This window comes from Zonotrichia leucophrys, chromosome 1A, assembly GCF_028769735.1.
Source record: "Zonotrichia leucophrys gambelii isolate GWCS_2022_RI chromosome 1A, RI_Zleu_2.0, whole genome shotgun sequence".
NCBI classification, from domain to species: domain Eukaryota; kingdom Metazoa; phylum Chordata; class Aves; order Passeriformes; family Passerellidae; genus Zonotrichia; species Zonotrichia leucophrys.
In genome coordinates this window covers 64,668,560-64,812,500 of record NC_088170.1, presented here as the reverse complement: position 1 = coordinate 64,812,500, position 143,941 = coordinate 64,668,560, and the positions used below count along the sequence as shown (strand labels likewise).

The following is a 143,941-nucleotide window of genomic DNA, read 5'->3' as shown; positions in this document are numbered from 1 at the left end:
ATGGGCAGATTTCTTTTGCTCAGCCTCAAGGAATTACCTTTAGGAGTATCCTCAGTGAGGAATCTCCACACATACACCCCAAGAAGGGGTATGTTATGTTAAAATTTGGAACTGGCTTTTATAGTGTAAAATGATGCACTCTCCGTCATATATCTCCAGGCCAGCTGTGTCAGCTCAGCACCTCTAGGTAAGTGATCAGCAGCAGCATTTGTTTGTTCTTTTTTCCAGGTATTTTACCAGGTCTACCACATCTTTGTCTCACTATCAGGATGTTTAACTTCGAGATTGATGTGTCACACTGATTTCAGCACTAATCAGCACCTAAAGCAGCATGAACTTCCCTTTTTCATTTACTGCTGATAGCTTTGGAAATAGAGCATTGTTCAAGTTGTTTTTCCAGGCAAAGCCTCCTGCTTCACGGGAGGGGAGGCATGAGGAGAGGGTGGCAAATGTTGTTTATTCCGTAGGAGGCACAGGTAAAAGTGGGCAGGTGCTTTCATTGTGCCCAGGCTGTGTGCAGGGGCCATGGGTGGGCAGGGGGGCTGCAGCTGTGAAGGGGAAGGAGGCACAACCAGAGGGCCAAGAGCTGCTTCCTTGGCCTGTGTCACCCATAAAAGCCCAGTAATGAATGGTCATTATCTTGAACTCTGATTAATTCAAGCTGTGGGAGGAGAGTGATGTATTCCACAGTGGAAATACTTGTCCTGTTTTGGAGCTGCATGTTTATTTAGTTTTTATGTAGGTTCAGCTTTTTTGACAGCTTTTGCTAAATGCTGTGTTATCATGAAAGTAATGGCAAACCTCCTATGCATTAGAAGGGGACAAAGTGTTTTTTAGGGAAAATGTGCCATTTATGATGTAATTCTACTCTCTGCTGGCAGATGGTGCTGTGTTTATCCAGGAGCTGGGAACCAGCTTTTTCGACTTTGGGGGGATGAGAGCAGGCAGTTTGTCTTTTATATTTTCATTCGAGTTTGTCCCTAAATTTATTTTACTATGAAATTAAATTCTCTCCTCTCTATTGTTCTGCTCCCAACTTCAACTCTCTAAGCAGATCAGCCAGTTTTGGTTTTGCCTCTTTGGATTATCACAGGGCTGGCAGGAAGAATACAACTCCAACCCCAGATCTTTCCACTGGAAGAAAATCTATTTGTGGCAGTACTGTCCACAATTTAAGGTTCTCTTATGTTTACAAATCCAGCTTTCAGACTCATGCTGATCTTGCAGTCTCCCTTTAAGAGCACTCTGAAGTTTCTGTCAATAGATACACCTGAGATACAACCTAAACAACCTCAGAGAGTCATTCTGCCCTAGTTTTTAATGTTTCTTTTTATATCACATGCTTGATACTGTGATCTATTGCTGATTGTTTTCCTTGCAATGTACAGTGTGATTAAAGGTTTCTCTCAGTGGTTTCTTTCTGGCAAACAAAAAACTCCAGAACCAAGCCAAATGCTTTTATATTGAAAAAAATAAACCAAACAAGAAAGAATGTTTGAAGGCATTAGTGAAGGATGGGATCAGCCTATTTAATATCTAAATTTAATTGTCTAAAAGCTGCTGAAAAATGATGTAATTTCTTTTCTGGAACTGCTGTCTAGGAGGTGCACAAACTCTTCTTGTTTTGCTCAAGAGGTCCATGGAGCACCCATGTTCTCAGAGGGTGGCTGAAAGTGCTGGAGCTAAAGGCCAGAAGCACCAAGAAAAAGAAAGACCTCATTCCTGCAGCCAGCACACTTGGAGCCAGACAAAGATTTCTGTCACTTGCCTCAGGTTTTTCCTGTGAGAATGAATTCTGAAAGTCCAGGAGACCCCTGTTTTATCCTTCCCATCTGAGCATCAGGCTTCCTACTCTGGGTTCATGTCAGAAGAGAGGGAGCAGATCCCCCCCACCATCCCTGGCAGAATGCTACATGACTGAAATGATCTAGGTTAAGAAAAATGTCCAATTACCAAAATAGGTAATTTTTTGCTGTTTTTCTGCTTTGCCCTGGATCTTTCCAGTGACCCAGTTTCCAGCACAAACCCATAAAGTTGTTAAAAAGTCAGAGACTTTAAGAGCTGCTGGATGTGAGCAGAAGGGGTTGCAGGCAGACATCTCTCTGGGTGCTGAGGAGAACATGCCCATGGACCACATTTCACAATGAGAGGAGTCTGGACAGAAGCCTGCCAGCTCCTGGGGAGGGAATTGTGCCAGAGGTTCTCATGCAAAAAGAAGTGAGCACCTTTTTCCCCTTTTAATGAGAAAAAAGTCAATCAGGGATCACTTGTGAGGTGATGCCCAGGTGGATGTGTCCTCTTGGAATGCATGTGCCTAAAATTTTCTGTGGATGCTTTACATTCAAGAAAAGACAGAGGCAAACTTAGGGAGACAAGGTTATGCTCCTGAAATCTCCAGAGCACTTTTCTGTCTCCTCCAGGACCTTGAGAAATGTTTGCACTTGCATCAGAAGGACCAAGGGGAGGTCCCTGATGCTTAAGCACATCTGGACCTCAGGCAGTGTTTTCCAAACTCAGCGCTTCATAAATAACATCAATAACATCAGTCCACTCCTGCATGGCCAAGTTCTTCAGATACATTTATCTTGCTGCTGGCAATTCCACCTGAGCTCACGAAAAATCAATGGGTCTCAGTGCAAAATGATACCCAGTGCCAGGGCTCAGTTCCAGAGGTGATTTAAAGTGCCCATGTGCCTTTTCCTGGGCTCTCTCATGCTCACAGCAAGGCTCAAACATTCCAGGTGCTCTGTAGAGTGGATTTCTGTGCCCTTGTGCCCCTGCACTCATGTGGGGAAGGATGAGTGTGAAGAGTGTGAGAAGTTTGCCTCTTTGAAAATCCATGGGAGGGTAGAACTTGAAATCTGAGCCACAACAGGTTTGTTTTTTCCAATTACAGACGTAATGTTTTACTGCATTAATTGCTTCTGAAGATTATTCTCACCAGAATAATCTGGTGAGAATAATCTTCAGAAGCAATTAATGCAGCAAAACAAATTTGAGAGTTTAAAGGGCAGTTGTCAGGATAACATTATCCATTTCCAAAAGTGACAGTGATATGTTTCTGGACCTCAAACAGGGCTGTATTTCTCTGAGATTTAGCAGAAATGTGTTTTGCATTCTAATCTGATTTCCTAGGCTAGAGAAGAAGTGACAAAATGAGCTGATAATACCTGGCAGCTATCAAAGGACTTTTTGCCATCTAGAGAGAAACAGAAGAGCATATGTTCTGGTGTCCTGCTACTTAAGTTAGAGGAGGAAAGAAATAGAAGGGGTTTAAGTTGGAAATGAGATCATGCATTATGCCCTTTGGACAGTGTGTAATCTGGCTAATGGCATCACAGAGTTATATAAATAACTTCATTAAAATGAACTTGTTTCAAATGAGCTAAATAAATCAGACTCATTTGTCAAAGAGCTGGGATGAAATAATCAGGTTAATTTAAAGCTGCTCACTAGGGGGATGATTCCTGAATTTGTTCCACCAGTGAAGCTGCCATCAGTAGCTTCAGTCACCAGTGGGAGCCCTGAGCCCAGAGTGAAAATGCAGACTGGGCTTCCACATTTGCCTTTCCAGGAGCCCTCTCTTGTGTCTGTAGCACAGTTTGCAGGGTCTCACAGGTGGAGGTGTGTGTTCAGGGCATTTAAAGCATTGACCAAGACCCAAAGGATTGAAATCCGTCTCTGGTGGCTGGAAGCTGTTCAACCCTGTAGTCTGTGCTCTGCTGTCTGCTCTCGGCCTCAGAATGAATGGTAAAATGAATTTTAACCAATTGCTTTCAGCATCTGTCCCTACCATGATGGGAGGACTATGTGATGCCTCAGGTCTTTTCCTCACAATTAATTCAATGCTTTGTGTCTATATTTTCCCTTTCCTTATTATCTCATTCATATCCTATTTCCTTTGCCGAGGTCAGAAGGATAAATCCAGTTCTTCAGGCTGTAGATGGATTTGCTCCTCTGTGGTCTGAACAGCCCTTACCTTTGTAGAGATGAATATTTACCTGCTGCAACTCTGCAAACTCATTCCACTGCAGGAATCAGTCAGACTGTGCAGAATTAGAGCAGCTAAGAATGTGAATATGTAGGGAGTGAATGAGTGGGAACATTGTCCCAGATACAGGCTGTCTGTCTGTCCTGTATTTTACTGAAAGTCTCAGGTTTTAGCTTGCACCCCAATGTAAGAAGGATTTCTTATATGCCATCATCATGCAGGGTACACCCCACCTTTACCAGATTACCAGTTTTCTCTTTGTTGCATTTTGGATACTTTTCTTTTACATAGTAGAGAGAGAGGATGAGAACATAGATCTCATGGAAAATGAGTTTATAATCAGCATTTACAGACAGGCACATTTTGAACAAAGGAGTGAGAAATTAATCCTTTGTGTTTATGTCTTCCAGAATCACAGTTTTGCGTACAGCACATTGTGCTCCTACACAGCACATCTGCCCTGAAGTGCCTGTAGCTGACAGCTATGAATTCATCACATGAGAAACTGGACTGTGAATTCAACTTCCAGGAATAAAAAGCCTTTCAGCTCTTTAATACCTCTCAGTCCTGCCCTTTGCTTGTGCTCCAGCACAGGTGAAGGGTTGTGTGAACATCAGGCTGCAAGACAAATTCTTTGTGCCCGGAGCACTGATTTATCCAGCTTGGTTGCTGGTAGCAACACCTGGGCTATTCTATTCCCTGTGAGATGGAAATTACTTTGGGGATCTGTTCACAGGTGGATACTCCAGCCTCACCCCCTCCTCCTGTTCCCCTCAGGTGTGTGACATCCTCCCCAGGGACTGTCCGAATCACAGCTCATCCTCCATCCACTGGTCAGTACCTGTAGAGCAGTGCGAGGCTGTGCTTCCCTTGGAGCACCCTGGCCCTTCAGGGTTTGTGTTGTTGTTTTAAACAATTTGGGAGCTTGGGAAAGTTCCCAAAGCCTTGCAGTCACCTTCCACCTCTGAGTGGGGTCAGATCAGGAGCAAGCGCTGGGCAGAAGCTAAAATGCCTTCCCTGGGTGTGGGATACAGGGGAGCATGACAAACTGATCCCCAGCTAGGAGCTGCAGGATTCAACCCATAACCAGCTCAAAAAGGGATTGAGCTAAGAAATTCTACACTTGTTATCAGGATTGGCTGAGATTCCCTCTTCCCCCAGGTCTGAGTTACTGGGCAGCTTTCTCATCTGACACAAATTACACAAATGTCAGCTCACCTGGGGCCAGCACAGCTGCAGCGTTTGTGCAAATCTCATTGATGTCAAACAGCAGCCCTATGTGTGGGGCCAGGAGTTGCAGGGCTGTGGTGTTTGGGATGTGATGCTGGAGGATGTGCTGATCCCTGAGTAAATGTCAGAGTGCTGCTGCACTGGGGATTCAATCGTGTCCAAGCAGAAAACTTTGCTTCGAGCTTGCAAATGATTTGTGAGTTTTTCATGATGGTAATTTTGAGAGTGCAGGTTTCTCTGTACAGGACTCTTATGAGAGAAAAGGAGTGATCCTCCTAGGGATTTGAAAGTGTCTGGAAGATCTTGTGGTTATGTGTTTTTTTATACATGCCAGATGGGTCATATTCTTCTCATTTATATGGCTGTAAATCTGGATTTATCCCACCTGGATGACTCTTGTCAGAATCTGTCCTCTGTACTCTAATAGATTTTCAGTCTAAATGGATGGAGTTAACCAGTAAAATCACTCTTACTAGGGAAGTGATCAGCATGCTTCAACTGTCAGACTCATTCCCTCCACTCATTTGTAAAAGCTTCCTAACCATCTTGAACCAACCAGAATTAAAATAAAGTACAAAATGTTACACTCCCAAACATATGGCCACATTCCTGCATTGTAGCAGTTCAGTGCTATACTACAAACTGCGCCCTGGTTTCTGTTGTAATTTGTGTTTTCATCTGTTCAATCTTTTTAAAATGAATTTGTTCTCAAATTAAATCAGTACAAATCTTTAGCTTTTGGCATGTAGTTGTTGGCAGGGCACCTTTCACTGCAGCTCAGTATCTAGAAGGAGCAGGAGGCAGGATAAATGCTGATGACGATGAAGGTCACTGGGTGGCAAAAAAATTCGGGAGGGATATTTCAGCTGGATGGAGAACCTGTATTTCCATCTCCCTCTCTCACTTAATCTGAAATGTTTCCGCAACTCAGAAACACAACTTTTTCAAATGTTGATACAAGGCAAAGCTGCAGCCAGCAAACAAGGCATTATAAAATAAACCAACCAGCTTCACCCATCAGTGTAAGGAACAGTCAAAGCACACCTGGACTGTCTCCAACAGTGATTCTGAGTTAATTGTCTGGGAAATCATTTTCATCTCTGCAGCTGATATATCACTGATGATCAGAAAACTCTGTGTTCAAGGGAAAAAAAGGCATCTCTGCTTTTGGGACTGACAAAAAGAACAAGAAGAAATTACAAAATCCCTTTTTTTCCCCACCTCAAATGAACAGTATTACAATTAAAATACTTTGTCATCAATCAGTTATTTTGGAAAGAAAATCTAAAGATATCAATGTTGAGATGATATTCTTGAGATCTGCTTTTTACATTTTCTTCCATTTAAGACAATGTCAACAGCCATACAAGCAGGAGAAATTTAAGAAGTCAGTCTTCAGCATTCTCACTGTGTAAATACCTCAGTATATCCCTAATTTCAATCATGACTAGTTCTATGCATTTAGATCAGGAATATATATGATGGGATTGCAAGGGATAAAAATTCTTAAATTTCTATTTGGGTATTTGGGGCCAAATCAGGATGGCTGAAATGCAGGGAGTGATACAAATTAAAGAGTCTGAAGGGAAAGGAAGAACTTCCTGAAAGGAAAAAAAAAATTCTGGATTTTTCAATTTCATTTTTGATTGACCGTAACTCCTTTTGGGAGGGTTTGTTCACCTCTGTCCTCCGATTTCAAGATTCAATCTTGCAATTTCAACGAGGATCAATTGGGCAAGCTTTGGTCCATATTTCTATATTTCTGCACTTCATGTCATCCCACTGGCTTTTCTTGTTTTCATGTCCTACCTGTTTTGGTTATTTTTTTTTTTTAATGAATTTTCTATTTCTCTGTTTCTCATCTCTCTTTGTTTATCTTTCTTCCCTGGTTTTAGGGATTTCCAAGGGAATAATTTTTGACAAGTTTTGGTCTATTTCCCTACACCCAATTTCATCTCAGTACAATTGGTTGTAGTCACTCCATTTCAAATTTCAAAACAGTCCTGTGATTAGAAATCCTAACAATTCAAAATTCTTTTGGGAGGAAAATAGTTTTGGTTACATATATGAAAAAGTGCGTATAAACACCTCATCCCTCTTGAAAAGACAACCTTTAATAATTGATGTCTCACTGTAGTGTGTATGAAACACGACAGTTGTGAGGAGTAAATGGGAAAGTATCAAAAAATGGAAACAAAACCAAGTACACTGCAATTTTAGTGAATATTGAAGTTATCAATTTGGTGAGAGAACAAATAAAAGCTGTTGAGATATATGTATGTATATGTACAGTGATGTGGCTGAAATCCTTGACTGAATTTGTTGTTTTGGCTTTGGTTTTTTGTCTTTATTTTCTTTTTTGCTTATCAGTACTATGCTTTTAATCTCAGAGCTGAGAGTCAAGTGTCTGAATCTGCCTGCAGCAGCAGCTGAGAATCAGGCCAGTCCATCTATTAGGTCTGGTGCAGGATGTTGCACAGATTCCTGTTTTTTCCCGTGTCTTTCCCCTTTTAATGATGTTTTGACCATAGAAGCTCTTCTAATTTGCAGTAGAGATGCTGTAACCTTTTACACCCTGCTCTTTCAGGCTGGTGCAGTTGCCTTCACTCTGATCATTGGTGGCAGCAAGTCAGGCTCCAGCATTACAGAGCAGGTTTCGGGTGCAGATTTCCAATGTGAATTCATCTCTGAATATTTTCCAAATGTGGAGCTGCTTATGTCTGCAGCCAAGGCAGAGAGGCAGCAAAGGTCACTTGTAGAGATGATGTCTGCAGCCAGTTTTCACAGCATTCAGATGAAGAGATTTGGGTATGGTCCCTGTCAGAATTCAGTAGAATAAGATATTTTCTGAGTGCAATGTGAATTTGTGTGAAGGCCCTCTTGCTCTGTGACCTTCACAGAGTCTGCCAGTCAAGTTCATTTTGTCTGTGCAGCTATTTTTTAACCTTGCTGTGTGTGATAGCTCCATTATGTGCATGAAGAGCCCAGAGAGAGGTGAATATCTCAAATGAAGTGACAAAAATGTGATGTATTTTCCCAGATGTTATTTCTGTGCAAGTTCATTGCATTCTTTAGTCACAAAAAAATTGCAGAGAACTATCTTCCCAGTAAATTAACAATAATATCTATTATGTGCTTTGCCAATAAGAGGCAGGGGAGTCAAATATATCAGAAAGAAAAAGCTCTGGAAAAAAAACAATCCACCAACAGTTCAGCAGCATATATGAGAGTCAGACAGCTTTCTATAAAAATGACTCTGTTTTCTATTTGCTCATTGCAGGTAATCATTGCTTTTTGATTTGGACAGCTCTGTGCAAATTTGTTTTGCTCTGCTTCTGCAAATAGGAAATGGAAAGAAATGTGATATAGTGAGGAAGCTGCACACAGAGCAGGCAAACCTGAGTTATCTACTCACTTTGTGTTGCTGCTTAACCTTGCATGAAGTATTGCCCTGTCCTGGTTGAAAATAAGAACTACTCAATTTTTAATTCACCCTTTTTCCAAAACTAGGGCCTTTCAGTAAAAAAAAGGTTTTGATTAAACCCTTATTGTTAATAATATTTGGATTTGATTTAAAAAAAAAAAAAGAAGTTTTAAGATCTCTTTTCATCTAGACAACCCTAACCCAAAGTATTAAATTTTTTTTTTCTTTCTCTAAGAAGGAGATGTCTGAGCTGTTCTTTTAAAATTCATTAACTTCTGGAGCATCATCTGTCTATTTCTGTTTCTATGGCTGACATATTTGGGCTCCCATACAGGTTTTCATGGTTTCATAACATGGTTATAACACAGTTTGGTTCCACTCAAATGGACAAGATTGGTTTTAAGTGAGAGTCCAAGCACTGTGCATTTTAAAACTGCGTGTTTCAGCACCTGTTTCCCTTTATCTCATCATTGTCAACCTGAAAGGTTTTTTGTTTTTGAGAAAAGGAAAACATTCTTTAATGACTTAAAATGCCATGAAGCTTGATTAATATTGATATAATATCCTGGAACTACATAACTAGCAAACAGTTATATTTATTTATTCTTTGAATTTGAAATCCTCTCTCTAATTTTTTCTTCTAGCTTGGCCACTCAGCCAATTCCAGTGTGAGATAATTTTCAGTGCTGAATGGTTACTGTGCAGAGGTTGTAGGACTCTTCCATCATCTCCCCATCACAATTTATGAACCACAATCCCCATTAGAGAATGGGGAGCTAAAGAAGAGCTTTTTTCACCTCCATCTGTCTTTGAGTTTCAAAAGTAAAATGTCCCTGTAGCAGAGGCAGGACAAACATGGTAAATGGAGGATTCAGGATTGAATCCTGGCCCAGGGCAGTGACCCAGACCCAAGTATATCTCCAGAAAACCCCCTTGCCTCCATGGCATGACTCTTAGTTTCTCCTGTGAGGTCTTTTACACTTTCTTTAATAATTTAAATAAATTTTGGGTCAGCCAGAGATTTCTCTGCCTTGGAAATATCTGGTTTCAAGATAGTTTGGACTCAGAGGCACATCCCCTATCCCCAAGTAAATACATTTAATACAAAGGTTTTGGCTATTCTATTTTTTTTCCTCTACCTTTTCACAAATGAGCTTGCTCCATGGTGCAGAAAGCAAGCTGACAATAGATCCCAAAGGTCACATGATGGAAAAAGTATTTCCTGCCCATCTGTGTTCAGGTTACTGCACTGGCAAACAAAAGAAATAAATAATGGGACAGATTTTTCATAGAGTTATTAGGACAATTATAGGATTTTTCTTGTGATAAGCATAAAATCTGATTATTACTTACAGCTATCTGAGGGCTAATGCTTCTCACAGGAACTGAGAGTCTGGATCAGTCTCCACATCCCTGTGGCTCAGCATCCTGCCCCTGTTGTGTCTGCACAGCTGCATCCAAAATCTCACCCAAGCAGATGGGGAAGAAACCAGCTCCAGCAATGACCTCATCGAGACCAAACTTCTCTGGGTTTTGACCTGCTATGAATTAATATCCTCAGAGTCCCTGTAAATGCTGAATCTCTTCCCTAAACAGCAGTACTTGAATACCAGTGTGAGTTCTGTTTATTTCCAGGGGCTCTGCAGGCAGCAGTGATTAAAGGATGAAATATTATCTGTTACTGTTCCAACTGTTTCCATAGACCCAAAGTGTCAAAGCCAAGACCTGAAGCCCCCTGTGGGACCCACTGCATGAAAAGAAACAATAGAAAAGTGGTTTTGCCCCCAAGCACTTTACAATGTGTTTCTCAGAGAAGATATGGCAGAGGGGGGCAAATCAACACTTGATGAATGCCATGAAATAGGGAGTTTGGTCAGCAGGATCAGCAGCAGTTTCAGTCTCCCAGGTGCTTTTTCAGTGGTTTGGAGGCACCACTTCTGTGCCTGCTGTAGGGACTGAGGCACTGGTGCGGTGGGGACAAATTTGTTATTTGCACTGCTCAAACAAATGGGCTTTTTTGTGAATGACACTTCCATTTTATTTGTTATTTTGAACCAACCATTATTAAAGAGCAAAATTTGACCTTTGCTCTCACTTTATTGGCATCCACAGTTCCAGCCTGTTGTTTATGACCATTACCTGAAATTTATATTTGTTGAGCCAGCTGCTGTTTGCTTTGGCTCTCTTTGCATCTTTTTCTGTTGTGGCTACAAAGGTGTTTTTTATCTTCCTATCTCTCTGAGCTCTGTGGAAAGGGGAAAGTTTTAACTTCTCCTTTCCACAGAGCTCAGAGAGATGATCAGAGAGAAAGAATTTCTTGATTTTTCAAGTGGATGTTGGTAATCACCTTTAACTAACTCACCTCTTGTATAGCACAGACCTCCAAATCCCACATGGTAATTTCTTCATGGAGTAGAAAATTCTGTTTCAGCTCTAGTGGTCCTTTCAGAATAATATCTGACCATGATTTAAAGATTTCTGGTAATATATAATCCACACAACCCTATACATGGCTTGCCTTTCCTGTTACCATTCTATGCCTTATCTTTTGTTATTTTTTAATATTAAATTATTTAGCATCAGTTTCCAGCTGGATATAATTCTCGTTATATCTTTTTGGGGAGGGGGAAGGAACCACCTAGAATATGATTCTTATACAAGCTGTGTACAAAGCACCTGTGAACAAAGCACCTTTTAACATTCTTCAATAAATGGAGGAAAAGGGCTATCTTTTCCCTCTTGCTGCAAGCTGAGCTTCCCAGACTTAGATTAATTATGTGTCTAATTTTATTCAATTGCAGATTGGATTAGGGGGGCTTAGGTGCCTGCATTTTGGTTCTACTATTTCATAACCTCAGAAAATACCTGCCAATGGCTGAGCTTACAGTCTCACCCTATAAATAGTTTGTGAAAAGGCACAAACCATTCACATACATATTTTATAGCCATTAGGAATTGGGAACACTCAGCACTGCAGCTCCATGCACTGAATGAAGTGGTGATCATCTTGATCAAGGAAAGGCTCTCCCTGCTGAGTCAGAATTAAATTGAGCTGCAGTTTCTGGAGAAAGCCACTCCTTTATTATTAGAATTCTGTTAATTGTACAAAGGGAAATGAACCTCATCAGGAATATCCTTGATGAAATATAGTTGGACATTTCCATTTTCTTCAACAGATCTGAGGAGATCTGCAGGATCTTTTATTTCCTCCAAACAACCTATTGTTTGACTTAGGACATATTAAGTCAACACATGTGCCCAGTGAATGGGGTATTTTTGGGGTCTCCAGGATGAAGGAGAAATTGAGAATCTGACTCCATGTTCTTAGAAGGCTAATATATTATATTATATTATATTATATTATATTATATTATATTATATTATATTACTCTGCTAAAGAATAGAGAAAGGATAGAGACAGAAGGTTACAAAGAATGATAATGAAAACTTGTGACTGCTTCCAGTGGACACAGCTAGATAGTGATTGGTCATTAATTAAAAACAATTCACATTAAACCAATCAAACAATGGCCAGTTGGTAAACAATCTCCATCCACATTTGAAAGCAGCAAACACATGGGAAGCAATGAGATAATTACTGTTTTCATTTTTCTCTGAGGCTTCTCAGCTTCCCAGGAGAAGAAATCCTGGTGAAGGGATTTTTCAGAAAATATGACAGTGACAAGTGAACAAAAAGTTAACAGCTAAATAGTTTAATGTGCGGTCAGTGCAGGATTTCAGAAAAGTATGAAATAGTCAAGAAAAAAAGAACAGGGATATAAGGAGTCACCAAGTCTCTAAAGCACTTTGCACCCTGCAAATTTCTGCCCTGGCGTCTTTCACTCAAGTTACCCCTCCTAACCAGTCACAGCAATCCTGACCCAGCCAGTCCTACCTGCTGGCTAAAGGACAGCAATTTTGTTTCCTTTTCCAGGGCCCATCCAGCAAGGAATTTCTCTTGAAAATACTGAATCTTTCCACACGAATCTAGAACAAAGACAGTGATGAGCCCTGAAAGCTGCTTTTGCGATAGTGTGTCATCTTCCTTCAACTTTCAAAGTTTCAGGCATTAAAAAACGCTTTCCAGGCCAACTGGATGCTGCTGAGTGTTAATTGCAAAATGCCCCCTTGCCCTGCCTTGCCTTTTCTTCCCTTCCTGGTTTATCTGAGCTGAGCTGTGGGTGCTGCTGGGTTGGGCAGGGCTGTGAGAGCAGCAGAAATGGTTCAAAGGGAAGGAGATGGGGTCAGTACAGAGCAGTGGTACAGATATTTGTAAAAAAATAGCTGAATTGTCACTCTATTACTAGTAGACAACATAGTTTAATTCTCTGTCAAAACGTGAAGTGAACCCACACAGTCCAGGTGTTTATATCCTGTAAAGATATTTAAATATTTGAGATTTGGAAGGAAGGAGAAGGAGAAGGGAGGAGGAGGGAAAAAAGGGGAAATGAAAGGGCAGGTTTATGTTTGAACCTGATCTCTGAGTACAAGCCATCTGGACCCTGCAACAGCCCTGACACACCTGAAAGTACAATACTGGATAAATGGAGGAAAACTCCCTTGCTACTTGTGTTTAAATTTCATGGGTGTTTTAATACTATTGGGATGTTTTACAGAGTCAAAATATTAATAAAATCCAGTACCTAGCCTTCAGAAAATTGCTGATGTGACAATCCCTGTGTTACTTGAGCTCTGAAAGGAGTTCTGATGCTTGGAAAGCAGCCTGGAATAAAAGCACACGTGCTTTTTTTTTGCCACAACATTGTTTAAATTTTTAATGAGAAAGTTTCCAATATAAAAAATGTAACTGCACTTAAATAAGACTGCACAGGAACAATATGGGCACAGGTGTGTTCCTCAGGATGGCTGTGTCAGAGGGTCAGTGTTGAGCATCTGCACTAATTTCGGCAGGGCTGAAGCAGAGCTGGCCTTGAGGAAGCTTTGGGTCACCTGCAGAGCCACTGGAGATCTGCTCTGCACAGGACTGGGTCACCCAGCCCCCATCATCAGTACCTGAATGAGCCAAGATGGGCAGAACTGCCCTTTGAACAGATACTCCCTCCACACAGATTAGCTGTGATACCAAAGAGAAAATTCCTGCCTGCTCTGAAGATCTTTCAATCCTGGCGTTCAGCTTTGTGCTTTATTCCTAGAGGAGAAACCAGCTCAGGCTTTATTTTGCCAAATGGGTGAGAGCTTCCACAGCCAGGAGTGCCAGTGTGACACAGGGAAAATCCAGAGGTGACAATTCATCTCCTCCTCTTTCCAAACTTCACTTGCATCACTTTTTGTGGACATCCAAAGGGAAGGATAAAAATAAGTGAGGAACTCAAGACAGGCTTCTTCCATCGACGCTTTCACTGTGGCGGTGTTCACAGAGGTCTTGGGATGAGGGAAGGGATGAGGATCTGACTCCATGTTTCAGAAGGCTTGATTTATTATTTTATGATATATATTACATTAAAACTGTACTAAAAGCATGGAAGAAAGGATTTTATCAGAAGGCCAGCTAAGAATAGAAAAAGAAAGAATGATAACAAAAGCTTCTGTCTCAGACAGACAGTCCGAGCCAGCTCACTGTGATTGGCCATTAATTAGAGACAACCACATGAGACCAATCACAGACCCACTTGTTGCATTCCACAGCAGGAGATAATCAATATTTACATTTTTTTCCGGAGGCTTCTCAGGAGAAAAAATCCTAAGGAAAGGATTTTTCGTGAAAGATGTCTGACATTTCACCTGTTTCTTTATTAGCAATATACTCTGCATCCTTTAAGTTTCACTGATTGGCAGTACTCATCTGAATTCCTACAGGCAGCTTCAGCAAGTGCCTTAAAGATGTGTGATTATTAAAATTAAAAAAGGAACTGGTTATTTCTGTGCAAATTTTGCCAGAAATTTAGCATCCTACAAATGATAATTGCAAACCTGCACTATGAATATTCATCCATTACAAGAAAAGGTGATGTGAATGGTTTATTAGATTCTGGGCAGATCTGGAAGCAATTCTGCAGTTGGTGCAAAGGAAAAGAATGAATTTGTCTTTATGAGGCTGAAGTCATTTACAGACTGAAATAACCTCAGCATTTTCTGTTTGCTCCTTGAGGCTTTTACATGAAGGCATTCAGTGTTTTGGGGAACCCAAAAGTATATTTCACAGGAAATATGACATTCTTAAAAATCTCCTAATGATTACATCTGCTCAGCTTTACTTGTTATGGCAGAGGTTCAGGTGTCTCCCATCCAGGCACCTCTGTTTACAGGTATGCACACCTTGGGTAATTTTTCCTGTACAAACAAGTGGCAAAGGGGGCAATACCGAGTCCCAAATATGCAAATTAAACAAGAAAGTCAGAAATAATTGGAATAAACCGCGACTGCTCTGATCTTTTATATTCTGACATCTGTGTATTAAATGCTATAGCAGCTGGAGAGGAATTTTTGGCTTTTGGCTGAGCATCACATTAGGAGCTCAGGATCACAGAATATCCTGAGTTGGAAGGGGACACAAGGATCATGGAGTCTGGATCCTGGCCCTGCGCAGGACACTCTGAGTCACACCCTGTGCCTAAGAGCATTGTCCAAATGCTCCTTGAGCTCTGTCAAGCTCAATGCTGTGACCACTGCCCTGAGGAGCCTGTCCCAGTCCCCAATCACCCTCTGGGTGAATAAACTTTTCCCAATATACAGCTTAAACCACCCCTGACACAACTTCAGGCCATTCTCTTGGGTCCTGTCACTGATCACCAGAGAAGAGATCGGTGCCTGTCCCTGCACTGCCCCTCATGAGGATGTTGAAGACCATCATAAGGTCTCCCCCTGTCGGGACACTAGCTGGTCAGAATGACCCCAAGATACATTAGAAAGTCTCTTTTCCCAGCCTGGCACTCAAAGAAGGAGTCAGAGCTCTTCATTTCTCGGTCTCAAGGTTGTTTATTGTATCTTATCTATAAAATTTTTTGTCCTGTCCTGCCAAGGTCCGCCCAGCAGGACAGTTCCAGGCACTCTGCCTGCCCCCAGGGTGGTGTTATCTTTTTATACTAAAAACTATGTATACACTATTTACAATTACTTCCCAATACCTATCACCTATGTTAGACAGTGAGCTTCTACTCTAAACCAATCTGTAAGTGCCAACATCACAGCAGAAGATGAAGGCCAAGAAGAAGAAGGAGAAAGGCTGAACATGCCGAGATTCCTCCATCTTGCCCCCCTGAATCCCCATTCTAAAAACCCCAAAATCTACTTTTCACCCCATAATAAATTCACTATCATTCTACTTAATTTGTCATGGCTTGCAGATCTTCATCTAAGGTTGGTAATTTGCTCCATGGGTCATAATCAAAACCACAGGGGCATTTTGGGCTCTGTGCCAGGGGTTTTGGCTGCTCAGGACAACCAGAGGGATGTGCTGGGTCCTGACATCCCCCCACCTCTTGTTCCATTGCCCTGGCCATGTCCTACCATGATTAAAGAGATCCTTGCAATGTGGTGTCTCTGCAGACAGGCATAGACATCTATTTTGACATGCATGAAATTGTTTTTGAGGTTCTTAATCTTTGGGGGTAGAAGAGGCATCTTTCTGCCATTTTACTTTTCTACTCAATCTTCATTTTGTAGGGTATTCACTCTGCAATCTTAGCACGTTAGAATATTCAAGTCCCATTTACATATATAGAAAAAGGCTCCTAAATGCTCTGTAATTAGATGATTCAGAGTAAGAGCCATTTCATTTGGTCTGACCCAAATCTGCTGTTTATCACTGCATACAGTCTGAGTACACGCCAGGGTTTTCTTCTGTGCTGTAACAAACTCATCAAATTGGTGGGGAAGTCTATTTTATTGTTCTCAGAGAATGAAATATTGTTTTTGCTTTCTTGGTCGTCATGGAAAGGAGTAGAGAAGCAATTTTAGAGCTGCCAACTTTTTATGAGGCTGATCTGGAATACTAATTCAAAACTCACATTAAACATCTGATCAAAGTGTTTTGGGTTCCATTATCGTGGATTTCTTAAATAGAAGCAGATGGTATTTTACTGTGTGACAGCATTGAGATTTCCTTTCTCTCAGTTTTATCCAGGGGGAGTACTATTCATGTGAATTCTTATGTAATTCTTAAAACTAAAAAGCCCAAATATATGAAAAGCTAGCATCATACACGCAACTTTTCCTAATGAGGTAAATTCTCCATCTCTATATCAGTCTTTATTGCACTTCCCAAAACAGAATTTGGAAGCCACAGATCCTCCATGATTAAAACTTAAGGATGCAAATAGGTTTTGTGTGATTTATATTTTTTTGTGCAGTAATGTTCCTCTGGCAATAAAATTTGAACAAGAAATGGTGAAGGTCCTTAAGCATCACTATTAACAGGGATTAGCTAAGAAGAAAATCCCAGGTGTCAGGGTCACACTGTAGTGCTTTCTGTCATAGTTGTAATAATAACCTGAAATAGCATGTGAAATCTCCCATGGAAACATTGGTGGGGCTCCACCCAAATTTAAAGCTCTGCCCATGTAATCAGCTGGCTGTGAAAGGGTCTCAGAACAATTTCCTGTATTTTCTTCCAAAAAACCAGTCATTTATCAAACAAAGTGGGGCATTGCTCCCTCTCCATCAGCTTTGCTTCTGCTTTATCTATTTATTCCTTGCCCCAGAATTACAACTCATTTACTCTGTAAATCTGCAGGTTTGACTCTGCTGTATTTGATGAAGAAATGTTGTTATTAGACTCCAAGTTTACATTGAAGACTAAGAGAGCAGCTTATGCTATTTTCTGTCCCAAGCTACTCCCTGAGGCAATCCAGGACAGTTCTGCATTACAGCAGATCTGAGAGGTGATTCTCCTAATGATGTGATTAAAAGCAGATCTTCTTTGGGTGGCAAAAGTGGATTTTCAGGGGATGATTTTATGAATTAAGCAGGCAGAACTGGTTCTATAAGCCAGAGTTTGTCCTGTCTGGTCTAAATCAAAAAGAAAACTGAATATATATATATATTGCTTTGCTCTATGGGATAATAAAGTCTTCAGGAGTGTCAGACTATTACCATGACTGATGGAAAGTGAATCCTGGCTCCCAGCACTATGAATTTTGCATAGAGGTTAAGAAAGATAATGACCTTTATAAAAGCAGCTCCCAGAATTGCTGCATGAGGCCACGAGCTTCAGTGCCTGGAATGTGGATGAGGTATCCTCTGCCCTGGAGATTGCTTCCAGACCTGTGGTTCTGAGATTAGGAAGGGCTCTGCTTTCAGTTATCCTGCACAGTGGTATCATGCCAATGAGGGCATGCTACTTTAATATAATTTGCACATCATAACTTAGCATTTCTGCACAAAACAAAAAAAAACCCCAAAACCAAAACCAAAACAAAACAGACCCTTCTCCCTGTCCAAAAATCAAAGCACTGCGAAACTTGTAAAGCACTTAAAATTCAGTTTCCTTGTGGAGACAACTGTGGGGTTTTACAGTTTTTGAGAATAAGGAATTCCAGACAGGGCAGTTCAGCTTTACCAACTGTGAATAATCAATCCCTGCTGTTACTGTGGACCCTAGTGTGGAGAAATATCCTCATGTTTGGGTACAGTCTTGGTGAAAACAATAGACTTGATACGGGGTTGAGTAATTTAAATGCCTTGAAGGAGCTTTGTAGGGTCACTTTGTAGGGTCACTTTTAATCCTCATTGGAACAAGTGGAAATATTCTTAGCAATGTCAGTGATTCTTAACTATTCTCTGAAGGCAGGTAGTTTGGGATGGCCCTGAGCAAAGGTGTGTCTGCAGCACAGATACCTGCATTTTAAAAAGTTCCTAGGACTATCCTAGCCAGAAAGAAATAGGTGTCTGCTGGATGTCATTCATCCCATTTTAGTGCAGATGTCTGAAATAAGCCATGTGAATCCAAATGCACAGCAGATGGCTCTGAAATGTTTGATACTCCAACAGCTCCACCTTAAAAATCAGAGAGAGCTTTAGGCTATTTTTAGCAGATCAGTGTAACAGGACAAAATCCTTCAATTATTCAATAGATAACAATCATCCCACAATCTTTTTCAATCAAAAATGCAGTTGGTACAAAACACACTTATTGTTAGCTCACTTACTAAATGTATGTCATAGACTCAGTGTTAGAATTGTGTGGAAACCCCACAACCTCTCTCCACACGGTCTTGTTGGATATCACAGCAGCTTTGGTTGATGTTTGCAAGTCCTTTCTCCATAAACTCAGTTGTCAGCTCTGGGAATTCCTGACACCACTTTAGGATGTTTGGCACAGCAGGCTGACTGTTTTAATGTTGCTCTTCCTTGGCTGTCACTCTGCCAAGGACTTTTTAAATCTCTGAAATGACTAAGAAAGCTTTAAGGTAAAATGAGCATCACTTAATAAAAAGCAAACTATTAAATCAGTTATTAATTTCAAAGTGACATATCAAAAGATAAGTGATTATATACCTTAGAGTTTCCTCTGTGCTGGCAATGGGATGTCTGAAAACTATGAGGTGAATGTATTACAGATGGAGAAGGTCCTGGCCAGGCTTGCAGTCCATCAGCAAGCAAAACTCAGAACGTGTTGGGTGATAAAAAGTGGAATCAGACAATCAGACTTTACAATGGCTGTCACCATCATATTTTCTGAAAAATTCCCTTGCCCAGGATTCTTCTCCTGGAAAGCTGAGAAGCCTCAGAGAAAAAGGAAAACAATAATTATCTGTTTTGCTTCTCCTGTGTTTTGCTGCTTTGGAATGTGTTTGGAGATTGTTTACCAACAGGTGGTTGTTTCATTGGTTTAATGTGAATTGTTTTGACTCAATGGCCAATCAGGGCCAAGTTGTGTTGAGACTCTGGAAAGAGTCATGAGTTTCATTTTTTATCTTTCTAGCCTTCTGTAAGTACCCTTTCTGTATTCTTTAGTATAGTTTAGTATAGCATTCTTTAATATAATATAGTATCATAAAATAAAATCATAATAAATGAGCCTTCTGAGAACATGGAGTCAGATTCATCATTCCTTCGTTCGTCTGGGCACCCATCAAATTCAATATATGCCTACATTTAATTAACTCTGAAGTTTGGCAGAAAAATGCCTGGAAATAAGAATGTTCAGCCTGCAGGATTTGTCTCTGCATGTGGGAAAGTGATAGAGAACCAAGTTGTTCAGCTGCAGCAAAACCAGCCAGTTGTTATGATGGGTGGGCTGAGCACAACCTCTCATCATCCTTTTGAAAAGGCTGTAATTTCATTACTCTGATAAATATCAAGGGTCACTTTAAGTCTTAAAGCAGAGATTGCTTTCACAAAGCTTTTAACCTCAGGCTGACATTCTACCTTACCTCCATGGCAAAGCCCATTTTTTAGAGATTAATGCAAACACACTGTTCACTTTGCAAAGTTATTTTCAAATTCACTCCCTCTGATCTCTTGCAGGTCTGTGGGTTTCTAATGACGCCAGTGTTTGTATTTTTTACAGCCAGAGGTACTAAAGATTCACCTTGCCCTCACCTTCACTGCATCTCAGTAATATCTAGGGATGAGTTAATGCATAGTTTCATGAGGTGTTTAAACAAATCTTTCCATCCCTCAGCAGGGGAAGAGTTCTGCCATCTTTTTGGTCTGGAATGGGCTGTTTTGGTTCCATCCTGAGATGTTTGATCCTCCTCACGGCCCTGGAGGCCTGGCTAAAACCCACCTCTAATTAATTGTGCAGCATCAGGCTCCTCATGGATCATCCTCTGCCTCACCTTGGGCAGGTCTAGGCTGCAATGAGCATTCGTGTGCCAAGGACAAACAGACAAATGCTCCAGCATGAGCATCCATGGCTCCATGGAAGCACGGATCAAGGAGATTTGCATTCTACTTGCCAGATACTGAACTTTTTTGGATATAATCAGCTGGTAGACAAACTCCTCCTGTCCTGCTGTAAGTCCTTTTCATCCAAACATCTCAAAGGCTGATTAAATACTAATTTACAGAGAAAGACATTGAATAAAGAAATAAAAAGTGGCTTTCCTGAGACAACAGAAGCCACAGTAAGCCTTTAACTAAGGTGTAAGTTTTGAGGTGATGTTCTGAAAAAGAATAAATTTTATCTGGGATGAGTCAGTGGCAGTGATGTGAGTGGAAAGACATCCCTGGAGCTCTTGTTTTACCACCACACTGAGCTCTCTCAGGGACTCACCCCTGCTGTGCTGCTCTGCGTCTTCATAAGCAGTGGGCTGGCACAGGAATGGAATCTCTGTTCAGAAAGCTGGGTTTGAGATGAACCAGCGTGACTCACAGACTTTTAATTCAAAGCATTTTCTTTCAGCTGAATTTGTAGGGAAAGGGGGCATTGGGAAAGATGATGGGGAAAATGGAATTACTACCTTTGGGTAAGGTAGTAAGGTAAGCAGTGGTTTTAAAGAGCGGGGGGAAATTCAGGCACCAGCATAATCACAGCAATGAAAGCAAACTCATTCGGCAAAAATTAATAAAGCATAAAAACTACATTTACAAGAATTCTACTTAGCTTAGTGCCACTTGAACACCAGCATGTTAATGCAGTGAGCTATTTTTAGTGCAACAAATCACCTCATCCCTTAAATTGCAAATTCACCTTTGTGGATTTTGAAGGCTGAGGGGTGTTGCCAAATTTAAAAGTGCTGACAGAGCAATCAGTATTTTTGTGGAGCAAATCAAACTGAGACTTTGTGTCAAAACAACGTCATCCTGAGGGAGCTGGAGAAGCAAATGTGCAGAGAAAGGTATATTCCTTGTTTAAATCCTGCATTATTCCTTGTAAGGGAAATAGGTTATACTCCGATATAGCATCCTAAAGATGATATATAATACTCTTTATAGGGCTCAGAGCACCTGCTTTAAGAGACAATTCTCCCTGAAACCACAGAGGGAGCAACCAAGGCTGACTCTGAGGCATCGCCTGGAGGTGCGGACAGGACTGATGTGAAATGTACAGGTCTGCTCCCTCCTCCTGCAGAAAACCATGCAAAGCCCAGCTGTCCCCCAGATCTGTGCATCCTTTTCCCCAGACAAGTGGTGTTCCCTCTGGGCAAGGGGTAAAAGCCCCCAAGAGAGGGGTGCTGCTCTGTGGCATTCACATTCCCTGAACATGATTCCTTCACCCAGGGTTTTCTCCTGGGAAGCTGAAAGGCAGTGAGAGAAGCCTCAGAGAAAAGGAAAACAATTCTTATCTCATTTGCTTCTCCTGTGTTGTGCTCATGTGGAATGTGTTTGGAGATTGTTTACCCAAGGTGATTGTTTCATTGGGTTCTGCTGTGAGTTGTTTTCGCTCTTTGGCCAATCAGGGCCAAGCTGTGTCAGGACTCTGGAAAGAGTCAGAAGTTTTCATTATTATCCTTATAGCATTCAGTAAGTGTCCTTTCTGTATTCTTTAGTATAATATAGTATTATTTAATATAATGTAGGATAATAAAGTAATAAATTAGCCTTCTGAGAACATGGAGTCAGATTCATTATTCCTCCCTTCCACGGGGCTCACTGTGCATTTACAATACTGCTCCTCTGATGGGTTTGGCCCCAAACCTTGCTCTTTTTCCATGAAGATCCATAGAGTGAGCAGGGTCTAATAGATGCAAACATGTGGGAGTTTTAGGAGAGGGAGTCAGCAAGGCAGGCAAAGAGTTTACACAATGTTTATTTTTGAGCATGCCAGCATCTGCCTGCGGCACCTGAATGGCTGCAGAAATTGTTTTCAGAAATTAATCATAATTGAGGCTGATGCTCTCGGTAAATGCACCATGACTCATTCAGAGCTGAACCACAGAGAGCCTGCACGGTGACTGTCGCTGTGCTGGGATAAAATAACTCCTCAAACAGATGATGCATGTGACACTTGGATGTGCTCATCTAATTGCAGTAACTGGCACAGAGAAGAGGAGCTGTTATGAAGGTTTTTGCATTAGCACACACGTTTGAGGGTATTTATTGCTTCCAGGACTGCTGAGGATGGACAAAATTCTCCCAGGTGCCAAGAAAGCTGCTAAGAGCACTCAGCATTTTAAGCTTTCCCTGTCATAGCTGCAAAATCATCTAACAGCACGTGCCCTGCTTTGCCTTACATCCTTACCCACAGGAGCAGCTTGATCTAGTGTGTGACATCCCTGCCCATGGCAGGGGGCTGGAACTGGGTGATCTTTCCAACCCAAACCATTCTATGATTAGGAGTCAAGTGAATGTTGTGTGTTGCTCCTTCAGCCTCCTCACAGCTGAAGCCCCAGAAATGGAGCTGGGACTCTGCACTGACATGTAGATCAGCCTTTTGGGGTAGATCAGGCTGCTTGGTCACAGCATCACCTTGAAATCACCTTCAAAAGTTGTATTTCTGTCACATGCTTGTGTAGGGCCAGCACAATTTCACACCCAGATATGTGAGATCAGAGTCAGTCTTCTCACATGATGAATTACACCTCTGGCTTCTACTAAAATGACTTTATTACAAGCTCTGACATTTAGTTGTGTGCTTTTTATTTGGAAAAACTGGGTTTTGAAAGTTTACAAAGACTTTCTTGGGAGCAGAAAATCAATACTGTTGTTAATACTGAGTTGCAGTCATTTGCTGCCATTGCATGTGTCAGTGCTATCAGCAGTGTCAGCTCAATTCATTTTTGCTACCAACCACAGCAATAATAAGTTGATAAAATATGTCCTATCTACAAAAATTCCTGTTTATCAAACAGGTGGGACTTTCAGAGCATTTTAATGTTGGCTCAGGATGGCTCCCATCAGTGTCCCTGGGAGTGCCTGGTATTGTTTAGCTTGAAGCTTGTCACAGACATCTTTTATGAAAAAATTCTTTCCTTAGGATTTTTCCCCCTGAGAAGCTGAGAGGCCTTAGGAACAAACTGTAAACATTTATTATCTGCTGCTGTGGAATGCAACAGGTGCATCTGTGATTGGTCTCGTGGTTGTTTCTAATTAATGGCCAATCACAGCTGGGTTGGACTCTCTGTCTGAGCAAGAAGCCTTTGTTATAATTCTTTCTTCTTCTATTTTTAGCTAGCCTTCTGATGAAATTCTTTCTTCTATTCTTTTAGTATAATTTTAATGTAATATATATCATAAAATAATGAATCAAGCTTTCTGAAACATGGAGTCAGATCCTCCTCTCTTCCCTCATCCTAAGACTCCTATGAACACAGTCACAGAAGCTTTTGAAGAGTGAGGAGATATTGTCATTGATTTAGGGGATGATGAAAGACCTTTGAGAGGCCATTGGAAATGCAGTGTTTGAATCACTAAACTTCCATCAAGATCAGGCAGGTCAATAGAAAATATGAGCCCTGTTTCCTTCCAGAGAACAGTATCATAAAATAATAAAATGTTTTGGGTTGGAAGGGACCTTTAAAGGTCATCTGGTCAAACTGTCTGAAAGCCCTGTGATGTTTTGATTTTTCTTTTCCTTGAAAAGCAAGATGTTTCTGATAGGGTGGGTGGGAGAGGGAGTTCTCCTCACTACACTGTGGGATAGTGGCCTCTGACACTTTGGTGGTGTAACAAGGGACAAATGGTGACCGGAGAAGCTGGGCAACATGGGGACCCCTTGGTCAGAAATACAGCTCTGCATGGAGCTGCTCTGCTCTCTGCTCCTTCCTAGAGCCAAGAGTGCATCTGCAGAGCCCTTGCCAGCCTAGAGTGGATGTGATCAGCCTCAACACCCCTGCCATCACTGTTGAGATGAGTACAAAGTTACACCAAAAAACTGTTCTCCTCTGCAGAAAGCAATTTAGTCCATGCCACTTCTCCTAACTTAGTTCACACACCAAACCAACACAGGCAGAACATGCAGATTTTACCTTTCTAATAGTTTACACTGCATTACTTTGCAGATTGCTAACCCTACCCCCCATCTCTTTGGACACAACCATGTCACCATGGATCCCTGAGTCCTCTAACAAGGCAGGATTTTGCACACAAAGTCAAGAGGATAATCATTACTCAAAACCCTCTTTCTACCCAATAGCACACAAATAGGAAAAAGATGCCTGTGGATGAATAGCTGAGAAACCCTAATAACAGCAGTAAAAGGCTTTGGATGCTGATCCTGCTGTCTGTCCCCACTTATTTTGGAAATATTTACCCTTGCTATTCCTTCTTACTCAAAACAAACATGCTAACTTGATTTTAATACAGTGATCATCTCTTTTTATCCTATATATGATAGGGAGGAGAATGAGATGGTATATGCACTATAAACGTGAGAATCAGTATTTTTCCCTTAGTTTAGAAAGCAAAGAGATGTCAAATCATGTGGCTATCTCAAAAGCAGAGAACCCTTACAGCTGAATTTCTTGTGATTCAGATTCAAGCAAGGCAGATTATGTCTCTTAACCTCTCTTCTCCAGGCCTGTGGATAGAAATGGTACAGAAGTGCTTTGGGTCTTTTATGTCTAACCTTTGCACAGCTCATATTAAATTGTATGTATTCAAGGAGCTGTTCTAGTGCCAAGCCAAGAGCAAGATTTACAGGGAAGTACACCTAAAGTCACAATAAGAGAAAGGATGAACAGAGAAATCACAAATGGAAGGCTTTGAGAGGTTTAAAGTGGATCCAAAGGATGAAGTTTGCTAGAAAAGCAAAATACAGGCACTCTAAATATCTCTAGGGAGAAAAGGCAAAAATACAGCATTGAGGAGCACAGGAGGGAAAGGAATAAATCCTGAATGTTCCACCTAGGAGTGGGTATTATGAAAAGGCTGTACAAGCTGATCCTGGCCTTCCTCTACCCAGCAAGCCTTGTTTCCTTGTTTTTCAGGTGTGGGTTTAAATCAGGAGGCTACAGCTATGTGATGAAGCCTCTCAATTGCATCACTTGTAACCCCTGTACCACATCACTTCCCCTGTGCTGGGCTCTGGTTGGGAAGCAGGTGGGGCTGAGGGTAGGGTATAAACCAGTCAGACATGCACCAGTTAATACACCCCAAAGCTGGAAGATGTGAACCTTGTTTAAAGAGGACTCTCTCTAGATAGCAGAAAATTATTTAGGGTGGCTTCATTGCACCATGTATGGGTGTCTATATCAGAACAGTAAATGGAGAGAAAAGACATTCAACTCCTCCTCAAATGGATGATTAAAACAATGTCTGATGAAGGCTACCTTCACTTTCAGCTCTGGATTCTGTAAGGTACCCTTTAGAAAAAGGTTTCTGATGTGTTTATAACTTATATTTTAGAGGAGGGTGAATAGTGCTCCCAGAGCCCCACAAGCTGTGGGTGACAAAGTTAAATGAGGTGAATCCCAGCATTGGGTTCTTCCATGGGCTACAGGAGAACCTGAGAGAGATCTCAGTGCAATGCCACCCAGTTTTTACAGTGACTGCTTGGCCATCACATCAGCTTTCTCAGCTGAGCTCTCCAGATTATTCCAGCATGGAGTCACGATGGTCCTTGAATGATTTGACAGTATAAGTGATGTCTAATTAGGTCAGAGGCCTGGGTATAAACATTCTTTTAGTATTGGTTTGTATCTTGAATTTCTAAAGAGCTTGAAAAGCCTGCATGTCCAAAAGTAAAAACATTTGTAGGAGCAAGCATGTATTTAAAGGTTTTCTTGAACTGCACTCAGTAAAGCACCAGGATGACACAAGGTCTTGAAAGAGTGTTAAAGTTTTGTCTCAGATAAAGTATTTCCTCATGGAAGGTACACAGATGACCAGGTTATATGGGAAAATATATGGTTTACAAGAAAAAGAATAAGTCAGTGCAGGACATATTGTGGTAGAGCTCAGAGATGGATGTGCTACCAAGCTGAAAGAATGGTACCTGCTGTGGGAAAGCAGTTACTCTTGCAGAGCAATAACAAAATTTAACCACATGGATAGTTAACAATGTTAGAAAGCAAGTTTCAGCAAAGAAACTCCATTAAATTGTTTTATGTTGGTTAGCTTTTCCAAAAGTTGCAGTGAAATTCGTGGGCAGGCAAGGTTTTTAAGGCAATTTCTTCAGAAACAGGCAGAGTAGAAAGGGGTTAACATCTTCATTTACTGTGTGATGTATTCTCACCCAAAAGGCACTGTCAGCCCACAGACCTGACTAATCCCCAGTGTGGTTACTAATTGCTGCCATCCAAACAGTAGCTGGCAGCCATTTAATTTTCCCTTTCACTTGGTGTCATTAACATTAGTGACATATGGCTCTGTCCCTGCCCCAGCTCAGTGGCTACCAGGGAAACCCATGGCCTGAGCTTTGCAAAGATAAAAGTCCATGATGAACTTTCAGCATCTTGATGGTGTCAGGAAGAACTGTTTACAGATCTGGATCCTAAATGCCTGCAAGCTGTTGGGTTTTTTTCTGGGCACAACTTACAATAGCAGTATAAAGGTACTTTTAGATCTTTAACTTATACCAGGCTGATGCACAATAAAATCCAGGTAATAGGGGAGATGTAGCTTGAAACACATTGCAATATAAATTACTACTTGCTACTTTGCTTTTTTCCTTGCTTTTTCACTTTAATGTAGTTGAGCTGAGCAATTGTTTATAAGTGAGATTCCATAAATCTTCTGAATTACTTTTGTATCTTTTCACTTGACTCAAAATATTAGGTCAAGATTTCAGATACAGATCTCAAAACTGTTTCACTCTCTGCTATCTGTTCTTACTAGCTTTAAAATTCCTTTATCTCTGCTACCTTATATATAGGTGCTACTCTTTTTTGTATGAAAGCCACACAATACATATCAAATCCCACACTGCTTTCCTCTACTTCATTTGTTCATGACTATCTAAGCTCATTAATTTTTAAAACTTTTTATTTTCTGCTGGCCACATGATTACTATGCACTGCAGAATTTTTGCCATTCTGTTTTCAGATAAGATCTTCAGGATTTAGTATCACAGGCATTTCAGATCCTGTTCAGATAGCACAGCAACCATAGTGATGATATTGCTTTTAACGATTGAGTAATTTCTGGACCACATGCCATTTGGAAACAAAGTAAGACAAAAAACAAAATCTCAGATCCTAGTGATTTTTCTTGCTAGGAAGACAGCAAGTCCCACAGAAGACAAGAGAAAAGCTTTGGTACCATACAGCAAGTCCTGAAGAAGACTATGTAGCTTTTTATTTGTAAATTGACTTAGCCTTACTCTGAGTTTTAAGGTTAAATAATTTAGTGATGCAAAAGGGTGACAGAGCAGCTGACAGAGCACGCTCTGGTACTCCCTTTCCTCACCTGTCCCTGTGCTGTATGGAAGCTCTGCTCACCTGATGTGACTCTGCTGGCCCTATTTCGTCCTGGAAGGTCCTGGGAATCAGTAGCAGCAACCCCACACTGCAGAGAACCATTCTGCCAGCAGCCCCCCAAATCTGCTTCCCACTCTGCATTCTTACTCAGGGTGAGCCCCTGCAGCAAGAAGTTCACTTTTCTGCAAGTTAACCTTGTGCTGCAGCACATGCCACAGTTGAGATGGCCACAATACACAGAGAAACACAATTTCAGAAGGTTTTAACCACCAGCCCATACAGAGTAACACCATACCACTTCAGAAGGCTCCAAACACCTGCTCTTTATTGCTCTTCAGTCCATCCTTTTACAGCCCTCCTGTTCATGCACTGCCCCTGTGTGCCCTCTGCTCCCTTGGGTGGTTGGTAGCACACCTGGGCACTCCCTGTCTCATCACCTTCAGTGCTGCTCACATAATTTTCACAGCTGTACCCATTGGGGATGAGGCTTGACCACAGCCCCACTCCCAATCGCCACAAACTGTGTGCCTACACTCATTTTCCTTGTGTGAAAGCCATGCTGTAACCAACCAATATAATTTTTCCCATATAGTTTCAGCATTGCTGAAATTCCTGGGAGTGCCTTCAGTTGTGTGTGTTTTATTTTACCAAAGGTGAACAGAAATGCTGCTCCAGCTGAAATCAGTGCTCCTCAGACACTGGATTTTATGCTGCAGTTAAGGTGAGCAACAAATCCTTGGGACCAATCTTGTGACCTACCCAGTGCAGAAGCACAAAACATAAAGCAGCAGCAGGGTTTCTCTTCTGTTTTCCACTTTTTCTGGAAAGATAATTTTATTTTTTTCATGTAACTGATTACACAAGGTGCTTTGTTTGGCATCCTGGTGAGCAGTGGGGCCTTTGATGGAAGCACCATAACCCACTTTCCTTCCTCAAGCTGGAGCTCAAATCAGAGCAAGGCTCTGTACAAGAACAAAGGGAAATTGCAAACCTGTCTCTGATAGCAGAGCATCACAGAGCTCCTTTCCTGACTGCTCCAGCAAGCGTCTCAAGTGACATAAAATGAGCAAATTGAACCATTTTTGTGTTAGCACACAGTCACAGCAATGACACCAGCCAGGGGTGGACAGAGAGCTCACATGATGCAAAGATCTGACTCTGCCCTTATTACCTGCATCTCTTTTCATGAGGTGAATAGAAGCTGAGTCAAGCCTGAATCATGGTGAGCAGGAACTGCAGTAAAATTACAGAAAAAAAAAAGTCACTCCATGAATTGAAAGAAAAAGAAAAAAGGGCTATCTATTGGAGTCTGAAAAGTGGATCAATAAGGACAGGAACATCTTGTGCCAGCCATAGGAAGCCCTGTGCTGGACTTTGCTAGTTAGAGAAGAGGAGGCAGAAAGGCAGACCCAGAAGGGAGCAGGAAAGTGAGCAGGGCCAACCCCAGATGCCACAGAAGCAGAGGATGATCTGTGCCTGAGGCAGTCACACACTTCATTAGGAATGAGTAGTTGGACATTGCTGGGGAACAGGAGACAAAATTCGGACTGAAAGGCAAGCACCGAGGGAGAAACGTGCATAATTCTGGGGGATAAGAATAATTTGGGTCAGGCCATGAGTAAGCTGCTTTCCCATCTCGCTGAGCAGGTCCCTGCCCTGCTCTGGCCATGAGCTGAGTGGTGCAGGGCACATCCTGCCCGTGGGATCCCGCCTGGCCTGGGGCACACGGGGCATCCTTAGCACATTCTGCCTGTGGGATCCCGCCTGGCCTGGGGGACACGGGGCATCCTTAGCACATCCTACCCGTGGGATCCCGCCTGGCCTGGGGGACACGGGGCATCCTTAGCACATCCTGCCCGTGGGATCCCGCCTGGCCTGGGGGACACGGGGCATCCTTAGCAGTCCGAGCAGCGGGGAGGCTATCCTGGCTATCCTCTCAGCAGCCCTGGGAGGATGAATAGGTCAACCAAACACAAATACAAAAAAAACCTAGATTTTTTTCCATCTCCCACCTAGGCTGAATAGCAATCATTATCATCTACAACCTTAAACTCACCCTCCTCAACTTCTACCTATATGCTGTAATAACTGTGACCGTTTTCCTCACCCTAAACACAATGAAAGTCCTAGAGCTATCTGCCCTAATAACTGCACGGACCAAAATTCTGTCACGACTCCTAACCCTGCTCTTTCTCGCAGGACTCCCTCCCCTGATAGGATTCCTGCCCAAATGACTTATCCTTCAAGAACTGAGCAAGACATGGCCCCATCAGCCACACTTATCTCCCTCTTTTCCCTGCTAAGCCTGTTCTTTTCCCTTCGTCTGGCATACTGCACAACAATTACAAACCCCACGCCGCCTGGCGCTGCCAAGGACACGGGTGCCAGCAGCCAGGCGGGGGATGCAGGCCAGCATCCCAGGGCAGGGCTGGGGAAAGGGGGCATTCCATCCTGGAGCCTATCGACAGCAGAGGTGCCAGCGGGGGCTGCTGTGTGCTCCCCAGTAAGATCCGGGCTGCCGGCGCTGCCTGCGGGGGTTTTGGGGCTGGCGGGATGCAGCCGGAGGATGCTCCGCGCTCCCTTCGCCACGCCGGGGCTGGACCAGCCTCGACAGCGTGCGCCTGCGCTGCCAGCCTTCCTCCCCCTCCCGCCGCTGCTCCTCCTCCTCCCCCCGCTGCCGGCCCCTCCTCCCGGCTCTCCGGTGCCGGCTGCCGGGGCCGGCGGGGCCGCGGTGCGCCGGAGCCCCGGGGTTATGCGCAGGGCCAGGGGCAGCCCGCGGCCGGGGCTCGCAGGTGTCCGGCAGGAGCGGGGGGCGCTGAGCCCCAGCAGCACCCCCGGCCCCGGGAAGGGCTGAGCGGGGGAGGAGGAGGATGATGATGATGATGCTGCTGCTGAGGATGCGGCGGGCCGGAGGGTACCCGGGCAGCGCCTGGCTGTGCTGCTGGCTGCTGGGCTGGCAGGCGGCCGCCCTGCAGCTGCCGCCCTGCGAAGAGGTGAGATTTCCCGAGTGCTCTTTGGGTTTTCCCCATCCGTAAGGGCGAGTGGGGGGCACGCACCGGCTCGGGAGGAGGGTGGTGTCCCAGCCAGGGGGTATTCCTGGCTCCCCAGCGCTGTCCGGGGAATGGCAGAAGGGTCAGACCCACGGGGAAGGATCCTCTGCGGCCGAGCCCCCCGCATCACGAGCGGAGCCGCTCCTTGCCCGTCGGTCGCGATCCGCTCTCCCCACTCGCCTTGCCCGTGGTGATCCCTGCTCCTTTCAGTACATGGAAATAGCTGAGTCCCCCCTCCGAACGAAGGGGGCTCGGCTGGTCTCGCTGTTTTTCTAAATACCGTGTTGGATCAGCGCAAAGGTGGAGAGTAAGGGAGGGATGGTGTGTGATGTCCCGCCCGCCCGGTGCCAGCTCGGTGTGTCCGGGGCTGAGCCGGGCGTGTGGCATGGCGAGAGAAACTTTCTGGCTCTGTGCTGCTGTAGGAAGCCGAACCTGGCGGGAGCCGGTGTGTTCGGAGCGGGGACGCTCCGCACGGCTGTGCGGGATGCGGGGCCGGACAGGGATGCGCAGCCCCGGGTGATCCCTGAGGTTTCCCGGGGAAGGAACCTGGGCTTCATGAAGGTTTTTTCCAGGGTTTCCAGCCTTACTCCTACCTGCAGGGAAATCCTCTGTGCTGCTGTTAAAGAGCGAGTTGGTCTTTGCTGTGTTTTAAACCAGCAGTAGAGGTGGGGAGGCTGGGTATCACCATCCCAAACAGGTCTGGGTGGCCGGAGCTCTGCTCAGGCAAGCAGAAACCTGTGAGTGCATTAACAACGGTCTCCCCCTTCCTTCTAAATCCCTCCTATCTGAGGATGCTCCGGGACCAAGAGCTTCCCCACTTTACCTGTTGCAGTTGCACCGTTTAGCAAGAGTGAATTTGTGCGTTTTCAGAGTGGGCTCGGGTGGGTGACTGCAGACAGAGGGGAGCACTTGGCTGATGAAGGGTCCTGATCCATGCTTGGAGGTTATTGCAGCTTGGGACCTCCTTGGCTGGGGGTGCAGAAGACCTTTCTGTGGTGAAAGAGAGCATTTCTGACCTGGGGAATATTCTCTCTTTGCCGATGAAATTTCCTTGCTGTCTTCTAAGTGGCAGAGCTCAGCGCTAGCCTAGCGTGGGAAATCTTGCAGCAGGGAGAGGTGACGTCTGGCAAATCAGTGTCTGTTTTGGGCATGTTTCTCCTAAATGTTGATCATTCTCAGGGCATGTTTTTCCTAAATTTATGAGAGGAATTTATGCAGCCACCTGCTTTAAATTACCTATCTGGTTTTTCAGCTAGTGAAGGGAAACAGGTACTTGTAGAACTGTTTTCATCCTCAAGTCTTTGCATGAAAAAATGAATCTCTGCAGATAGTTAAAGGTGAGAGCTGAACCTGTGCAGTGGTACCAAAAGTGTAGAGCTGGTATTTTGGGCATCTTGCATTGGGCTTTAGGTGTGCAAATTCTCTCTGGAGCCTCACTCCTGTACAGCTGTGGATCTGGACCTGTTTGCTTTTGCTTTCTTTTCAGAGAGGCTGACAATGTGTTTTACTTGAGTTGAGTGCTCTTTGAAACAGAAACAGCCTCACTCACAGGGTTAAAAAGCTGTGTGTTGCTTGTGCTGGGGTGTGTGTCCCAGGAAATGTAATTACAAACATGCCTGGATGGAGACAGAGGGGAGGAAAAAAAGGGAGCTTACAAAGAACCAGGGTAGCAGATGAACTGCTTTACAAAAGGGAAGAACAGGAGTTAATTTTTTTGTCTCAAAACGTTGCCATTTGTCCTAATTCAGTCCAATTTGAGTGACCTGGGTGTATTGCCATTAACAACCTGATGAGATTGATTTGGGCAGACTCAGACAGGGATGAAGTTGAGCCCTAAGAAAGCACAGCCTGTCAGAGGGTATTGCAGTCCTTAAAAGACTTGGTAAATGTCCTTTGTTTTACACCCAAAAGCTCTGAGACGCACAAGGCTTAATGTACTGACAGGTAGTTCATTTTCAATCTATAGGGGATCCTTCTTTAGCAGCACTTCCCCCACTCCTTCCTTGACTACTTGTTTTTGGTTCCCTCCCTTATGACAAATACAGATATCTGCTGGTTTGTGAGATTTCTGTGCGGGCACAACATTTGGAGCAGTGGGATCTCTGGCTGTGCCTGAGGCTCTGTGGTGCTCTCATTACATAGATAGTAAAATAATAATGTCTAGCAATGTCACTTTCCGGAAACCTTTTTGTCATTGACTCCGTTGATCAGGGACTGTAGTAGTTGAGCACACTGGTTTTAGGAGGGGTGTGTTTGTGTGTTTGTGCTGCAAACCAAAGGTACAAGAAGCTTGAATGAATGCTCCTGGGAGTTTTTGGAGTAAATTGATACAGCCATGAGCTTCTGGCACAGCAGTGCTCAGTCCAGGCTGTGATGGTCATTCATCCATCCCTGGGCACTCCAGTGCCAGCAGCAAATTTAAAGGAGATTTGTGCATCTCCAAGAGGTGGAGGCAGCCTCAGCTCAGAACCTGGGGAGACCCATCACTGTGCCCTGTGCCTCTGGTGACCTGGCAGCTCGGATTAGGGCAGTGATAGAAGAAAAGTGCTTGGTGAATTCTTTCTGTTGTGCCAGTGATGATCAGGGTACTCATGCAAATGTTTCATGTGTTGCATAAATTATGACTTTGAGTGGAATTGATGACACCCATGCTTTTCACTGCCATTAAATACACATTAAGCTGTTATCTTGGAAATGATGAGGTATTTATGCCAGTCCCCCTGCTGCTGCAGGGACAATGGTTGTTACATCTTATATTCCAGTGTTTTGTGCTTTTTCTTTTCTGAACTTTTCAACCTGAATGGGTCTTCTTCAGTCTCCCCTTAGAGATTCACCCATATCTGAGCAGATTTTGCTTTTAGGACATTTGATACTCAGCCTAAATGGGTCTTTTCTTCATTTCCTCTTTCCCTGAGTTGTTTTTTGCAATAGTAATAAAAAAATTGAACTCCCTGAGTGACTCTTCTCTTGATTCCCGTTCAGCCAAATTGCTTTCAAAGACAGATACAGAGTATCCTGCTGGCAAAGATGTTTTCTTTCATACTCCTGTGCAACTCTCAGTTATTATGCAGATTGAGAAGTGCCTTTGACATTGATAATAAATGTGATTCTGATGCATTGCATGGTTTACCTGCTGTTTTAGTAGTGTTTTGCGGAGAAAAGAAGAAACCTCACAACTTGTAAAAGTTGTAAAGCCCGGTATGCTTTTATTACGACGCGCGCCGGACGCAAGACTCCCCAAAAGGGCATGCGTACCCCTGAAGATTTCAGACCTCCTTTTATCCCCCTTCCAAATGCATATGCATACAGTTTCACAATAAGTTCATACATATTCATCTTGCATGACACTTAGCACTAATTCTTCTTTATCGGAGGAATTCCTAGGTCGGGGGCAGATTGACCTCGTGGTTTTTCTGTTTTTCTTTCTCTGTCTCCTCGCTGTCTCTGGAACGCGGCCTCTCCTTCAGCTTTAGCTCCACAGACCCTTCACCTCTCCCAGACACTTCACCTACTCTGTCTCATTCCCCCCTTTCCTAGGAAATAAGTAAATTCTTTTACTTAAGGAAAATTTCCACGACAATAAGTGTCTTTTAGCGCTTTACCATGTACATTCGACAAGGAGGTTAGTACAGCTATTCGTTGTAGCATCCTACAGTTCCAAATTAACAATGTAATAGATAATCCTAAGTTTATCTTAACAAAATTACAAATACAAATACAGAGATTAGAATGGTTTCTACTAGACAGAATAACATCATTGCTATTAATTTGTACAGCAGCACAAACAGTTCTCAAACATGCACCCTTTTCCAGTATATACGAGCACAGTTTTCTGGTCAGTGACTGGATGAATTTCAAAGTGACAAATACTCTGTTCAGTGTCCAAACACATCCTGGGCATTAGCAGTATTGCTTTCACAAATGAATCCCATTTGTTCTCTAGTAATGCAGGATTCTAAGTTTACTACCTGCCACTTTTCATTCATCTTTTTGTGCCCACACTCTATGTTCTGAAGGATAGAGTGTTGTTTCTTTATGGTTTAATCTTAGGGCAATGATGGGATGGATAACATAAACAGTGGCATTACATATGGTAAGCACAAAGGCAGTGGCCACATTAGAAATAGGATCATAGGTGAAATTCACCATAATCCACCAGGATTAAAACTTCCTTTCAAAATCAATTGCATTATCCCATTCAATTTTCTGAATTTGAGCTGGAAAATTACCTTCACCCCTTTCCTATATGATCAGAGCTGCTGTTGCTTGTATCCATAACTGTGCTTGTATACAACTGAAAGCTAAAGACACATTATCTTGAACTATACTAAGTGCTTCTACTATCAATTTGTGGTCTTGGTCCCCGGCCTGTTCATACTTCTTTACTTTGGCAGTACTTTTGAAATCTGTCACTGGCTAGTTCTTAATGCCAGTAGAGATTACTATAAAGGCTGCTTCAATTTTGTTAGGCTACCTGCTGCAGCAGCCAGTTTATTCATCAGTATTTCTGAATCAATTCTATTTAAAACTCCTAATCTTGTCCCTAATATGCCAGTTAGATGTTTGTTATGGGGAACAGGAACTGCTTTCTGTCCATGATCATCCCTCCCTGCCAGAGGGATGTGCTGGGCTCTTACTACAAATTCAGACACACTTCACAAGTGTATCTTACAGAGGTTTAGGTCATACTTGAGACAGATGTTTGTTCTGAAATGTAGAGACTTCAGGGAATCTAACCCCTCTCTCTCCCTCCAAAGCACCTGATTTCTCAGATGTGTGGCAAGCAGGAATGTCTCTCCTGGTCACCCACCTTGCCCTTAGCTAAGATCAAGCTGTGGACTGTGTTCAGGGCAGAAGATAATGGAGGGGAAATCTTGAGAGAAAAGCCTAAATTCATTGCAGTGCCTCAGAAGAAACTGGGATCAGGTTTCTGCTATTTGAAACACTCAGCACAAAAGTGATGCTCAAAATCCTACAGCCTGCTGCTGAGCTCTGAGGGGGTCTCTCTCTCTCTACCTCTTTTAAGCAGAATCCAACCACCTCAGACTGGGACAATCACTGATCCAAATCTCAGTAGGAAAAGGGATAGCTATAAATAAGGAAAATCACCTTATAAGGCCCCGCTGTGGTAAAAAGTGCAGTGTCCACTTTGAATTCAAATGAAAATCTGACAGTAACTTGAGCTCAAAGGCAGGTCACTTCTACAGGCTGTGTCAGGGTGAAATTACACCAACAGTCTGATTCACTTAGGTCATCACAGACTTCCTGGTGCTCATATACACCAGGGGAGGTTCAGACACTAATTACATCTGGTCTCTCATAAGCCATCCTATTGATGACTAAGCACTTTACTTTGATTTCTTCTCTTCAGATTCCTTGAAGTGTTTACAGCTCCTGTTCTTGCTATTTTTACTGCTCACATACTTGATTCTCGTGGATTACTACAGTAGATATGTTTAATATAAACCTTCTTTATCTCAAAAGGTTTTCCTATGGATCCAGTATACTGATTAAATGCCAGGGACCAAGGCCATTCAGCATTGCTTTGGGTAGAGGTACTCTCTAGTTCTAAAACTTCAGTTATAATTCCATACAAAACAATTCTGTACATTAAAGTATGGGCTACTCCCGACCGCAATATACTCATTTTGCCCGAGTAAGTTTTAGTCTCAGTTCATTGTCTCCTGGTGTCACTCCTGAAGGGGCTTCTGGGCCTTCTTCACCCGAGAGTGATGGATCCAGCATTCTGCTCCTTGATTTTGATTGCAGTGAAGGTGGTGAGAGGTACTTGCAGTGGTCTCTCCCACTGTGGTTCCGAAGTCTTCTCTGTAAGAGACTTAACATATACATCAACCCCAGGCTATCTAACTCTCTGCTCCGAGTTCCAGCCACAAGTTTCTCAATTACTCTGAGCTGTTTGCTTAATGCCACCATGTAAGTGGACATTTTGGACATTCCTCTTGTATTCTATGGTCTTCTATAAGGCATTCTAAAAGGATTCAGCATTCCTTTAGCTCAAAAGGTTTAGTTTGAATTTGCAATAGTGCTAGTGGAAGAGCTTCTTGCCCTAGTCTTATGATTTGCTGCTTAATCAAATGATTCATTCTCTCCCCCTGGCCGCTTGATTGGGGCAGTATGGGGTGTGAAGTTCTTAATCTATGCCCAGATGGCTACTAATCTGTTGCACTATTTTGGAAATGAAAGGTGATTCTTTATCTGAGGATATTGTGGCTGGAACTCTGAAGCGTGGTATTATCTCTTGTAAAAATGATCTGGTCACCTCTTGAGCTTTGACAGTTCTGGTGGGGAATGTTTCTGGCCACCCTGAAAATGTATCTATTAATACCAGTAAATACTGATACCCCCCTTTCCTTGGGAGTTCTGAAAAGTTGATTTGCCACTGCTATACAGGCCCATGGCCTCTCCCAGTCTGACCAAGTTTTGGCCCGGGGTATTTTGAGGTTAGTCTGGAGGCAAGGATCACATTATCAGCTCACCTGAGTGATAGTGGCATATAGATTCCTGACAATGATACAACAGCCCTTTCAATCAGATGTGTGTTCTAGAAAGCCTGTGGGAATTACTACTTCAAAGTCAACACTTCATTCCAGTGCACTCTGTATCACTCGCAGCCTTGGTCATTTTGAGAAAGGAGCCACACTCTATAAAAGGCTTTAAGTAATTAGGCCCTAGTGTGTTTTCTAGTGCCCTTCCTTCACTAGTAACTACGAAAATGGGAAGGGATTACTAGCTCTCTTTCAATGGTAGCCCACCCCTTGCAGTTGTACGTCTCTTTTGGTTAGTATTATTGTATTATGGCTTACCTTCGAGGAAAATCTGTACCTCACCTTTTGCTGCTTTCTTTGCCTCTCCATCCGCCAGCTCATTTCTTTCCTCCAATTTTAAGCTCACTCTCTGGTGTGCCTTAATATGCCTTTTCAGGTAACTGAACTGCTTCCAGCTGCTGGATTGTCTCTTCTTTCCCTGTGAGGTCAGCAGTCCCCTCTCCTTCCAGATGGCTCCATGTGCATGCACAACTCTGAATGCCTTTTGCTGTTTCTAAGGCATGGGTCCATGCATTTATCTCAGCATCCTGTGCAGAGGTACCTGTTGGTAAGGGTCCAGACTCTATTACCTCTCTGCAGGTAGTCACTGTGAACTTTGCAATGTCGCTTTCTTGTCAGTGAACCAGGTCTCTGCATCGTCCGGAGGAGTGTCCTTTAAGTCTGGGCGGCTGGAGTAGGTAGCTTCAGTGGTCTCTAGGCAATCATGGTGTACTGCTTCTCCTTGATTCCACTGAGAAAAGAAGCTGGGTTGACAATATTAGTCACCACTATCTCTCCATCATCTTGCTCTACCATGATGGCCTGGTATTTCAGAAACCTCTCTGGTGAAAAGCCAGTGGCCACCCTTTACTTCCAGTACTGCAGACACTGTGTGGGACACTAGCACAGTCATTTTTGTCCCAGGGTAAACTTGTGTGCCTCTTGAATGTTCAGCACAACTGCTGCTACAGCTCTGAGGCAACCTGGCTATCCTTTGGCTGTTGCATCTAGTTGCTTAGAGAGGTAAGCAACTGCCCTCCGGTATGGACCCAAGTCCTGAGCCAATATTCCCAGAGCAATTCCTTGCATGGAAAAATAGAAAGAATGCTTTACTTACATCTGGAAGTTTCAAAGCTGGAGCCGACATGAGGGGACTCTCTAGCTGGCAAAAGGCCCGTGTGGTGTCTCTTGTCCACTGGAGATCTCAGTTCCCATTGGCAATAAGAGCATAGAGGGGTCTGGAGAACAGTCCACAATTATGAACCCACAGCTGGCACTACACTGCCATGCCTAAGAAGGTTTGGAGTTCTTTCGTTGTCTGGGGTTCAGGGTTTGGCATAGGGCTTCCCTGCCTTAAAGTCTGCTGCTCAGCACTCACTTCTTACTCCAGGTAGATTACCTTCTGTTTCACTACCTGTGCCTTTTTCTTTGAGACTCTGCATCCTTGGAGTCCTAGGAAATTCAAAAGGCTTACCGTCCAGGCTTCTCTTGCTTCCCTCGTCCGAGTGGCTACTAGAAGACCATCTATGTACTGCAACAGCCTCCTTTCCTTTTGTGGAGCTTCCTGGGACTCTGGGTCCTTGCAAGCTGTTCTCCAATCGGAGTGGAGAATTTTGAAGCCTTCAGGCACATGGACTGTGTGAGCTTGTGTTTGAATGCAAAAATGTTCTGGCTGGCTTCATGGATAGGGAGGCAAAAGAAGGCATCTCTTAGACCTAAAACAGTGAACCAGGTTAGCTCAGGTGTTAAACAAGTTAGTAAGGTCTATGGATTTGCTACCACAGGGTACAAATTCTGTGTTATCTTATTGACAGCCCTTAATCCAGTACTACCAGTTATTGGACTGATTCCTTCCTTACCTTCCTTTTGAGGGTACTACTCAGTTCTCACTGGTTGTGTTCTTTCATTAAGCTTGATGGGGGAGCATCCCATGGGGGAGCATCTTTCACTCTCCCTGGTGCAGCAGAGGCCCATACCCTTGAAAACACTTATTTACTTATTCTAATATCTCCTTACTAATGTCTTTCTTAATTTCAGTGTCTGTTAATATTAAGCCTAACATCTTTATATTATTTGCCTCCAGAGTAACCGTTCTCATTTGAGAATGTTTAGCAAATTGAGCGAATTGTACAAAAGCTTTTAGGTACACATAGTACACGTTACTTTAAAGGTTTGCAAAAGTATGCCTTTTCAGACTGGCCAGTTGTTCATTCCCCACACTACAACATAAACATTCTCCACAGGTACTAAAGCTTTATTTAAAACTGAACACATGACCCTTGTGCTGACAAAAATTCTTCCCTTTTGGGAAGGTTACCTTTACCCCTCCTCCCTTACCTTGGGAGGAAGCCTTTACAAATCATATGTACTCATTTTGCGAACTGTGATTGCTTCGCATTTCAGCGTGATAACCCTTGCCTGATTTCATACGTTGCTATTTTATGCTGCATGCTGAACAACATGTTTGATTTGCTTTCTCTTTCCCTTGTTTTCCTTTTCAGGGGCCAAGACCAGAGAGCAGTCTGATCTCACAGTCTCTTTGTCATTCTGGGTGATTTCTTAAAACAAAAGACATTTCAGCATACAAAAACTATCCCATTTATCTTCCTATTATAAAACAGTACTAACAGCAATGAAGCACTATAAATCTTTTTATTTTCTGAGCTGCTCTTACTGGCAACCTCCTCCCAATGAGCCCCTCCCAAAAGGGGCTAATTTAGGAACCTGTTTGCTCTGGTCAGTTCTTATTATTTATTTCTCCTTGCCCTATCCCGCTTCCATTCAAACCTTTCTACAGACCTTCACAGTAGTTTCTCAGTTTTCCTCCTATACACACAGCTCCAGGTGGCAGGTATCAGATGTGATTCCCACACACAAGCTCTAAGACCTTAGGTTCTGAATCCGCTTGACCAGAAACCTTTAATTTACACTCGGGGCGTGTACCCTGACACTTATTGGAACAGCAAAACAGCAATACCAGTGTTTCTCATAAACACCGCACTGCAATAATACCTGCACATCCAGCTTTTGCTCACAGGCCATTCCCGTGTTCCCTGGGGAGACAGGGCAGCCAGAGCTGTCCCTGTGCCCAGGGCGCAGCCACTGTCACCTCACACAGCCTGCTGGCCTCTTGATGTACCAAAGGCTCCCCAAAATTGCCCACAAAGGCTGGCTATTCTGTTTATTACAGAGAACTTTAAATCCTTTCAGCAGATTGTTTCCAGTAAAGACTTACTGCAGTACCAACCGAAGTCTCATAAATCTCATAAGTCTCATTAACTAATTCATCTCATTCATCCCTTCTATATAAACTCTGTTTTACAAAATATCAGTCTTTTCTAGTTCTCTTCTTGCACAATCTAATTAAGCACTGTGTCTACTTACACTTGTTTTGCTGCTTTGCAAAAGGGCTGTGCTAGTCACAGCCAAAACTCTGATATACCTGCAGACACAGACACACGCACTCCTCCCCCCCCCGCCTTATCTCAAATTCACTAGAGCCAAGGCTTGAATTGCTGTGAGGGGGAGAATTCTTGGAATTCCTTTAACTCACTTTATCGAAGTTAAACATAAATCACCGTACTATAGCTCTCCTATGTAAAATGCTACTCTTGTTGCAACAAAATCTTAAAATCTCCACAAACACCACTATACAATCTGAGAATCAAATTACCACAATGCAGCGGAAGAAAATCACCACACAAAATCACTGGGGAAGGGCATATTTCTCAAAGTGCTCACTTTTCTCAACACAACACAGCACACCATAATTCGGCATTTACTCAAATCAATTTTTCCTGGACACAATCAAAATAACAGCACACAGTCTAGAGATCAAGTCCAAACATCCAAGGCAAAAGAACTCTCTGAGCTCATACTCACGGTTAAAATGTACCAAATCTACACAAATCACTACATTCAAACACGATAAATACCATCACTGACATTCCTCCACTCACTTCTCTGCGGGGCACTTCTCTCCCTGCCCCCGCAGCCTGCTGCAGCCGGCGCCTCTGGCCTCACTCGGCTGCTTCAAACACGGGGAGTACTGACCCATCCCCGCACTGTAGGGCACTGTAGATTTACTCTCTTTTGTACACCATACACATATCACCTGCACGATCACAAACACAGTGCACTGGCCACACACATTAACCATACAGCAACACAGTGTCCGGACACCACTCACACACGCACAAACAGAAGAAACATACGCGAATTCAGCTCTGCCCTATCAGAATCTGAATTCTAATACACGCATACACGGGTTCACCCGGCTTACCCCCGGAGCCGCTGGCAGTCCTGCTCTATCAGGACGACGAGGCGACGAACCCCGTCTCTAATACAGCCGCTCTATCAGCTGCAGCTAGCTTACCCCGGAGCCGCTGGCAGTCCTGCTCTATCAGGACGATGGAACGAACCCCGTCTCTAATACAGCCGCTCTATCGGCTGATCCCAGACGTCTCTGGGTCGTTAATTCCCTTGTTCTTTCCTTGTTCTTCCCCCCCTGGGGCCCCATACATACCGTATTCTCCTCCGCAGGCCAGCGGGTCGTTGTCTGTCCTCGCAGGTGGCAAGTTGAGACAAGCGGAGCCCCACCAGGAAAAAATCCTGGGGCGCGCCATGGAGGTCCGTCTATCCCCCCTGCCCCGCGGGGACAGAGAACTCCTACCTGGCTCGCCAAAATGTTTTGCGGAGAAAAGAAGAAACCTCACAACTTGTAAAAGTTGTAAAGCCCGGTATGCTTTTATTACGACGCGCGCCGGACGCAAGACTCCCCAAAAGGGCATGCGTACCCCTGAAGATTTCAGACCTCCTTTTATCCCCCTTCCAAATGCATATGCATACAGTTTCACAATAAGTTCATACATATTCATCTTGCATGACACTTAGCACTAATTCTTCTTTATCGGAGGAATTCCTAGGTCGGGGGCAGATTGACCTCGTGGTTTTTCTGTTTTTCTTTCTCTGTCTCCTCGCTGTCTCTGGAACGCGGCCTCTCCTTCAGCTTTAGCTCCACAGACCCTTCACCTCTCCCAGACACTTCACCTACTCTGTCTCAGTAGACAGGTAAATTAAAGGGTAATGCTAAATGCTCTCTTTAATGGAATGTATTTTTGCACTAGTCTGCTAGAATCCTTATGGAAAAGACAAAAACAATACAAGAAATGTTCCTGGAAAATAAGAGTCTTATAAAATCACTTGAAGGCAAAGGCATCTTAAGAATAAAGGAGGAGCATGAAATTGAACTTGGGTCAAGTAAGGGAGATTTGGTGTGTTGAAAAAGTGCCAATTCTCATGAGGAGAAAAGGTTAAAAAATTGAGTATGCCTAAGCTAAGTGTGAAGTATTTTTAGTATGTTAGTATGTTAAATCAGGATATTAGGTACTGAGCTAAGCAGTGTGGGAAGCAAAGTGAAATTCTGTCTTTGTATGTAAAGGATGGAGAGGAGATGTGTCAGTCCTGGAAAGGTGACATAAGCCAGCATGCCTGTCACACATGGCAGGAGTGACAGGGATGTGCTGGCAGGAACCTGGATATCTGAAACACCTAAATATCTGAATATCTTGTGTTGTAAGTGAGCTGGACCTGCTTGGGAAGAGACTTGAAGTCATTGCAGGTGAAGCAGTTTGGGTGGGTGATTAAAAGGAAAAGGAAAGAATAAAACCTGTCAGAGGGGTTGTGTGCCCTGTCATTAGCACTCAGGAACCGTGAATGCTGTGTTTGTTCTACAGCTGGTTAATGAGCACACAGGGATCACAGCAGAGGGTGGGGCTGTCTTGGTGAGGAGGGAGTGACTTAACAGAGCAAAAAAAAGAAGAATTATCCCATGCATTAATGCATGGGATAGAGAAAATTAATGAGATGCAAATCTATGGGATAAGGTAGAAATAAAAATGACTTTTGTGCACTTGAAAGGCTAAATGTTTTTATTATTAAAAGGTAATAATTTTTTATTTTTATGTAACAACCTTTGGGTTGATCAAATACAACTATTTGATTTCTGAAATTCATTTGGTCTCTGTTGGCTTTAAAATCTTTGAAGGGATTTGCTCATTTAGGAAGGAGTTCTCCTTCTAAGTTGATTTCCTTGGTGCCCCTTATTGGTACCTTCGTCCATTTCTCTGAAGCATCTGCATTTGCTGTTTTGGCAACAGAGCAGGTGCTACCTATACCAGCTTCTGGGATGATCCAGTGTTGTATTCCCTAATTTCTCACCACCTTGAGAGATATTAGACACAATCTATGAATGATTCATAGTCAGCAGAAGAGGCTGGGGAAAGATTCCTACACAGACCATTTTATTTCTTTCACGTCTTGCTACACGGATTTTGTCTTTGTGGGGGAAAGAGAAACGTACAGCTTCCATTTTCCATGGTGATGAAGGGTCATAAAGATGAGGAAAGAGGAGCAAAAACCAGGCTACAAAACTGCTGACAGTGAAGTCAATGGAGTGGAAACACGTGCACAAAAGGTGAGGAGACAGATGATGAAACACAGGTACCACAGCAGAGAGCACAGGAGCAGAGCAAGGTGGGGGAAGCTCAGGGAGATTGGTGAAGTGTCAGAAATGAAAACCTGGCAAGGAAGACAGATGCTGGCATAAAAACTGGATAGTGAGCCATGGCTGTAATGATTCAAGGGTAAGAGATTTAGTCATAGTGGAAACTGCTGTAACAGACCATAAACTCAAAACAGTAGTAGCCATTAAACCAACACAAGATTGCATTTCTTCCACCATCAAATATCACTGGATCATTCAGGGTGAGATTTATCATTTATAAAGAAGGCCATGATTTTATTTTTTCTTTTTCCTCATAGGCTGAGGCTGAGTGAGAATGGGAGCTGTGCTGGGACTCCTGACACATCCATGAATCGTGGAGTCAGGATTACCAGCTAGCCAGGGGCCAGGATGGGTTTTTGCAGGATTTGGGCTCTCAGCTGCCTCATCCAGGCCATGTTTTCCTCCAGGTGTTGGTTAGGAAGGCTTTGGCAGCACTGTGTGGTGCTTTATGCCAGGTGATGACCTGGGTCAGAAATGCTGGAATCACTTGAAGGGAACCTTTTCCATGAGCCTGGGCGTGTGTCAGGGAAGGTGTTGGCAGGGCTCCCACAGACTGCACTGACCTGGGGCAGAGCCAGGGGCTCCCAGACCTGCAGGGCTCAGCAGGGAATGCCATCACTGCAGGCTTCCCTGTGTCATAGGGTAGGTTGCTGTCAACGCCTGCTGAAGGAAGTAGTGAGCAGCAACTAAGTAGAAATAGAGAGATTAGAGGAGAACAGATGATGGTTGGTAAAAGGAAAAGCAGCCTTGAATGCCTCATGCTTGAGATAGGAAAGAAACCGTGTTTGGGAACAGGTCCCACATGTCTCCCAGATGGTGCCAAGGTTTTTCTAGGGGCTGCTGCTGTGAAGGTTCAGTGTTATTATCCTGTTATTATCCAGCATGGCCATATCTTCCCCAACTCTTACATCTACTAGGAAAAGAGTGTCCTGCTCACTAACCCTTGTTAATGCCTTGAGTCTTATCCTGGACCTGAAAATGTGTTTAGATTTTGATTGCTGGTACTGGAACATTTTGGTTTTCAGTCTTTTGAAAACAAACCTTCTGTTTTTGAAGGAGAGAAATGGATAACCCCCCCTTTTTTTTTTTAATTTTAACAACCATCTTTTAAAGCAAACAAACAAACAAATGAAACCCTTTCAAGTACAAAACATTGTCTAAATCTCATAATGACCTTGTTTCACCAGTATTTTGATACTCTCTGTGATAAATAGTGCCAGACAGTAATCACTGTGCACTTGGGACATGGCTCAGAGCTGATTTAGGATGATCTAGGACGACGTGTGCAGCTGAGCTGCTGGCTCTGCTTTGTTGGTGCTGATGATTCTGTCACAGTGCTGAGTCAGAACTGATGCTGATTTGGCTGCAAACTCACCTGCCATAAGGAAAAAAAATCCTAAAAGAAGCCAAAAATAAAAGGGTGAGGGTTTAGCTGGGAGAGTGTCAGAGATGACTCAGTCAGGGTTTAGGTTCTGGGGTGATAGAAGTGATACAGGTGGCTTTGGGACCTACTCAGGGGCACAAGTCTGGTCTTCTTTGATGTCTAGAACATAAAGTTTTTGTGGAATAGATCTAGCCTGAATTTACACTGAGATAATAGCAAGGGGATTGTATTTTGTCATGTAGGAAGAAGAAAATGAGAGCTGTGTGTTAAAGGTGTGAAAGAACTGGATTGTTGCTCTCTGTTGTGCTTTGATTTAAGAGACACAAGTGCTGTCCCTGCAAGGAAAGGTATTTGCTGGCTGCAAGACATGTTTTCAATGAAAAAAATAATAGTTGAGATGATGATGCATTCCCAACTGGAAAATTTCTTTGGCATTGAGTTTTTACTGCTACAAAGAGAAGACAAATCACTCATCCCATTGATATGGAATTAATCTTACTTGTTAGTGTTTTGTGGTCAAGAACACAACACACAACAGAGGTGATTTACGGTGACACTTGAAGACTATTGGAAAGTACCTACAAAAAGTCATAGGAACTGTTATCTGGTGGTGAAAATGCTGGGTAGCTCAAGTTTCATTTGGTTAGATTTTGTTCCACCTTAGGGGTACAAATATTTTCCAGGGATAATCCACAGGAAAGTGGCTCAGGGTGTTTGGGATTGGTTAAAAGGCTGTGCCCACCCTGCCAAGAACAGGAGTATAAGGAGAAGATATTCCTGCAAACAAGATGAGTAAGTCCATGAGTGTGGGCAGATCCCTGGCCCTCCTCTAGTTAGCAGGGCTGACCCAGTCAAAAGAGCTATTTTCTATATGATAATTACCAATGTGGGCTACTAGCGCTAATCTTATAATCCAATTTGTTGAAAAACCCCTGCTTTAGGGAGAGGGTGAACTTTCCCTCTGAGGGTGGAACTGACCTGAACATGCTCAGAGGTGTTTTTGATGTAATGAATATGGTCAGAAAATTGAAATGCATTAGATAACCAAGCCAGAGGGAGGAGAGATGAGGAGTGCAAAACCTGGAGATGCCATTAACATAATTGCTGCTGGCTTGATAAAACACAGGACACATTTAATAGTGGAGAAATCAGTGTCTATATTGATTGTACTGCCACAGAAAACTGAAGTGTACCAGGTGGTGACTGTAGCAGCAAACTGAAGGGTAAAGGTGATTTAGACCTGAGCTGTTGACTCTCTTCAAGTGTTAATTTCCCACGGTGTTTCCTGTGGTGTATGAAATCCTCCTGGTTTTGTACTTGCTCTCTGAAGTTTCTTAGAGGAAAGCCTTCACACAGGCTGGTGGTGTTTTATACATACAAGGGTGCTGCTGTGTCTTTGGAGAGATGTACAGCAGAAATGGATCCTGGCTGATTTTTCCCAGGCTTTTATATCCATGGCTCCCTCCTGCTGGCAGGTCAACAGTGCTGATCAAATGCTGCTTGTTTCTGCTTAAGCTGCTTTTTATCTCCAGCTCTGTGGCACCCTGAAGCAAATGAAGAAAAGAAAGATTTCCCAGGACAGTTCTTTTCTTCTCCATTCTGTTTGTTCTTATTTAATCCAATTTTTTAAAAAATTCAGACTTCTCTTGAAAGGCAAGCATGAGGGGCTGTAACCAGACTTTCTTTATGGCAGGGTTCATGCTTGCATGGGGGGACTGCGAGCTGATCATCTCAGGGATGCTGGGGCCAGGCTGCATGATGGAATTGGAGTGGGAAATGAGTCAGCTCATGATGCTGCACCTTCCTCACAAGCACCTGCCCTGCAGAGCTGCTGATGAGAAGCTTGTATTCCTTGTGATGAATGTCAAGTGTCCTGATTAGTGGGAGAGTGGCTCTGCCCTGGAGTTGCTCAAGTAGCAGCTGAACCCATTCCAGCTCTTTGCTTTTCCAGAAGATCTGACAGGATGACTGCCAATTAATGCCTGGTTTTGGTGCTGAATACAGGATACACATGTGCTCTGAATTCCCCTTTTTTAGCTAGAAGCCCACTGCTCTCTGTGTTAGCCTCTGCACAGTGAGGCAGTCGATCCAGAGGCATTTCTCCATCCTGCACCAAAGGAACACATCCTGTGGGAGTCAAACCATCCTTTCAGGGAGGCGCTGACCAGGTATCACAAACAGTTCAACACTGAGCCTGAACTGCTGCTGAAATAGCTGTGATCAATGATCACACTCCCATTCACCCCAGCTGAGAGGGGGCATAATGCCAAACCCAATCAATTCCCATATCTTTTTGTTTTGCAGTATTTTTAATAGCACTTAAAGCCAACTCTACTTAAATGTTTGCTGGCTCCTCTGAAAAGTCATTGCTTTGCAGTCAGTTCCAGCTTTTAAATTACAAAAAGTCCCAAACAAGCCAGCTGGTTTGCTGCATTGCTTATTGTGATACTGACCTGCAAATCTCTTGAACAGCTTTGCTAAACAAGGGAAAAAGATTTCCTTGAAGCCTTGTCATGTGCTCATGCAGGAATCACAGCTTTCATTGAAAAAGGTGGGAGAAAAGAAAAGTTAAGTTGGCTTCTCAGTATTGAAGAGTTGAAAATGTGAACTTTGAAAAACTGTAAAGTTAAATGAGGTGGAGCTAAGCTGCATAGTGTTTGAAGGTCCTGTGGCACTTAAATAGGTTATATGAATTTGATGGGGTGGAAGCAATGATGCCTGACTCAAGGTTTTGGGAGGCTTTATGTGACTGTTACTGAAAGTACAGTTTGATTAACAAACTTTGACTTGATTTAAATTTAGCATTTACACTGTAGATAGTCTGATGGGAAGAGCCAGTAGTGCCCCATTGGGCACCACACATGCTAGAAATAGGAATACATTATTGGGGCAATGACCTGCTCTCCACAGGCAGTCTCTAGCCTGCTGAACAGGACAGACCTGTGAAAAATGCGTATTTTATGATTGGCTTTTCAAAAATATGAAAATGAATATTATATGTGTTATGTTAGAAAGTTATGCTATATTAATTTTCTTAAGTAATGTGTTAAATATAGTTTTAGGTTATAACAAAATGTTAAAATAGAAACTATGCTATGGAAGATACTATTTTTAAAGAAAGGACTCACAGTGAGATAGCAGTCACAGGACACCTGAATCTTTCAGAGAAAGAGAATTTATTGCCCTCTTATCAGAAGAAATAAACTTCTTCCTGCCTTGCTCAGTTCTGAAGACGCCCTTAATCTTAGGATTAAGAGGAAGAAGCTGACACTGGCCAGATAGAATCCTGTGTTTGAATGGAATTTATGCATCATGTATGAGGTGTATGAATATGCAACAGGTTATTATTTTTAAGGGTTAATCCTCTGTTTATGTGGGTCCTTTTTTGGGCTCATTTTGCCCAGAAAAGGCACCTGGCCATCTGTAACTCTTTGTTTCTATTGTCTCATATTGTCCTAACTCAAATTGTCCAAATTATTATTACTCTAATTATATTGCTATTTTTATAACCATTTTATTACTATTAAACTTTTAAAATTTTAAAAACAAGTGATTGGCATTTTTCACAGACCCAAAGAGCTCTGGTCCCTGGGCTGTCAGTGTGTCCCTCTGGCAGCTGGCCCAGCATGGGACACTGCAGTAGAAGCTCTTGATGAACTCTGGAAGCTGCAGTTGGGCAGTAAAGATGAGAGGAGGCAGTTTTGTCATGGGATGAGGATAACTGGGTACTTGTGAGATGTTAGGAAAGCACGTAGCACCCTCACTGTTCTCCAGGACAGCAGAAAATCAGCATGAAGAGACCTTGCTCCAGTGATCCATGCATAGTCCAAGCATGAGATCCTGATGGTGTGCAAGTAACCCAGGGCAGAACCAGCATTTCTACCATAAAAAGAACTTACCTTGCTTTTATTTGTACAAGTTGAGCACCTAGCTTGACCTAAGTATCTGGCAGAGACATTCACCATTAAAGATTAATATTTATCATCCTGAAAGTGATTTTTCTGCTGAATGTGCCCATTTTTTCCACTGGCTACAGAGGGATGCTGGCTTTTGCCAGGTAGATGCTCAGCTTTTAGTTACCTGAAGCACAATAAGGAGGCATCAGTGGCATCAGTCCCCACTGTGAGCTGCACTGGCTGTTACACAAGCCCCAAGGTCACTGTGCAGCACTCTGTAAGCTGCAGGGGAGAGGGTGCTTTGATAAGCTGGGACATCACAGCAGTGCAGCTAGGTCTCTGCAGTGACCTAATTATACTGGAGAAGGGATCTAAATCTCTGCCTCTGAACTGCTGAATTAGGAGGGAAACACAGCAGGAGCACAGTCTTGGTCCTTAGTTCTGGAGAGCTGTTTGTGAGCCAAGAGTTTTTATTGCTTTGCCTTGTAGCAGCTTCCTACCAAAGGTGCATTATCACACAGCAGAGTCCTTTCCTCTCCAGGAAATAATTAACATCAGGGTAAATTTCTGTATTATACATGCAGGATATAGCTATGTCTGTCTGTCTGTCTATCTCTAGACACACACATTTAAGCCTGCCTGTAACAATCAGCTTGCAATTTGTCAAATGGACTAGGCCTTGTATCAGTGTTTAATTTCCCACTGCAAAAATGCAGCTGCAGGATTTTTCATGCCTTCCCCTGTGTGTGGTTACAGGCTGGCTGCATTGCCCAGGCAGGTGAAGCAGCTATGAATGCATTTCTCTCTTTGTGCCCCAGACTGGCACATTCAGCAGCAAGGGACAGCTGTGGAACTGTGCCTGAGCAAAACCCCGATCTGTCCCTCCTGCCTTTCCCCCAGTCCTGGCCTGATGAGTCACTGCTGATTGATTTGACTGATGCAGCCCTTTTGATAACACATTACCCTGCCCTGGAACAGGGTTTAATGGGGTTAGGGACAAAGCTCTGCCTACTGCTGTCACGCCAAGCTCATCCCTCACCAGGCCCTGGCTGGATGCAAGAGGGAACCTTGCAGCTCTGGGCACTCTCTAGCTGCTAGAAATGCTAACAAATTTGGATTTGTAGCTGCTTAAGCTTCCTTAGCCCTGTGGGTAAATCTGGACTTCTGAGGAATAGTGCACTGAGCAAGGCTTGGCTAGACCCTGCTGCTGGAGGTCATTTTATCTGCAGTCAGCAGCACAGACACAGAAAAGAAGCTGAATGTAGCTGATGGCCAAGTTAAATCTAAGATGTGTTTTCTCCACTGTTTACTTAGCTCAGGCTGCCTTGGGCTGCTAGTTTCTCCTTGGCTTTATTTATTTATTATTTTTTCTTGCAGTGGAAATGGACTCTGTGGGCTTGGAGACTGCCCTGGAGGGCAATATTTGATGAGGCTTTCTCATAATGTACAATGTTACATATTTCTCTTTGTCAGGCTGTGATTTAAGATATTGCTTTGTTCAATGAACAGCGTTGTTGCACATAAGGCAAGTGCTCACAAAGGGCTGCTCCTACCCTGGGATGAGTGGTTGCAAGTCAGGCAGAAGTTCCCAATTTAAATCTCCCAAGCATGATATCCCTCTAGAGTTACAGGTGTCATCAGTCTCTATTTTGTCTTTTTTTTTTCCCTCAAAATGGAATATTCATAAAAACATACAGCATTTACAAACTTGAATATTGATAAAGATTCAGCTAAAATTTATAAAGAAAAAAATGTCTTATTTGCTATGGGGTTGTTTTTTTCTTTTCCTGTTTGAAAATACTCAGCCATCTGGTCAGCAAACAAATAAAATGCTGAATGATATTGGCAGCAAAAGATCCACTGAAAAACAATGAATGGGAGAAGGAAACAGTTCACAGTCTTTCTGTAGCCTGGTGGGTTTTGGTTTTGGAATGTTTTTTTTCCCAAAGAGAAGACTCCTGGATAAAATTTGTATTTGTAAAATGCAGAACCTGCTAATAATCATCCTATAAGTAAATGCAGCTTTGGCAAAGCCTAAAGTCAATGTAGTTATTTTTATTTTTAATTAATCCACAAGGATTAATTAGGTTTGGCAAAAGAAGCATGCCTTTCCTTAATTTTCAAAATGCTTACTTTGTAGTATTACATGTAAATGCAATATTATATATTAGTATAATATAATAAGTAATATTGTATAGAAGTGTAACAAAGTCCTTTTCTTAACTTTCAAAATGCTTACTTTGTAGTATTACATGTAAATGCAATATTATATATTAGTGTAATATAGTAAGTAATACTGTATAGAAGTGTAACAAAGCCCTGTCTATAAACATGTTTGCTGTCAATGTGACCACTTTGCTTAAAATTGTGTGAGTTTGAGTGCACATCACTTGTTTTGACACAAAACTGACCAATACTTGTAGCTCTTCCTTTGGGGACTGTATGTATGGGTAGAGGAGATTTTGGATTGGGCTAACATTCCCTTCCACACTGAAGGTTTATTTCACTGATTCTCTCTCTGGCTGTACCTAAAATCCAGCCCCTGAGGAAGTCAAAGTCTGAAGTTTAGCCCAGGAGTGAGCCAGACCCATCATCCCCATGGAGAAAGGGAGGAGCACACCAGGAGCTCATGGATGTGGGTCACCAGGGATGAGGGATGAGAGATGGGTTTGTCACACCCTGCCCTGGGCAGCACAAGTACCTCATGGGCATTTTTTCTTGTAGCAACATCTCTCAGGAGAAAGGGAAACGTGGAGCAAATGCATTTGGGAAGAAATTGTGGAGGAGGTGACAGGGCAGAAAAATGATACAAGATCAGACAAGTGAGCATCACATCACCCAGGCTTCCCTCTAATAACTTGGCTGTTCCTTTTCTAATAATTTTCTGGTGCCTGCTGTGAAAAATTCTTACACCTAATGGAAAGTGATAACCCACAGCAGAGGGACAGGAGTGGAAGCTTTGCAAAATGCTCGTGCATGTGCCTGCTTTTAAGCACATGAATAATTCCTCTGAAGTTTGAAAATGACTGCCTTATTTAAGATGAAGTTGATGTTAAATACCATCCTGGATTAAAGTCAGGGAATTCTGTGTATTACAGAGTCAATGCTCTAACATAATTGAGATATATTATTGAATTTAAATCTTTTGCCTCCAGTAAGTTGAGGATTTTGCTTTAGGTTCAGTGTTGAAAAAAAAATTGATTGGTGTTAAGAATATTTAAATGTTAAGTCAGTTTGGTTTAATTTCATGCTCTTTTGTGGGTTTTCATAGAAATTTTTCTTCTGTATATATTCTGCAGATGTTTTAAGGCTAACTAATAATGTCCTCCTATATGGTTTTTAAAGTGGAATTTGTGTAGCAGATTGGACAGGATGATGCTGTGGGGCTGCTGCAGGAGGGGAACTGCAATGAAATGGGCTGTGTTGATTCCTCAGATGATTAAATCTGGCCATAGTTCAGGTCCTCACAGGATTAAAGCTGGCAACTTGTAAAATATTGTTACCTTTATCCTCCTCTGCATGAACCCCCTGGGAGCCCTGTGAGGATGAGGCAGTTTGGCAGTAGAGAACTGAATCACTGCAGATGGATTTTCCCTGTGGACACTGAAATTGCACAAGTTAAACCACTGGTTCAGAGCAGTGGCTCAGTGAGGAAGTGGCTGTACAGAAGGAGAGGCACAAGCTCCTGGATGCACTTGCACATGCCCAAAAAATACTAATTTTGAGCTAAATTGTTCTCTCAGATTGGAGGAGCCTTGTAGATATGTATGCTATAGAATTTGTCCTACCATTTGCTCCATCTGGTTAATTTTTCTCAAGTACATGGATACAATTTCCCCACTGAAGTTATCAGCTCAGGTCCTCATCTGAGGTAAGTTACTTTGTCCTACTCAGCTGGTTTATATCTGATGTAGTTCTGGTTAGTGAATTCTACAGGAGCACCCACAGTGAGGGTTTGCCCGTGTCCTTTATTTTGAGATTATAAAAAGGGACCCCAATTTATCATCTTGTCTTGCATCTGGTAAAGAGAGACCATGACAGGGCATGAAAAGAAGTGAGTTCATTTGGCTGGTGCTTCAGGAAGCAGTGAAATTTGCCCCTGTGTTGGTGCCCATAAGGAGAACAAGGAGCAGAAATAAAAAGGAAAAAGTTGTCTTGGGAGATGGAAAACTCAGAGCCCAGGGGAAACCTGGGCTGAAAGCTTATGCATCTGTTGAGTGGAGCCTGCCTGGATGTGCTGGCTCACCTTGGAGCAGCTTGCTGTCCATCTCAGGCCTGGGATCACTGACTCACAAAATTATTTGTGTTGGAAGGGACCTTAAATGTCCTCTGGTCCCATCTCTGCCATGAGCAGGGACACCTTTCCTTAGACCAGGCTGCTCAGGGCCCCCTCCCAGCCTGACCCTAATGGCTTTGAATCCTTCACAAACTAAAGCTCAGCAATTTTTTGCAGTAGCTTAATTAGAGCCACTTGGGATACTGCAGGTACCTTGGGTAATTGCTTTCTTGGGATTTGCTTCTGGGCTATTAAATAGTTATACCCTGAACCCTTTCTGTGCAGATTGCCTTCTGAATAGGCAACAGTCAGCAACATCCATGCTCAAAAAACCAGAAGCTTCTCTTTTCATTTATGAGTCTAAGCCCTGAATAGCTGGTAATAAAACATCAAGGTTGAAAAGGAGGAGGAATGAATAAAATCCAGCATATTAAAAGTTATAATTAGAACCGTGATCAACTTTGATACTGTCAGGCTTGTTCGACTGTAATAACAGAGTAGCTCTGAATAAAAAGCTTCACCATATTGGTGGTGAAACATGAATCTTGTTCTAGGAGAACGTTTTGGCTGATTGCACAGTGCCAGGGTGTGTGGATTGAGATACAGCTCGTGGGTGGCTTATCTGGTGTCCATATGCACGCAGCGTTTGCATAAGGCGTGCTGTAGACTTGATGGTTGGGAATAACAGGCACTAATATTTACTTTGCTGAAGAGAAAAGCTGGGTTTGTGTGTATGGAAGTGACCCTGTGCAAACAGATCTCTGCCAGCCTGGATGCTCTGTATGGATGCTGCTCTGTTTGTGTGGCAGGGAGCAGGAGGGACACCCAGACAGATGGGGACTGTCCATCTGTCCCAGCATGTGGGGAGCACCACTGGTGCCACATTGTCATTGTCCCCTCTGCAGGGCACTTTGCTTTGTGCTCTGACTGGTGAATACCAAATGACAAAGCAGCATTTAGTGAGCTTTCTCCTTTATAGTTTCGCAGGTAGAAATTTATTGCAGTGGGTGGGTGTGGCATTCGCATTCTCTGGAAAAATCCCTTTGCCCAGGATTTTTCTCCTGGGAAGCTGAGAAGCCTCAGAGAAAAAGGAAAACAATTCTTATCTCATTTGCTTCTCCTGTGTTGTGCTCCTTTGGAATGTGTTTGGAGATTGTTTACCCACAGGTGATTGTTTCATTGCATTCTGCTGTGAGTTGTTTTCACTCATTGGCCAATCAGGGCCAAGCTGTGTCAGGACTCTGGAAAGAGTCAGGAGTTTTCTTTATTATCTTTTTAGCATTCAGTAAGTATCCTTTCTGTGTTCTTTAGTATAGTATAGTATTCTTTAATATAATATAGCATCATAAAATAATAAATCAGCCTTCTGAGAACATGGAGTCAGATTCATCATTCCTCCCTGCCATGAGGGTCCCCTGCAAATACAATAGGCAGGGAAAATCCTATAAAATTACACCTCTACATCTCTTTTTGCCTATTTTTTTTATTGCTATAAAAGAGTGTATAAGGGATAGATTTCCAGTAGTTAACAAAGCAACTACTTAAGGCATGAATAGAATGCCTAAATATTGAGAGTTAAAAAGGTGTAGCCCATTAATGCTACTTTGATGGGCCTTTGTGAGATTGTGAATATTGGCATTAAAGCGGACAGTTTTTTCTTAAGCCTAACATTTCTGTTAATGCATGATCTTTCAATCTAGTTGACTTCAATAATTGCAGATTTAAGCCCTGAGAACCTACTTCAGCAAAGGGTTTTAGGGATTGGTCTTTTGGGGTTGTTGTCAAGGTGTGCCCTGTACCAATGTGACCCTGTTCTCCACCACAAACCTGCACTTGCAGTGACCTGAAAACCTCTTGTCACAAACAAGAACAAGTGAAAAAAGTGTTATTTTTTAAATGCTTTTTTTGAGTATTGGAATTCCTGCTATGGAAGAGAGAGCCTCAGGAAAGTCACTGAAAAGCCTGGATCTCCTGAAAATGCTGATTCTTGCTGTGTGAAAGCAAAGTGAGGTGAAAGGCAGTGGGGTGAATATCTGTAGGATTGTGTAAAATCACCATATATAGTGAAAGTATCACTGAAAAAGTTCAGCCATGTAGGAAGTTGTGTGCATTTATTAAACTTAAAATATGATTATGTGTGCATTAAAATGCGTGTAATAAAAAGAAAATAAAACCCACAGAAACAAGCCATGATGTATAAATTTTAAATTGTAAGATTTTCATGTCATGAATATTAAAGAAGAGTGTAATACATAGGTGATAATAAAAATCCTTCTCAGTTTGACAAAATACATTTATTTGGTTGTAAAAATCTGAGGAAAAATACAAAAACTCATAGAAAGCTTGTTGCGGTTAATGGAAAAATATTCAGTTTGTGGAGCTGGATTAAAGCTGTCCAAATATTACTGCTGGATGAGTAAAAGACTGGATGACTCAATAACATTAGAACAATGAAGATAAACTTATGTATCAACTTCCTTTATGATCACATACTTTACTTCAGCTTTCTCTTTAGCCTGTTTTTGTGTTAGAAAATTTAGAAGCTCACTGGAAAATTATGATTTTCCAATCAGTCTTGTCTAAAACCTGTTTGAGAAGCAATAGAGATTTGCAGATGAATTTGTTAGGTTTCAAGACTGAAGGGTTAAAAACCCCATAACCCAAAACCTGATGGCATAAAAGGAATCATTTTGGGATTTTTGCTTTGGTTGTGAGGTTATCTCCATCCTGTTTAAAGGACACTGGAGAACTCCCTGAGAAGAAAGGCTGGTCAATTGGGATGAAACCTCAGTGTTTATGGGATAATTAGGATGTGAAGCAAGCTTTCAAAAGAGTATTTGAAAGGGTCAACCCCTTCTGCTTTGTCACAAAGTAATGGTCAAGTTCTCTGTTAAATAAAACCCCCAGTTTGAATTCACAGGGGCAACAGCATGCTTGGTGGTTTTTATTTTAATGGGTTGGGCTTCTCTCAGTGTGTGAAACTGAGTGAAATTCATATCTCTGAGTGGGGCTTCTCCAATGGGCAGCACTGCCCTCTTCACCAGCATCCCACCCTGTCCTGCCTGCACCAATGCATCCTCCACCTGTGCTTGGTGACCACAAAATAATTTGGTATTTCCTTTACTGGTACAAGGGACTTTCACCAGCATGCTCCTAGGGAAGAAAATGGAGAAGGGAGGGGAGCTCAGTCACAGGGAATTCACCTTCATAGAGGTTAATTTTCAAGAGGGAAGGCTCTGAACTATATGTTGGTCTCTTTTGACATTTGTGGAGCTTTGTGAACATGAAAGGCTGTGAGTGCTCAGTGGTACAGCTCTCAGAGACTGCAGTGACGTGCTGCTACCCTGCAGAAAGCCAATGTGCCTCTGACAAGTCTATTACCAGGGAGGTCTGACTCTGGCTTATTGCATTTGACATCTTTTTGCAAAGGGTAAAGTGTTTTAAAGCATTTCGAGGAAGAACTGGGAGAAAATGGTTGCAGCAATTTCTTTTCCCCTCACCAAAGACAATGGTGGTGTTAAAGCAGCTGACCTCCTCCAAAGCAGCTGTTATTTAAGGGCAGAAATGGTAAAATCTGGCCTTATAATCAAGTCCAAGGTGGGATTTGAAGTGTAAAGCCCTTTGAGCAAGGTCCTCTGGATCAAAAGAGCAAGACCCTGGGTGGTTTAAGTGTTATAACTGGATGAGTGTGTATCAGAAAAACACAGGGTTGCTGCTGAGAATCCTGAAAGGCAAATCAACACATGGGCTAGCAAAACCTTAGATGTATCCCAGGGGCTGGAAAGAACAATTGCAGAATGTGTGGTGTAACACTGGCAGGTGAGAACTGCTGACATCCCTGGTGTCCTGGCAAGAGCAGGGGCTGCAGAGAAGGAGGAGGTGGGGATGGGTGGTAGGAATGGCTCCCTCCTTGGGGAAGTTGTTTGAATATTGTCTGTGCTGCTTTTTGCACCACAATTATATAAATCTATATTACAAAGTAAACTAGATTCTATATAATATAGTCTAACTAGGCAGCTTCTTGTTTTTCTGCTCCTAAAGTTTCTCTCTGTTAATCCAATAAATGCTGCTGGATTACAAGCACTGGTTATCACAGGAGGGGTCATGGCAAGCTTGAAGCTTCAAGCTGCAACTGTACTGGTTGGAAGGGGAATCTCCCCCAACCCTGGGTGCTGTGCCATGGTTTTTGCCTGTCCAGAGATGTATTGTGCCCCAGGCATCATCACCTCTGAGCCACAAAGAAGTTGTGTGCCAGTACCCCTTGGTCCCTGAGGTTTGGGCAGTCCCATCACTGCATGGCAGTGGTTAATTAAGCAAAGCACATGAGGCTTTGTGTGTTTGGGGGCTGCTGAAAAACCTCACTTGCATGGGGAGATCATAGAATTACAGAATGGTTTGTGTTGGAAAGGACCTTAATGCTTATCCACTCCCAACTTCCATCTTTCAGTGAAGGAGCATCCACAGCTTCTCTGGGCAACCAGTTCCAGTATCCCACTACCCTCAGAGTAAAGAATTTCTTCTTAATATTTAATCTAAACCTGCCCTCTTTCATTTAAAACCATTGCCCCTTCATCCTGTCATTACATGCCCTTGTGAGAAGCCCCTCTCCACCTCCTCTGCAGATCTCCTTTAGGAAGTGGAAGGTGCTGGAAAGTCTCCTCAGACACTTGGAATATTTACCATAAAATATTCCTTGTATCCCTGAGCCCTTTAAGAGAATAGGTAGTGCCTTTGTGCCTCTCATCTCCTCATTAGGGAATTAATTAGGTGTGCTTTTCAAGATGTAGTGACAGTCCCGAGGTCTTTGTCTGTAATTATTATAATCTGTTTTGGCTCAAGTGTTTCACCTCTAGAATTGGGCAGCATTTTACTGCCTTTTGGGCAATTTGACTGTCAAAGCTGTTATTTCCACTCAGTGTTGTGGCCTGATATAATTCCTTGCTCTAATTCTACAAAAGAGAAAAATTGACATCTCAGTTTCTCAGCCTCCTACGCAGGGTAACACAGTGTTTGCCTTTTATTCCCAGAGTAACAGAGTTAGCAGTGGTAAAATCTGGTCTTGTTCTGTGTTACTGGAGAAGTAATAAAAATAAAATTATAGAGGAAATTGGCTTTTTTGTTTGTTGCTATGTTGGCTTGAGGATTGAGTGATGTGCTGCTGAAACTGGAGCCTTAATGATGGCCCATTCTCTCTCCATTGCTGCATGTTGCCTTTTGAATTAATCTCTAGGTCTTTGAACTAATTATTTTGAGAACATATGAGGATGTGTAAGTGTTGCCTCCCTTCCCCCATGCTGGCATGGCCTTTGGGGAGGGAAAGGACTTACACAAAGTCGGATATAAACCCTGACCCTGTCTGAGTAAATTAAGAAGGAGGTGGAATTACTGATAGGAGCGCTCGGCTCCATAATCCGAACAGGAATGAACATTCAGATGAGAAATGCTTTGGGTGCTTAGGTGAATCCCTAGTGAAGTTTTAATTGTGTCCTTTTGTGACTCAGCCTAAATTGCTGCCTTAACAACTTCCCAATCAGGCTGGATGAAATGGTGTTAAATAATATTAGTGTTTTGCCACTGACATTTCTTAGGAGCAAGACCTCTCTGTTAATTTTCCATAAGAAGAGCACAGAACCATTTTCTGCTCTGCTTCTGCTCTCTCTGATGCCACCAGGAAGGTGCTTGCCCATGGGAGTGGTAGCTGATTGTGCAATGGGAAGCTGTGATGGGCACAAGATGCTGCCATCATTCCAGGAACAGCAGGGTCAGTTCAGACCATCAGATGTCTAGGGGAGCCCCAGGTCCTACTGCAGTCAGGAAAATTGGGATCTGCATCTGAATTTTTTTATTATCAGTGCATGGTTTAGGTTTTGCAGCTATTTGTCTCAGCTATTATGAGACCTGCTTTGCTGTCTGGAAGTTGAACAAGCCCTAAGTGTGCCGTTCTTCTGAGTTTTCCATGTGCCCAGCAGTGAGGCATCGCCCAGTATGCTGCAGCCCTTGGCTATTAGCATAGTGGGACATTTACAAGCCTGTGTGTGCATGCACGCTCAGATCTGGTAATACCCATTTCTTCTGGAGAAGGGCTTTATCAGAGCGTGCTTTTAAGGTATTAGAGATGCAGATATTTAAGTGGGTGGCCCAGTGGTACTCTCAAAGCCACAGAACAGCTCAAGCTGGTGGCAGAAGGAGGATCAGGAGCTTTAAGCCTTATTCCCAGTGTTTGCTCTAAACACTAATGAACACTTTTCTTAATGCAAAGCCAAAGCCTAAAGTCTGTGTTGTGAAATATCCAGGAGAGTGAAACTTAGGATGCTTATAAGCCAGTTATCTTCAACCCTCCCAGGCATTTAATGCACAGTTCTGACTCATTCTTCTGTACCATTATGAGTAATCAAGGTGGTAAAATTATGTTAATCTCTGCTTACAGTTTTTTATAACAGTTTCTCAGGTTCAGGAGAAAGCATTCAACTAGTGTCTAGCTTAGGGTAGGTACGAAAACTACCCACAGCTCAAAGAGTGACTGCATTCCTTCTAACATGTATGTTTTCATTGTACTTAGTCATCACAGGACTCCTCAGGAAGAAATAAACAAAACAAATAGTTATTTAGATGGGATATTGGGAAAAAGTGGGTGGAAAATGAGTCAGTGACTGTAGTTGTTGTGGTACCCAGATGTGCATGTTATGGACAGGTCTGGTAGTTTCATTTGGATACATACTCATGAGTAATTCCCTGTTCCCTTCTGCCATGCAGATAAGAGCATCTGCACTCTCATTTATTATTTATCTGTGAGCAATGTTTTTCTTTTAATTAGAAATGTCAAAGTGAAATGATCTTTTCTGGGACTAGAAACGGCTCTTGTACGTAAAGGATAATGTGTGCTTGGAAAATGTTAATACATTTCAATTTAGTGAACATCATGTTAAATCTGCTGTACTGCACCAAGCTTTGTAGAAACAGTGTTTTGGAGAAGATGATGAAATTTGATAAAAAGCCCCACTATTTTTGGTCAATTTGTAACATATCATCCCTAGAGGTTTCAAAGCCTTTTGCTGGTGGATGCACATGAAGTGTAAAATGTAAGATGAGTGCTGTACCACACCTCTGCTCTGCACTTAGCCCATTTCACATTTGGTCACTTCTCAGTCTGCTGCCTTGATTGCTCTCTGTAATTAAATTCTCAGCAGCAAATTCAATTTCTGGGCAGCTGTGGCAATGAACATGCTCCTCCTGTGTCTTCTAGGATGGTGCAGAGAAGAGCAAGGCAGCACATGCAAAAGCTGTCAATTGTCTCTAGCAGGGGAGTTGAGAAGGGCAGGACAGTGAGGCAAGGGTTAGTCCTGCCAGTGTAAAATAAATAAAAACACTCCTTAATAAAACCACTCTTGAATTCATGGAAAAGGCATCTGTATTTGTGGGATATGGTTTCCATTCCCTTTTTCCAGGCAGTGTAGCTCTGGGAGGGTGGGTGCTGTGGATGTTGTATATTCAGGCCCATGACAGAAGTGCTGGAGCAGGGTGCTAGCAAAGGGGATCCTGTTTGTAGTGTTCAATGCCAGTTCAATGATCCAGTTTTTAGTGTTCAATGCCACCTGGGCACCAGGTCACTCAGGGGGAGATCTGCCCATTCAGATTAACCTGGGCATGTTCAGTCCCACAGACCTTTCCATGTGGCTTCCCATCTTTTAATGTGGCTAAAAGGGGAGTCCACAGCCTTTGGGTTGCCAGACTTTGCTAAATAACCCAGCTTCATCAGCACTAAATCTTGTAGCCCTTTTTAAAAAGGAGCAGCTGTAGGAAGATTAATGTGTTTGAAAGCATCAGTCGGTGACAAATGGTGTTTTTTGGTAACTCTGGCTCACGTGGGCAATTTCTCTGGAGTCAGTAGGATGGCTTGCTTGAGCAGAAGCCATCAGTCACAGCTCCTGCACAGCCCTAATGAGGTGTGTGGCACTGAAGGGAGGATGCTGCTTCTCAGAGGAAGGCACCGATCCAGCCTTACTGAGTAGATGATGCAGGCAATCATCCCTGCCCTGTAGTTTCATCACTTTAGGAAGCATGACTGAAGAAATAGTTTCCTTCAAGAATTCCCAGTATGTTTTGAGTCAGGTTAGCTTAGATGCCATTGGGTCAGCAGGAAGAGAGTCTCCACTAGCCTAGAAGCTGTGTACATTCTTGCCACAAATAACAATCTCAGCTGTAATCATTTGTATGCCAATGATGAGGGCTTTGATGGATTTTTATGACTTCAGTGGTCATAATTTCTTCATCAGGTTAAAAGAATGCAGATAGACTGGGAAACTGTTAGATTGTGAAACAGATTGTGAAACTGTTACCTAAAGGTGTTTAAAAAGAAAACCCTGGCTAAGAAAGCTGCTCAATTCAAGTAATATTAATGTTTCTAGCTTTTCCCAGACAGCTGCATATGTTCTTCATGCATTTTCCATGGTGTGGTGTTGGGTAGGAATGGCAGGAAAAGTTTCCAGCCTGAATTGGGCTGCTTTTATTATTTAGTGGGTTTTTTTTCCTCTGGTGATCTCATTCATTGAACTTTTGATGTGGGGTGTTGCACCATGCAGCTCATGCATCAAAAGCTACTTCCCAATGAGCTAGGTATGCAGCAAGACTTGGAAATTTATCATCATTATCATCATCATCATCATTATTATTATTAATATTATTATTACTACTACTACTACTACTCAAAAAAAAAAAAAAAATCAAAACCAACCAACCAAAAAATCCCACAGAAAACAAAAAACAAAACCAAAAGACAAACCAAACAAAAATACCCCCAAAAGCTTGAGCAGATCAAAACTATCAAAACTAGACTGCAGAACCACTAACTGCTCCACTAATCATCCTGGTCATGATGAAAGTGATGGTGTTATAAAAACAGTGGGGATAAAGATGCCTGCTCTGAAAAAGGTAAACAAACAGGTGAACAAAAAACGAGGCATCTTTGTGTAATATAGAAAAAATAGCAAACAGAAATGAAGAATTATACATATTATATGAATTGGTGATGTTGGGCTAAAATATATCAAAGAAATGGAGAGAGATTTTGGACTCTTAGAGAAGAGTGAATAATGTTTACTTTACACTAACTCCATTTCTGATAATATCTTAACTATTTTATGATGAAAGGATACTGACTCATGAAATACCTTTATGGAAAATAATTAGTAGTAAAGATCTTGTACAATAACTGGAAGGATGATTGGAATCTAGAGAACAAATACTCAATTAATGTACATGAAGAGTTTGGTATGATAATGAGTAACAGAAAATTCTGAGAAATATAAAAGAATAATGCTTAGTGTTTCTCTAAAAAAAAGACCCTCGGCTACCACTGGCCCATAAACCTGATGGAAACAGTGTAACAAATAACAGGGAGAGAAAACCATTATCTTGCAAATAAAAAAATCATGGATTTCACTGGAACAAATAATGCCAGACGAATTTTATTGCATTTTTGCACTTGCTATCCTATTGCATTGAAATATCCTCATAAAGGAAATTCAGCCTGTGCTTTGAGCTCCATCACATTGATAAGTGACCAAAGAACTAAAAACAAAGCAGTGGCATGCCCAGACAGAGATTCATAGCAGGGAATTTATCCACAGAGCAAAAAGCACTTTCATTTTGCATTTCCTTTGATGAGGGCATGTTTTAACTGTGTAGTTGGTACTAAACTGGCAGGCACAGGAAACACTGAGGAAAAGGGAATAATTCATGGCATGGAGAAATTTGATTGCTACACGTGTAACTTAGTGACAAAGCATCCACTAAATTATTTTTACATCCTCAGTGTCAGCTTTATTTTTTCTTCAGTATTTTAAGTGTACACAAAAAATAAAAGATGACATGAAGCTCTCCCTTGTTTCTATGCAGGAGAAAGGGTTGGCCATATGCAGTGAATCCACTCCAGAGCAGATTTGCAGTGCTTTGTTCAGAAGGAGACTGAGCCAAATTTGCCCAAATTTGCAATGGTAATCCAATTCTCTCTTACATCTCCTTTAAGGGCTGTTCCTGCACCTGTAGGCAGCTTTTTGTCCACATGCATATTTGTTAATTTTAATTTTAAAAGTTCCATCTCTCCTGTAAATGATTAAATCCAACAAACAGCAGGAATGCAACTGACAGGAGAGAAAATAGATCCTGGTCTCTGATCTATCAGCCATCTACAGATACATGCTTAGTGCTGAGGTTGGGCTGGGTACGAAAATACTCAGTATTTTGGGTTTAAATGATGGATTCACATGCTGGAATGCTCTCCTGTGTAGCTGCAGGTGGAAATGCTCTCCCAGATGATTCAGTGTCTGCCTGATAGCTAATATCTGGGAATAATTAAAAAAATTACTTTCTAATGACTCTTTAGAGGAGAATTATATTAACCAGTAAAAATTACTTCCAGTGAATAATTAAAGTATCTGTAGTAAAAATAGTCTAAAAGACATGATTAGTGGAAAGTAGAAACCTGTAAATAGGATATTCTAAATAGACACAGGGATGAAGGGTGTCAGCATAACAGATAAAATTCAGAGCAGTGAGAAAGATCAGTTTGGTGACAAAAAAGTGCTAGTCTGTCTTGTGGTGGCTTTCCCTGAAGAAATAATGGAGGATACCAGTGATGAAGGGTGTAAATAAACAGCTTATGGAAAAATCCAATTAAAATTCAAATTTGATTCAAGCTCAATTCAAATTAAATTCAAAAGTTCAATTCAAATTCAAATAGATTGTAAGTGGTTGTAATGGAGAAGGAAAATCTGGCATTAATTTTATTCTGTTTTATTTTCCTGTTTATGGCTCCTGAGCACTGAGTTGAAGCTGAGCTGTCTGGAACACCACCAGGATGAGATGAGGACATCTCACTGCTGGCAGGGTGAACAATTTGGGATGTCTAGGGTTGCTGGGGCTCCAGGACTCTTGGTTCCATCCCTGCATCCTCTGGTGGCAGCAGTGGAGGCTTCACAGGGGAGCAGAGGTGTGGTATAAAAATATTTTCCTGGGAAACTGGGGTGGATTTAGCCTTTCAAAATCAAATACAGGCATCCTGAGTGACAGCATTGGTGGAACTGCTGGCTTTAAAACTGTGAAAAATGCCAATCACTTGTTTTTAAAATTTTAAAAGTTTAATAGTAATAAAATGGTTATAAAAATAGTGGTACAATTAGAGTAATAACAGTTTGGACAAATTGTATTAAGGCAATTGTATTAAGACAAATTGTATTAAGGCAATATGAGATGAGAAAAAGGACACATGTTAACCAAGAATTAACCCTTAAAAGCAACAGCCTGTTGCATATTCATACACTTCATACATGATGCAGAAATTCCATTCAAACACAGGATTCTGTCTGATCAGTGTCAAATTCTTCCTCTGAATCCTAACAGCGCCTAAGGCAGGAAGAAGTTTGTTTCTCCTGATGAGGGTGCAATAAATTCCTTTTCTCTGAAAGATTCAGGTGTCCTGTGGCTGCTATCTCACTGTGAGTCCTTTCTTTAAAAAAAGTATCTTCCATAGCATCATTTCTATTTTAACATTATGTTATAACCTAAAACTATATTTAACACACTACTTAAGAGAATTAATACAGCATTATTTTCTAACACAACACATATAATATTCATTTTAATATTTGCGAAAAGCCAATCATAAAATACGTGCATTTTTCACAAAAACTCTTGCAGAAGCAGGTAGGATGATTACCAAACCAATGTTGACACAAGTTCTGCCCCTTTCCCCGTTCCCTTCCCATGCCCCTGTGTGAGCTGTGCTGGATCCCAGATCCAGAGCCTGTCCTGGCTGGGATGGGCTGGGCTGTGCATCCATTGAGGAACAGCTCTGCTGGCACCCACCCCGTGTTGCTGAGGCTGATGGAGGGCTGGAAGCTTTGTCCCCTCCTGGCTTGCAGCTCCCAGCAGTGCTGAAGCCTTTAATGAGCCTCTGCCTCTCACAATAGCCGGGACCGAGGGCCAATTACAGGTGGTGTTTGGGTTGCAGGATCATTAAATTAATCAGGAAAGTGCAGCCTAGTTCCTGTGAGGATGTTGTGTTTTGTAGCTGATGACACTGTGTTCTACCTGCTGCCTTTGTGCACTGCCCAGAAACGGAGAGAAAAGCTGAAAAAAAAAAAAGGAAAAAAATATCCTGCTGGAAAAAGAAGCAGCCTAATGTTCATTATGGTGAGATGAAAACAGCCCTGAATGTGGGATGTTCTATTGACTTCCTGTAACCATGCTGCAATATTATCTGCATGTTTACCATTTACCTGGTTTACTCTGTTAATGTATAACATGATAGCTGATATATTTCTTTCTAATGTACCCCTTACAGTTAAAACAACCCCCTACCTCCTATTTGGCAGCAATGACCTTGCCTCCTGCCTCTCTCTTAGTTTTATTTCTTCCTTCTCCTTATAATCCTTTAATTTATGTCCTTTCCCTACTAGGCTTGTGCTTTTCTGCCTGCTATAGCACAGGCAGGTTTAGAAATGGTTTTATGAACTGAAATAACAGAGATAAAGAGCCAGCTCGTGCAAGTCATCTGTACATAAAAGACCAATTAACCTTGAGAATCAATCCTGAAGGGAGCTGGGGAAGATTTCTGCTACTCATAAGCCTATGGTGCTTTTTCTTTCCCTCTTTTCTTTGAAATGTGCTATTGGATCAAGCTGTAAAGAAACTCCATTGACTTCAATGGTGCAAATGAAATTACATTTTGATACTGAGTTTGGCTCAGTAGTTTCCTTTGAAGAATGCATGTTCTAGGGAAAAAAGCACTGGGACAAGTTGTAACTTCAGTAAAGATATAACAGGGTGACTTTGGACCAAAGAAATTTCTTTTAATCAAGAGAATTGTAGAAATCTTTGTGATTTGCATTTTTCACAGCTTGCTCTCTGGGGCAGAAATTCAGTTCTGTGAAGTTGCATGTAAATGCACGAGGGGTCATTTTAGTGTAGATAGGAGTTATCAAAATAGAGCAAGTTGTTTGTTTAAAGAAAGAGAACATAGGCAGCAAAGATAAAGACAAATGTTGGCAACCAATTCTGTTGTGCTGAAAGATAAATTGGTAATAATACCAAAGATTTAAATGAAAAGTGGCTTCTAGATGTGGGGTGAAACCTTTACATTTATACTGAAGGTATGAAATACATTGGAGTCTTTCATTGCTTTCTTGGGGCATTACATTCACAGAGCACTGACTTTATTTATCTTTTTAATACACAAATGTGCTATATATAGATACCCTTGATTTCAGTTAAAAAAATAACTCTTGGTTTAGAGAACACTTCTCACCAGTCTAAATAATATCTCTGTCTGACATGCTACAAGTTGGGAATTGTGTTGAGTTTATGATTTTCCCTCTAACTTTTACAAGACTTTATTTATGTCAAGCTAAAGGAAAGGAATTATCATTTGGTTATTGAATCATACTTTGGAGTTAAAAAGAGATCATATTAGGGAAATTCAAGGAAGGAAACTCTACTAACAGGAAACTGATAAGAAACCTCCATTAAAGCCAAGTTGGCGTAGGAGTCTGGAAATTCATAGATATTTGCAAATTGCAATGTGGCAATCCTGAAAAGCATTGAAGTTGTCCTTGAAGTCGATAAGAGATGAGAAGGCTTCTGTCCTCAGCTGAACTCCAGGACAATTTTTAGCTCTAAAGCAAATATTGTTGGGTTTTTATTTGAAAAAAATCCAAAATGCAAATCTCTTGAAGGAGGATGGACTCAAAGTGTGCTGAAGGCAGGGGAAGTTTTTCCTCTGAATTCAGGGGTTCCTTTAACTGCTCTGTGTCCTTCTCTCCCATCCATTTCTCACTTGGAGTCTGTGCTCTTGCTTCTGTGTTTTAGCTTCTTCACAATGAAAACACAGAGCTGCTCTTTTTATAGTTGGCTTGGCAACAGTGTCATAGGATGCTGTGAGACTAAAATACATTAAAGATATAAGGATGTATAAGCAGCTCCAGTCTATATCAAACCTCATCCTCAGTCTGTCCTTGATGTCTAGTCATGCTAAACACACATGGCTCAAGGAGTGAGGTTGGGTGTTAGACCTGAAGTTTTTTATAATTTGGATAACAAAAAATACAGTGACATCAATGAAGGCCATGTTGTTATTAAACTTTTTCACCAGGGCATTTTGGAAATGGTGAATGGCAATGGAGCTTTTTCTCCTTCTCTTGTTTCAATTTTGTTTCCCCTTGGAGCTCATTGCTGCCCCAGAGGGATTTCTTCTGGGGTGAGATGGGGACAGGTGTGTTTCAGTTGTCCCTTTTAAAATAGTTTTTTCTGTGTGGAGAATTTTCCTTTTAAAAGAGGTTTTTCCTTCTCTCATTTAATTTCTTTATCCACACTAGATTTCTTGGTTCACAGAGTGAGGGTCCTGCTGTCAGCTTTGCTCTGCTCAGTTTGGCTTACTTGGGACTCCAGAAATGTGGACTCCAAATGCAGTCAAACAGAACAAACCAAAGTGTGAGCTGTTTCTTCAGCAAAGCAAGGGACTCTTCCAGCCACTTCAGAAACAAATAACACGTGTGTTTTATCGCACAGTTTTTCTGCTGACAGATTATATTACATTTTTTTCTTATCAGTTGATGGGAGTACCAAATCCCCAGTGGCAGGAGGACTTTGTGGATCAAATCCTAGGTGCCCTTTCAGAGCTTCATTCTTTAAAGGCTGCAGCTTTATTATGCTGTGGAAGTGAACACAGTTTGGTGTATTGCATGGCTTGGTCCTGAGTAAGACTTTTTTGTGTTTTCCTGCTTGAAGCTACTTGAAAGATAGTTACTGGTTTGGTGGGTTTGGATGGTGGCCCTTTTCTGAGCCAGTTAAAAGCTGAGCTTCTCTGGAACCAGCTGTTTCTCTGCTCAGCAAAACTCAGAACAAGCACACTCCCATTCATATAGAAGTCAAGCTTCATTTTTAAAGCAAAAAATGTAAAAGAAATCTGAAAAAGACAAGGCTAGATCTTAAGAGTTTGTCTACTTGGAGGTCAAAGTATTCTGTACCATTTGAGTGAAAAAGTGGATCATACTATAAAATGACTAGTGAGAATATGTGGGCCATAAAGATTTTCTAAAATGGTCCAGTTTGAAAAGTTTACAATGATGTGGTCACTTCCCACAAAATTTCTCAGGAAGCTGATGCTTTTGCAGAGAGCAATTTCTCAACCAGAAGCTCCCAGCCAGTTCCTGTCCATAAGCACTGATTGGACTGAGCCAGAGCCTCTGCCATGGTGTGAGGCCAGATGAGGTTCCCTGGATGGGAAATGGGAAATGTGCCCTGCTGTTCTGGAGCATTGTGGCAGCAGCAAAATGCTTTGGGGCATGCTGGAGCCCTGGGAGAAAATCCTCTAGAGATCTGCCATCACTGCATTCCCTGCTTCAGTAGGGGACAGCAGGGGATCTGTATATCCTGGATGTGTTTATGGGGTAAGAAGATGTTTTTTGGGGGTGATCATTTCTCTGGTAAACACTAATCACCTCCTCTACTTAGTTTAAAAACAGGGTATTTTTACCTCTAGATTTCCTCCTGCTCCTATTCCCAGAACAATTTATTTTCTGTCTTTTCATGTGTAGCCTCTTAGCTTTAAGCTTACAAATGTCCTGTGTTTGTGCTGAATATAATCTGTTTAATAGACAATGATTGCCTGAGGCTACAGATCTTAACCAAGCATTAGGCAGATCTAATTCAGCCGTGGTGCTTATTGGCCTGCAAAAGCCAGTTCTTTTTTTTTTTATTATTATTATTATTTTATTATTTCCCCCTTCCTGGCTACATAAATCTTCAGAGAATCCTTAGTCATGTGTTAAAGCTTGCTGGGCCTGAGGAGTTAATCCTTTCTAAGACAAGCCTTTTCTCCCTCACATGTGTGGGTATTCATGAAAGCTTGGTGTAAATCCAGGAGAGTTTTCTTCAGAAACTCATGGCCTTTGCTAAGGAAAGCACATTATTCACCTAAGGAAGAGACACCAAAGCTGGGCTCCTTAATATTTTCCTCATTTATCATAATTTCTGATTATATAATAATCTCTTTAGATTAATCTCTGACTTAACTTTGGACAAGTAAATTGTTTAATTGCTGGAAATTTGTTTCTTTCCCTAAGACAGGGAGCACAGATTCCCCTGCCCAATCTTCCTGCAGCAGCCCCCCAGCCTGAGCTCCAAGGGTTAAGAACTATTGCGAGTTCTGCGATTTTTAATAGGATTTGAGACGCCAATAAATTTGTGTCTCCCCTTTTTATTTTCCTAAATTCTGCTCATGAAAAATAGTTTTTTAGCTGTTTGGGTTCACATTCATTTCCATGAAGTCACTCTGGTTCATCAGGACTTTAGGGGGAGCCTGTGACTGAGCATGATCATAAAAAGAGCACTTTTATTTTTCCCCCTTAGGATGAAAGTGAAATGGTTCTGTGAGCTGCAGTATTGAATAATGATTTTAAAGAAAAGACAGCTGTGCCTGCAGGCTGCAGATTTTTCACCACTTACCAAAAGGTGGGACCTTATTTGGCAGAGAGCTTCCCATGGGCAAAAAAAAGGCTCTAAAAAGCTGCTTTCCTGCTTCTGTGTACCATCATCTAACATGGTGCAGCATATGGTTTGGGTAGCATGTGGTTGTAGAAGAAAAAGGTAATTAGAACTTGATTATGGGCCTGGTAGCATCATCTGCACCATTTTTCCTTCTTTAAAAGCTGCTCTGTGTAAGTGCAATGGCCCTGTGCAAACAGCTGGTGGTCAGCCTAATCATTACTATTCCAAAATACTGAGAATTATTCTCTGTGCAGGAGGTGAACATGGTGTTTAATGGCCCTGTTACACTCACTTCTGCCTACAAAATGTAGGTCCAGAGTGTTTCTCTGTTTGGGATCACTTGCAGTGAGGGTTGGTGTGCAGCTCCTGGGAGCTAAGGGGCTGCAGGCATGACCAGCCCCTGATGCTTATACATTTCTTCTGGGCAGCAGAAGGTGAGGATGGGAATTGGCTGTGTGTCTGCAGTGCTCTGGGTGGAGTGAATGGCAGAAAGTGTAAGAGCCAAAATGAGGGATGTGGGACTCCAGGGGCTCTCCAAAATGCAGTTTATTCCATCCAAGGGGTTACAGAACTCCTGGGTCATGGGTGGCAGAGCCTGTGCCTACTGAGCTGTCAGCATCAGACCCTTTGGTTTTAGTTACAATGCATTATATACTTTTCTTTGCTGAGCATCTTAATACAGTAGAACCAATCTATACCTTAACTTTATCTATAGCCTATCATAACTACTGTAATTACCATATTCATGTTACTGTTCTCCAATCACTAAAAGTTAATACATTACAGTGTAAGCTAGAAGTTGTTTTTCAGTTTTCTTGCAGTGGAAAATTCTGAGACCTTTTTTTCTACTTGCGGCTTTGCTGACTTGTTTGCCTGTGATATCTTTCTGCTTGGTGAAAACATCTTGTTTGGGGTGGGTTTATCCTTTGCTCAAAGTCATAAAAACACCTTCTAACTAGCACACCCTTTGCCTCCTTGGTTATCCAGTAAGACTGGCTCAGCAATTCTTTTCTTCTATATCAAAACTTGCTTCCATCTCTATTCCTTCATCAGACTCTACATTTAAAAATCTTTCTGCCAAGCACACATATCTGTGAGACTTTCTTGTCAAACTTTCATCCTTCCCAACAAGAAAGGAAAAGGCATCAGGATGTGCATCACTGTCCTCCAGTGTGCATTTATCACTGGTCTCAGGCAATGAACAGCATTTTCTCTGTCCTGTCTGTGAGTGGGATGAGGACATCTCTCACTCTGTTTCACTAATAGAGGGTTGCTGTTGGTTGCACCTCTGCCCTGTCAGGTTGTGCCTCTTCACCAGGTACCTTGAAGTGCTTCCTGGCTTTAAATGCAAAGATAATCCTGGTATTACACCTTCCTCCTTCACTCTGCAGGGCACCCACCTTTGCTATCCTATGGCCCTTTGGTCTCCAGGAGGAGGACCTGACCCCTGCATCCCTCAGTGATTCTGCTTCCTGACCACGGCTTTCACACCCAGCAAGCAGCCCTGTTGCTCTGCCAGCATGGGGAAAACATCTCAGAGCTTCTCCTCTGGCCTGGCTTCTGCTGCTTGCTGACAGCCCTGCCCTTCCTCATTTGCTTTTTCATCCATAAGGGCCAATTAAATCCCTAATGCCATCATTTGCCTGCCACGTGACTCCCCCTTACATTTTGCTGTGTAATAACGCAGAGGCACTTGTTTCTTTGAGGCTGTCTCTGTGAATCACTGTAATGTATTTGCACAGTGAAAGGGATTTGGAATTAATGTAGCCTGGATTGTGGCTATTGATTTAGTCCCCCTTTCAGTTTGGCACTGTGTTTTTAACAAAGAAACGCCAGCCAATCAGTTCATATCGTGCTGAATCATTGTTCAGGGGTATTTTTTATTTTAATATCCTTGGATGGTGGAGTGCTAATAGTGGTGCTCCAGGGGCAGCTCAGCCCCAATGGGATCAGCCTCTCCTGGGTTTAATTTTGTCCTGATTTACTGCAGCATCATACAGTAAAAAACAAAACCAAAAAGCAAAGCAAACCCCCAAGCGAGGGCAGATGGCCTGTGCTGGTAATCCTTCATCATAATGGCTCCTGACAGAGCAGCTGTGGCTCACTGCTTCTCAGGGTTTACCATCACAGAGAACAGTTTTCCTGGGATATGAAACTTGGCTGTAGCAGTTTGCTTCACTCAGGCATCTCTCACAGAAAGGACAACACAGACAAGGGAATGACTTTTTTGGAAAGGAAAGCAACCTCATTCCTGTTGAGACAACCTGCCAACATGTGACTTTTTGCTTATAACTTGTGTTTATGTATTTTTAAAAATATCTTTCAGCCTTTTAATTGGAAAGCTTTTGTAGAGGCTGGAGGTAAAAGCCTACAGAAGCAAAACAGCTTAAAATGGTCACAGATCTTCACAGGAGGCAATTGTGAGTTAGAGGCTCTGGCATTGCTCATTAGGGATTTGATTAAGCAGTCAATTCCTGCTCTTTATGGATTCCATGGATGTAAAGGTAATACTTCTGCAGGAAATCCCCAGGATTCTCCACTGGGGCTTTCCTGCAGAATCCCCAGGTTATTTTCTTCAGGAAAGCCCCAGAATGCCTCGCTGACTTTGCCATCCCTTGTGTCGGATTTTCCAGCACTGCTGGAGGTGTCAGGTGGGTAGAAAGGCTGTAACTGAGATTTGCTGCCTTTGCTTCTGTGCCTGTCTGTATGCGTGTTAAATACTCAGCCAGTGGTGGAAGATTCATAATTATTTCCCTGTCTCTGTGCCTGGTGGTGCATAGTTGTATATTGATTTGCTGTAGTTGAGATGAGCAGACAATTACGATGTTTCATTACAAACCTTGAATTATGGCATTGGGCAGCCAGTTTTTTGGTGTGTGAGACAGGTTGTGAATAAATATGATAGGATGTTGAGTTTGCAGGGGTCCCCAGGATGAGGTGAGAGATGAGAATCTGACTCCATGTTCTCAGAAGGCTGATTTATTATTCTATTCTATTCTATTCTATTCTATTCTATTCTATTCTATTCTATTCTATTCTATTCTATTCTATTCTATTCTATTCTATTCTATCCTATCCTATCCTATCCTATCCTATCCTATCCTATCCTATCCTATCCTATCCTATCCTATCCTATTGTACTAAAACTACACTAAAGAAAGAGAAAGGATACAGACAGAATGTTTAACAAGAATGATAATGAAAAAATCATGACTGACTCCTCAGAGTCCAACACAGCTGATGGTGATTGGTCATTAAGTAAAAACAATTCACATGAAACCAATCAAACAATGACCAGTTGGTAAACAATGTCCAGACCACATTCCAAAGCAGCAAACACGGGAGAAGCAATCAGATAATTACTGTTTTAATTTTTCTCAGAGGCTTCTCAGAGGAGAAGAAATCCTGGCAAAGGGATTTTTCAGAAAATATGACAGTGACAATAGGACATTGCAGGGAGATAGGCATAGGGAAGGTGGTATGTTGGGAAGGGATGGAGTGGCTTTGTCAGGGCTGCTTTATCCCTGGAGTCTCCCTGAGTGCTGCAGGAGACCCTTAATTCACATTGATTGGGGTTATCTCTGCGCTGGTGTTACAATTAATTAGTGCTGAGGCTGTCTCCATCTGATGTGATAAAGCTTTGGCTGGGTTCTGTGGGTTGTGCTGTGGTTATATTCTGAGTCCTGAAAAAATCTGATGTCTGCATTATTTCAAATGAGGGAAAATGTCCACTGGGTTGGTTTTGTGCCTTTTTATTTCCCTTTTTTTTTTTTTTGCCTTAGAAACATATGTTATTCTGGGTGGGATTTGCAGTCTTCCACATTGAAGGGAATGTTTTCTAATGCATTTTGACAAGCACACTTTTAGCTGGAGAGCAGACTATCTCCTGTTGCACGAGTATTTCAGAATGAAATATCCTTTGCTTTTCATCTGAGCAAACCCCACAACTCAAACCCTTCCTCCTCCTCCCCTCCTTCCTTCCACCCTTCAGGGTGAATGACTTTGACATCCTGAGTGGTTTCAGCTTAAAGACTCTCAGGTGGCAGGGACTCCTCTGGGATGACAGGTACCATCCTCTGAGGCTCCACCTCTCTCCTTGGACACCCAAAAGAGACATTTAGACTCTTTTAAATGAGGACAGCAAACTTCCAGACTCCCAGCTCAGGACAGATTTGATACTGTTGGAATAGGTGCAGTTTGTGGAGAAAAATGGAAATGTAATTATGATATAGCTGTGCTTAATTCTGATTTTAGAAGCCAATTAAAATATGTTTGGTTGCCACTTCAAAATGTAATCACGTCATGTCCATATAACAGCTCTTAATTTCATCTCTTCATTTCCACTGCTCTTCCTTCAATGTTGAACCTTGCTTAAAACTTGAGAGCTTGCAAGGTACACTGTGGTCAGTGTGGGAGGAGGCTGTGGGAACCTGTGCCAGAACTAGCCTGAGAAATGCAGGGTTCACATTTGGAAATTAGCTGTTCTATATGCACATTGCCTTGCAGTGTGTTATTATTCTTTATTTCTTTTTTCTTTTTTTTTTTTGCACCTTGACTACATTAACCTTGTGCTGGCTCTCTGGGGCTGGCTGACAGAAGATGGATGGTGCTGGTGGCCTGGCACAGCACCACAGGCTGTGCCTGCAGAGGGGAAGCCTGTTCAGCCTGTTTGCTCAGGTTGGGCAGCACCACCTGCCTAACCGGCTGGAGAACCCTGTGCCCCTGACGCTATGTGATGAGCTTTCCTTGGCAAGAAAACAGATGGATTATCAAGAAAGCTTTGCAGAATTGTAAAAGTAGGGCTAAATGTTCCTATTTTGTTGCTTTTTGAAGCTCTGCAGAAGTGCTCTCTGGAATTGCCATGGCAGGGCTGCTGTGAGATTTCCTCCCCCGGCAAAAGCTGCTCCCTTCCAGCAGTGCCTCAGGCAGGATCAACACTGCAGATTTAGAAAGCTCTTAGCAAAGAGTTTGATCCAGTCTTTTGACCCTCAGGAGACCTGCATTTGATCTTCTTGTGTGCCGCTCGCCACAGCACTTGGGACATGATTCCAAGCTGGTGAAGAGCCCAGCTGCTGTTGTAACAGGTGCCTGGATAGGAGCAAAGCTCTTTTGTACCTTTTACAAATAAGGACCTAAATGTCCTGGCTTTTAGTTCCTGGGCAGAATTACATTTGGGATAAGAACACTTGTTTTCACTGGAAGTGTTTAAGGCCAGACGGGATGGGGCTTTGAGCAACCTGGTCTAGTGTGTGGCATCCCTGCCCATGGCAGGGAGGTTGGAAGTAGGTGATTTTTAAGGTAATTTCCAATCCAATTTTGTGGTTCTGTGTTGGAAAGATGCTTTCAGGATAAAATTACCAGAGCACCCAAGCTGTTCTTCAATGTTCTGTGTCATAAGGAAGCAGATGTAAGTTAAACACTGAATTATCAGATTTTTTACAGACTGAGTTCAGATCTTAGATCTAGAGCTGAGAAGAGCACTGCAGAGCAGGTGTGGACATCAGGGCTGTTCTCACCCATTTCACTGGGTGTCACCACTACTTCAGAATTTCAGATTTTCCAGTTAGGGTAGGAATATGAACCCCTGCAGACAAATCCTGCTTTGGATATGAATTTGCAGCAAGCTTAGTGAAGCTAGTTCAGAGCTTGTGTGCTGAGCTTGCAGCGTGCTGGGAAAACTTTTGCTTAATGGAGACTGACTTGAGTAGGGAATAGTCTTCCCTCATACACTGGCCTCAGGTGATGCTCCAGCTTTGGGGAGAGGCATAGGTTTGTTCTATTCTTACAATTTCAAAATTGCTTTGAATTTTGCCTTTGGTGTTTTGCTTGGTTCTTGTAGATTTTGATGTTAGGGCGTGCATGGCAGCGATGTGGAGCCCGACTGTGTATCCGTCTTGGAGCAGTGCAGCAAGCCTGAGCCTTCTGTTCTGTAAATCCCTGATTATTTACTTCCTTATGCAATGAAGCTGCTGATAAACTCAGAGGGAGTCACATGCAAATCCTGCAGCCCCAGGAGCAAACATGACACCTCTTTCAGCTCTGTGTGTGCTCGAGCCCGGGCAGCCCTTGCTGTTCTCTGTCGTGGCAGTCAGCACGGTCTTGTTTCTATTTTCAGCCTAAATTGATTGAACTTCTGTTTGCTGGGTTCTGGCTCCATTTCTCCACGCTACCTGAAAAGGAACTGAGGGAGCAAACAGCTTTCCTGAGCTATTGTTACTGCCTGGGGCAGCTCCAAGCCCCGTGCTGGGGGCTGGCCAAGGGAACTGGGACAGGAGGGGAGTCTGGCATCTGCTCCTTGCTGCACGGATCAGGCTGAGCTGGCTTGGCAAGGATGCAGGGAAAATTCTCACTGGAATCTCTGATGTCATGAGAGAGGGAAGAGGGTTGTCATTGCCCCAGGAAAAGCGTTGTAAATCGTGTTTCCTGCTCCGCTTGCTGAAGGGTATTTCCATCCAAATCTTTTGTGACCTTTTCCCATGGGAGGTATGGATAGAAATAGGAAATAGAAATAATGAAAGGGGAGAAAGGGATTATGTGGAGCTTGTGGGGAAATATTACTGCAGCTATTTTAGCTGGAGCTTTAGGTCACAATCCTTAAAGGAAAGGGAGGAGCCTTTGGTTGTTCCTGGTTTTTCATGTGGGTTTGAATGCCTTCGTGCTTTGTCCCAAGTTATATGTTGTTCCTCCTGTATTCCTGGGGCATCTGTATCCGCTCTGCAAATACCTGCTCTTGTCTCAGGCCAGGTTAGGGTGGTCAGCTGGCAACTGTGCTTTTTCTGAGCTGTGATTTTTATTTTACCAGAGCCACAGGTTTGTCTCCAGCAGCTGAGGTGAAGCACTGAAGCACTCATGGTGCTATGAATGGGCAATTGCATTGCCTCTATGATGTGTTTCCTCTCAGGATCCATGGGGATCTTTTCTATGCAGTTCTAGATGCTTGTTTCCTTGTTCCTGACAATCCCTTGTGGCTGGTCTGAACCTGCGTAGAGGTTAATTGGAGTGAAGCCTGTGTATTTGCAATTTGTTGGGGTGCTGCAGAAACAGAGGCTGCAGGAGAGATCACGAGGCTGGAGTAGCTCTGGGAGAGGAGAATAGATTTGTAATCAACAGAAAGGAACAGATGGCTTTGGTTGTAATGCCTATATTTATATTTGATGTTAATATTCCTCCCAGAGCACCAGCACTTCAGTGATATGTAACACAACTTAAAAGCATCTGGGGAGGGAGGGGATAAAATAAATAGACTTTTGAATCCCGTGAGGAAATACAGCCGTGGATTTAGCCACAAGATTTCAGTGGGTGTTAGCAAGCAGAGAAGGCAGAAGTTTGCTGCTATCTTCCTTCACAGCACTGTGGGCATTGCCTTGATGTGCCCATGCCACAGACCCCAGGAGCTGTGGTGGGACCCTGGAAGGGAGCAGCATTTGTGCCCAGGGCTTCACCTGCAGCAAGGTGTTGTGCTATGACAGGAGCTCTTTCTCAGAGCAGTTTTTGATTCAAATGTGGGGGAATACCTCAAGACCTTGCTCTGTCTATCCATGTTCTGGTGAGGTCAATCCCATCCTTAGAGCATCTTCTCCTGCTTGTCCATGCTGGGATTTATTGGTCTATTTGCTATGGTGAACTGATTCATTCTGTGAATGCAATTAGTCACCACTAGCACACAGGTGGAAGATGAAAGTTAATTCTGCAGCACCTAATTAGCTGTCATTGCTGGAAGGGCTCGAGAGCAGAGCCAAGATGTTTTGGTTGTGGCTGCACCGTCAGGGGCTCTCATGGAGCAATGGTCAGGTACCCCAAACTTCCCCCAAGACCTGTGTGTTACTTTGACAACCTTTTGTCATTCTGTTAAAAGATAAACAAGAAGCTGGAGTCTCTGTGGGTGTAAATCAGTGTGACTCTGCAGGCAGCAGAGCTGTACCAAATTTTATCAGCCAAGGGGAGATGGAGCTCGTGGGTTAAATGATGACAGAATTATCCTTGTGTGAGTTGCTATGTGTGTATAGAGAAATGCACAAGCAGGTGTGTACGTGCCCACACACTCATTAAAGGTGACTGGTTTTTTTATTTGCTTGTATTTAGTGCACCTTGGAGGTTTACCTAGACAAGAGTCATAAATGAAATGTCATCAGATTGTTAACACATCCCCAACTTGTTAACAAATAATCCCATGATTTACAGCTAAAAAAGCCAGTTGGAAGACATGCTGAGTAACATTCCTCCAGGTCCCCTGGCATGTGCATGTATTAGAAATCCATGTGATACAAAGCACAGGACAAAAATGATTGATAGCAGGTTACAGTGCTCTTCATTACAATGAATTAATTGATCACGTCTAGCAGATTTTCCTCCCAGCGGAATCGCTGGATATTGGACATGTCTCTCTCATTTCTCTTCTATCCTCTCTGTTGGAAACAAGCCAGACAGTTTTATACCATCATTTAAATTTATTTGTGACCTGAGAAAGTTATGTTGCCCTTGAGACAGCTAACTTTTTAACTTTCAGCTAAAAAAGTTTGGTGTTATTTTAGGAGACACAGGTATGGATATTATAAAAGGTTTTCTGATGAGGTAGAACTCCTCAATCCATTCCTGGCAGCAGATCCCACCTGAGTTCAAGTGGTTTTCCTGATGCTTGAACTGCTCTTATTTGACTGGCATCCTATTCTAAACCAAACATACTCCAAAGACTTTAGTCAGCACTGTTTTCCATAGTCCTGAGCAGTGGAAGCCAAAATCCAGTGCTTGCAGGGAGTATCCCTTCAGCCTTGGGATGGGACTTCTTGTGATAGATGATGACAGGGATGTGATGGTAGGAAACTGGAGTGGGAAACTTCTGCTGCTTTCTGCACCATGCTATTTCACTTCTTATTCCCTCTTTCTGGTAGGTACTTTTGGTGGCTGCTATATGTGGAATGACCTGCCAGAGACAGAGAACATGTTATTAACCTGCTGTTTTTACAAGCTTTCTCCTGGCAGAAGTATCCTCTTTATTGCACTTGTGACTGGCCTATTACAGACTCTTAAATGTAAAGAAAATTAGTGCTCCAAGCTTTCCATTTCCCAGAAGCCATGCAGACAGTGGGCAAAATACTGTGGAATTGCATTAGTAAATTCAAATCTGGTTTGTGGTTTTGCCCTTTGCCTGTGGATAAGACATTTATTATCTGTTTAAGGACTCAGCTTTTGGATTCCACTCCTGACCTGTCTCAGTATTTGGCATTAGGTAAGACAATATAAAGTGGTCTGGTTCCCAGAATAATTTGCTGAGAAATGTATCATCTCCAGGTGTGCCAAATGAGATTATACTTGAAAGGCAGGTGAGTGAACATTTCTCTGAAACTCCTCAAGCGAGCCAACAGCTGGTGAAGAAATAGGATTTACACCTCTGGCTCATGATAACCTTGCTGTAAAGGAGACCCAGCCCTGTTTGCCCGAGGATTTGATGTCTCCTGCCATTTTTACAAGGTGCCATTTGCTACATCCATCTCATGCTTTATCTGAGATGTGTTACACCCTCACTCCCCCATCTCCAAATCACCCAAGTCAGCTATAGGGGGACAATGGAGCAGGGTGGGAGGTTTAACTCATTCTTTCTCCTTTAGGAAGAGAATATTTTAGGCCTTAAGATACAATGCAAATGTGCATAATCATGTCTGAATTTCTTCTTGATGGCTTTCCTGCAAGTTGCTTTCTGTAAAGCGGGGATAGGAGGTTTTGAAACAGGAATCAGCATTTCACCAAAGATGCAGTTAAAGCACAAAGCTTATTCTCTTAACTCTCAATTTTCTGTGTTCTGACAGCATTAAAAAGTCTCTCTTTGATGAAGATTTGTCAGGCTTTGTTGCTAAGAACCAGAATATGCATTTGGAAATTCTATTGAGTGGCTTTGGAGATGTGTATCCACAGAGACTGTGTTAATTTCCATATTCATTAAAATGTTCTGTGGTGCCTGAGAGACCCAAACCCTTGAATAATAAAGCTGTGGAAGCTTGGAAAGAAGACATCAGGATCAAGGAGTAGTTTCATCACCAATTTAATCCAGTCTAAGTCTGCGGGACCAATAGGTCAGTCCTGTTCCTGACTGAAAATGCTTTTCTTCCTCTGTCCATCTTTCTGCCTTGGCCATCCATTGCCACTCCTGCCTGTGTCCGCAGCAGTGCTGACACAGTCTGCAGGGAGCTCTTCTGCTGAAAACTAGGAGAAAAAATGACTTTATGATGGATCAGCTTCTTTTTAGATGTAGTGCTGACACGAAGGAAAAGAAAAATGTGGTTTGGGGCAGGCAAACTGCTCAACACTTCTTATTAGCTTATTAAGCCATCACTGGATATGCCTCTGCAAATGCAGTTTGTCTGGCTGAAAATAACCTTTTTGAGGGCCTTTTTGTGCCATCCTGTAGAATTCTCTGTTTGGTATCTCCTTCCCTGAAATTCAATGGGATTATTTTAAAAGAGAGGAAGGATTTTGCCTTCTCTAGAGCTTCACTTGCAAGGATGACAGTGACCATTACCTGTTATTAAAACAACATCAGGGTAATGAGTACATGAGCTGGTTAACTGTGGCTCATCCTGTTGTCCTTTGAAGTGAATGGATATCTTTTATTGACTTAACTGGGCAACAGATAAGGCCCTGGATGAAAGAGACAGTGTTTTACTAGAGGCTACTTGTTTCTGCAGATTAAAAAAACAAATAATCCCAGACACTTTCAAAGATGGCTGGGGTTGGGCTGCACATATTTTTTGGTGAAGTTTTATTTAAAAGAAAAATGAATTTCTCATAGTCAAAGGGCTGCTGGCTGACCTGACCTTTTCAGACTGAAGATGGTCCCTGAAAAGAAAAATAAGGTAATGATAATAAGAACTCTCCTAGCCATTACTAGACTGCTGCTGAAAGGGATTTGGCAAAGGCTGCAGAAGTGTCAGAGTGAGGAAGCACCATCTTTGCTGGAAGATGACAGTCTCTGACCTGGCTGCTGCCCTGTGAGGCTGCAGAAATCTCCACTGATTCCAGCCAGAGGGAGGGTCCCTGACAGCCAAGAGAACTGCTCAGAGCACAGCCCTGCAGTTTCTTGAAGTTGATGTTGTTACATGGGAATGCACTGTCCTTAAGAAACTATGTTCAACTAATCATGTACTTGTCACAGACATCTTTTATGAAAAATCCTTTCCTTAGGATTTTTCCTCCTGAGAAGCTGGGAGGCCTCAGGAACAAAATGTAAACAATGATTATCTGCTGCTGTGGAATGCAACAGGTGCATCTGGGATTGGTCTTATAGAGTTGTTTCTAATTAATGGCCAATCACAGTCAGCTGGCTCAGACTCTCTGTCTAAGCCACAAGCCTTTTTTATTGATTTCTTCTTTTTCTATTCTTAGCTAGCCTTCTGATGAAATCCTTTCTTCTATTCTTTTAGTGTAGTTTTAATATAATATATATAATAAAATAATAAATCAGCCTTCTCAAACATGGAGTCAGATCCTCATCTCTTCCCTCATCCTAAGATCCCTGTGAACACTGTCGCAATGTACTAAATATATAGAATTGTATAGCATAGTAAATGTGATTTCTTTGAGGGATGCAGCCAGCCTTTGGGGCCAGCCATGCTCTCTGAATCTCTTTATATGCTGAAATGGTATCTTTGGGGCTGCACTTTTCGACAAATAAACTCTCCACCCCTAGATATTTCTTTCAGCTCTTCTGTTCAGCTTCCTGGCTGATGATATCTGCTTCATTAGCTGCCTGATGAATGCTCTGAGTGCATTAGCATTGTTTTATTGAGCCAATAACTGTGAGCTTCACCCTGCAGAGCTGGGCAATATCCATCACTGGGAGGTTGCTAAAAGGTTAGGCAAACTTCTGTCAGGAATGGTTTAGGTGTGGGGGGCAAGAACATGGACTAAATAGTTTCTGAAATGCCCTTCTAACTCTGCAATCTCTTAATTTAAAACCCTGCTGCAGTAATAGCACATGATTTCTATGACAAGCATCTCTGGGAGGCTCAGGTGAGCGGTGGACTGGGAGCTGTTCAGAGGCTGCACCAGCACATTCAGAATGTCCATGGCAGCCCAATGAATGTCCTTGGCAGCCCAGCAGGTGCCAGCTGGGTGCAGCAAGAGGGAACAGCAAGGACTTGTCCCACCTAACTCAGGTACCTGTGTGGAAAGGAGTCTGTACAAACTCCAGGTGCGGAGGGAGAAATGGGTGCAGTTCCTGTGTCCTACTCTGAACATCTGGGATGCGCTGGAACCACCTCCTGGTTATCTCTAGCCCATGCTGCAGCAGGTTGACCAAGAGCAAAGGAAGTCCTTTGGCCTGGTTAGTGTGAGAGCTGAATGTCTTTTTCATTTCCAGTGGGACACTGTTGTGTGTATAGTGCAAGAATTCTATTGTCAGTACATTGCAAGGGTTCCATGTTGCCAGAGTTTTCTGCCTTCTTGAGGTTTCTTGTAGGCATCTCCTCCAGGCACTAACTCTTCGTTATCCTCACAGAAGCCAACTGACTCTAGTTCCCACCAATCCACTCTTTTATAACACTCTTCTTATTGCCTACAGCTGTGGCCAGTTAAAATCAGGCCTGCTGCTGATCCTTAATAATTAACCCAGCTGCAACTCTTTAGGGGGTAAGATTACTTTCTATACCACCTTTATTTACCTATATTCTGTCCCCCTATAGGGCACTATATTCATTCATCCAAACCCTTCTTTATCATTTGTTGTTTGTAAACATTGCTAAGGGCTGTCCCTGTCTTCCTCCTGCTGACAGAGCTGCTCATGGCTCTCTGAACTTCACCCATCATTCTGCAGACATCTGGCCACTGTCGGTCACTCTGCTCACTGGCCTAGGACAACTGGACATTTGTTTTAACACATTTGGGTTGGAATTCTGGTTTACATTCAAATAGGTTATATAAAAACTTAGTAAAATGTCATTTATTCTGATTCCTTGCAAATATTGATGATATATTTTTGCTGAATTCTGGCTTTCATTCAGTAAACCTCTTCAGTTCATCTTTAATTTGCAGATGGCTTTGGCAGTGTTCCAACCTCAGCTTCTGGTGATTGAAACCTGGTGCATGAATTAGATTCAAGATGCAAATAGACTGATTTTGAGAAAGTCTGAATATATGCAGCTGCCTTGTGAAGTTCTAAGTAATGCGATTAGGTCTGAGATTCTTACTGCCAAAACAGCCTCAAATGAATTAGGGGTCCAGAAAAGAGAAATGTGGTGGAATATGCGTAAATGTCTTTAGGAATTTGGGGATTTAAGAATAAATGAAAACCTGGCTCAAATTTTCAGCCGAAAATCACTGATATAAGTAATTTCAAAGGAGATTAAAGGGGAATGTGCTCATGTTGGGGAGGTGTAGAGCTGGGTATTAGGTCTGGAGGAGTGATGTGACACCCCTACTGACTCAGGGGTCTGTTGCTTCCTCATGGGCCGGGCTGATAGGAGCACAGAGGGGCAGCAGGGATATTTGGGATAGAATTACAATTAATGAGTGTAGTAAAAGAGGAGGAAGGGCTAGAAACTCAAAACTAACAAGAAATGGGAACTTGCTTCTCCTTTTCAAGGCCTGAGTTGGAAGTGACTGATAAGCAGCCCTTGAAAGCTCTGGAGATGTCTCAGAGTGTTGAAAGCATCATCCCTGAGTGTGCTAATGCTATGGATGCCAGACTTGGGAAACAGCCACGCAGGGAGAATGCCATTTCTCTGCATCTGCTGTCTTTTGGGGTGACATTTCCTGGTGTAGCAGGGAAGTGAAAATGTTGACTCATTTTCATTGAGATTTGTCTGGGGGGAATCACAGCAGTGCTCAGTGAGGTTGGATTCCCTTCTTATCTCTGCCTTCTTTCCTTAAAAGAGGAAAGCCATTCTTTCCTTAAAAGAGGCTTTTATTTGTGAGGAGGGTTGGGTTTTTTTTAATAAATACCCAACTAATCCCTATTGTATATGTAAATATAGACAGCACAGAGGTCTGCAAAGATTATGGATGCCCCTTTTGGCAAGCAGTATCTTTTAATAGCATTGTGTGCAGTTAATCGGGTTAAGCAAAATTATCAGTGGAACAAGAAGTCCACGTTCAGCAAAGGAGTAACAACCTCTGGAGAGGTTTTGGTTAGTAATATTGGCCAGGTAGCATAGAAAAGTCTTTTTCTTTTTCTTTTTCTTTTTCTTTTTCTTTTTCTTTTTTCTTCTCTTCTCTCCTTTTTTTTGTTAGTTTGTTTTGTTTTTTGTTTTTTATTTGACTCAGGGATGTCTGTGGTTGGAAAACAACAGGAGTAGAGCAAGCTGTTAAATTGCAGGAGCCTTTTGCTGTCGTGTTCCGTAGCAGATATGGCAAATGCTCTTTGCTCCTGGGCTTCATTCAGTGTTTTCTGCCCATTCTGAGGGTTCAGTGCATTGGGAACTGGTTTTAAGGGCTTATACCCTCTCTGCTCATCATTTCTAATTAAGCGGAAGGAGTGCAAGGCATCTCCCATCTTTGTGAAAGACAGGAATGAAGAAATTGGTACAGAAAAATAGGAAGGGCACTGAAGAAGTGTTGCTCTTGGTCATGGAGAAAGCTCATTGCTGTGGGGGTTGTCTGGAAGGAAGATTTCCAGTCAGTGGAGAAGAAAACAATACTTGTAGAGTTTCAGAAATGCCCTGAAATAGGCTTTAAGACAGAGGATCTGTGCCCTGGAAATGCCTGTGTCAGTCAACTCTTGTGGAGGACTGTGAGATGTCTAGCTCAGATGTAGAGGTCTGGAAACATCTAACATTACAAGCACAGGGCCTGGGGAGCTGGGCACGGCAGGACACTTGGTACCACTTGAAGTGAAGCCAAGAATTGTGTGAGATGGGGGCAGTGGGGCTGCAGGGACACAGGGTGGCACACACCTTGCTCCTAGTGGGCTGGAGCTGGGGAAGGGCTGCAGGGCAGGAGGTGTGGGTGCCCCAGGGAGCCAGGAGATCTCTGCTGGAGCTCTCCCAGGATGCGTGCAGGGATGCCAGGCCCACACCATCGACCCCATATTGATGGGCTTGAAGCAGAGGGTGCTGGAAACATTCTGTCCTCTTTTCCTCCCCCTGGCAGGGCTGTGACCAGGGCACCACCTCTTTGACGTCATGTGCATGCACAAGGGCTTCTTTTTGTGCAGGGTGTCCTTCAAAGAGAGCATGTGTAGGTCAGAGAGTTTCTCATTACAGCTTTGCATGGTGCTGCTGATGTGATTTCACTAATTCTCCAAGAACAATAAAGCAAAATTCAGCACACAGGGTAAAGCAAATGCAGATGCCTATTTTTGGTAGCATTTTTCAGGTTACTATTAACCTTTCATTTGAAATTTAATGCTGAGGACTACACATTGATCCTGAGCGGTTTTTTGGAACTGCATCAATTTTCCATTTAGAAAATTGCATTTTTTCCAAGTTTAACCCTATGTGGGATGTTGTTAGTTTTTCCTGAGATACACTTTCCAATGGAAACTTCCTCTTTGGGTCTGAAATTCAAGCAGGTTTTGCCAAATGCTAGGAATTATGATCAATAAAATAGGAAATGCTATATCTGGAGGAGGGACATATTTAGAAGATGAAGGCCAAGTGTAGAAAAGTAATAAAAGAGAGTCTGAATTACAGTTAAAATTAAAACAGGCCTGTGACCAAATGTAAAGATACTGTATGAGTGAATGATAGTGGGAAAAAACATTGAAAGCAAAGCCAGAATAGTAGCTGGCAACAGATAACATCTGGCAATGGATTTGCCATGAAATTCACTTCAGAGAACTGGTGGGTGAAGACAGTTTTCTGTCATGGGGTTGGAAGAAGACAATGTTTAATGTTCCTTTCAATACAAGCCATTCTATGATTCCATGAGGAAATTCCAACATAATGGCAACAATTGCCTCAATTTCTGTGAGGAAATCCCAACACAATTGTTTCCATGAGGAACAAAGGTGTTGTAAGTGTCCCATGGTGCTGTGGTGGCTCCATGGTCAGCCTTCTATATTTGGGAGCTCAAATTCCTGAGTCAGATTAGAGGCTCTGAGCCCTGTAAGCAGCATTAAAGGGCAATTCCCAGTAGACATTCCTGCAAACACTGTGTGTGATGGAAGCTGTGGGTGCTGCAGCTCACAGGGATGGACCTGAGCTGTGCTGGGGGCTGAGGACATCACCATGGCTGCTGAAGTTGGAGCTGCTGGATCATGCAGCTGAACCAGGGGCTCCTGCAGTCACATTCACCAGCACGAGGAGCCAGGCTGGTGAATTTAAAGCTGAAGTTGTAAGCTGCTGCCCTGCCTGTGAGGCAGCACAAATGTATTCTGGTTATTGAATATGGATACAGCTGGGCCTCAGTGTTTGCTTCATAGAATCATTGAATCACAGAATGGTTTGTGTTGGTGAGGGACCTTAAACATCTCATACCAAACCCTGTGCCATGGGCAGGGATGTAAGGGGATACAGTATGGGTAAATGAAGGTGGTATAGAATGTAATCTTATCCCCCAAAGAGTTGCAGCTGGAGCAATTACTAAAGATTAGGAGCAGGCCTGATGTTAACAGGCCACACCTGCAGCAAATAAGAAGAGTGTTATAAAAGAGTGTATTGGTGGGAACTAGGGTCAGTTGGCTGTTGCAAGGATCAGGAACAGTCAGTGCTTGCAGGAGCTGCCTGTGATAAATATCAAGGAGTCATGAAAGGTGATATGGAATCCTTACGCTATAATGATAACTTTTAACGTATAAGACAACACAGGGGCATCTTCCACCATCCTAGGTTGCTCAATGCCCCATCCAGCCTGGCCTCAAACACTTTCATGAATGAGGTATCTACGGTTTCTCTGGGCAATTTTTTTTGCAGATTCTTTGCAGGAAGGTTGGGACTAGATGATCTTTAATATTCCAACCTAGACCATTCTGTGGTTCTCTGGTTTTGAGAGAGTAGCATTGGTAGCTGACAGAGATTTTTGGAGCTATGCATGTGTGCACAACCAAAGGCAAACGTTAATTTGAAGTGTCCTGACTACAGTCATTTATCAGATAAAGGCCATGTCCATAGAGGTGTTTTCAGACACCAACCTGAGTTGAAAGTTAGATAGAAAACAAACAAACAAAAAACCCCAGCCACTCATCCACATGGGAACTGAGCATAGTACAGGGAAAAGTTTTGAAAAGAAACCACACAGAACTCTTGTTCTGCTACACAAACCTTTTGAGTCCTGTGGCTCCTCTGTGGACACAGCTACACCCAGGGATGGGATGATGAGAGGGAATAATGTGTTGGGTCCGTCTCTCCACGAACCTCACCTGACTGGTTAAAGCTGGAGAGCTTTCCATGGAGGGGTGAAAACTTATCTGCCTGAACATGGAAGGAGAGCAGATACCTTTTATTCTTAATAATTTTTGTTAGTGTCCTGAATTTTGAATCTCTGTTGGTAGTTGACAGTTACACAGCCGTTAGAGGGGATGTTTCTGCACTACTTGATGTGCCCCTCACAGCTGCCCCACTTTTGGGACTGCTTTGGCTGCAGAGGGATTGCATTGCTGGCTCAATGTCACTGAAATATGCTTTGAGAAGGTGGCTATGAGAGCAGCCTGCATTGTTGACTCCAAACTGCTTGCTGTAATTTTTTAAAAATCTGATATTAAATAGAAAATGAATCTGAAAGTAAGTGAGAGTCAGAGCACTTCAATATCCTTTTCTTTGCTTCGCTCCAGTCTTGCATATTTAATTTAAGAGACACATTTTTTTTCTTATATCATATGAACTAGGAGATGAATCTATTACATTTGTGTATTCTGCTTGCCTTGTGGCAGATTTTAGACTGAGATGATTCAGGAATATTTTTTCAATGTATTCCTGAAAAATTGCATAATGAGATGAAGGGGGAAAATACATATTATAATTGAGTATATTTGTAGAGTTGGCAGTGTGTTTTATCATATTTCCTGTGTTGGTATGGGTTTGGTTTTTTTGAGACAAATAGTTTTCCTTTCCACTGTGCTGCAAGTTAAGATTCTAAACCATTGGTTGAGCTACAGAGATAATTATTCAGCCATGAAAATATTAATTCCAGAGAAATCAGATTATTATTTGCACCTGGATGCAAAATAGCAAAGGCTTTAATGATGTTTAGGTAGAACTTTATTAACATCTGAATATCTCTGGAGAGCTATGGTAGCAGTAGGAGAAGTATTAAACTCAGAATTGTTTGTTTTTCTGCAAGTAAATGAGGAGAATTGCAACTCTTCTCCATGTGAGCCAGCTGAATATTTGCAGGAATTAACCAATTTGTATCAGAGCCAGCATGGATCCACTCTTATCCACCTTCTCCCCTTTCTTCTGCCCTATCATGTACAATGTTAGTTGCAAGGAAAGGAACAGGAGAAGATTGCCCCCAAAATATCCTTGTGTTCCAGTGTGAGGTACATAAATGTTTTCTGTAGCAGTGTTGATCACTGGCAGGTTTCTGACTGCTTGCAAGCATCATTTGAGAGTGTGTTATTTCTTCTGCTGCACAACCCCTTTTGGTGTACCCTGGAGGACATAGGTATAACTATTTTTTTGTGATGTATGTTATTTCTTCTTAAATCTTGTGATAAATGATTTAAGTCCAGCAACATTGCAAGTCTTCTCCATGTGAGTCAGCTGAATATTTGCAGGAATTAACCAATCTACATCAGAGCCAGCATGGATCCACTCTTATCCACCTGCTCCCCCTTCTTCTGCTCCATCACAATGTCAGTTGCAAGGAAAGGATCAGGAGAAGATTGCCCCCAAAATAATCCCTGTGTGCACAGAGCTGCTCCTCCTAGGGCAGCAGAATTAGGGCCTGATGTCTGCAGTCATGGCAGGAAGGCAGATTTCTGCTGCCCCTTGGGTGGGATTGCTGCAGTCAGAGTGAGCTGCAGCAGCTGGAGAGCTCTGGTTGAAGAGCTCTGTGTCTGCAACCCAAAGCTCTTGTGCCTGGGGCTGCAGACACAGCCACTGCCTCCCCTCCTTGGCTCATGGCCAGTCCTGCCTGGAAAAGACAGATAAACTGAAAGGAGCCCACCAGACTTTATGGATCACCACACCAGGCTGCTCCAAAGCTTCTCAAACATCGAGCCTGTGGCTAAGTTTTCTCATTACCATTCTTTTAGGTGGTGCTTTCATGGGCCAGGAAGGGATGTGCAGTGTTGGAGGTGGGGTTCCCCTGAGGAAATGGAGAAGACTCCATCCAAATTAAGTGGCTAGTTTTCCTCTGTAGCCAGTGGGGAGAAAGAAGTGTTTCTAGGAGGTGGTATCTCCTTGTCCCCTCTGTAACAGGTGTCTACAAATAGGCATGTGAACCCAAATTTGGTACATCTTCCAAATTTGCCCTGGACCAGAACCAATATTTTACCTTGATTAACTGCAGAGGGAGCTGGAGGTGGCTTTGCCCATATGAAACCATCTTATGAAGCTTGCATGTTATTTGAACATGGGTCTGTTCCTTCTGAAGAAGGTTATTCACCATTTCTGCCAGCTCCACCCAAACTGGTTGAGAAATGAGATGTTCCTGAGGTTTATTTTAATCACAAATTTCTGGGCTATGAATTTGAAAACAGAGCTATAAACACAAAAAAAAAGTAATTAAATACGAGTCCAGATTATATGTGGGATCTGAATCAATACTATTAATAAGACAAATAGCTAATATTCTTTCCTAGCTAACTAGGAAGTTTCTTACTCTATTTCACTGAGTCTGCCCAGGGTTTATCTCAGCCCCAGAGACCAGGGGACTGATCTCCCCTCATGCCACAATTTTGCCTTGAGGTGCTCCTCAGAGCTGACCCTGGATGACATTTTCAGGTATCCCCCATACTGGGATTTATCTGCCCTAATTTGCCTGGGATTCCTCTGAAACTGACAAAGAGGGAAGGGCTCTTGCAGGAGGAATCATTCCCATATCTGGAATCCCAGCCTATCATGGGATGACTTGTGCTCAAGTGTGGCTTGCTCCATTGATCAAAGAGGAAACCTCCTTGGCTGCTGTAGATCAGATACTGTGATGGACAGGAATTTTCCATCAATCCTGCTCTAAGAGACTGGGAAAAAAAAATTCCAGTGGAATCTGCCTCCTGTCTATCAAGTGCTTTTGCAAATCCCTCTTCTGCCCCAGCATTTGTGCTGCACAGCATCTGGTGAGAGCTTGCTCTGTGATGAGACATGGCAATCATCAGAGCTGCACAGTGTGTTCCACACCAGCCACTTCCTCTCTGGTTTAATTACAACTGAGTTTGCTAATCCCAGCCTTGATTAATGAGCTTAATATGCAAATGTTATGATGAAACTGAACCTCTTTGTGATTGCTTGCAGACAGATTACCACTTCGAGTACACGGAGTGCGACAGCAGTGGCTCCAGGTGGAGGGTGGCTGTCCCCAACCCGGCTGTGGAGTGCTCTGGACTGCCTGACCCCGTGAGAGGGAAGGAATGCAGTATGTTGTGACTTCTCATTTTACAGACTGTTACTGCTTTTTTGTGCTGTTTACATTTGTAAGGTTGTCACTGATGTCCCCAGTTTCCCTGAGTTGTCCTTCCCCTCCAAGCCAGCTTTCTGCCTGCTGGAGATGTGGAGCAGGGATTGTCTGTGCAGTGTATCCATGAAAGGCACTGTCTGCTGCAGGTACCCTTGTATGCTGATTCACAAACACATCTCTGACAGCATCCTCCAAAGAGCTGTGGTTGCTTGTCTTGAGCTCCCCTGCTCTCCAGTTTGCAGCTCTCCAGTCATTTACAGCTGTATTGGCCAAAATGGTGACCACCAGTGGTCAAACTATATTTGCACAGTGTCCACATTTGCGTTATTTCCATTATTTATCTAATTTATAAACAGAATTTCATTATTTAGCTAATTTATGACCTGAATTCTTTACAAAGAATGGTAAATGTCTTATTTGCCTCCGTTATTTTTATGATAAATCTCCTGCATTTTATTTATTTATGTGTTTATTTTTTAACAATTTGGAGTGTTTTCATATCACTTGGTTCTGCCTTTTTTTTAATGTTGAAACACTTTTTTGCATCTGGGGGATATAAACAAACTGCTGCTCTGCAAACACAATCCTCACTGTTTCATTGCTCCCCAGTCTGAATGCTCTTTCCTATCACACTTCCTTGCTCCAGCAATTCTCTCCACAAAAGATCCTAGCAGTAATTTATACCTGAGGGTATAAATTATTGTATCTGACAAACAGGATGAACAATGGCTATGTCTTTTCAGTTCTATTGCAGCAGATGTCAGATTTACTCACTTCTGACTCTGCTCCTCTAAAGGTTTATTTTCATTTCTCTGTGTTCCAGTGTGAGGTGCATAAATGTTTTCTGTAGCAGCGTTGATCACTGGAAGGTTTCTGACTGCTTCCAAGCATCATTTGAGAATGTGTCATTCCTGGTATTTGGATTTAGTTTCCAAGGTTTTAAATGTGGAATCTCTGTATATCCTTCGGATGGGCTTTTTCAATTACAGAAATCTAGACCTGAGAAGCACCTCAGGTGATCCCATAGCTCACCCTCCAGCCCAAATAGCTGTAGTAGCAATGACTGTCATTCATGGCTGATATTTGGCTGGGCTGTTTTCAGGCACCTCTTGTGATGAAGAGCCCAGAAGCTCTCCAGATATTTGCTCATATATTTAGTTCTTTTCATTTTCCCTCCTGTTAAAGATTTTTCTGCTGTTGAATCTCCCTTGTTACACTTCAAGCCTATCACTTTTTGCTGCCTGCACTATAAAGGAGCTGATAGTTTTATTTCTTCTGCTGCACAACCACTTTTGGTGTACCCTGGAGGACATAGGTATAACTATTTTTTTGTGATGTATGTTATTTCTTCTTAAATCTTGTGATAAATGGTTTAAGTCCAGCAATATTACACTATCCTCAACTTTCTGCTACAGATCTTGACAAATGGTTCACTTTCCTCTCCATCTTCTATTGTTTGTGCCTGTTTCTGGTCTTAAATCAATTCCAATGAGAATTCAGCTGGTTTATAACAATAGATGAATCTGGCTTTTCAATATCTGGCCCCTGCTAGACAAGGTGAAAACTTTTCCTGGGAGATGGGCTCTGATATTATACACCAAAATACAGGATTCTGTTAAATATACTGGAAAACTTTTCTCCTTCTTGTAGTGTTGCTGTTAAATCCCATGGCAATTCAGCTGGTTTGAGAAGCAATCAGATGTTTGACTTTTTTACTGAACCCCTCAGATCCCATCTCCCTGGGCTCTTGGAGTTGTATATTTTCTTTCTGTGTGTAGTAAATTAACTGGCAGCAGGGGCTGTCTGGCTATGTCCTGATGGCAAAAGTAATTTTAGGTTTTCTCATCTCTTAGTCTTTCACCTTTTGCTTAAAGAACAACCAATCTTTCAGCCTGAAAACATGAATCTGTCAACAGCAGTCAGTCACTGTGGGAATGTGTGGGGAACACCTTTCACATTCAGCTTGGTTAGTGTAGTGGTTTTTGCTGTAAAATATTTTAACCAGCAGAGAGTTTGGCTGACAGTCCATTCTCCAGTGGGTGGGATAAACTGGGAGAGGCAGCTTTTGAAAAGTGACTGCCCAAAAAACCTCTGGAGTTTGCACGTGGGGTCTGTTGATGATGAGTTGTGTTGAAGGTGCTGACAGATATCTCCTTGTCACATTCTCTAAGCTGGTGGCTTCTGTCTCACCTGACAATGCAGCAGCTGTACCAAGGACATATTACTCTAAAAGCATGAATTTCTGCAGCCTAAGGAAAACAAAAGGTTCTGTATCTGAGGCTTCTACAAGTCATGTTCTTTGTGGATTGTGTGCAGAGTGAGATTTGTGCTGCAGGCTTGGCCAGGGTTTGCACAAAACTCACATTATTGGCCCTTTGAGATGCATTCCTTCTCTCAGGCCTGGTGCTATTTTATCCCAAGGTCTATGAAGAAATGCCAGAACTATGCCATATCCTCTGAGCTGAATCTTTCTGGACATTCTACAAATTTATTCAGATTCTCCTACATCTTTCAAGTCCTACCCTATGCCAGGACATAGGAACTGGGGCTCGTTCTGGAATTTGGTAGAATCCTGGAGTCCCCTTGGGTTTCTCCTTGGTCCTTCAACCTGCAGAATCAGGGCCTACAGTAAAATCACTCTGGGTAGGACAATTTCCAGCTTCCAGTTTCCCCCTTCCAGAGGTCTGCTATCTTCAGAAGTTGTGTTCAGCATCTATTAGTCCTGAGATACCCTGTGGCCAGCAATGTCTCTGCCTTTAAGAGAGGGTTGCACTTGTATAGCAGTTGCAGTTGTGAAATAGCATGAATTCTTACGGTGTTTTTTTTATTGTTTCCTTGGGGTTAGTAGAGCCCTTAGTGGACACAATGGTATGAGGGAATCTCTATGAGAAAGTGATTTCTTTTAGAGCACATCTGCCATCACTGCTGACTTCACAATGTTTGCAGTTGTTTCCATCTACTCAGAAATGCTGCTGGTTGGGAATATCTGCCGCTGGTCTTTACTGCTCCCTGAAAAGAGAAGTGATGTGCAGTCTGTCATTAATTTTGAATCCTGAGAATACTGTGCCAACCTCTCCTTCTTCCAAATGTTCAGCAGTCGCTCTCTTTAAATTGTGTCTGAACTAGAAATGTGAAAGATGGCATAACAATATGTTAAATGTCTGCTGCTTTGTAAATAAGTCTAGACTGTGGCCTCTAGTGGAGTGGAAAGACATTTGAGATTGCTAAAAATGTGTTAGCTCAGGTGCTTCCTATATCTGGAGCAATTGGACTGTGGCATCAGAGCTCAGTTGGTGTCCCGAGATGTGCTCATGTTCAGGATGTTGTGTTTTACTGCTTCTCATTTGGATGAAACCATTTCAAATTACCTTGGGTGTCTCTGTGCTCTGCTGCATTTTGGAGCACACAGTGACCTGCAAATCACAGCTGACTGTGTCCTGCTGAGCACAGCCTCAACATTCCCTGAAACTGCTGTAGGCTCCAAAACCTGCCAGGATCCTACCCCATTTTTGAGTCTTCAGAAACTTCATCAGCACAGCTTACCTGCAGAGAAGAGAGTGTCCTCAGTAGACAGGGCTGTCATATTTTGACTGCTTTGTGACCTGGTTACTAGGAGAAGGATTTTTATATTTTTTTCTTTCTATGAGCACAGAGCAGAGGAATGATCCACCTTCCCCTCCTGCTGCCCTCCTGCCCTCCACATATCTCCCATGTAGGTGGGAAGGAAGGAGGAGGCTGACATGAGAGATTTTTGTGGTGCTGTAGGAAGTCCTGCTAAGCAGTGACCCAGATATGTGAGGGAAGCTGCAGCAGCAGCTCTGCAGTTGCAGCGTGCCCTGTTCTGTATTTCACCCCCCTCTGTTTTTTCCTTCCTCTGTGGGGCTGCAGTCATCACCACTTTCAAACCCTGCAGCCTGTGTGCATGGTGTGGTACCTCTGTGGGGCTGGCCACAGCTGTGTCACCTGTGTCATGGCCACACCAGACTGCTTGGGCATCTCTCTGAGGTTTCTGTTTGTTCAGAGCTGAGTCACATTTCTGATGCTGCCACATCATGGTTGCAAGGGTTCCTGTGAAGAGATGCATTAAAAATCCAGAAAGATTTTGGCCAGGGAAAAGGTAATATTTATTACTCCTAGAGCTCTTCTGGCTCTCCTCTGCTTCCCATTTAAGGCATCCCCTCTGGGCATCTTCCCAATACTGTTCTGGAGGTCGGGTACATACAGGGAGGTGGGAGTGGCAGACAGAGATCCTCCTTCTGCAGAATCCAGACTTCTGAATCACTCCTGACAGTTGGGAGTGTGCTTTACTAATTTGATCTCCTTCATTTTTAATTACCACAGATCTCCCTCTGATCCCTCCATGAGTCTGATAGCAGGAAGGGAGTTTAGCTGATAAGGATCACTGCCATCAGGGCAGTTTCTTGGCTTTTTAAATGGAAAATATTGATGGCAGTCCCCGGGAGCAGCATCCTTTAGGGCTAGGCCCTTTTCTCCACCCCCGATGGCTGGGATCTCTGGGAGCCCTTTGGTTTGGTGTGGGGCTGTAGGCAGTGTTTAATGGGGACTTTTTGAGATTTGGCAGTGGGAGCAGCACTTGGCATGGTGCTCCTGCTGACACTGCACTGCAGTCTGTTTTTGTGGCTACCATCAGGCTCTTCTGCCAGCCTGACCATATGCTGCATGATTTACAGTCCAGACTCTGAGTTTGGACCTTCCCTTCCCTTCCCTTCCCTTCCCTTCCCTTCCCTTCCCTTCCCTTCCCTTCCCTTCCCTTCCCTTCCCTTCCCTTCCCTTCCCTTCCCTCTTCCCTTCCCTTCCTTCCCTTCCCTTCCCTTCCCTTCCCTTCCCTTCCCTTCCCTTCCCTTCCCTTCCCTTCCCTTCCCTTCCCTTCCCTTCCCTTCCCTTCCCTTCCCTTCCCTTCCCTTCCTTCCCTTCCTTCCCTTCCCTTCCCTTCCCTTCCCTTCCCTTCCCTTCCCTTCCCTTCCCTTCCCTTCCCTTCCCTTCCCTTCCCTTCCCTTCCCTTCCCTTCCCTTCCCTTCCCTTCCCTTCCCTTCCCTTCCCTTCCCTTCCCTTCCCTTCCCTTCCCTTCCCTTCCTTCCCTTCCCTTCCCTTCCCTTCCTTCCCTTCCCTTCCCTTCCCTTCCCTTCCCTTCCCTTCCCTTCCCTTCCCTTCCCTTCCCTTCCCTTCTTCCCTTCCTTCCTTCCCTTCCCTTCCCTTCCCTTCCCTTCCCTTCCTTCCCTTCCCTTCCCTTCCCTTCCCTTCCCTGAATTTTTTGCTGAAAAAGAGCTGAAAGGGTTCACATTTTGACCTCATACCATCTTAATATATTATCTCTCTTATTCCACAGAATATTAGTTCTTTTTTGCCATCCTAGGCAAGAATAGGTTGTACCTCATCTCCTTATCTCATAAATGTCTGCTCATTTTGTAGTGCTGTGAGCATAATAAAGAAATTATAGTGAAAAAAGTAGAGCATTTTTAAAGGAGCTGGATTTGCTGTGTTCAAGAGCTGATAGGGTCATTATTATAGTCAGCATCAAAATTCCAGTTGTAATCAGGATGATTTCTTAAGAAAAGAGACAAAAAAAAAAGTTGATAATATAGAACTTGATCATATTATTGGAACAGGATGCCCAGGGAGGTGGTGGAATCACCATCCTTGCAAGTGTTGAAAAACCATTTAGATGTGGCACCTGGGGACATGATTTATTGCTGGAGTTGGCAGTGTTGGGTTAATGGTTGGACTTGATGCTTTTAGATCTTTTTTTCTGGATTCTTTTAGGTCTTTTGCAACCTCAATGATTCTGTGGCTCTGCTTAGCAAAGTGCACCTTCACCTGGTGCCACTAAGGTGGGAGCAACATCTTTGAAATCAGAAATGTGCTTCAGTTTTGAAGATATTTGTGTGAGCCTGTAGCAAATGAGAAATGTGAAAAGCTCCACCGACTTCATAAAATAGGCTGTCTTCAATTACAATGGGCTTTACTGGAGTCTGAGAGCAGAATTTGACCTGATTTATTGCTACTGAGCTGTGTTTGTTGAGTGTATTCTAACTTGTGTAATCTGCTCCCAGGATACCACAGGAGGAGATAGGGATCTTCCTGCTAATTGCAGACTCATTTAGGCAAAATGACCATTTTGAGGCTGTTCACTTTATAACTCTTTAGGGCAATTTAAGTGATCAGCAGGAGTTTTAGCATTTTTCTTTCATAACAGAAAACTTAAATGAAGGTTTTGAGTTTGATGTTCTCTCAGTCTTTGGTAAAGTTGGATATCACAAGCAGGTAAGAGCTGGGCCTGCTCCTCACTCCCCTGGAGTCAGGAGGCATCTGCAAATTTTGTGTGCACACACACATTAATGCAGGGCTGCCATGGAGCAAAGCTGTTCAGCTAGCAGGGGTGTGCACAGCACAGTTTGAGAGTTGCTATTGAAAGGCTGTGATTTAGCAAAGCACTCAAGCAGATGCTTATTCCTGTTGCTCTTTGAGCATCCCTGCTAATTCATGTTCCTGACTCCAGCCAGGTATGTGAGTCTTACTGATGCTATTAGGTTTCTCACCTGGGCTGAAGCTTGACTTCATGGCATTTCCATGAGACATACCCCAGTTTTACAAGTGTTTCTTTCCAGAATTTTTACTCTGTGCATGAGCAAGGCTCTGCCTTTGCAGAACAAGTCACATTGTTTGTTTTTTGAAGCAGAGATTCTAAACAAAACAGGTAAATAGTTTAAAAAGCTGAAAAGTTTGCACTGAACCCTCAGAGTTTGATTCTTTTCTCTGGGGAAGAGTTACTGGGAGCTGCATGTTGATGTGTGTACTGAGTTTATGAGGAGAAAGGTTGGCCTTAGTGTCTTTTGATGAATTCTTCACCTTGGTTGTGTACAAAATGTAATTTAAAAAGTTAAAAAGAAATTCCTCTGAGTTGCTAATTTCTCTTTCAAGAGGGAAGCAGCTGGCAAGACCTTGAGATTGGTTATGGCTTGGTAGAGGGATGAGAGGCAAGGGCTGTGTGTGTGTGCAGAGACCATCAAATGGCACTAGAACCACTTTGGTTGATGAGCAATGAAAATGTGCCTGATGGAGTCAGTAGGGCTGGAGAGATGCTCACTCACCTCCAGATCTGTTTCCTGCCATCTCCACTGGGATGGCTGCTCAAACCCTGGTAGCAAATGTGCTTCCTAAGCTCTTGGTGATCGCTGCATTCCTGCTCTCTACACCACACTGCTGTGAATTGATTATTTCCATTCCAAACCCACACCTTTCAGTGTCCAAATGATGCAATAAAGTGATAATAAAGAGTCCTATGTGCCAGGCCAGCTGGGGAAAAGAGGTGAACTGAAAAAAAGCTTTGCTGTATTTCATTATTTTTTGGATAAAAGGAAAAGTTATGTATTCCTATGAAATGCAAAGGTATTCCACAAAAGGTACTCTTGCTCAAGTTGTATCAGGTTTCAGTATGATCACATTTCTAAGACTAAACAGCTTAGACAGACTTTTTTATTTTTTTAATTAAGATTCAGTCTAGTTCCTGGTAACACATTGGGAAATAATGACTGAAGAAAACGAACATCAATTATTCACAGCCTATTGGAGAAGCCTTGTATAAATTATTCACAGAAGACATTCTGAAGCTGGCAAGATTATAGGAAACATTAATAATAAAGCAATGATTTCCTCTCATCCTTTGTCTTCCTCTCTTTTTTTCCCTCCTCATTCTGTGCTTTGGTTGCTCCTTGGTTCCATGTTGTGTGGACCCTGATGCCCCAGGGTATCACTGAAAAGCCTCCTGTGCTTGTCCTTGGCCTCAGCTTCCCCTCCAGGCTTGTGCCATGTGTCTGCTGAAAACAGCAGCTGTTCTGGGACACAGCTGCCTGATGCTGCCAACCTCACATTTCCACCTCTGCCCATGGGAGGCTGAGACAGTTCAGGCCTGACTCTGCCTGCAGGGGATGGCAGCACATCACCTGAATCCCAGATCCTGGGGCTTTGGATGAACAACACAGCAATGGAGAGAGGAGAGATGGAAAAAACAGTGTTTCAGATTATCTTTGCTTTGTATTTTCATTGATTTGTGTAGAACTGCTCAATTTCTATCCCCTTCTGATGTTGTACAAATTGGTAAAGTCCAGTCCTGTGTCTTTTTCTTTTTTAATTAGTCCTAATTTTTGAAAGCCGGGGACACACAGAACAATACACATAAATGTGCATGTGTTCATTGGCAACAGAATAAACAGAAGACCTGAGATAGTTTAGTTTTAGTTTTAAGTAAGAAATGTCTGGAGGAAAAAAGTCTGCTGAGAAGAGTGGTGGAGGTAGAAGTAGTGGGTCCAAGTGGGATGGGAAGCTGGATGAGGAAAGAGGGAAGAGTTAGAGGCCAGGGCTGCATAAGGGAGGAAAGCAATTGAATACATTATAGTGAAGCCCCAAACTGCCCATCCGATCAGCATTCTACTACTGCACAAGAACATAATTTTGTTATCAAAATGCTTAGGCAGAGCCACAGACTGAGAATCAACCCTGAGCAGTCCTATCCCATTCCCATCCCATTAGCTACTCACACGACCCCTAACACTAGAGCCATATCCCATATCACCGGTGGGTGGTCTCATGTTAGGTACAAGGGGATTCGCCCCCATCCACACTCAGGAATTGCTGATGATGCTGTATGATAGGTTATTCATTAATCCGGAAGCAATCCTGGAATTATTGATAATGCTGTATGATAGGTTATTCATTAATCCAGAAGCAATCTTGGTGGATCCTTCTGTTTGAAGTTTGGTAAGCAGGGCGAACAATAAAGAGAGATAGGGATAAGGGAATTGACGAGCTAAGCATGATCAGAGCTAATAATGTCAAACTGACCCTAAGAGCCGTGCCAATGTCAAACTGACCCTAAGAGCCGTGCCAAGCCATGGGAACCAAGCCAAGTACACCGGGAATTGACCATATTAGGATAGGAGTTCAAAAGTTTAAAGAGGAAGACTCATCAGAAGACCCTTGCCCGCAATGAAGGCACCGGAAGGACCACCAAGAATAATCCTCAAAATAGATGTCTCCGCCCACGCTCCGCCCACACCACGCCTCTTATGAATATGATGTAACCCTGCACCCAAGACTGTATAAAAGCTTGCTTCTGTCATGAGATAGCTAGAAATCCCTTTTGTGATTTCTCCGACGCGTCGTAATAAAATACCTCCTGTCTATGCTGACTTACTTGAGTCTCTTAGGCAGTTATTCTCGCCTTTTGGGGCAAAATTCGGCATCAATAGTTTGGTGTTGGAGGATGCAGGGTATTGAGACAGCTTTGTTTAATTTTCTGGTGAAATCTCAAATATTCTGATCCCTCTCACAAGGTGGCAGTATCTGCAAGATACTTGACATGAGAAAACATTCCAGAGGAAAGTTTCAGAGCTCAGGAGAAGCTGAGCAGCCAAATACATGTGAGGATCTACTCTGTTTGGCAATCTTTGCTTATGGTAATCCTGTCCTGATCTGATGCTGGAGCATCAGAGAGTTAAGCAATGTGAGAATGATGTGGTCACTTAATAGAAGAGAAATGTGCCAGCTAATATTGTTCCTAGTGCACCAAAATCACCAGGAGGGTCACTGCTGTACTAAAAGACAATGTGACCCTGGAGACTTGGAGTCAAAGGCCAAATTAGACAAGCTTGTTTATGGTCTGTTTTGGCCTCTGGAGAGCTGTTTCCATGTCTGGCAAGTGATGGATTACAAGCACTCCTTGGAAGTGGTTACACTGTGGGCTCCTGCTACAGAATGCCCCAGTCCTCATGGTGTGTCCTAGGAGGGAGGCAGGGCACCACTCATCTTGACTCACAGAGTTTAAGATTAAGGGGTTTAATTAAATTTGCTGGTCTGACCTCACAGACCATGAAAATACACCCAACCAGGCTGATGGAGGGGCTGATAATGGGTATTTGGCATGAGATTTTCTTCCATATGCTATCCAGTTATGGCATGAAACACTTGAGAGACAAAGGGTCGATCACATGCCATGACAGATTGTTCCAGCAGTCAGTCATTCCTCCTATTAAAAATCTGTGCCTTATTTCTAATTTGAGTTTGTTTGGGTTCAGCTTCCAGAAGGTAGCTCTTCTCATGCATTTGTCTGCTTGATTAAAAAATGCAGCAGGATCTTGTGTTTTCTCCCCCTGGAGATGCTTATATATTAATCAAGTTGACTTGCAATCTTCTTGTGATAAACTAACTAGATTAAGCACTTCAGATCTCTCACTGGAGGACATTACCTCTAATTTTAAAACCATTTGAAATCCTTTTGTTTTGTACTGACCTCCTAAAAATGCCAAATCATATCTATATGCAGCATTATAACAATATTCTTCTCTGTAATACATGTTTCATCCTACATATCTCTACCTGCACCTCTGAATTGATCCAGATCTCACTAGTGTCAGCACACTGACTTTGAGTGGGCTCAGGCTTGGCAACAGCCTCTACCCTGCCAATCTTGATACCATTCCTTTTCTTTTTGCCTGCAGATCATTGAGAAAAATGTGGGCAGCCATCAGACTCAGTCCTGGGCAGGCAGAACTGCCCCCTTCCTCCCTGCTCAAGGATAATTTCTAATTTCTAACAGCCCCACCTGAGATCTGTTACTCAGGCAGTTCTCAATCCCTTTAAGGTGTTCCCCACCTTTCTTCATCAGAGTGACATGCAAAACTAAGCTAACTGTGTTAGCAACCTTGAGTCTGTGACATCCACTCTATTTTATTTGTGGAGTCCTTCGTGGCAGGAAGGAATGATGAGTCTGACTCCATGTTTTCAGAAGGCTAATTTACTCTTTTATGATACTATATTATAATAAAGAATGCTATACTAAACTATACTGAGGAATACAGAAAGGATACTTACAGAATGCTAAAAAGATAATAATGAAAACTCCTGACTCTTTTCAGAGTCCTGACACAGCTTGGTCCTGATTGGCCATTGAATGAAAACAACTCACAGCAGAATCCAAAGAAACAATCACCTGTGGGGAAACAATCTCCAAACACATTCCACATGAGCACAACACAGGAGAAGCAAATCAGATAATTATTGTTTTCCTTTTTCTCTGAGGCTTCTCACCTTCCCAGGAGGAAAATCCTGGGCAAAGGGATTTTTCCAGAAAATATGAATGCCACGTCCACTCCATCACCTTCATCAAGTGACTTGTAATCTCTTTAAAGAATGTAATGAGGTCTGTTTGACAAGACTTATACAGTGGTAGCTATTAGCACTGGGTCTCATGTCAATTTTTTATTAAGTGCATACATACGCTGTCAGCTTTATTGCATGTGTGTAGGAATATGTGTGGCTGCCTGTGGCAATGTCTAGTTGAACTGTACTTTACAACATCTTTGTGAGAAAGACTAGTCACCTACAAACTACAGCATCTTTTTTTTTTTTCCTTCTGTAGTTATTTAGGAAAGCTGCAGCTTCAAATCACCAATAATTGTATCAGCTCCAAAGGCAGCAGTGTATCCAGCACCACAGTGTGTCATGCTGTTCCTAACTGCCTCTGGAAATGTTCTTATAATTTTTAAAATGCCCATGATGGGGCAAATTATGAAATCTTTTCATGCATTTCAGAGTTTTCTTTGCAGAAAGAAAGATCACATTCATTCTTCACAATGTGCATTGCTCTGTGTAAGTTGGGGTGTAACAGCCCAACTGATATTTGAGAGGTGTAATAGTAAAGTTTGCAGTTAGAGAGGGACAGAAAACAGTGATGTCCAGTTATTCAGTAGAGATGGTTTCTCTGAAAATAATGTATCAAATGCCTAAACAAATGGTCTCTGGGGTCAAGGGTATTCACAGAATCTTCCTCTAATGTGGAAGAATATTTTTTCCTCTGGATTCTGAAGAGGGAGGATTTAGTGGAGGACAAATCAGAGCACACACCTAAAATACAGAATTTGTGTTCCCAAAACTTTGCATCACTCTTTAACTTCCTAAGTTGTGATGCAGTCCTTCTTGTTGGCAGCATCTCGTGTGTGTCACCCTCACAAACACAGCAGTGCTGCAATAATTCCAGCTATTTCTGTGGCTGCTGGGAAGTGCTGCATCTGTGCTCAGCTATGTCTTAGTGATATGGAGTAGCCATGAGAAAGGAGAAGCTCCTGGGATGCCCTGGGATGGATCTGTGCTCTGTCCCTCCACAAGTGACTGATCTCCCTGTCTCCAGCTGGGATGAACTCTTGAAATGATGCAATTTAGACTAAAGAAAGTTTGCCCTGTTTTTGGTCTCCCCCTTGATGAAAGACCAAGCTGTGGGACTCTAGGAGAGGAGACCATCTTCATGCTCACCACACACTGGATTTCCTCCCCACCCTTCTCCAGCTGGAACGAGACCAAATGCTGCATCTGTTCCGATGTTGAAAGTGGTTCATGTTGCCATTAGCCACATCCAGCCCCAAATTGAACCTGGCAAGCAGCTGGCATGCTCAGAGCCAGTTTGCTTGCAGGGGAATGTGTTTTGATGGGAAATGCTGCTGCCTGTTAAATACAATTCTTACAAGGAAAGAAGGTAATTCCCCACCTAAATAAAATAAAGGCTCACCTATTTTTCTGGAAGGTGAGAGATGGATGATGTGTCCTGCACAGCAGCTGGCCTGATCTCTTGTACTCTTTTATTTCTCTCAAATGAACAGTTTGCAAGGGGTTAAAACATATTAGTTCAGCTAAAGTAAAAATCTCTGCTCAGCCTCACTGTGATGGAAGAGGAGGCTCTGCTGCCCTCAGCATCTTCATTGTGGCAGTGAATTGCTCACGGTTCTTGACTCCTTAGTTGAATTTCATGATTCTGGAATGGCTAAGCAGCACTCTCAATTTCTTGCTATTTAGCTTTCTCTAAAAACAAAAAAAAAGTTGAAACTATTAAAGAATTCAAAGATGTCATGAGAGAGCTTACTTTTCTGCTTCCCTTCCTGTTAGCTTCTCTCTGCACCCTTCAAAAGAAAAAAATAAAGCAAGATTTATTAATTATGCTAAAGCCATGAGTCAGGACATCTTTATATATTTAAGGTGAAAAGCTGTACCAAGTGTGGTCACAGTTCAGACACACAGGGATGTGTTTAGTGCTTTTTTTCCCAAATCTCTGAAGGAAGCTGTTTCCCACCCCACGTGCAGGGAGATCCTATGGCTTGAGCTGAGGTCACACAGTCAGTCAGGTGGGGTGTTAGCTCTATCTTGTGTACCACTGCTTATAGTGAATCACTTGCCCTTATTGAGGGGGGATATTCTGTCTGTCTGTCAGTCTTTCACAGAAATCCATCATGGCAGGATTTCTTTGTTTATTCCCACCCCACACCCATCTCTGCCTGGATCCTGCCCACTTTCCTTCTTGGTCCATCACCAGTGAGCAACAGGGTTAGAAATCTGTCTCAAGTTCAGAGTATGCTGATAGGACCAAGAAGGAAAAATGACCCTTTGGCAGATCACTCCATCAAAACAGACCTTTATCTGCTTTCTAGTGGCATGCACTAAGGACAATTACAGAAAGAAATCCTGCTGGTACTGGGACAGAAATGGGAGCCAGAACTGTTAGTTGGATTCAGATGGAGGTTCATGTTACACAGCCATGAGTTAATCAAAGTGCTTACAATAAAGCAAGTTTTTCTGCAGCTTAGATAAACACTGGCACATCTGTGAAACCACATTTTCTGGGACTTCAGCCGACGTCATTGTTTTGGGCCAGTTTCACCACTGTGGCTGCCAGTCTGCTCTCATCCTGCAGTTTCCCAGGCTAATGAGTTTATGTCTGTCAAAGAGAGTGTCTGAAAGATCTGTCACTGTGCAGTGTGGCATGTGTGAAACAGAAGAAAATCCCATCATTTCTTGGGATGTGAGTTGTGTGCATTGCTCTGGATCCTGCTTTGGCTTGACTGGCGTAGTTTAAAAACCTGCAAACATTGTAGGAAGTACTATGGGCTGCAGAAAGTGCTCATTTGTTTTTCATTCAGGATGTTCAGTCTCAAAGAGGACAGGATGCAGCATGGTACTGAGGGAAAATGGGATAGCCTGCCATTGAAATGAGTGTCCAGGCAGGAATTATGATTCCTGACACAGGCGTGGGGCTCTGTGGGTTGACAGGACTTCAGCTACTGTCTAGGTATCTCTTTCATAATGGGAATAATCTTCCCTTAGCAGGCAGAGATGTGATCAGGGGGACAAGGAGCATACAGCTGTTAGGAGGAAATAATTGTAGAGACATCAGAAAAAAAAGCACTTTGTGAATATACCTCCTAATTGTACTTCCCTTAATTACACAGATTTTGAATAATGTCTTTGCTGTGCTGACAACCAGTGGTTATTTTCTCAGCATGTTAATGTCACCCTAATCAAAGATCCTCATCTTCTAGTCACAACCCTGTGGGTGACCTTTTCCAAGACCACATGGTCTATCAGGCAAGATGTTTGAGGCTTTGTAGGTAGTTCATGTGAGGAGAAACACAGAGAGGTCTTTGGATTAGGTCTGCTACTCTCAGGCAAGGTTTGTAGTGTTATATGATTCTCAGCCTGCTGCTGTGTGCCCTTCTTAGCTTAGGTGAGTAGAAAAGTCAGTTCTGGCTCTCAAGTACTGCTGGTTTTAATTGAGTTCAAAGTGTAACAGTTGGGTGAGCAAGTGTAAGGAGAACTATTATAAATCCTCGTTTTCACAAATTGCTTTTTGACACAATCTGTCGATAGAGATTTTGTTTCTAAAAATCTTGTTTTGCCAATGGAAGCAAGCTGCAATCAGGAGCTGTCATTGGGGTTTGGTTTCAGTGCTGCCACTCCAATGAAAACCCAGATGAACATCTCAATTTTGCTGATGATGTTGGTAGTTCTGCTGTTATGTTCCTGGGACTGGGACATTCTGTTTGGTTCCCTTTAGTGGCAGTTCAATCTTAATTAATTAAGTGGCAGAAAAAAAAAAAGAAGGAAATTAATAAGGATTGATGAATTCATTCCTATGTTGTAAATTATTGTCTCCCCAGCTTTCTCCTGTGCCTCTGGTGAGTACCTGGAGATGAAGAACCAGGTGTGCAGCAAGTGTGCAGAGGGGACCTACTCACTGGGCAGTGGGATCAAGTTTGACGAGTGGGATGAGCTGCCAGCAGGATTCTCCAACGTGGCGACGTTCATGGACACGGCACTCGGCTCCTCCGAGGGCAAAGCTGACAGCTGCAACAAGTGAGGAGCCCTGCTTGCACCTGGCCTGGGCAGCTGGGGGCAAACCTGGGACAGCCCAGCAGCACAAAGCTGCTTAATGACTCACCTAAGCTCTGCAGAGAGCAGCCAGCCCTGCTAATGGCGAAGGAGGGTGGCTGGGAGGTGAAATCTGTATCCCACCTCTTTGCTGTCACCGTGGTCTCCTTGGGCTCATCAGCAGCCACTGAGTTTAAGGCCAGCCTGGAGCTGCTCTTATTTGGGTCATGGTATAGTGAATGTGGCTTTATAGTAAAAGGTCCTTTTATGGCCTATTGCAGAACGCTGTTTCTGAGTGTAATTGAAGGTATATTGAACCTGTGGATAATAGAACTTTCTTATATAGGCTGAGTCCTAAATTTTTCATACCATATCCTTTCCCTTGCACAGTTTCAGTGAAAAATATTGTTTTATATTATTAATGTAGCATATAAAAATATGTAAAGATATAAAATAAAATGATTAAAAGTTATTATATATTATTATATATTATGATATACTATATATAAATATATAAAATAATTTGTATATAGAGAGAATTTACATTATCTGTTATTAATTTATTTATACTATTAGAAAGATTTATTATTTATATTATTTATATATTTATTATTAATAATAATTTTATTTTATATATTAATTATACATAAATAATGCATATATAATTTATATTGAAATATATTTTTATATGTAAAATAAATATTTATAGTATATAAAATTATATATTATTATTTATTGTTATACAAAATAATATATAATATAATATATTATATAGTGTATAATTATATTACATAACAGATGAGATATAATATATATTATTATATAAAATTATATATAAAGATATAAAATAAAATTATTATATTTACTATATCTGAAAAATAAATGGAGATCCTGTAATAATTTTAAAAATTCACTGCAGTTAGCTGTTTTGGGATTCAGGGGTCTTTATTATGTAACATGTTGCTGTGTATTAGTGTACAAAAAGTATCTTCAGTATCTGTGATCTCAGTTGAGGCTTGTTTTGTTTATGTTCCCCAGCTCTTCATGGACACCTCGAGGGAATTACATCGAGTCCAACAGGGATGACTGTACGGTTTCTCTCATCTACGCTGTGCACCTGAAGAAATCCGGCTCTGTCTTCTTTGAGTACCAGTATATTGACAACAACATCTTCTTTGAATTTTTTGTAAGGCCTTTAAAATGGTGAATCCAACCTTATTTTGCAAGAATTCACCCCAGATCATTAGCAGCAGTTTTCTCCCTTTTAAGTTCCCTGCATGCCCATAACTTGTTATCTCTGAACGATATAAAAAATTCTGCTTCTATTTCTGTCACTTATACTGTCTTGTGGCATTTATTTAATCTTCAGAACTCAGTCTGAACTGATTCTGTCTGCCATGCACTGGGATTTTGCCATTAGGGATCATGACTGCCCCATTTAGTCCATCCTTTTGCAAGACAGGTGTTGGTGGTAGATGCTCCTATTTAGGGGTGTCTGATTTGAGATGTCTTTGAAGGGACTTGACATTTAAAAAGACTTCCTCCAAGGTTGTACTATGTGGAAACCTTTAGTTTTAGGTCAGTTTGTGTCCTAGTAATTTAGTAATTAAGATGAAAAGAAAAGTAGGAGAAATTCAGGTGGCTTTCAGCAGGAATTAGTCTCTGAGGATGTGTCCATGTTGTGAAAAGGAGGGGCTGGGGATCATTAGCTCTGACATGGAAACAGCTTGGCTGGGCTTGCACCATGGTGTGCTCAAATTGCTGGAACTCTCTGGTCAGCAGTGAGCAGAATGGGGAAGGCAGCCCTTCTCTGCCCACCTGGATGGACTGGCTGCTGCCCAGTGAGCTGGAGGGTTCCCAGCACCAGGATTTGCAGTGGGGTATAAATGCCCCACATTACTGAGGTGCTTTGGAAGGTTCCACCGTCCTTGTCATGTTGTACCTGCCATGTGGGACAGAAAAAATGTGATGGGAGGGTGACTCAGAGAGGCAGATGACTGGAAATTTTCAGTCTTCTCTGTTACTGCCCCTTTACCTGTCTGACAAGCTCTGTTTTTCATCAGAAGGACACAGCTCATGGCACCTCACAGGAGTGAGAACTCTTAGGTGGTGTTGGTTAACATTTATTGAAGTTTGGGGAAAAGTGCAAAGTGTCTTATCCTTAGTAGAGCCAGAAAAGGAAGACAAAAATTACCTGTTGGAGGCACCTTCATGCTGCTCCATCAGTGTGATAGCTTGCTGCTGCACTTGGATAACAGACCATGCAGGCAATGTTACTTAGGCATTTCTGTTTTGTATTAGACTACCCTGCCTTCTTCATGGGAAGAAAGCAGCAACCATGCTTTCTGCTGTCAGGTGAGTGTGCCAGGATTATGAATCCCAGCTCCAGTTGCTCGACTGACTGGCGGATCTGTAAATATATTGTTTCTGTGAGCACTGGCTTTGAGAATGGCTTCTTGATTATTGCTTTTGTCCATATCCTACTCATTCACCTTCTCTGAATTTATCATTCCCTGTTCAAGAAGCGATGAGTGCTGCAGCCCCTTATAGAAATGCTCATAAATTCCTAGTCAGCCTCAGTATTTCAGGGAAACCATATTTAATTCTCCTGTAAAAGTCATTTTTTTCCCTCCAGCATGCCTTTGTGCTGAAATATATTTAACAATGACACTTTAGCTCTGGACAGTGGCATTTCAGTCCCAGTGGCATTGGCATTTCAGTCCCAGTGGCACCATTTCACTGGGAAATGGTGAGGTGTTTTTTCTGCCCTTCTTTGGCTCTATTTACATATTGCAGCCCTTTACATCTGCTGAGAAGAGGCTGTATATTCTTACCTCCTCTTTGCAGGTGGGAACCAAGACAAAAAGGTGTTGTAGCTCAGGTTGCACAAGATAATTAGGGATTTTCCTTCTACACAGGTGCTTCTTCACACCTCTTTTCCTCAATGCAGTTGGTCTAGGTGGGAATTGAGTGTAGAGGCGCTTTGGAGGATGTGGAGTTGCACAGCTTATTTCAGATTTGATTTGGAGCAACTTTAAGGAGGATCCTTGACTCCAGGTCAAGTGTGTGAAAGTGTTGAAGTGGCCTTTCTCCCTGGTGCAATAAAAGCTGAGTATGTGATCTTGTGCCTCAAAGGGAACTTGATACCTTTTCATCTGAGAAGGTATAAGAAGAAAGAGCTGCACCAAACCCTGCTGTAAGGAAATGATTCTGAGCTGCCCTGGACCCAGGCAAGGGACAGACAGCCTCCCACTTCTGCCAGGACAGATTCCCTATGGCATGTTGCCTCTGCCTTGAAAGCTTTACTCTCATCCCTGGGTCAGGTGGCAGCAGGCCAAAGGGAAAGCCCTTATTGGCTGTAGAGATAACATTTTGTCTTCCAGCTTTGGCCCATCCACTCCTGCTTCCCCTATGACTTAGAAACCTCTGGGTTTTAGAGAATTAAGTCTTAGTAGGCTCAGGAGAAGGATAAAGGAGCAAGACAAGATGCTCAACATCCTTGTCTGCCCATACAGCATGAGGACAAGCCTGAGATCATCTCATCCTGCTCTTTTTTTATCATCTATGTCAGAGGGGGCTGGTGGAGGCACTGTAAAGCTGTTGCAGATGTTGAAAGTTTGGGGTTTATTTTGCCACAAGTAAGGTAGCTGTCTAAATATGAAGACAAGAGGAGCAGAACTGAATCTTATCATTCCCAGTAGTCATTATGCTGCCAGAGAGATGCACCTGATTGAAGTCACTGATATTGTGTTTTTGTTAACAGATTCAAAATGACCAGTGCAAAGAAATGGAGTCCACAGCAGACAAATGGGTGAAGCTCACAGACAACGGGGAATGGGGCTCTCATTCTGTAAGTGTATGAAAAATTCCTTCATTAAGTTTTTTTCCATTTATAAATGTCTGTAATTTCCTCTGTCCAGACACCAAACATGGGCCAGCTCCTGTGAATGCATTTGAAGAAGTAGAGCTTTCCTAGCACTGAGGGGAAAAGTCATGGAGATCCCTAAGGAGCTGATCCCAAAGGAAATTATATAGATGGAAGAGTTTGTATTGATTTCCCCGGGCTTTGAATTAAGTGTTTTATGAGGTTGAATAGATTTATGCAAATCTTCATGCCACAATCACTCTGCATGATTGTAATTGAAATCTTGTACAACAGTTGTTTGCTCATGAGAGCACAAGATTATTCTCAGTGCCTTGGCAGAGCAGTGGGAGTGGGGTGTGCATGTGGAGACAAGCAGGATGGGCATTTCATTCCCAAGTGTGTGCAGAAGAACTGGGCTGCACCCAACTTCTGCTCCATGGGTGCTTGTGTGAAAAACCAGCTGGCAGCACCAGGGTGGTTCCTGCAGCAGGGATATGAGCCTGTCTGTGTTGGGGGTAGGAGCCCTTTGGCTGCCTGAGTTTGCCCTGTGAACATCACATTCACAGGATCATGCGCAGACCAGCTCATCAGCGGAGGCCTGGCTCCCACTACACCATCACACCCTTGTCCCCAGAGCCATATCAGCAAAGGCCCAGCACAGGGGACATTGTGCCAGAAGAAAAAGGCTTTTGTGGGCATAGGCAACTGCACACACACTGTTTTCCATCAAGTGCTTTTCCTCCTGGAGGAGAAACTCTGTTCCTGAGGCAGCTCTGGTTGGAGTGCCTGTTAGGTCAGGTGCAAAACCAGGGCAGGTTACAGTAGGAGGCTGGAAAGCTGGCTGAGATGGGATGAGAGGCATGGGCTGAGAGGTAGATCCAAGGCCAGGGCACTGATTTGGGTGACCAGACGGATGTAGGCAGTCTGCATGGGAGATGGTGCCATCTGATGTGCAAGTGTTCTCACTGTCTATAAAAGTTGTTGGGATGGCTGGCTGAAATGTAGACATGGGCTAGGTGAGATGATGATTCTGGCTGTCCTGAAGGGCTTTTTCTGTAAATCCTGTCAAGGTGTCTTCTGTGAGCACAATTTTCCAGGTGCTGCAGTCTCTGCTCTCAGCAGGTGAGTCCTGCTGCTGGAGCTGGTGTTGGGTCCCTCACCTCACACAACCTGGTGCCTGTTTCAGTATGGTCCCAGTTCCCCTGTTAGCCATGATAGCTCAGCTCTCCTCTGCCCCTGTGGGTAGCAGATGTTTGGGTGTGGGAGATACAATATGCTGTATTTCCACTTAGCTAAATTTTTCAACTCTTTATCCTGGGTGAACAAAAACTGTGGTCCTGCCAGGCCTGCTGTAAATTGCATTATCCTGGACCCTTATGCTGGTAGAGTTTATCCCTCTTCTTGTGTGAAAATACAGCACTTTCAAGCCATTATCCTGCTATTGGACTAAACATCTTGTACTGGGCTAGTAGATATGGAACACCAGGCCAGGCAGGGGCTTGGTGAACCTGCTACTTTTAGTGATGAGAGTTATACCATAGTTACACAAGTGAGTTGAAGGCAGAAGGCACCAAAACTGCTGTTGGAGGAGTTTTCCTGCCTTCCTACTGCCCCTTATCTCATTCACAATGCCACCAACCCACCACCCTTCCACAGGGGTTGTGCAGTCACTCACTGCACCATGCCATGAACACAAGTGGGTCAGGGCAGTCAGAAACCAGGTTGTTTTCTGCATCTCATTTGCTGTTTGCAGTCAGAAATGAGCAGGAGGGATGAGACTGCTGCTGGAGATAGCCGTGGATTGTGTCTGGCTTCCTGGTCATGATACTGTGGTGTTACATGCAGATAGAAGTTGATTTTTAAAACCTATAAACAAAATTCACTTGTGAACTGGATTTTCAAAGTCTGGGTCCTGTTGAGTTTCTTTATGAAAGAGTATCTCAAGGCTTTAAAAACAAACTGATTGACTATATCTGAACATAAGGCTGGAGATAAAAGCTCTTGAGTGCCAAGGGTAATTGGATAAAGACAGGAACAGCTTTTTCCAAATTCTGCTTACAACAAGGTCAGAAACAGCTCTTGGTGTTTTTCCAACTGGGGTGTTGAGAAACATTTCCATAAAGCACATTTTGGCACTCCTCAGATATGTCTGTGCAACATCTGTCTATTGTTTTACCATTACCTCTTGACCCACTAAACAGCACAGGAAAAGCTGCTAGGATGCAAGAAATTTGAATGGAAGTAGGAAATGAAACAAAGTCTTGGCAAGAGGATGTTTGTTAACTCACATATGTTGTTGCAGGTAACTCTGAAATCAGGTAGCAATATATTATACTGGAGAACAACAGGGATTCTCATGGGCTCCAAAGTTGTAAAACCAGTTTTAGTGAAGAACATCACAATTGAAGGTAAGTAGAATTTGTCTTTGAGGTTTTATCTCACTCTTTTGTCACACTGTTTGCCCAGTGTTATTTCTACTGCTGTGCCTATAGCACTGAAGTGTTTTTTTTAGCCCCTTGCCCTCTGTCTCCTCCTCTGAAGAGTAGAAACAGAACAGCAAAACTTCTCAGTGAGGAAAGGCTGAAAAATTAGTTTATCTGGAAAATGTTGCCATCTACTGGAAAAGACTGGATTAGCAAATTGAGAGAAAAAGGAATAAATATGTTTTCTTTATTGTAGGATAGAAAGAAGGTGGTTTTTGGTGACCCTCTCAACAGGGATAACTGGATATATATCATAACAGTGACAGTTGAATTAATATTCAAATGTTTTTTCCTGAGATGTTTTTCCTGAGATTCCTGTTTTTTCCTGGAATTGCTCTTTTGGTCCTAGGCTAAGTGTAATAAAACTGGGAGTGTCATATAAGGTCCTTAGATGGGTCAGACTTTATTGAGGTATAAACATTAAAGACTTAAATTATGGGTCAGCAAAGCCAAAGAGTCTTAAGTGAATGGTGAAACTGAGTGTGATTTTTATGCTGTTTTATACAGCTGATTTGCTCTCGGGGTCTTTTGGGTCACTGTGACCCCGAGAATATTAAAAATTTCTTTTCCCAACCTGAGTGCTTGAAGGAGTAATTTCTCGGTCTCAAGGTTGTTTATTGTATCTCATCTATAAAAAATTTTCTCCTGCCCTGCCAAGGTCCGTCCAGCAGGACAGTTCCAGGCACTCTGCCTGCCCCCAGGGCAGTGTTATATTTTTATACAAAAAACTAAGTGTACAATGTTTACAATTACTCTCCAACACCTATCACCTATGTTAGACAGTGAGCTTCTAATCTAAACCAATCTGTAAGTGCCAATATCACAGCAGAAGATGGAGGCCAAGAAGAAGGAGAAAGGCTGGACATGCACAGTTCCCTCCATTTTGCCTCCTGAACCCCTGTACCAGAAACCCTAAAATCTACTTTTCCACCCTGTGATAACTTCACTGTTATTCTACATAAACTGTCATGGCTTGCTGATCTTCATTTAAGGTTGGTAATTTCCTCCATGGGTATGGAGCAAAACCACAGGCATTTTGGGCTCCATACCAGGGCTTCTGAGCCCCCTGGCAGCCGTCTTGGCCATCCTGGACAGCCAGAGGGATGTTCTGGGTTCCCACAGTGTGCTCTCAGCCATAAGCCCAGGTAGGCAGCAGTTACAGACGGGTCTCTTTGAGTGCTTCACCCAGAATTTTTCTTACAGGAGTTGCGTACACGTCTGAATGCTTCGCGTGCAAGCCTGGAACCTTCAGTGACAAACCAGGTGCCTCTGGCTGCCAGGTGTGCCCACGAGACACTTACTCTGAGAAAGGGGCTAAAGAGTGCACCAAGTGTAAAGAAGAAATTTATTATGCAGGTACATAAACCAAGTGGGACAAGCAAAACCAGGAGGGTCTGAGTATATGCAGTCATGGGCTGTTTCAGATGTGAGCACGGTTGTATCCAGCAGTGACAGTCTCCAGCTGATATCTAAAGGGGAAATGATTGACTTCCCAAAATATGCAGAGGGCACATAGATACATAATGGGCCGCAATCAAACGTTGTTAGTGCCATCAGTGCTAGCATGAAGGGATGGAGGCCTTTTTGAGCAGGAAGGGGAAGAGTTCTTCTGAAGAATAGAGTGGTGGTGCTGTGCCCTCTCGTGGTAATTTGTGTTATGAGTTGGCAATGACAGGAATTTGCTTCATCACTGCCTTCAGCCTTAACGTGTTTTGAGGATGTCCTTTCCAAACTCTCCCTCCTGGCTTGCCCCTGCCTCCTGTGGGGTGGGAAAATGAAGTGATCTAGTTGCAAAACCTAGTCCCAAAGTGTTCTGTGTTTCCAGCTATGGTTAGGTGGTGATCTTCAAATGACATGGTCCTAATCTATTCTTCATTGTCAAAAGGTCTTCAGATTTCTTCCTTGTAGTAGTTTTAGAAAGTTCTTGAAGAATCATTTACTGACCTATCAGTTACTGATAGCACCAGCTATCACCAATGGCTGCAAATGCATGGGGACCTGTCCTCTGCTCACAGTGGGAATGGAAATATCACAAAATTATCTGGCAAGAGAAAAAATTGGGCCAGTGTTGTAAGGAAGTCTCTACAGGATTAGACTGGTTGTGTTCCTTATCAAGTAAGAAAATATTTCCATGCTCTGTAAACTGTATAAATTGTTGTTTGAAGTGGGGAGGGTGTGATGGAATCATAGTGGTTTGGATTGGAAAGGACCTTAGAAATAAGCTCATTCCAAGCCCTGTGCCATGGGCAGGGAATTTTCCACTAGACCAGTTTGCTCAAATACCTATCCAACCAGGCCTTAACCCAGAGATGCGATATTCACAACTTTTCTGGGTGACCTGTTCCAGTGTCTCACCATCCTCAGAGTAAGCAACTTCTTCCTAATAATTGTCCCTGCATACACTGAATCAGTGAATTTCAGTGTGACAGTGTTTCACAGCTGGTATTTCCCCTGTTCCCCTGCTTCATTTCAGGGACAGACACCATTAAAAGCTTGATTTTTCAGTTTATAATTTTCTGCTGACTCATTTTAACCTCCAGATTTCAACCTTGTTATGTTTGTTTCTAGGGACCATTTGATAATTTAATGTCCTGTTTCTCACCTTTTCTTTTAGAGGAGGGATCCAGTGCGTGCATAGAGCGACCTCCATGCACAAGCAAAGACTTTTTCCAGATCCACACCCCATGTGATAAGGAGGGAAAAGTAAGTAGAAGGCAAGGTACTATTTTTAAGCTCACTGACCTTATTGCTATCCCTGCATTTGAAAGCAAGGTAGTTCTTTTCAGGAATTAATTTCCCAATTACTTTCCCAATTTTGCTTTCAGTATCAAATCTGTGGCTTTGGGCTTGTCCTTTGCCTGCCCTCTCTGCAGCCTTTAACCCTCTGTAAGAATCTGCCAGATAATGGGTCTGCCTAAGGGATGTGTTTTGCTGAGATGATAAGCTCCTTGCACTTGTGAGGGTCTGATGGGGTCACTGGGGCTGCTTCCACACTTCCATGCTGCTGGAACACAGGGTGAAGCACTGTCCCAGCATAAACCCATCTCTTTAGTTGTTAATAATCTTTCTGGCATACTTTAAGCTTGTGATGACTGTCCCTGCAGCACCCAGGGATAATTCAGGTGATACCATGGCCCAGGAGCAGTGGATACAATCATCTCTATTTCAGGTAGAGGAGTGTTTGGCTGCATGGGTATGAAGTGTGTCATGTCCCTTGGTTTTAGCATCAAAGGACAGGTTAAACTCTTGCCTGTGGTCAGGTAAAATAATGGTATATACATAGTCTGGAGTGTCCGTGTGTGTCAGCTTAGCTGCTGGTAATGTGCTTGTCCCATGGGATGCCTCAAATCACCTGGACTCTCAGGACATTGTTTCACCCAGAGACCTTAGATCCACTTGGTCTCTCATAGAGGGACCTCCTGGTGGAGCAGTCTGGCTTTGTCCTAGCAGTCAAGTGGAATTTTTGGAGGAATTTGGAGAAGAAACTGCTGTTTGCTGCTATAGGAAGCCCACAGAGGTGTGGACACATGGTCAGGCCTGTTTCATGTCTTTCCTTTCCAATCTCTCTCAGATCCCATCTCTCAGATGGAATTGCAAATAGTCAAATTCACCAACACCTGTGTGTTGCTGGCCTAATATTTGCTGTCAGGATTGAGTATTTTGAAGTCTCATGATCAGTGAGTTCTAAAAGCAGCTTAGAGCTTGCAAGCTTTGCTAACGAAGCATCAGTGAGTTTAGCCCCAGAGCTGTCAGGCTCTGCAACCTGGTCTTGACTCACTGATTTCTGCTCTAATGACTCAAGAAATCAGCAGCAGTGTTCATGGCTACACCCCCAGGTGCAGCTCTAATTGCAGCCTCCTGTGGTTTGTTCTGTCACTGCTCTGTGTGGTCCAAGTCTCCCTGACACTGAACAAGTTCCTGCTATTTGACCCTTTTCCAGTGGCCTTTACTGATGGATATCATTAGGATGCAAAGTGGGTTTTTCTGCAGACAGCCTTCCCTGTCCAGCTGCAGTGACAGCAGCAGGTGTCAAGGGCACACAGATACTGACTGAGTTTTCAGGATTGGTTTCACTGCTCTGCATGTCTGGAAATAGGTTCAGCTTTGCTGTACTCCACATCTCTCCATGTGATGCAGCTCAATGAGAGGGCCTGACTCTGCAGGCCATCCACAGGAGAACAGTGGCTGTAAAAGACCAGGCTATTGATCCCTGGTTGCTGAAATAAGCCAGGTTTTCACTGAACAATAGATTGTTGTCTCCTTTCTGCTGTCCCACTTCATGTGTAGAAGGGACCTCTGGGGATTTATGCACTTTGCTTTTGACTTGTCATCTACCTGGGATTTAAAAATCCCAAGTTGAATGCTTCAGCTCCAGCCTGAGAAACCCCTCACCCCATGGCCACAGGCACCCTCTGACCCTGCTCTCCCTGCTCAGATGCAGGAGGATTCCTGTGGTAGGCTGTGTGTTTGGGCTCTGGTGCTTTGCCATCTCCTCAGCCTTTTCATTTTAAACACTGTGCACCCTGATCTGCTGAAGCATTTCTGGGGTGATTCTCCAGAAAATCCTCCAAGGGTTCAGGAGCAGCAAGGACAGGCTGATCCATAGGATGAGGTGCCACTCTGGCAGCAGGAGCAGTCCCTCAGTGCTTGAGGACCCTGTGCCAGTGACCAGATTGAGCTAAGGTGGCCAGACAAGTCCATGGAGAAAAGACACAACCAGTGTCCAGCTGGGACATTGTGTCCAAGGGTCAGCCAGGGAACATGACCTGGCACAGCCACGACTGCAACAAAGCACAGGCAGGGATGGAGAGTGAGGGCCTCAGCATCATTGGAGCATCCAGGAGCCAGGGCCTGAGCTGGAACTGAGGCTTCTTCCAGCTTATTCTGTGGAACAGTTTCAAGAGGGATCAATCTTCAGGTGCTCTGTGTTACCAGAGGGCTAACCCTGAGTGCAAGCAGCTCAACACCCAGGGTGACAGGGGGTCTGGATCAAATTCACAAGGTGAAATCTCCATTACCTGAGCTTCCAGCACCAAAGGTCCCTGATTGCTGGGACCAAAGGGTGGAAGTACCCAGAATGGGAACTGTGGACAGGTTAAACTCTTGCCAGTTGGGTTTCTCAGCTGTGGAACTCAGCTAAGTTTCATCTTGAGATGTAAAACCCTTTCAGAGAGAGACACAAAGTCAGATGAAATTTGAAACACAACTTGCTGTGTGATGCATCTCACCCAAAGCTCCTCCTGAAGACAGAAACTTGTGTCCTCAAAGGGAGGTGATGATGAAGAGGTGACGCCATGGTAACACTGTGGACTGATTCAAATTTGTGTTCATAAACTGCTTTTTATGTGATGACAAGGGATTGGAAGGGCTTGGGGAGAGCTCCTGCATGGTTTTGGCATCTTCTCAATAGGTGAAAAATGGCAGGAGAGAAATTCGGGACTTTTCAAAGAACAGACCAGTATGAATTAAAAATGCAAAACTTCGATTCTCTCTGCTAATCCAAATAAAGGGCTTTTATATAGCAGAAGTTGTATTTTGTGTTACTGGGGTTAAAATGCAGAGATTGCATATCCAGTTAGAATTATTTATCTGATGTTCCTCAGAATCCCCTTGCATGGAAAATTTACTAAATAAAGAGAAATTAAATTTACTAATTAAACAGGAAATTTACTAATTAAATAATAATTGTTTTAAGCTTCACATTTTTGTTTTGTCCTTAAAGCCTCATATCTTGCAATCTCCTGTGAACCTCATTTCTGCTGCCCTTACCTGCACTTCCCTTTATTATCCTGTGTGTGCAAGGTCTGTTTTTGACCTCAAATGATGGGAACACCCTAATTTACTTTACAAGGGGGACCTTAATTGGTGCATCTAGTCCTAAAGCTTCATGGTACACGGTGTGAGCTCAGTGTCTCCTCCTTCCAGACTCAGATCATGTACAAGTGGATTGAACCCAAGATCTGCAGAGAGGATCTCCCTGATGCCTTGACCCTACCTCCTTCTGGAGAGAGGCAGGACTGTCCACCCTGCAATCCTGGCTTTTACAACAATGCCTCATCTTCCTGTACTCCCTGCCCACCAGGCACATTTTCGGATGGGACGCAGGGTAAGAGTCTGCAAAAAATTTTTTTGTGTCTCCAAAAGCAGTCATCTGCTTGTATGTGACTTAGTTTAGTGACACATCATCATAAGCCTGTGCTCATTTTGCTTTAAATACTTGTTAAATAACATTGGAGAGCAGGATGTGGATATCTGTTTTCTCTCCTGAGTCCTTTCTTATCAGGGATCACTGCTCCAAGTTGACCTGCTGTGTTCTGGATGCATTTCTTGGCTGATATAAACATCCTGAAAGTTATTTTAAGGGATTCTGAGAGAGGAATCAGAATTTTCCAGTCAGCAATTCCTCCTCAACCATTCTCCTATCCATGCCAATTTTTTCCTGCAAAAACCTCATTTTAAGCCCAGTCAGATGAATACCCTGCCAACATTGTCTAGCCTAAACTCTGGCTTGTTGATTCTGAGATGCATTGGCGCAGTGGTCCCCTTCAGTATGTTGGGGGAACTCTTGTTTATCAAACTTTCATCTGAATCTATTAAAAAGTAAATGGGGGACCAGTTGCAGATTACTTAACATGATGTTATGATCTACAATTTACAAAATGATGATCTCACTTCCACTCTCCTGGTCCTGACAGGTCTTTGACTGTTTAACTACAAAGAAATAAATTATTTTCTTTGCCTATTATTTGCACCAGAGAGTAAAACAGCAGTATCTATGTTCTTCAAAGCACTGTTTGACATGTGCCTTGGCTGTGTGATATCCTTTTCTGCCCTCTCACCCTTAGAGTGCAAAGCCTGCCCTGCTGGGACTGAGCCAGCTCTTGGCTTTGAGTACAAGTGGTGGAACATCCTGCCAGGAAACATGAAGACATCTTGCTTTAATGTTGGCAACTCCAAGTGTGACGGGATGAATGGTGAGCCAAACTCCCTGTTTTGTGTGATCCCATTCCTCCTGCATGGATCCCTGTGGTAATGGAGCACCCACCAAAATAAGTGTGCTCTTAGCTGCATGACTCACAGCAGTTTCCTCCCTTTCCTTTAGTTGCACCAGGCTTGAAATTTCTTGTGGGAAGCAATGTCACAGTATCATAAAGGAATAAAAAATCTCTTGTATACCAGAGGAGGGCAGGAGCAGCAGCCTATGTGAAATTCCCTCAGCACAGACCTATCCCACACTGGCTTTAATGCATCTTCAGATGCATTCATATCCCCATTGAAAAAAGCATTTGTTTTGTCTTCTCCCTAGTTTATCTCATTTTCTGCTTTGTGATAACTGTGCCCATCGAGGTCACAAATAATTCTTTTGGAAAACTAAATTACAGTCTGTAATTTTATTCCTTTAGTGCTCAGAGCTTTCTCTCTGCACGTGTGCTAAAATTGCAGCAGAGAGCAGTCACAGCACACTGGTGAAAATTATCCTGTTTGGGACTCCTCCAGCCTTCTCTGACAGATTTTCCTCAGCCTGATCCACCCTGTCAGACTGGTGTAACTCAAGCTTTGAATTATGCGTGTTTAGCAGAGGGGAACTGAAGTATGTGCTTAACATTTAACACACAGATTCACTGATTCATCTGTTTTAAAGCTGAAAGATATCAGATGGATTATCCCCCTTGAGCTGCACAGCACAGATCAGGGAATATCAATTGCTCTGCTGATTTGAAAGGTGAAAATTGCCTGTAAAATCAGTGGTTCATACAATTGCTAAAATTCTTCATTCAAATCATCATGATATTGTTCTGTAGTTGATATCAGGCATCTTTAAAATACACTGACATGCTGAATTGTTTAAAATTTATGGTAACATAGATTTCCTTTGCCACCCATTGATTGAACTTTTTTTTTTTTCTGTTCTGTGAAGGTTGGGAGGTGGCTGGTGATCACATCCAGAGTGGGGCAGGAGGCTCTGACAATGACTATCTTATCTTGAGCCTGCACATCCCAGGATTTAAGTAAGGAATGGGATATTTTTTCATCTGTTTCTCAGTTATTTCTGTCTCTTATACCTCTTTCACACTATCCCAGGGATAATCTGAGTGTTACCTTCTGAAGTGAAATAATGCAATGAATAGGAGACAAGAGGAATCTTGAATTTTATTCCCATGTCCCCAGTTTGTCTATTGAGGCAGGCAAGCCTGTGGGACTTTGGTTTTTAGCAAGGACACCTTGGACTGAAGTATTTGCTTCAGTCAAAGATGCAGCCAGCTGGCTGTCTGGAAGCTGAGAAAAGATATTGCCATCCTCTGTTTCTAAATTATTCCACAGTAACCAGCTAAACCTGCCATGGGGTCGACACTGGAGTCTGCCCTAAAAGTATTTTAGTGAAACCCAAGTTACTTTGCTCTGTGGGTCCAGGCAGTCTCCACAGTCTGTGCTTCCCTTGGAGCCAGCGGGGAGGTGCAGGCACTGCAGGAGAATGAGAATGCCACCACTCCTGCACACTCACACAGGATGAAATACCTGCTTGAGGTGTCTCTGTCAAAAGAGTGAGCTTAGACTCCTAGCTCAGACCAGGTGCTGAATGTTGAGACCAGCAAGGTGTGGAAGATGAGCCCCACCCTCCCTCTGCTGTTTTCCAGCTGAGGTAGGTGCAATTACCTTGGTGTAAATCACTTGAAGTATGTAATGTGTTTTAATAATAAGGCTCCCTACCAATATGGTCAAATTTGCGTGTTCATTATAAGGAGGGAAGTGTACAATAAAGAACTTAGACACTTAAAAAAATGACCCTGCTGCACCCAATGTGCAGAGGCTCCCACCATTCTGCAAAGACAGGTATTCTATGACAGGACTTTGATGGCTTCACTGAACAAAAAGGAATTTGAAGGATTGACTGCTGCCTGTCTGGAGAGCACTGTATAAATATTTTGTTCCTTCTCTGTTAAACAGACCTCCAACATCAGTGACCGGAGCAACTGGGTCAGAACTCGGCCGGATTACTTTTATTTTTGAGACCATCTGTTCAGCAGACTGTGTGCTGTACTTTATGGCAGTAAGTGAGACCTCTTTCTCCATGAGCCTGGTATTCCACAAGTCACTTTAATACCTCTGCATAGGTGTGATTAGTTGCACTTGGTTTATTATGATTGAGCATGGCATTAGTTTAGTATCTGCAGTGCCCTTGCTGGAAGGATTTAATGAATGACCTAGTGAAATTCCTCCAGCACATGAGTTGTGAAACATTTCTGGCTATCTGCTTATTCTAAAGGTAATCACTGGACACTAAGGAGCCCCTATTAAATTAATTTTTCCCCTATTAAATTGACTGATGAAATTATCAGTGTCTCTTGTGCTGTTGAGTTAACATCTAGTACCAGAGTGACAAATCAAGATCTGGGACAGAGAATGGGAAGAGGACAGTTTGGAAATTTGCACTTGATCCTGTCAGTGACCTGGAGGATCAGTAGAGCAGCAGACAGATGTTTGTTTGAATGTCTATTAGCTGAGGAAGGCAAATGGATATGCAATGTCTCCCTTGCCCCTTCCACTGAAAGGGGAAGCTGGTTATTTTTGGTATTTAGTGGCTCTTTAAAGGAACCTGCTTTTAATTTAAAGGGAATTGAGAGGAAATTAGGTGGCAATTTAGAACAGTCTGAAAATTTGTCAGTTGTGCAAAACAAACCAAGTATGTTTGCTTTATTAAATGTTAAATGATGTTGTGGAGTCCTTTTAATATGCTAATCTCTAGATCATAAAACACTGGTGCTTACTGTAGTATGACCACACTTTTTTGTTCTTTCTTTTTTTTAAATTATCCCCATTTTGTAGGATGTAAATCGAAAAAATACCAATGTGGTGGAATCATGGGAAAAAAGTAAAGAAAGACAATCCTACACTCACATCATCTCCAAAAATGCTTCCTTCACATTCACCTGGGCCTTTCAGAGAATAAATGAAGGCCAAGATGTAAGTACTTCTTTATGTGTGGGGCTTTACAAAACAGCATTCTTTGGACACTCTCTGCCAGAACTCCAGCCCTCTGTTGAAGCTCACAGGTTTCCCATAAGGGACGAGTGGCTCTCACCACAAAGCACAGCTGAGAGGCAGCTGTGCATAAACAATCCATGAGCAAGGACAGAGCCATGGATAAGCTGACCCCCAAATTGGTGCACAGAGGTGTGGGTGGTGTCCCCAGTGTGATGACACCAGGTATAGTATTTGCAGAGATCTCCTTGGCAGGGAGGAATGATGAGGAGGACTCCATCTTATCAGAAGGCTAATTAATTACTTTATTATACTATATTATTCTATACTATATTACATCTAAACTGAATCTGCCAAGCACTCAACTGCACAGAATATCGTGATTGTCACCTGACAGTCCTGACACACACACACTTGGCCCTTATAGGCCAAGGAAACAAAACACCATCACTGGGTAAACAATCTCCATATTGCATTCTACTTTTGCACAAACACAGGCACAGCAAATGAGATAAAAATTGTGTTTTCTTTCTGTGAGGTTCAGAGAATGTGAAACCCAGAAATATTTTTGGGAAGAATTGTGCCTTGCTTTTCTCTGTGAAGAGAAATGTGGTGACAAACCCCCGAGGTGGTTTCCTTGGCTCTCGTTCCAGAGCAGGCAGTTCATCAATGACATGGCCAAGATCTACTCCATCACGGTGACCAACGCAGTGGATGGAGTGGCCTCCTCCTGCCGGGCCTGTGCCCTGGGCTCCGAGCAGTCGGGCTCGTCCTGCGTGCCCTGCCCTCCAGGACACTACATCGAGAAGGAGAGCAGCCAGTGCAAGGAGTGTCCTGACAACACCTTCCTGTCCATCCACCAGGTGTACGGCAGGGAGGCCTGCATCCCATGCGGGCCTGGCAGCAGGAGCACCAAGGTACCCAGCTTGGGCATTTCTGGGAGATGGGCACACAGGGTTTGTTGAGCTGGAAGCTCTCAGGGGGCTGCTTCTAGTGCTTTCCTACAGGCATGTGCCTTGTGAGCACTGGAACATGGCTATGACCAATGTGCCCACCAAAGTTGTCACTTATTGCTATATATTGGAATATTACCGATATTGGTGCTGAACCAAATAGCAGCACTGTGGTGTTTTCACCCCAGAGACACTTTTGGGTAGCTGTGTGCTGCAGCTGGGCACATGGAGACAAGTCCAGGCATGCAGCTCTGGTGGTGGCAGGACGGAGCTCTTCTCACAGAGGGGCCGCTCTGTCGCTGGCCGGGGGTCTCTGTACAAATCACAAACGGGACGGGACTGCTGTGGAGCTGTCTTGAGCTGTTTTATTTTCCAGCATCAGTCTCATTACATGGTTATGACAATGGGAAGCTGCTGCTTAGCTCAAATCACAGTTCTTCTGTCTCTGAGGCCTGCATTTTGCAGCTTTCTCGAAACCCTCTGATTTTGTGGGTTCCCACACCACTCCTCAGGCTTACCTCTGGTGGAGAAGCTTTAAGGTGGTGGTGAAGGAAAGGAATCAGTTCTGATGGAGGGTTTCAATCTAGAGCTTTAGTCCTGGCCCACATGCCTCTGAATCCAGCAACAGCTCCAACAGAACTCTGAACCATGTGGTTGCTGGCTCTTTTAACCCCGGGAGGAGGGGCAGGGAAGGGGTAGGAAGCCACCAACCAGGAGGGGAGGGACAAAGGGACAAAGGACACCTGGATGGCCCAATGCCCCCCCAGGGGTAGAGGGCATCCTTTGGATCTGCCAATCACTCAATGCCCTTCTGGAATTCCAGGATTGACAGACAGCACTCAGCAGGGTTCAGGGGAGGGGAATTATTAGGGGAGGGATCCGAGGTTCTGAGGTAAATCCTGAAATCACAACGCAACAGCAATAGGACACGAAATAACACAACGTGGACACACAGCTCTCTGATGGTAAAAAGAGAATTTTAATTTCTGACTCCAACATTTATAGATTTCCAAAAGTGACAGTGGATTGGAGGGTGACAGTGCCACCTCTCCAAAGACACTGAACAAACCAACAGTCCATCAATTCTCTCCTCCTCCATAAAAGACTGCAAAATAATAAGTTATTTACATAAATTGTGTGAGAAAGTTCATTGCAAGAATGTAAACAGCAGGTGGCTTAGAAAAACTAAAAAAAGCCAGGGCAACAGTCACTAGTCTAATTTCTGTTTATAAATAATCAGATAAAAGTGGCAACTTCAGCTCAAAAAAAGGTTCATTTCAAGAAGCTGTAGTGTGGACAGTGTACAAACTGGACAAGTATCTATGTTACTTCCATCAAAGCTATCCCACTGCCTGCTCTTTAAACTCAGGGACTTCCTCAGCTGGATGATGTTTCTGGGCCTTTAGAAACCTGTAACAAGTTCCTCTTTCATGACACTGTAAGCATAAGTAAACATTTATCATGTTCAAGGAGCTGCACAGGTACTGGAAGAACAGCTCCAGTTTGTTTGTATTCTGCCTGTTTTCTGCTATGTTCATATCCTGCTCTTGTTTCTTGAGCTGTTCTTGTGTTTCCTTTACAAAATGCAAGTGTAACCAAGGACATGTTTTGGTCTGTTTACAGGGATTTAAGCTGGAACATTGGGATCCTAAAAGTACCCAGAACAAAAGAAAGCAAGAAATTGCATTCTCTTGTCTAATGCAGCAGACAACAGAAAAACCAGGCTTAGGGAACATTTTAGTCTTGATATGTGATTGCAAGGGACTGGAATGGGAATAGGAATTATCCCAGGGGAAAGATCAGTTACAGAAATAGGACAGAGTTCCCCTTCATCCTTAACAAGGAAAGCAGTCCTGTCTGCACCCGTGCTTTAACTCTGAGGTGAATGGTTTGCTGCTGTTCCATAACTGCTTTTTAATGGATGCCTCTGCCTTGCAGGACCACTCTGCCTGCTTCAGTGATTGCCTGCTGTCCTATGTCAAGGATAACCAGAGCCTGAATTACAATTTTAGCAACCTCAGCCAGGTGGGCTCATTGATGAGTGGACCCAGCTTCACTTCCCGCGGGACCAAGTTCTTCCACTTCTTTAACATCAGCCTGTGTGGGAATGAGGTGAGCTCAGCTCAGCTAGGCTTGAGGGTTGGGAGCATGGACCAATTTGTTGCTTGTGCTGATGCTCTGGGGTGACAATGAGACAGGACAAAGACTCCTTCTCAGCTGAGTTGTCACCAATACTGTGCAAACACTTCCCTTTGGATCTTGCTTTGCAGTGCAAGAGGGCTTTTGAGCAGCCAAGTGATTTTCCAGAGCAGAGTTACTGTGTTATAGGCCATAAATAAAGCTCAGAAGAAAATTCCTGTCACATCCCTGCTTTTTCTTTCCTGTGCCTTTAAGTCACTTGCATCATGACCCTGCCCTTTGTGTGCTGCCACCAAGGAGCCCAAATTAAGAGTTTGAGTCTTTCAGCTGGCAACTGCTTTCCATATGTGTCCCTCATTGCTTCACTGGAGATGCTGTATGCAGAGCCCCTGGTCACTCTGCCAGTGTCTAAGATGCCCAGTGCTGACTTTGCAGCCTTGGAGAGTGGCATAAAAATATATTTAGTTTGTGAGTTAAGCAGGCTCAGTCTGGAGCTTGGACTGAAGCAGAGCATGTTGTCACACACATAAATTGACTTTCAGAGCAGTACAAGTGTTGTGCATTGTCCCATGAAAGACAACATGTGTAGTTAACAATAATGCTCAGCCCTGTGAAGTTCTGAAGTCTTTTTGCCATGTATCAAAGGATTTGCATGAGTTAAGACAAATGAGTAGTCACATTTCTTTATAGCATTTTGCATACTTTTAGGCTTCTTTGTGTGTTTTACTACCTGGATTAGACCTATTGACAGCTAGATCCACAAATGTAGATATTTTTCTCTCCTCTGTGGATCTGGTCTTCACTTTTCCAAACTACTACAATGGTACTACAGTACAACCAACCATATGGTTAGGTGGTGAGTGCTTGGCATTTTGTTGGGAAAAATGAGTCTGGTTATTTGTCTTTCATTGATGTTGCTCTGATTCTAGCACTGATCTTGACATTCCACATTAAAGCAGTCTTGAAGGCTATATATCTGTTTAGGGATTTCATGCATTTGTGCTTTGAAAATATTTTATCTGGATTAAATCCCAAATAAAGAGGTATTCTACAGTATATTATTTAAAGGCAAGAAAAATAGGGTTTTCCTTTGCAAGCATTTTACTATGCTCTGCAAGTAAACATTGGGCTGTCAAGATAAACAAAGAAGAGTGCTTCACAGTACAGATTTCTGATAAGTCACCTGCCAGAGGTGACATTGTATTTCTGAGTCTGTACAAGGCTTTAATGGGAGCTTTGACAATGGCACAGTTTGTTGTGGTTTGTCCCTCTTATGACTGACACATAGAGACAATCAACTTGTTGTAAGGTAAAGTAATGAATCTCATCCAGTTTGCAACAGAAAGTTTGCAATCTCTCTCTTCCCAAACTTTTTCACATCTTATCAACAACCAACAGCTTCTCCCTTTTTTCCTGATTGTCCACAGGGGAAGAAGATGGCAATTTGCACTGACAATATCACAGATGTTACTCTGAAGGACATGGTTGCAGAATCAGAAGATTTTTCCAATTTTGTGGGAGCTTTTGTCTGTCAGTCCACCATCATCCCATCAGACAGCAAGGGCTTCCGAACAGCCCTGGCTCTGCAGTCCAACAGCCTTGCTGACAGGTTCTTAGGTACACAGTTTGTCTTCTCCTTGTTGTTGTGAATGCATTCTCGTGTATTTAGGGCTGCAGAGTAAATCCTTCCTGGCTCAGCAGCTGCATTACTTTGAGGGAAGGGTAAAGGGGCAGCCCAGGATCAGTCTGAGGGTTCCTGAGCTGCGAAGCAGCTCTGCACAGATGCCTGCGTGTTTTGCTGATGTTTCAGTTCAGCTGATGGCTGGAGGAGAAAAGCAAGGGCTGTGCACATTTTTAGTTTTCTGTTTCTGTGTTATTCACTCTTCCTTGTGCTTGGTTGTGTGGGTCTCACAGTGCATAGCATTTCAGCACAAAAATCTGGAGTGTGCAATTAAAAAGCACTGGTTTTATGTTCTGTACCCACCTCACTCAGGGCAAGACCAATGACTGTGAGAGTCACTTTAGTCCAAGTGTTTCTGTCCGTGCCAAGATCCCACTTGGGCAATTTTAGAAGAAGAAACTGATGTGGGGACATAATTAGACAAGGAACCAGGAGGCTTAGGGCAGCACGTGGCTGTGCACATCATTAAGTTTTACGCTGGTCCAGATCACAAATTCCCGGAATCTGAGGCCAGTTGAGACAATGAAGTCATTTGCTCTGCTTACCTATCCATTACAGGCACTGAGTGTTTGTACTTTCTCCCTGGCACTGAGCCCAGAAACATATGTTTGACAAAGGCATATCTTTGGAAGAGCATTCAACCTGGGCTTTTAAGACTGCCAGAAATAACAGCTTTGCCACAGTCACTGGTATTTTTTTCCACTGATCAAACATCATCTCTCTGTTTTTAAAGCAGGCTTGTCTCCTATTTGAATTTCCCTGACTTCAGTTTCCAGATCTTGCTTTTTATTAGTCTTTCTCCAGATCACACCAATGTTTTCCTTCTTGAGGAAATATTTTGTGTACTGGAATTGTCACACCCTTCTGATAAATTAAGTAGACCAAGTTCTTCTACTTGTCTTGCTATCATGTATTTATTTTGAGCACCTAAAGTGCTCACCTAAAGTGCACTTTTGAGGCTCTTTCTACACTTTCTGTAACTTTTTATATTTTTTTAAAGCATAGAATGGAATAGTATTCTAGTATTTAATTTGCTATAATGGCAATAAAAATTTTGCTTTTGGAATCCCTGCATCCTTCTTTCTCTAAACTTAAGGGATTTAGGGATGGCTTCTTGGATCTGATGTCGAAGTTACAGTTTCCAAAGGAAATCTCTCTTTCTTAAGACTGGCCTTCAATTCTTGCTGCACTTGTATTATATATTTTATTAATATAATATAATATAATATAATATAATATAATATAATATAATATAATATAAATTAAATTAAATTAAATTAAATTAAATTATAGAGTTTGTTTGGGACCATCTTGCTAAGTGAACCAAGCAACCAAGTTGCTCTGAATTTTATTTTTAATCCTCTTAATCTTTGTCTCATCTACACACTTTACCAGCATGGATTATACAGTTACTTGCAGATCCCTGATGTTAATCTTGCATTTTCACACTTCAGTATTGATGTCTAGAGAAGCCTGGAGACATCCCATGTTTGATGAGAATTTCCCATGGCCAGATAATTTTATAATGACTTAGTTAAATAGTTTTTAATGCAGAGTGTGCTCTTAATTGATAGTACACTGCTAACTTTTTAATTAGAACCTCATGTGGTAACTAGTGAAATACTTGATACATTTACATAACTTTAGCAACCAAGTTCATCAGCACTCAAGGAATGAGATCAGATTTGTTCAACCAAAGAGGTTCTCCCTTTGTTGACTTTCTGTTGACTTTCTGTCATTGTGCCTCTGTCCGTGAACTGAGACCCATTTTCCATCACCATTATTGCGTCTCATTGTGAGAGACAAATTGTAATTCAGGTCACCATATCCCCTCTCCATGAGTCTTTTGACAATTCAATGTCATCAAAAGCTCTCTTAGGTAGGGGTTTCTAGTTCACAAACATTCATGCCAGTAAATGCCAATATTGTCTCCTGCCACCAGAGGAATGAGAGAGGGCAATTATTGTCTTGAAAAACAAGGAGATAGTCCTGACTTTTTTTTCTAGTACAAAGAAATGATGTCAAGCTCTTCTGGCACCTTTTTTTAATCTCAGTTGCTAAATTTTAAAATGGTTGAAGTTTGCCTGTCCTAACATAGCAAGGATGTGGAGCTGCTGAAGTGAGTCCAGAGGAGGCCAAAACGTGGTCAGGGGGCTGACCACCCCTCCTGGGGGACTGGCTGAGAGAACTGGGGTTGTTCAGCCTGGAGAAGAGAAGGCTTCAAGGAGATTTTAGAGCATCTTAGAGATTAGAGAGCATCTTGCAACCTAAAGGGGCTGCAAGAGTGCTGGAGAGGGATTTTTTACAAGAGCATGCAGTGACAGAAGAAGGTGGAGTGGCTTCCAACTTAAAGAGAGTAGGTTTAGATTAGATATTAGGAATAAATTCCCTGTGGGGGTGGTGAGACAATGGCACAGGTTGCCCAGAGAAGCTGTGGCTGCCCCATCCCTGGAAGCATTCAAGAAGAGGTTGGACAGGGTTTTGCGCAACCTGGTCTGTGAAAGGTGTCCCTGCCCAGGGCAGGGTTTGGAACAAGAAGATCTTTAAGGATGCTTCCAACCCAAACTATTCTGTGAGTCTGTGATTCTATCAATTGTTTCAAGAGCAAGTGGAAAACTTTATTTCTTCAGTCTTTTCACCAGTTTCTGACCACTACCACTTCTTGTTCTATCAGTTTTTAACTCCTGGGAAGGATGCAGCCCCCTTTGTACAACTCCCTCTTCTGAAATGTTGCAGTGGAGCACCAATATTTTCTGTCTTCTTTGGTTCATGGGGTTGGAAAGATCTCTAAGAACTTTGAGTACTTGCATTTTCCTCCTTTTCAGCTTTTGCCCAGAATCCATGTAGTTCATACACCAGCCTGTCATTTGTTCCAAAAGGTGCCATCAAGGCTTCCCCATGATTCCATAATCCTTCTGAGTCTTGTTATTCCATCTCTCAAAGCACTGCAAATTGCTCAGGTCATTACCTGGTTTTGATGTGTGAGGGTTGTACACTCAAGGCATATGCTCTGAGGGTTGTATCAGATATCTTCAGCAGTCCTTTGCCAGCCTAAATTATTTAATGTTTCTTTAATATCCAGTAATTGCTTTAAATTAATATAAAAGAGTAAAAAGTATTTACACAGGTGTTTGAGTTTGTTTTTTTTTGCTCTGTCTGCATGAGGAAATCAGACTGTATGAGGAACATATATATCTGCAAAATTTAGTTAGAAAAAAGTGTGTGTAATGTACAACGATGTCATTAAATGCTATAAAGTGAGATCCACAGCTTTCAGATTGAGAAAATATTACACATGGACCCCTCTAAAATTCATTAATAGATTGCTTTTTTTTTTATTTTTAATTTCTTACATTTTAGGAGCTACTGTTGAAACAGTGCTGGAAAATATCAGCATCAAGGCAGATATATTTCCTCCCTCTCCAAGCAAAATACCAGATGTGCATTTCTTTTACAAGTGGGTAAAAAGTGCTGTTTATTGCATTGTCAGATGTCTTCATTTGTTTAGAGGAAACTAAAACTGTGAGGGGGGATCTATAACCCACCTTTAACCTTTGCACTTTAAGCAATATCTGCCTGATATTGATTGACATGTTGAAGATCATCTTATGAAATCAGCAAACACTCTTTACTCAAATCTAAATAAGTCTTGATCTATACAAAGTGATCCCAGAGCTTTGATTCATCCAGATGACACTTTCAGTGTCCGGTTACTTTCCATATTTTCTCATATATGACTTGGAAATGTCCCCTTGTGGTTGCATATTTTCTTTCACTTTCATTTATGTTTACTTTGATGCTACAGATTAAAAGTAATTGTTTCAATACACACAGTTACTAGAATGCTTTTCCCATTCTTCACTCTTCTCCATAAAAAGAATGCCTCAGTTTGGGTAGGAAGCAGCTCAAAGATCAGCTCAGTTCAGATGTCTACATGCTGGTTTTCATGTCGGCTGTGTTTCTAAGCTGGGACTTAATTGAATATAGGACTTTGGATATCAGCATTTTATGCTTATGTGAATACTTAAATTATGTGTCTGATTCTGCAAACTGAGCCCCACACCAGAGACCCTATTTTTAGCATATTATGAACTTGGCTTACAAGGTCTATCATGCTGGAATAAGATCTTTTAAATCCCCTTTAACTGGAGGTACAAGTTGTGGGTTTCTCTGCGTCTGGATTGAAGGCACTTGAGACAGTAATTCATGTTCAGACTCAGCTGTTTATTATTTCTTATCAGTAAAACAGTCTCACTACTGTGAGCTGGGCAGTTTTTTGTTAGAAGGCACAAAATGGCCAACAATCTCTTGTTACAAGGTCTTTTTAAGACTAAACTCTCCAATTAAGAACTGACACCTAGATTATTTTCCCTCTTAACCCAATAACTGATCCCACAGTGCCCACGATGGGGACTTTTCTGCCCAATTACAAAATGCCACCCAAACCCATGGCGAAGGAGGAAGAAGAAGCATGAAGAAGAAACCCAGGATGACACCCTGTGCCCTCCACCTTGCTTCCATCCACAGCATACTAAAAATCCCAAAACCTCAATTTCTCACCAAGTGATACGCCCACACTACTCTCTATAATCTATTTCACACTTTTGTGGATTCCAGTCTATCCTGAAGTCTGGGAAACTTTCTCCATGAATGAGGGTCAAAGTCAGTGCTGCCCTGGAGGTCTGGGCACCCCAGAGCACACAGAGGAATATTCCCAGTGCCCTGGGTTTCCACAGAGGACAGTTTGTTTCTCAGGTTGCTAGGCTGGGAGTGAGCCCTCAGAGCCTCTCCAGCAGAGTAACACAACAACCACAGCACCTGTGATTCTCCTTTTCAATCATTTTGTTCTGTTTGTGGCAAAGTTCACTCCTTGATGCAGCAGATTTAGAAAACCAGAGCAGTTCCCTGAGTAGCATCTCAGAGCACTTTGAGATTTAAATGAATTGGAGAGGCCTACCCTGATTCTGTTGCTCTTTTTTTTTTTTTGTTTGTTTGTTTTTCACCTGGCAAAGTCAAAACCATTGTGGTAAAGGGTATTTTGTTAGTATTACAGCTGCATGAGTGTTTACAGACCTCTGAAACAGTAATTTCCATTTAATGTAGTGGAAATATGTTCCTTTTCTCCTCTTGTTTGACATTAGGTCTTCAACAGTGACAACCTCCTGTGAAAATGGCCGAGCAACTGTTGTGACAATGAGATGCAACCCCCACAAACCAGACCAAGGAGAGCTTTCTGTGCCCAGGTATTTCAGTCTTTGCATTCTACTAGTACCAAAAAGCCTTTGCTCCTCAGGTAATCCTTACAAAACTCATTAGTAATTTTATACTACAACAGCAATGAGGAGAGCTCCCTCATCAGTCATTTGTTTTCCTAGGTGTCCATCAGCTTCCAGCAGACCAACTGATCTGTGTTTAGGCTGTGTGGCAGGTTGTTCTGAGCTTAAATGCAAAAGAAAATGCAGTGTTGTTTGCTTGTTTTCACTTCTTCTTTATTTCAGTTCCTTATTTTAATCTTCAGCCTCCTGATTAAACTGCCTAGTTGAGGCTTTGAGAGGTAGTTTTTCTTCCTTGAGCTACAGCAGTAGCTAGTTAAAATTATTTTTTTGGACAAAGGCAATCTGCTCTAGGAATTTTGAAATCTGCTATTGCAATGCTTGTGTGAGCTCTGTCTATTTTATGTTTGGAATATATTTATTTATGTGTTTCACTGCTGTATCCTGGCTGCCTTGTACTAGTTGTGTTTAATTTGCCTGATGTTTTTTCCCTCCAGTCTGATTTGAGGGACTTTAAAAAGCTTCTTTCTTACAAAATCCTGTTTATGCCTGCATAAACATAACTTAAGGCATAAGCATGATTGAAAAACTGCAGAGGAAAAAAAAAAAAGTAAAATACTCAATTCTATTAATTTTTAGCAACACATTGTGATTTTTCAGAAGCTTCCTTCAACTCTGTTAACTCTCCTCTTTGGCTATCAAGGCCCATTTTAGTCTGTCTGGATGTTACTGCAAATCTGCTGATAGCTCTCACTCATCCTCCTTCCCAAAAGTGAGCAGTGTGAGAAGTGTGGGATCCTTTGGTCCCTGTCCCTCTTGTGGCACACAACCTGTGCTTGCCTGAAAGAATGCAGAATAGAGTTTACCTCACAGGTGCTGGATGAAAGTTTGGTATTTGAGCACCTTTGGAGATGCTTAGCCCAGTTGCTGAGGGATCTGTCCTACTACAAGTTCTGCTGGGCAGTGATACACTGTCAGCTTCTGCATGAAAATTCTTCCAGTGCCACAGGATAAACATGATGGGAATTGTGATAAAGCACCAGTAGTGAGGGAGGAACAACCTCCCTTGCTTTTGAAAGTGTGAGCAGGGGCAGAAATGGCTCACAGCTGACACGTGTACCTTATCTCAGTTCATGTCGGCTTTTCCTTTCCTATCCCCCTTTGATTAGCTCAGCAGTCAGCTGCTTTCACATAGGGAGGTATCAGGAATATGTCAAATAACTCCTTGATCCTCCAGGCTTGGTGTTTAGTATCACATGAATGTGTAGTACAAGATGAAAGCAGTTGAGAAGAAAGGTCTGTCAGTGCTCTTGCCATGTAGGTTGGAAAAATGCTCCCTAATTCACAGAGGAGTGTACCTGTTGTCAGGTATTCAAATCTGGATAAGCCAGAATGGGCTGTTAGGGCTGGGGATTTTTCAGTGCTTCAGATCAGGATATCAGGTTTCTAGATGATATAGAACAACACAACTTTAAATCTATTTTTTTCTGCATGAATATATTTCATATTTAAATGACCAAACTTCCTGCATGGCCTTTGGCCATTGCTGCTGTTAGACCTGATGTGATTGTCAGTAAAAAATCTACGTGACTGTCCTGCCACTGCCTGTGCAACTTCCTTCTGCAGGCTGAATACAAAATAGGCCATTAGTTTTTCTTGGAGTAAGAGAAGCTGTTATCTCTTCATTAACCGGTGAACATCCTTCTAGTAATTAACCATGACAGGACAAGTCCATTCCATATGGACTAAATCACCCAGACATCATTAGAACAATGGCAGGAACTAGATAGCAGCAGTCAGGTGGAACAGCCACCCTGTGCAGGAGAACAGTGATGCTCCATCAGTGTACACTGGTGTTGTAACACAACACCTCTTTTTCTCTTTTTCTCTTTCTCTTTCTCTTTCTCTTTCTCTTTCTCTTTCTCTTTCTCTTTCTCTTTCTCTTTCTCTTTCTCTTTCTCTTTCTCTTTCTCTTTCTCTTTCTCTTTCTCTTTCTCTTTCTCTTTCTCTCTCCCCACTCCTTTTAGATCTTTGAAAGCTCAACACCTGTTTTCACTTGAGAAAGCACTTTACAAACCAGGAAAAATTCTCTCCCCAGATTCTTCCATCTGCCAACTCGACGGATGTTTACCCATTTCTCACACTTCCCATTCCCAATCTTCAGCAGCAGAAGGTGGGTGAGGATGCAGACCCCAGAGTGTTTCTTTCTTGACTGATAACTGAACTCTGCTCTCCTCGTAGCTCCTGCCCTGCAGGCACCTGTGATGGATGCACTTTCTACTTCCTCTGGGAAAGTGCAGAAGCTTGTCCTCTCTGCACAGAGCAAGACTACCATGAGATTGAGGGAGCCTGCAAAAAAGGATTTCAGGTACAGCACCCATGTCTCAAAGTCAGATGGGCTCATTTGGGTATAACTTGGACTCTTGTGGTGTGCAAATTGATGTGTGAGGGGGTTGGAAGATCTCAGCCCAGGCTCTGAGCTGGCTGGGATGGAAGCTGAGGGTGGAGCTGTGTTCAGACTCAGGAATGTTTGTGTCAATGTCAGTGTGGTTCCTGCAAGAGAACTGGTGTGTGCTGCCCGCTGTGTGAGTAAGGATGTGAACTCTCAATGCATTCAGATTTGCAGGACAGTTATTTCTGAAGGATGGAGTGCCTTAAAGACTTCAGTTGTTTCATAGCCGTAAACATCGGGGCCGGCTAGGAAAGGTTTCCAAATGTCAATTTATAAATTCATCCTACTTGCTAGCAATGTTTTTGCTGCTGCCTTCTCGAGTCAAATATTAGGAAGTTCTTCCACAGGTTCAAACTCTCCTGTTGATCAACAGCTCCTGTGCAGGCACAACTTATTTCCAATAACTGTCCAGCCCGTATTGTGCCACATGGAGACCTATACAGGGGAGGAAATCCTTTTGCCATGCCTGAACCTGCAGGCCCAAGCAAGGAGAGGACTGATTATACAATATAACTGAAAACCTAAAGGGTGTTTTAGTTTGCTTTCACTAAAAAGTTATCTGACCTTTCTACCTGAGAACAGCTTGTTTTCTGTAAGTCTAAACAGTTCTCTCTTTTCCTACAAGCAGCTCACTTTTTGATGTTTTCTGTTTGAAAGGAAACCTTATATGTATGGAATGAGCCAAAGCATTGCATTAAAGGAGTTTCCTTGCCAGAAAAAAGGACCAGCACTTGTGAAACAGTGGATTTTTGGCTTAAAGTTGGAGCTGGTGTTGGTGCTTTCACAGCTGTTCTGCTCATAGCCTTGACTTGTTACTTTTGGAAGAAGAACCAGAAGTAAGTACTGCAAATTGTATTACATTTAAAAGTTAGCTAAAAGCTTGATGGAGTGACTTTTCCTTCATCTGACTTTATGACACTCTTGATGAGCAGTACCTTGTGGGATCAATCCATTCACACACCAAGTTGATGTTTCTTCTGTCAATGGTGGCTATAAAAAATTTCAGCGAGGAAAGTATAGAACATCCACGGTAATTTGCAATGGCATAATTTCCAAATTTTTTTTAACTCTTGAGAGTTTTAAGTTGACTGTAGTTTCTGAAACAACATGGCTTTCTCAAGATCTGAAGACCAAAAGAGTATCTTCAGTCTAATTAGTCCTTTCAGCTTGGTAAAAAATTAGGTTCTTGACCATATTGTTCAGTTCTGTTTTGGTTGTTACTCCAACCAGCACTTCTTCATGCGGGAAGTCCTCTTGACCTCCCCTTGGTCTTTTGGGAAAACATGGTTCTTTTATAAGGATAGAGGACTAATTGGAAAGCAAGAGCTCAGTGTATTGTTAGTACTATTTTGGTTACATATTTTTAATGATTGAAAAGTATCTAATTTCCACTGCCTCAGAAGTAACTATGTGGGAGGACTGCAGACAATCTAAATTACAAAACCCCTGAGTATGGGACATTTGAGAAAAAAAATCTATTCCTGTGTGGCTTTATATCTTCAGGCTGGAGTATAAATATTCCAAATTAGTGATGACAACGAACTCAAAAGAGTGTGAACTGCCAGCTGCTGACAGCTGTGCTATAATGGAAGGAGAAGATAATGAAGAAGAAATTGTGTATTCAAATAAGCAGTCACTGCTGGGGAAGCTCAAATCCTTGGCAACAAAGGTGAGCAGTAATTACCAATATTAATACAAAAATAATTATTACCTTTTTTATTACTGGATGTGATGAGTCTTTGATGCTAATTTCACAGCAGTGCAGCCTCCCACACACACCTCATCCAGTCCATAGTGATCTGCTGAAATCCACAGTCTGGATAAAATTAAGAAATGTTGCAGGGTTTTTGGGTAAATGCTCCTTCCTGCACAGAGAGATTTCAGTAGCATTTTTTATTGCATGGGTGACACCAGAAAAAAACAGGTAATGGAAGAGAGAACCTTTTTGCCTGGAATCCTCCCAGGCACAACCATTGCTGAGGCAAATACAGCTATTAGAGATACAAAAAATTAACACTGGCAGCACAGCCACCAGCCACTGCTTGCAGCTCACTTGGGCTGGCTTAATGGCTGGCTGGAGAGCCATAATTTTGAGTAGGATTCAGTTGAAGTTAAATCATCTTCATCCTGTTGCCCAACACGGCAGCCTCCTCCATTTCAGTGGGAAGCAGCACCAAAAAAAGGATTTTTTTCTGCAGTAGATGTGGTGTGGATTGTTGCATGTCTGAATTGACAGCACCAAACTCTTTGGTGTCCTTTGAGCATTTCTGAGAGGAGCCACAGAGGACCATCATGGTAGATCCCAAAAGCTCTTTATTCTTTGTTTCAAATGCCTTGAAATCTGTGCTGTGGAAAGGGTGGTGTTGTCTTTAAGGGATTCCAGTGGGGGCATCTGTTATGATCAGGATGAAGGCAAATGACATTTTCCCTTTCAAACACTTTTGTTGAAGTCAATTTCTTGGAAAGTCTCTTAAAATACCATGAGAAAAATTAATTTTAAAACATTGTACTCCAGTTTATTGTCCAAATAATATCTCAGAATATTGAATTTTGAGATTTTCTTCCCTGTATCCCTTTTTGTTTCTTTCTGTGATTGGCTGCAAAATAATTAAAACTTGTGTGCTGCCTTTCTTTTCCCTTATTATTCTTTTCTCTTCATTTTTAAATTTTTTTTTGTTTGACTGGTGTCTTCTTGCCACACTACCTGCTCCTCAGATATCCCTCCTAGGAGAAGTTACCATTGCACAGATAATGTGCAGAAACTTTCCCTTGAACCCAGCCTGACTATTTGTCCTGCAAAATCAATATTTTTCCTTGTGGAAGGGGGCAGAAATTCAATATTAATTCTTAATTCAATATTGAGAATATTGAAGATGTAAATAACATCCAATCACATAAAATTTTCTGGTGATGTTGCTAAAATAGAATTAAGCTTTAGTTCTTCAGTATTCAGACAGCTTGAATGCCTTCTTGGAGCTTTTTAATGTTCCTATATCCACTGTAGCAGGCCTCCTGAGTGTTCTCTCCATTTTCAACAAGCTTGTCAGGTATTTCTAAGCTTGTTCCTTTTTTTACTGCTAGATAACAATAGCTGGTAAATTCAACTTCCAGTACCTCATTAGCTTTTTCAGCTCTGTGTCCTGTACCCCCACAGATAACTCAAATTTAATATATATTTATAAAAAACCAAATGTTATAGGTATTGCTTTTCATTTATGCAAAAGATGAAGAAATTAATGTCCTGCTAAATATGCATGTAAAATACAGAAAAAAAATATGGAAGGAAAACAGGGGAGAAAAAGGAGAAATGTAAAATGAGAGAGAAAGAGAATCTGCAGTGTCCTAACTATAAGTTCAAGCCTCAGGCTATGGCATTTCTGCCAGTGTGTCACAAAGATACCAGTGGGTTCGAGTACCCAAGGGATTGAGGGCTGGGCCTGTAATATAGAAAGGGATGACTTATTTTTAATGAGAAGATATAAGCCAAATAATTACAAACCTGTTTCAGATTGGGGGCTGTTCTTGTTGGGTCTGTTGTCTCCAGCATGACAATACCAGGCTCTTCAGAACAGATATTTTTCACTGGACTAGCATAGGACAATTTCTCCCCTTCTTTCTCAAGTCTGCACTAGACTGTCCTGATCTGTGTGAGAGGGCTTTAAAAATCAGATTATGAAGGTAATTCAGGACATTTTGCAGACTATTTGGGTGTGTAAGTCCACATTTCTTGCTCACCCTGATGCCTGCTGGCCAAATGCAAACAGAGAGAAAACTCAACTCTCCAGCCCTGATTTTTAAGATGGAAACTGATGTTTTGTCTTGTGGGTCTCCCAGAGGAGTTGTTGAGATTGGAATCCAGGACCAAGGCAGTGGTGTTCACACTCACATGCTGTGCTTCAAGCATTTTATATTTTGCAGGAAACACATTGATAAGTGATAATAACCATAGAGATGATTACCTTGCAATTCCCCAGCTCAGACTACCTATCCTATTCTCTGAATATGAAATGACTTTCCCTGCACCCTCTAAAATAAATACCATGAACAATAGCTATAGCATAATTTTATTGGTTTTGCAAATTTTTTACAGAATTAGTAATGTTATTAAATATTAAAGGGTCAAACTGTGCACTTAATTACCATAGTAAAAATAAAGTGAAGTTTTTGGTAAAGGATATTGAGAGCAGAAATGATTGTGCTGACTGCTGAAGAAAGATTTTTGAAGAAATCCAGTTGATGGGAACCTGTCTTTCCATTGCAGGAAAAGGAAGACAATTTTGAATCTGTTCAGCTGAAATCTTCAAGATCCCAGAATATATGAAGAATTAATGCTGCCTTCAAAGGAACAAACCTAATTTCTATTTTTACAGGACTATATTTTAAACATATTCTGGCACACATTATAGTGGTGATCTTGGTGAGAAATGCTTGGCCTTTTAAGAGGAAAGAAGACAGGAAGCAAACCAGAAAAATGGATTGCCTTACCATGTGATTGAGTACCTTGCCAAAAAAAGAAAGCAGATTCTTGGATTCCTTACTGGGAATGAAATTCAACTCAGGAAGAGATATACATACTGCAAATAACATTAATTTTTTGCATTCACCTGGGCAACACTCAGGCATGCCATATGATTTATAGGTACCTTTCATTTCCTTCTCATTCCTGTGCATATTCCTAAGAAATTATTTTCAGAGAGGCCTGCAACCTCCTGCTAAGGTTGTTTGTTGTTGTTTACTGGCACAACTGTGAGTCTTTCTTGAAATCAAAATTGTGAATGGTACTCAGAATGAGCCTCGGGTGAGTTTTGAACTTTGGAAAATACTTTTGATTTTAATGCTTTGAAGGTCTGGATGGCCTGTGTTAACCTCTAATGCAAAAGGAATTTTGTTGCACCTGCAAATTGAACCCATTCTGGTGCCCAAGTCATGGCCATCAAGGTTGGACTAAAACCTAGTGCTATTAAATTTAAACTTGGTAACAGCTGTTGTGTGAATTGCAGGTCTGGGCCCATGAGTTTGTAGGCAGTAGCAGGTTCAAACTCTTTACAGAGATGTAAAGTGGTACCTACAGTGCAAGTGGCACTTGTCCCTCTCTGTGGAAGCTTGTCCTTTCAAGAGAGGTCTTTGGCAGATTCAGTGTTCTCCCTTGGGCTGGGTAAATGTCGCTTTTCCCAGGGCTAGGAACCAGCAAAACCTGAATTCTAGAGGTACAGCAAAAATCTCAACTTTTGGGAATGAAGGATCAGCTCTGTCAGTTGAGAGGCTTGTTAGAAATACCCAGCCTCCTTTATTCCTGAGCTCATGTGAGGAAGGGGTAGGGATGGAGGGATGGAGGGATGGATGGATGGATGGATGGATGATGGATGGAAGGATGGATGGATGATGGATGGATGGACGAGGAATGGTTAGATGTGTGGACGGACGGATGATGGAGGAATGGATGGATGGGTGGGTGGATGGATGACGGATGGATGGGTGGGTGGATGGATGTTTGGATGGATGGATGGATGGATGGATGGATGGATGGATGGATGTTTGGATGGATGGATGGATGGATGGATGGATGGATGGATGGATGGATGGATGGATGGATGGATGGATGTCCAGCAGAGCTGAGCATGGGTTATGTACTTGCACAGCATCTGAATGCATTCTGTGGCAGTACAAGTAGCAGCTCTGGAGGAAAGGCACAAAATGGTGCCTTGGAAACTGGAGGCTGGGTGATTTTATTTCCATAAAATCAGCCACATTATAAGCATGTGATCTTCATAATATCCACAGTAATAATTTCCTGAAATTCCCTCTGAGGTCGAACTCAAAGGAATCTGAAACTTGGGCAAAAAATATTTGAGTAAAATTATGCAAGACTTGTACAGAGCCAGAGAAAATGAGTCACAATTCTTGTATTGACCTCTGGTCAGACTCATATTTCCATTACAGTAAATTTATGGGAAGTGTGGAATCAAAATCAGAAAAGAGACATGGGCAGAAATGGTCTTTTTACTATAAGGAATATAGATTTTTGATTTTATATGACTGAGCTAGGTCTATCAATAAAAGAGGGCCCACTTTTAAGTAAAATTTAAATGCAACTGAATTTTCTGCACTCTAAATATTTTATTATACTCTAGATGTGAACAAAAATTTTATGAAGTTTAGGTTTTTTTTTTTAATAGGGAAAATTCAGCTCTGTTATTTTATAGTTCCAGTCAAAGAACACACACTTTACTTTTTTGATGGGAGATCCTTCAGGCATCTTAACTGAAGTGGTGTACATTTTCTGTTGGTCTTGAAAAGGCACTTCAATTTCCCACAAAGATTTTTATGGGGTAATGTTGAATGTACATTAAATACACATTCCTTTTTGTATATTTTGTACCATTGCACACTTATTATTGTACATTGTATTTGTTGTCATGATGTCATTTATATATGGTTGTCAAAGATGATATGCTCACAGAGTAAATGGTTATGGCTTTGGGGTTTCACTTCTTGAATCTTTTATGATGAGGGGTTTTATGTTGTTGATTTTTATTCAACTAGTGTGTTGTAGCATCAAAGATATATATCTGATGGACATTCATAAAATAAACTAAAAATATATTTGAAATTTTGGACTTGAGATGTTTGGTGGCCCTGCAGCCTTCCCTGAACATTGCTGTTCTTCACTAATGAGTAGAGCTTTTCATTGCCATCAAGTTGCATTTGTCTATATCTCCTTTAATTTTCCCCCTTCTCTCTACATATGTTTTCTCAGCCATAATTACACTTCATTCTCCAGAACACCATTTCTTTTCTTATTGCTGGACCCAGATGCCTATAATGCAGAAACACCTTATTTTTATAAAATATATTTAATTTGAATTAATACTGCACAGGTTTCATTGGGTTCCCTTCACTTTCCATTAGGTTTCCCAAATAAAATGGTGTGGAATTTTTTTAAAAGCTGTGACAGATTTTGCTGTATGACTCTTCGCAGCTCTGCTTCCAAAAATTTTATCATGATGATGTTGAACATTCTCCCAGGCAATCTAATGGTGTATATGGTGCAGTGCTAACATAGTGGGACACAAACCAATGCTGTAGACTTTATTTACCGTAAAAAAATAAAACTGCATTTTCCAAGAACTAGGCAAACAAAAACTGAAATATTTGAGGAGACTTATACTATTCATTCTTTCTCTTAAAGATGAAGAAGAGAGGGGAAGTTTCCATTTTCCCATAAGAGGGGGATGCCACAAAGCTTACTCTATTGGTCCCCATTGAAATCGCAAGATTCATTTTCCCTTCCCAAATCCAAACAGATAGGCTTAGAAACACTCTAGAAAGGAGATAGGACCAAATGAAATGCTATTGAAAAATGCAGAAAATGGGGAGTTTTAGTGTCTTCAAAAAAGAGGCTGTGAGGAAATGAGCTGCATTGCAAAGGACCAAAACATGCCAAAACTAAGCTCACAGATGTTGCGAAAGCAGGGGAAAAAGGCAAGGAGGAAGACAAAGCTTGGAGGGGAAGATATGAGGGACAAGGCATAGACACTTAAAAAAAAAAAAAATTGAAAAAAATCTTTCCCTAAGTCAAAGTCATCAAAAAGTATGGCATGCCATCAACGGCAGGGACATACACCAAAGATTCCTCCATTGGTCCCCACTGAAATCGCAAGATTCCTTTTCCCTTCCTGAAAGGAAATTTAATAAAAATTTTTTTCCAATATCATGGCCATGAAAATGCATGCAAGCCATACCCCATCAAGTGCAGGCATATGCAGCAAAGCTTGCTGAAATTGATCCCCGCTGAAAGCCAAAACAGAAAAGAAGGTCTTAAAAACACCCTGGAATGGAGATGCTATCATACTAATATCAATTGGTGTAGAAAAGAAAACAATTGTGAAATTTGGGTGATTTATTGACGATAAGAAAATTGCCTGGGATTATGTCAGGTGCAATGTAAAGGACCAAATTTTGCCAGCCTTTAAGAGTTTATTAAAAGTCAGGTATGTTTGACCTCTGTCTGTGCTCTGCCAAAATATACTTACAGCAACCTCCCCTTTTATTCCACGTGGAATCACATTAGAAAACTGTTATTTGATGCCATAAAACAATGTGAATCTGACTGTTATGTGTTCACTTGACTAAATGGAATATATTTAATTTCTGCATTTGCATGCTTTTCTTTGAAATCTGGAGAGAAGCAACTGAATTTCTTTGAGGATTAAGCACATTTTACTGGTGTCTGTATAAATTATTGGCAAATTAGCAGAACATCATTGTCTGAGCTTTGACAGTGCTTGCTAGGGGGGAAATGCGCAAAGAATGTGTTCTGGCTTGGCTCTGATTGTGTTAGTTGGTGTTTCTAACACTGAATACAATTGATTAACTTTTGGGGAAAACTATGTCTTAGAGCCACAGAGGGAAATTACTGAGTAGGTCCAATGATCTATAATCTTTGCTCAAAGAAAGAATTTTACTATTTGCTTTTGAAAAATAGGTTCTGGGATTCTTTGATAGTAGCAGAGAAAGTTTGCAGGCTTTGTCCTTCCAGAGCCAGTAGTACCTGTAAAATCAAGGCAATTAATTATAGTCTGATAGCAGCAGATGTCACCATTTAGGAGCCAGTGGTTGTTGACTCTTCTCCAGCAGTGACCAACACAGATGCTTCCGTGTAAGGGTGGAAGCAGCTACAATTCATGCTGACACCCCAGCGGGGATTTCCTCCTCAGCAAGCAATGCTGCTGGTTGGTCCATATCATGAAGCATGGAGGACTTAAATAGCCACTGTAGATAACTGACAACTCTCTGGGAAGCACATTCCAGTCCCTTACCACCCTCAGAGTGTTTTCTCCTAGCATGTAATCTAAATATCCCTTGTTTTGGTTTAAAATCATTCACTCTTGTTCTGTTACTGCCTGCCCATATAAAAAGTAACTCTTTTATAAGCCCCCCTTAGGTACTGGAAGGCTGCAATGAGGTGTCCCCAGAGCCTTCTCTTCTCAGTGATAACCTCAAGAGAACTCCTGCGATGTTCTCCTTATCTTCGGTGGTGTTCTCTCTTAAGTCTTTCCCCTTGTGTGCTCCATTCACTGAATTCCCTTGTTTTTATTTCTTGTTGGAGACTTGGGAACTGTGCTGTTTTGGTAAGATGTAAGGGGAGAGGAACAGAAATAAAAGGAAGTCAGCTCATCTAGAATATGCAGTGTGTGTCACAGTATGCAGTGACATCCCCAGTCACTTGGCTGAGTGTGCCCACACTGAATTCATGCAGCAGGAACAAGGGAGACACAAGGATAGAGGGGATTATAGGCTGCCATTATGTTTTGGTTA

The 143,941-nt window shown here is 42.5% G+C and overlaps 1 protein-coding gene across 2 annotated transcripts; it reads left to right on the top strand.

Moving 5' to 3' along the window:
• Positions 1 to 30,556: 30,556 nt before the first annotated feature.
• Positions 30,557 to 141,233, top strand: ELAPOR2 (endosome-lysosome associated apoptosis and autophagy regulator family member 2). Of its 2 annotated transcripts, none has more exons than XM_064702978.1 (22): positions 30,557 to 30,840; positions 90,427 to 90,547; positions 105,586 to 105,781; positions 106,835 to 106,982; positions 109,560 to 109,646; positions 111,964 to 112,069; positions 113,348 to 113,500; positions 114,759 to 114,847; positions 118,070 to 118,250; positions 118,990 to 119,118; positions 120,063 to 120,153; positions 121,091 to 121,193; positions 121,970 to 122,107; positions 122,779 to 123,042; positions 125,017 to 125,190; positions 126,645 to 126,834; positions 130,259 to 130,355; positions 132,040 to 132,141; positions 134,413 to 134,539; positions 135,281 to 135,459; positions 136,127 to 136,292; positions 138,885 to 141,233. In XM_064702978.1, the coding sequence occupies exons 1-22, from the start codon at positions 30,718 to 30,720 to the stop codon at positions 138,942 to 138,944; spliced, it is 3,024 nt and encodes a 1,007-aa protein (XP_064559048.1). In that variant the 5' UTR covers positions 30,557 to 30,717; the 3' UTR covers positions 138,945 to 141,233. The 2 variants fall into 2 exon arrangements, with proteins under 2 accessions (XP_064559048.1, XP_064559049.1); XM_064702979.1 differs by lacking the exon at positions 30,557 to 30,840 and adding an exon at positions 86,722 to 86,786.
• Positions 141,234 to 143,941: the final 2,708 nt, after the last annotated feature.

Coding starts and splice junctions, on each gene's coding strand:
- ELAPOR2 (XM_064702978.1), top strand. CDS start 30,718: ATGATGATGATGATGCTGCTGCTGAGGATGCGGCGGGCCGGAGGGTAC. Junction 113,501..114,758: donor AGAAGAAATTTATTATGCAG/GTACATAAACCA, acceptor CTTTTCTTTTAG/AGGAGGGATCCAGTGCGTGC. Junction 134,540..135,280: donor CCTGCAAAAAAGGATTTCAG/GTACAGCACCCA, acceptor TCTGTTTGAAAG/GAAACCTTATATGTATGGAA.